The sequence below is a fragment of the Eubalaena glacialis genome, chromosome 4 (genome assembly GCF_028564815.1).
Source record: "Eubalaena glacialis isolate mEubGla1 chromosome 4, mEubGla1.1.hap2.+ XY, whole genome shotgun sequence".
In the NCBI taxonomy this organism is placed as follows: Eukaryota; Metazoa; Chordata; class Mammalia; order Artiodactyla; family Balaenidae; genus Eubalaena; species Eubalaena glacialis.
In genome coordinates this window covers 97442211-97586389 of record NC_083719.1, presented here as the reverse complement: position 1 = coordinate 97586389, position 144179 = coordinate 97442211, and positions in this window count along the sequence as shown.

Sequence of the window (144179 nt, the reverse complement as noted above, 5' to 3'; positions counted from 1 at the left end):
TGAGGGCACCCCTCCGCCACCACCACCCCCACCCCCCGAGGCCGAATAAATCACCAACGGCCAATGATTTAATCAATCGCATCTTCGTAATGAAGCCTTCATAAAACCCCAAAAGGACGGTTTGGAGAGCTTCTGGGTTGGTGAACACTTGGCCACCGGGGAGAGTGAGGAGCCTAGAGAGGGCATCAGAAGCTCTGAGCCCTTTCCCTATACCTTACCCTGTGCGTCGCTTCCACCTGCCTGTTTCTGAGTTTTTGGTAATCTAGTGAGTAAAATGTTTCTCTGAGTTCTGTGAGCCACTCTAATAATTAAGCAAACTCGAGGAGAAGATCTTGAGAACCTCTGATCTATAGCCAGTTGCTCAGAAGTACAGGTAACAACCTAGACTTGGAATTGGCATCCTGAGTAGGAGGGGGTCATTGGAACCTCCATTCTATGGCTGGTAGGTTAGAAGCACGGGTTAACAGCTTTCTGGGCTCTCAGCTTGTGTCTGAAGTGGTGGTGGGGGTCAGGGGAGTCTTGTAGGACTGAGCCCTTAACCTATGAAATCTGATGCTGTCTTTAGGTAGGTAGTATTAGAATGAACACTCTGCCGGTGTCTGAGAATCAATTGTTGGTGTCGGGGGGACCATCCCCCCCCCCCAAGCCCCACATGGGAAATTGACTCTCAGAACACCCAAAATAGACGCTGAAGTTGGTTTCCGTGGTTTAGCATTTATTCTGGAAGAAATTTTATACCAGGTGAGGTGATTTGCTGAAATTTCAGATGCTGTTTATTCTGGTTATTCCATGAAACCAGGACTATACTTCTGGTTCCATGTAGGCACCAATTTACTGGACATCATTTTGTGCCCATGTTGTCTTTGGACTAATTCTCTATAGGCACTGCTGGTCGGGAACTCACAGAGTGCTAGCACATGGAAGTGGATCACTGCACGTTCATAGTGGCTGGATTAATACCGTTAGTGAATATCATCAGTGCACTTAGGGAGCAATAGTACTTACTGCTATGAGTCTCCAGTGTTATGAAACTGTTTTTATGATTGGAACCATTGAAGATAACCCAAACTCCAGGTGTTAGATCCCTGACTTAAAAGTAGGTACCATTTATTGAGCTCCTCTTGTCTTAAGTTCTTTAGAGACACTGAGGCTGTAGCAGTATAACTGTAGGTTTATATGAATTTGAGAATTTATGATATTTTTGATTTCTTTAAATAATTTTGCTGAAAAACCTTTTCAGCAAACTGTATGTATTCTATGAAAGTCTTGAAATCTTCTCAAGCAATATTTTTGCTGACCCACCTCAGGGAAAAAAACCTTATGCTCCGTGCACTCTGATCTCCGAAAAAAAATTAGAGAAATTATTTTTTTAAAAAGCTATAAAAATCCATCTGTAAAGGTTTAAAACTAAACAAACAGAAAACTACAAATCTAAAAAGAAAAATCAGACCACACAAGTCATCCAGAACCAACCCTAGGGCTTTGAGCAGGGCTAAAGCAACCCATGGAACCAATAAATTATATATGCATCTGAAAATCTGGGTCAAGAGCTAACAAAATTTACTCTATTCTAAGACTGGTTAATAAGCGTGCCTTACTTGTCTTCCATAAGCATGTGTGTGTTATTCAGAGCTTCATTAGGAGCTCCTCAGTGTTGCCCAGACAACTTTTGCCATGCACTTTGACCCCATAGGAAGTCATGTTGTCGAAGTGATGGTTCCGGATCCTGGGCTATCATATCTTACAATGAATTCCAAGGTATCCACATTCAGGTACAATAACTAGCATGGTGATGGCTGTAAGAAATGCTGGAACATCTGATGTAGGGCTAGTGGGGTGGGAGGGAGAGTAGGGACCATCTATTGAGATGTTTTCAAGCGAGGATTGTGCAAGTTCTAAATTAAGGCTTGGTTTAAGCAGGTATTGCTGACTCAGGCTCTGCTTACTTGGTGGTCTTGTCATTCAAATACAAGAGGTAACACAGGCTCCACTGCTGTGGATCTAGGCAAATGGTCTTTTGGAGGAAGGGCCAACGTGATTTGCTTTGTACAAGAGGAACAATGCACAAATGACAGAGGAATTGGTGAGGTTAAACTTGGGGTTTATAGGGGGGCTCTATATAAAGTGTTGATAGGACCTGAATGGCTAAGCAGGAGTCTTTTCCAGCAGTTCAGTCATTACTGTTGGCAACACATGGATGCCAGGAGTCCAGGAGGCAAGCTTGTGTGTTGGATAAGATTGTGGATTCTGGGGTTAAGTCACTAGAGTTCAAGTGCAAGTTCTCAACTCATGGTACAACTTTAGGCAAGTTATGTGACTCTGTGAGCTGCAGTTCCTTATCTTTAAAATATGAATTATTAAAGTATGTGAATAAGTGAAAGTGCTTATAGCAGCAAATAAACAATCAAATAATATTATTTAAATACTGCTTTGGTAAAATTGTTTTTGCATGTGGTTTAGGCTGGAGGTATAGGGCTTCAGTGATTATAGTTGAAGAGGTCATGAGAAATCTAGTGATCTTGGAGATCTAACACCACTTTGGAGTTTCCCACTTACAAATGAGCAGACAATCAACAGCTAGGATGAGATGACAGCCATGAACATCTCGCTCTAAATCTTCTTCTCCACCTAAGCATAAATGTGTTCTGTGCTCTCACTGTCCTCTCACGGACACTTCAACTCCTCTCTTTTCATGTTTTCCTTGTTCCAGTTTCATCACTTTTATTTCTGTCAATTTAAGTTCCTTTCATTATGCTTCTCCTCATTTCCTCAGCAAGTCCTGTTGTGTATAAATGTGTATGAGTGTGGATGTGTTAGTAATGAAAAGAAAGAACAGATTTTTTTTATTAATAAGATTTTTTTAGAGCAGTTGTAGGTTTATGGAAAAATCCGAAAAGTACAGAGAATCCCCTATATTCTTTTTTTTTTCTTTTGGCCACACCATGCGGCTTGCGGGATCTTAGTTCCCCGACCAGGGATTGAACCTGGGCCCACAGCAGTGAAAGCGCCTAGTCCTAACCACTGGACCACCAGGGAATTCCCCCATATATTCTTTAATCCTTCCCCTCACCCACCATTTTTCCTATTATTTACATCTTGTATTAATAAGGTACATTGGTTAAAACTAAGGAGTCAATACTGTTACGTTATTATTAACTAAAGTCCATAGTTTGTCAGTCAAACTACATTGTATTGTATATTTTATGGCTTTTGACAATGTATAATGACATGTATCTAAATACCATTAGAGTATCATATGGAACTCTAGGTTCACTGGCCTAAACTTCTCCTGTCGTCCACCTGTTCATCCTTTCCTCCCTTATAACTCCTGTCAACCACTGATCTTTTTACTGTCTCCATGGTTTTACTTTTTCCAAAATGTCATGTAGCTGGAATCATACAGTATGTAGCCTTTTCATAGTGGTTTCCTTCACTTACCAACATGCATTTAAAGTTCTTCTGTGTCTTTTTTGTGGTATGATAGCTCACTTTTTATCACTGGATAATATAGCATTGTACAGATATACCACAGTTTATTTGTTCACCTATTGAAGGATATCTTAATTGCTTCCAAGTTTTGACATTTATGAATAAGGCTGCTATAAACATTCACATGCAGGTTTTTGTGTGGACCTAAGTTTCACTCATTTGGGTAAATGGAAAAAAGAGCTATTGCTGCATCATAGGATAAGAATATGTTTAGTTTTGTAAGAAACTACCAAATTGTCTTCCAAAGTGGTTGCATTCCCACCAGCAGTGAATGAGAGTCTCTGTTACTCCACATCCTCACCAGCATTTGGTATTGTCACTGTTGGTGGATTCTTTTAAAGGATCTACTTTCTTGAAGTTTTCGTGGGTGCAGTGCTAGTTGCTATAACAAAAAGACCTGAAACATTCAGTGACTTAATTTTTATTTCTCTCTCATGTGATCAGCTATTGAAATATGACAGGTGACACTGCTGTCCTCAGTCATTCAGGGACCCAGACTGAGAGTGGCTCTGCTATCTTCAGTGGCTCTTCTTCCAAGGTCACTCTTCTCATGAACAATTCCAGGCAGCAGAAGGGGGAAAAGTATGCTAAGGAGGCACAACCACTTTTTAAATGTTTCAGCCTAGAAGTGGTATGAACCGATTCTGCACCATTCCCATGATGAAAACTAGTCATGTGACTATTCCTAGCTGCAAGGTCAGCTGGATAACATAGTCGCTGTCTGGCCAGTGGCTCCCAGGCAACAACCTGATTAGTGTGGAAGGTCAGAGCAGATTTTGGAGGATATCTAGTGATCCTCCACACATTTGCTGGAACAGTTCATTGTATCAGTTGTGATCAAATGAATTTTATAATTCCCTCATTTCAGGCACTAATGGCAGTTCAGTTAAGAAAGAAAAACGGCAAGGATTTCCTGGAGTCAGTGATAATTAGGCATAACTCTGTCCAAGACATACTGTGATCATTGGCTTTTAACATTAGAGTTTATCAGGAATACTTTTCCCAGTGCTTGAATAAGATGATTGGGTATCCCATTTTCATATCTTCCAGAAAGCAGTGGTTCTGAGGAGCAGAAAGCTCTTCTAACTTAATTGGAAAATTGAAAAAACAAACAATATATTTTCAGCATATTGGTTCTGGTTGGGGAAGAGGGGGGCATCAAGAAAATAATTACAGATTTCTAAATCCAATCATCTCTGTGTACTCCTGTTGCTATTCCCCTCCTTATGCACACAGTAATTTAGGTTTTGTTTTGACAAGAACATAGAGATATTCATAAACTGAGAGGCAATATTTAGAGATTTAGTGAGTATCTTGTCAGAAATAAATAATAAGTGCCCTAAAGTTTTGAAAGCATGGTTTAGACATTAGTTGACTGGAACCATGGAGACTATTTATACAAATAAAGTTTAAATCAATTCAAGCCTTTAAAAGGTAATCCAAATATGTATTTGACAGGCCCTCCAAATCTGTTTGGCTTAAGATTAAATAAAAAAACCAATAGTTATTTAACCACACCAGTAAATTAGCAGGTTTCAATTAGCAATTTTATTGTCAATCTACCCTTTCTTTCTCACATAAAATGTTCTCCGTTGATATATTTCCATATTCCTATTTGGAAACAAAGAAGCAAGGAAGGAAGGAAGGCGGGAAGGAAGGGTCAGGTCAGAGGGAGGGAGGGAGGGAGGGAGGAAGGAAGAGATAGCTTTAAACTAGATGCATGAGTTTTAAAATGGCAAGAAAACACTTGTTACTTGTCACCAATGTAATAATTGTTCATCAACATGCTAGCAGTTCTCCAGAAGTAGAAAACTATAGGCAGATGCCGTGTGTTCAATTTACAGTTTGCAGTTGGTTTATGCCAATACTCCAAAAAAATTTAAAAGTCTAGTTTTTTGAGACCCCTCTCTCCTTTAGGATCATTGGGCTGAAATTCAGTCAGTTTGAATTGAGTGATTCTGCCTCTCACTGGGAAGATACCATGAATACACACTTGAAAATTTTTTTAAAATCACAATTATTTCTGGCTGCCAGACTATCTTTTATCTTTTTCTCATGAATAAAAACAATTTCTGAAATGAACCACTGTACGATTCTGAAGACCAAATCTATGAACCAAGACACTCGCAAAATTTAATCTGTACACCAGTTTTTGAGCAGTCAGTCATTAATGTTAAATAAGCAAATGTCCATATATTTTAAAAAGACAGGTGTCCTATTCAGATGTTTTACACTACACTTCTTTTAGGATCTAAGAGATTTTAAAACACTCTCAGTAATTATTTTCTCAGAGAGAAACCATTTGTTGCAACCTGTGAGAGACAATCAAAATAAATATGTTTTGAGCATGCATTTATTCTAGAGCTATATCTGGTTCTTGAAAGCAGAGATGTTGGCAGCACTGCTTTCTGTTATTATGGCTATGTCTCTATTACTGGTCCCTTTGAGGGGTTACTCAACTTTTTTTTTTTAATTGAAGTATAGTTACAATATTATGTTAATTTCAAGTGTATAACATAGTGATTCAATATTTTTATAGATTATACTCTTTTTAAAGTTATTGTCAAATATTGGCTATATTCCCTGTGCTGTATAATATATCCTTGTAGCTTATTCGTTTTATATATAGTAGTTTGTACCTTTTAATCCCCTAACCATGTCTTGTCCCTTCCCTCTTCCTTCTCTTCACTGGTAACCACTAGTTTGTTCTCTATATCTGTGAGTCTGTTTCTGTTTTGTTATATTCATTTTTTGGTTTTATTTTTTAGATTCTGCATGTAAGCAATGACATACGGTATTTGTCTTTTCTCTGTCTGACTTATTTCACTAAGCATAGTATCCTCCAGTTCCATACATGTTGTTGCAAATGGCAATATTTCATTCTTTTTTATGGCTGAGTAATATTCCACTGTATGTATATATATCACATCTTCTTTATTCATTTATCTGTTGATGGACACTTAGGTTGCTTGGCTATAGTAATTAACACAGCTATGAAAAGTGAGGTGCATGAATCTTTTCAAATTAGTGTTTTCCTTTTATTCCAATATATGCCTAAGAGTGGAACTGTTATTTCAAATGGTAGGTGTTTTTTGAGCATGTTCCATACTGTTTTTGACAGTTGCTGCACCAATTTACATTCCAACCAGCAGTGTACAAGAATTCTCTTTTTTCCACATCCTTGCCATCATTTGTTATTTGTGGTCTTTTTGATGATAGCCGTTCTGACAGATGTGTACTGATATCTCATTGTGGTTTTGATTTACGTTACCCTGATGATTAACGATGGTAAGCATCTTTTCATGTGCCTTTTGGCCATCCGTTATGTCTTCTTTGCAAAAATCTCTATTCTTGTCTTCTGGAGGTCTACTCAACTTTAAGACTATATCAAAATGTGTGGAGAAGGAAGCACAGCAGCATGATTTACAACATAGTGCTTCACTGTGTGTTTCTGTGCATCATCTTGTTTTCTAATTTTTCCTCCGTGTACCTCTTGGCAGGTTCATTCTCACTGTCTTTCCTATTAGAAACAACATGGCAGATCTGCGATATTTCAAGAGCATGGCATTTTTATTTTTACAGTGCAAACTAAAGAGGAGCTCTCCTTAAATGAGGCCAGTTTGAAATTGGCCAACTTGTTTTATGAAGCCGCTTCTGAGTAACCAACTTTTAAGTGTTAAGACTGTTTTTTCTCCTTTAGTTCACATAGTGGATCCATGTGAACTAAAGTTTATTCCAGTAATCTTTGTTCTGTTGACTCCAATATTCTCCTCTGTAGTTCAAGAGGTAATAAAGTTCATGTTTATGGGATCACAGCATCTCAGAGATGGCATCTATCATAAGAGCTATGAGAAGAGTCCTCGTCTTTTTTAAAAATAACAACTCAGCTATAAGCTAATTTAACTGCTTTCTTTTCAGAGAAAATGGTGTTTAAACTTATTGGTATGTGTTTGAAAATTTCACAAGACAATTATTTTTAGTGTTGTGGTTCAAATTTTGTGAAAAATACATTGATCAAGAAGGCAAATCAAAGTACAGTCTTTCCAGTTACTTACAAAATAATGATCTAGAATTAATCTTCCTACATGGTATATAATATCCTTATTAGAAGGTTAATTAGTAGCTCCCCACACACAGGAGGGTGATACTTGAGGATCATTTCCAGCCTAAATTGTAATCATTCTCTGTTTATCAATATAATAATGGGAGATGGAAAACTTCAGCAACTTGATGTTTCTTCAGTAACTCTAGTAATTTACAAGCAAGAGTAAGGAGTTGTACCTTACACTGATACCTCTTTTGTACATTACCACACGCACTCATTAAATACCCGTTAACTAAACCAGAGGGAATAAGGTATTTTAGGTTCTTTTTTCATTTTGCCTAATTATATTTCATGTTTACACATAAAATGGAGGTAAAAATAATGCATTAAAAGTGTTTAGCCTTTTAGACGTCTCCAAAACATTTTCACAAAAAACTTATAATTTGATCTTCACAATAACCCTATGGGGAAGCACATATTAATAGGCCTAGCCCCTTTGATTAGAAATGAGACAACTGGGGCCCACAGGAATTGTGTGACAAGTGTTAGTTACAAAGACAATAAGTGGCAGAGCAGAAATTGAATCTAGGTCTTGTGATTCAACTTACATGTCTTATTAACATCCTATTAAAAACAAATAAAACGTATCTCTGACTGAGTCAAACTCTGGCCTTTTTCCTTTATCCCCCTAAGTTGTCTGAGTAGTCTATATGTAAGGCCTGTTTCCTCATATCCTGCTGACTCTTGAACCTTTTTACAATTTGTTTTCCTCATTGTACTATTTTCTTCATGGTTATCACTGATTTTCCTATTTCATTCTTCATCCATTTTGCACATCTTCCTTCCTTCCTTCCTTCCTTCCTTCCTTCCTTCCTTCCTCTCTCCCTCCCTCCCTCCCTCCCTTCCTTCCTTCCTCCCTCCCTCCTTCCCTCCCTCCCTCCCTCTCTCCCTCTCTTCCTCTCTTCCTTCCTTCCTTTCTTCCTTCCATCCTCCCTTGTTTTCCAGAACAATGTACTCTTCTGTTTTTTGTCTCTCTCAGATTCCTTCTCAGATTCCGTCTCAGATTCCTTCACTAGCCATCCTAGAAGAAAAATAATTAATATCTACCAGAGAGTAGTCTTTCGTAGGGCAACTGCCATGTGCCTGGTGTCCCCAAGAGTACCCTTAGTCTACAAAATTTGCTGAAAAGACTCACAGGAATCAGCAAAGATGTTATACTCATGGTTATAGTGTATTACACAGAAAGATTACAGTGTAAAATCAGCAAAGGGAAAAGGCACAAGGAGAAACAAGGCACACTCTTCCAGATGTTCCCTCCCAATGGAGTTGTATGGGATGGGGACTGGCTTCATTCTCCCAACAGTAATATGTGATAACACATGCAAATTGTTACCAGTTAGGACGTTCACTCAAGTCTTGATGGCCTGGGTTTTAATTGAGGGTCATTCACATAGGCATACAGCAACATCCATGTTTTTAACCTCAGCTACTCAGACTCCAGCCCCTCAGAGTAAAAGTAGGTGCTCGTCATACATCACATGGTTAGCATAAGCTATATGATTAAGCTGGTACTTCATGGCCCAAGGTCTCAGATATACAAAAACACTTACATCAGGCAGAATATTCAAAGGTCATTTCCCAGGAGCTGGTAAAGGGCCAGTCATGAATACAATCCCTTTTTTGGAAGGTGTTGAGTTTGAAGAACTCAGCCTGCTGAATTAACCCCTTCCTGCACATACCCCACTCACAGGCACTTCTGTCTTATGCTTCAGCCCTGATAATTTCTGATGGGACCGAGGATGACCACACCTATCCTAAGGGTAGGTTACTTATGAGGTAATTTGGAATATATAGAGAGATAAAAAACATAGGATTGTCATCAGAGAGATCAGACTTAGCAACATATTTTTTGTGTCCCCTTGGGCAAATCAGAATCCTTATAAAACACACATACTCAATAAATGTTAGTTCTTGGGCCTCTCTTAAAATTCTCACATTCTCAGATATGAGTTTCACCTTTCTGTAGTCAACACGGTGGCCCTTGCTGTGTCTTGCCTTGTAACTGCTTCATGATTGATCTTTTTGACTCCAAACTGAACAGCTGTGTGCACAGCACTTTCCTCCCACCTGGCCTGGTGCTGTAGCTCTAAATCATCCTTTATATAGCTGAACAAATTCCTTTGTTAAAAAACATCTTTGATCATTCTACTCTTCTTGTCAAAACGCTTTTATGGTTCCCAGTTGCTCACAGATGAAAATTCACTCTACTTAACCTGGCAGTCAATCTCCTCCTCAATTAGTTTCTAACCTACATTTCAAGATTTGTCTTTCTTTACTTTGCTTATGATGCATATTTTATTTGAAATTATTTTAAAGTTTGTACGTAGAAAAAATATTATGGTTTCTGGGTTTTGGAGTTTTGTTTTTATTGTTTACTCGTTTGCTTTTTTGGTCTTGCATACAAAGGTGCTTTCCAATCAAGATCATAAAAATGCTCTCCGTTTTAAAAAAATTGTATTATGGTTTTAAATTTATATTATGATTCTGCTACTATACTATACCTGGAATTTATTTTGGTTTTTGTTTTTTTATATTTTAACATCTTTATTGGAGTGTAACTGTTTTACAATGGTGTGTTAGTTTCTGCTTTATAACAAAGTGAATCAGCTATACATATACATATATCCCCATATCTCTTCCCTCTTGCATCTCCCTACCTCCCACCCTCCCTATCCCACACATCTAGGTGGTTACAAAGCACCGAGCTGATCTCCCTGTGCTATGGAATTTGTTTTGGGTCATGGTTTATGAAAGGCATGTGATTTTGTTTTCTCCAAATTTTCCCAAAAGTCTTTATTGAAACTCTACTTCACTAAGTTGCAATGCTATAGGTGTCATAAAATTAGTTTTCATGAATATACGAGTTTGCTTCTTGACCTTTCATTGTTTTCCATCAATATATTTACACATTTTTTAACAACAAAATCATACTTAAAATTTCACAAATTTTACATTTATTGATATCTTTCATTTCATGTACCCTGTAATTGTCCTTTTAAAAAGATTTTTAGCTCTTCTGTCACACATTTTCCCCTATATATGTTTAAAATAAACTTAACCTAGTAAATTAAACTTTATTGAAATTTTAATAGGGATTACCTTAGTATCATAGATTATTTTATAAAGAACGGGCATTTTAACATATTTTGTCTTTCCATAAAGAAAAACACTGTGCCTCCCCACCACTTTTTTTTTTTCTTTTTTCTGTTGTGGTTTTAGTTTACCTTGTTGCAGTTGTTTCAATTATAGCTTTATTTTTCCTAATATATTTTTTATCTTTCTACTTTTATATTGTTTTTTATTCTTTGATATTGCACTGCTCCATTTTTTCTTTCTTTTTTTTTTACCACTCCATAAAGCTTGTGGGATGTTGGTTCCCAGGCTGGAGATGGGGCCTGAGCTCCTGTGGTGGGAGCTCTGAGTCCAAACAGCTGGACTAACAGAGAACCTTAGACCCCAGGGAATATTAATTGGAGTGAGGCCTACCGGAGGTCCTCATCTCAGCACCAAGACCCAGCTCTATCCAACTGACTGCAAACTCCAGTGCTGGACGTCTCAGGCCAAACAACCAGTAAGACAGGAATACAGCACCACACATCAAAAAAAGAAAAAAAAAAAAAAATGAAACGACAAAAAATATGTTACAGACAAAGGAGCAAGATTAAAAACCTACAAGACCAAATAAATGAAGATGAAATAGGCAACCTACCTGAAAAAGAATCAGAGTAATGATAATAAAGATGATACAAAATCTCAGAAACAGAATGGAGAAAATAAAAGAAACATTTAACAAGGATCTAGAAGAACTAAAGAGCAAACAAACAGTGATGAACAACACAATTACAGAAATTAAAAATACTCTAGAAGGAATCAATAGCAGAATAACTGAGGCAGAAGAATGGATAAGTGAACTGGAAGATAAAATGGTGCAAACACCTGCCAAGGAGCAGAATAAAGAAAAAAAAAAAGAAAAGAATTGAGGACAGTCTCAGAGACCTCTGAAACAATATTAAACACAACATTTGAATTATAGGGGTCCCAGAAGAAGAAGAGAAAAAGAAAGGGCCTGAGAAAATATTCAAAGAGATTATAGTCAAACACTTCCCTAACATGGGAAAAGAAACAGTCAATCAAGTCCAGGAAGTGCAGAGAGTCCCATACAGGACAAACCCAAAGAGAAACACGCCAAGACATATATTAATCAAACTATCAAAAATTAAATACAAAGAAAAAATATTAAAAGCAGCAAGGGAAAAGCAAAAAATAACATACAAGGGAATCACCATAAGGTTAACAGCTGATCTTTCAGCAGAAAATCTGCAAGCCAGAAGGGAGAGGCAGGACATATTTAAAGTGATGAAAGGGAAAATCCTACAACCAAGGTTACTCTACCCAGAGGGATCTCATTCAGATTTAATGGAGAAATTAAAACCTTTACAGATAAGCAAAAGTTAAGTGAATTCAGCACCACCAAACCACCATTAGAACACATGCCAAAGGAACTTCTCTAAGCAGGAAACACAAGAGAAGGAAAAGACCTAAAAAAACAAACCCAAAACAATTCAGAAAATGGTAATAGGAACATATGTATCGATAATTACCTTAAATGTAAATGGATTAAGTGCTTCAACCAAAAGACATAGACTGGGTGAATGGATACAAAAATAAGACCCATATATATGCTGTATACAACAGACCCACTTCAGACCTAGGGACACATACAGACTGAAAGTGAGGGTATGGAAAAAGATATTCCATGCAAATGGAAATCAAAAGAAAGCTGGAGTAGCAATTCTAATATCAGAGAAAATAGACTTAAAAATAAAGACTATTACAAGAGACAGAGAAGGACACTACGTAATGACCAGGGATCAATCCAAGAAGAAGATAAAACAATTGTAAATATTTATGCACCCAACATAGGAGCACCTCAATACATAAGGCAAATGCTAACAGCCATAAAAGGAGAAATTGACAGTAACACAATGATAGTAGAAGACTTTAACACCCCACTTTCACCAATGGACAGATCATCCAAAATGAAAACAAATAAGGAAACAAGCTTTAAATGACACATTAAACAAGATGGAGTTAATTGATATCTATAGGACATTCCATCCAAAAAGAACAGAATACACTTTCTTCTCAAGTGCTCATAGAACATTCTCCAGGATACATCATATCTTGGGTCACAAATCAAGCCTTGGTAAATTCAAGAAAATTGAAATTGTATCAAGTATCTTTTCTGACCACAACGCTATGAGACCAGATATCAATTACAGGAAAAAATCTGTAAAAAATACAAATACATGGAGGCTAGACAATACACTACTAAATAAGCAAGAGATCACTGAAGAAATCAAAGAGGAAATCAAAAATTACCTAGAAACAAATGACAATGAAAACACAGCTACCCAATACCTATGGGATGCAGCAAAAGCAGTTCTAAGAGGGAAGTTGATAGCAATACAATCCTACCTCAAGACACAAGAAACATCTCAAATAAACAACCTAACCTTACACCCAAAGCAATTAGAGAAAGAAGAACAAGAAAACCGAAAGTTAGCAGAAGGAAAGAAATCATAAAGATCAGATCAGAAATAAATGAAAAAGAAATGAAGGAAATGATAGCAAAGGTCAATAAAACTAAAAGCTGGTTCTTTGAGAAGATAAACAAAATTGATAAACCATTAGCCAGAGCCATCAAGCAAAAAAGGGAGAAGACTCAAATCAACAGAATTAGAAATGGAAAAGGAGAAGTAACAACTGACACTGCCAGAATACAAAGGATCATGAGAGAATACTACAAGCCAATAAATTACTATATGCCAATAAAATGGACAACCTGGAAGAAATGGACAAATTCTTAGAAAAGCACAACCTTGCCAGACTGAACCAGGAAGAAATAGAAAATATAAGCAAACCAATCACAAGCACTGAAATTGAAACTGATTAAAAATCTTACAACAAACAGAGTGCAGGACCAGGTGGCTTCACAGGCAAATTCTATCAAACATTTAGAGAAGAGCTAACACCTATCCTTCTCAAACTCTTCCAAAATATAGCAGAGGGAGGAACACTCCCAAACTCATTCAACGAGGCCACCATCACCCTGATACCAAAACCAGACAAAGATGTTACAAAAAAAAGAAAACTACAGGCCAATATCTCTGATGCACATAGATGCAAAAATCCTCAACAAAATGCTAGCAAACAGAATCCAACAGCACATTAAAAGGATCGTACACCATGATCAAGTGGGGTTTATCCTAGGAATGCAAGGATTCTTCAGTATATGCAATTTAATCAATGTGATAGACTGTATTGAAAATTGAAGGATAAAAACCATATGATCATCTCAATAGATGCTGAAAAAGCTTTTGACAAAATTCAACACCCGTTTATAATAAAAATCCTCCAGAAGGTAGGCATAGAGGGAACCTACCTCAACATAATAAAGGCCATATATGACAAACCCACAGCCAACATCGTTCTCAATGGTAAAAAACTGAAACCATTTCCTTTAATATCAGGAACAAGACAAGGTTGCCTATTCTCACCACTGTTATTCAACATAGTTTTGGAAGTTTTAGCCACAGCAATCAGTGACGAAAAAGAAATAAAAGGAATCCAAATTGGAAGAGAAGAAGTAAAAGTGTCACTGTATGCAGATGACATGATACTATACACAGAGAATCCTAAAGATGCCACCAGAAAACTACTAGAGTTACTCGGTGAATTTGGTAAAGTAGCAGGATTCAAAATTAATGCACAGAAATCTCTTGTGTTCCAGTACACTAATGATGAAAAATCCAAAAGAGAAATTAAGGAAATACTCCCATTTACCATTGCAACAAAAAGAATAAGCTACCTAGGAATAATCCTACTTAAGAAGACAAAAGACCTGTATGCAGAAAACTATAAGACACTGATGAAAGAAATTAAGGATGATACAAACAGATGGAGAGATATATCATGTTCTTAGATTGGAAGAATCAACATTGTGAAAATGACTGTACTACCCAAAGCAATCTACAGCGTCAGTGCAATCCCTATCAAACTACCAATGCCATTTTTCACAGAACTAGAACAAAAAATTTCCTAATTTGTATGGAAACACAAAAGACTCCAAATAGCCAAAGCAATCTTGAGAAAGAAAAATGGAGCTGGAGCAATCAGGCTCCTGGACTTCAGACTATACTACAAAGCTACAGTAATCAAGACAGTATGGTACTGGCACAGAAACAGAAATATAGATCAATGGAACAGGATAGAAAGCCCAGAGATAAACCCACACACATATGGTCACCTTATTTTTGATAAAGGAGGCAAGAATATACAATGGAGGAAAGACAGCCTCTTCAATAAGTCGTGCTGGGAAAACTGGACAGCTACATGTAAAAGAATGAAATTTGAACACTCCCTAACAGCATACACAAAAGTAAATTCAAAATGGATTAAAGATCTAAATGTAAGACTGGACGCTATAAAACTCTTAGAGGAAAGCGTAGACACAACACTCTATGACATAAATCACAGCAAGATCCTTTTTGACCCACCTCCTAGAGAAATGGATATAAAAACAAAAAATAAACAAATGGGACCAGTGAAAAGTAAAAGCTTTTGCACAGCAAAGGAAACTATAAACAAGACGAAAAGACAACACTCAGAATGGGAGAAAATATTTGCAAATGAAGCCAAGCAACTGACAAAGGATTAATCTCCAAAATATACAAGCAGCTCATGCAGCTCAATATCATAAAAACAAACAACCCCATCCAAAAATGGGCAGAAGACCTAATAGACATTTCTCCAAAGAAGATATATAGATTGCCAACAAACACGTGAAAGGATGGTCAACAAAACTAATCATTAGAGGAATGCAAATCAAAAGTACAATGAGGTATCACCTCACACAGGTCAGAATGGCCATCATCAAAATATCTACAAACAATAAATGCTTGAGAGGGTGTGGAGAAAAGGGAACCCTCTTGCCCTGTTGGTGGGAATGTAAATTGATACAGCCACTATGGAGAACAGTATGGAGGTTCCTTAGAAAACTAAAAGTAGGACTATCATATGACCCAGCAATCCCACTACTGGACATATACCCTGAGAAAACCATAACTTAAAAAGAGTCATGTACCACAGTGTTCATTGCAGCTGTATTTACAATAGCCAGGACATGGAAGCAACCTACGTGTCCATCGACAGATGAATGGATAAAGAAGATGTGGCACATATATACAATGGAATATTACTCATCCGTAAAAAGAAACGAAATTGAGTTATTTTTAGTGAGGTTGATGGACCTAGAGTCTGTCATACAGAGTGAAGTAAGTCAGAAAGAGAAAAACAAATACCGTGTGCTAACACATATACATGGAAACTCGAAAAAAAAAAAAGTTTCTGATGAACCTAGGGCCAGGACAGGAATAAAGACGCAGACGTAGAGAACAGACTTGAGGACATGGGGAGGGGGAAGGGTAAGCCTGGACGAAGTGAGAGAGTAACACTCATATATATACACTAGCAAACGTAAAATAGATAGCAAGTGGGAAGCAGCTGCATAGCACAGGGAAATAAGCTCGGTGCTTTGCGACCACCTAGAGGGGTGGGGTAAAGAGTGTGGGAGGGAGACACAAGAGGGAGGGGATATGGGGATATACGTATGCATTTTGCTGATTCACTTTGTTATACAGCAGAAACTAACAACATTGTAAAGCAACTATACTCCGATAAAGATGTTAAAAAAAAAAAAATACAGAGGTACTGCTTGGTAATACCTAATGCTAGTGTTCACATATAGGTACCTAAAAACACTTCTTTAATTTTCTTAATTGTCTTCTACCTCCTAATTTGGTGCTTTATTGACTGTAGTGTCCAGTGGTCATGTGAATTTCTAAGATCACATGACAAATTACTAAGGCTAACTCCATCTAGATTTTCCAAAGCATTTTGGTTTTCTAGTAATACTTCATATTGTAGAAGAACGTTGCCTTACATAGAATCTAGAACAAGTCATAATCCCTGGCCAGTTGTTCTGTACCCTCTGCCATATCACCACTCTATGTGATCATAGTTTACTATTCCTCAGTCTGTAACCTATACTTTTGTTGGTAGATGTGTGTATAGATGTATAGATATCCTTTTGGGTTAAAAAAAAAAAAAAAAGAACAGAAGAGAATAAAATCAGCTTTTCTGTTTGTTTGGGAAATTGTTTCACCATTACCTTTTTCAAATAAAAGATTAAATTTTTCACAGAAATATTTTTAAACTTTTATCATTGAAAATTTAACCTTGAACCCATTATATGAAACAAACTGCTTTTATTGAAGTCAGAGAAGTGTTTCTGATATGAAAGAGAAACTGGATTTCAGACTGTAGATCTATTTTGGTTCTGGATGGTCACACTCTGAAAACTTTTTCAGTTACATAAATTATCCCAATGATACATTCACCTTTGTACTCCTGTACTATGAACTACACAGTGTTTGGAGATTGTTCACCAGGAAGTTTACCTGTAATACTTTAAATGATGCAAATTTAGCATTTTTAAATGATAAAATATGCTTCCTAATTTCTCCAGTGTGTCACACAAATGGTACTAAAAAAATCTTTCTCCAAATGGATATGTGATATTTTCATTTAAACTGTATTCTTTGGTACATTAGGTTGCCACTAAGCTTTTGTGTGTAACATTCATTTTCAACAATGATTCAGCATGTTACTGCTATGTGACAGCCCTGGGGTTGATACTTTGGACATCTAGAAGCAGTAGATAAAATAAAGGATGAAAAGTGCCAGGGCTAGGCAAATCCTAAGCTCTTGGTCAATTATACTTGGTAAGTTTGACTAAGGAGGCTTGTGATTTAAAAGATAGAAATAATTTTCACCTACAGAAATATGAAAAAAAAAAGTCTATGGAAGAGATGACACCTAATTTGAGAAGTCTGTAAAATATGAGCAGAACTCAGATAGGCAGAGGGAGATTAAAAGAACCTTTCATGCTGAGGGAATTATAGAGCAAACCAGGCAGGCTGGGAACACAGGGTGTGTGCAGGTCTCAACAGGCGTCCCAGCCCATTTATAGCACGGAGGAGAAGGAGGAGACATGGAGGCACGGCTGACTGAGACCAGTTCAGTGAGGACTTCTCGGCACTAAGCTACATTTTCATAACTTACTTGGTGGGAGCAAGAGAAACATGAAAGTGTTTTATAAAAGGGAAGATGCATTATGTAAAGGGTTTACTCTGGAAGCGGTAGGTAGAAAGAGGTAGATGGAGAAAAAATTAAAAGTAGGTCAGTTAAGAGGCCACATTCAGAATTCAGGTATGAGGTGACAGTGTGTTTGCGTTAGGATGGTACCTGTGGAATTAAAAGGAAAGGACATATACTAAAGGTATTAAGAAAGACTAACTGGGCTTGATGTCTGGGGAGAATGTAGTGGGTAAAAAAGAAGAAATCACATCTTTACAAATGTAAGATCTACAAACAAAAAGCCTATTATCCTAATAGAAATCATCCTACAAAGTGTATTTGTTATCTTGTATCTCAGTGCCCAATGTATCTTTTATAAGGCATTTATTGCATATTTTTTCCCTTTCAGAGTATATTTTTCTATTTCCATTTGTTAAAGAATTAAATGAACTCCTTTGCTCTATCTCATAAGTAGTCTAATAGTTTAATATTCTGCATTCAACTTTCATTGAGATGGTTTAGTGAACAAATATTAGCTTTCTGTATTTTAGTGCTTGCACAGGATCTCATGAATTTTTATTTTTAATAAAAAAACTGACTCACTGATTGCTAGATCCTTTATTCTTTAGCTTATTTGCACCATCTAAGCATCTTTGCTTCTTCCAGTTTCATTATTTTCTGTCAGTCTAAACCCTCAATGAAGTCCTATGGTTGAATCTATCATTAAATACGTTTTTCAAAAACCAAAAAATATTTCTTTGCCTCAAACATTTATCTTGGAAGTTAAAAAAACAAAAGGCTTTTCTGTTCAAAACATATGGTTAACCTACAAAGCAACAAATGCTTTCTTTAGAAAATTTTTATGCTTCATTGAGAAACAAAGATGCAATTAATTATCTGTTATTTAAGAGGTCTTGCAGTGGAGAGATAACATTATCCCTGCCTAGAAAAAAAATTTTTTTTGGTTAGAAACCTGGCGAAAATATGAAAATTAGGAATGCAACTAGGTTCTTCCCATGAGATGTTGCAAATCAGAGAGAACCAGCCTGACTAAGTAAACTGAAGGGACATTTATACATGGGAGCTGCTTTTAGTGGCTTCTGATAGGAAGTTGTCCTGAATCCTTGAAGAGTTGTGTGAGACACCTGCTATACCTTGAAAACATTGATCAATCACAGGAGGGTTATGTCTAATTAATGAAGTCAATAGGAGAAAGATTAGACAATATAATTATTCAAGAAAGAAAATATTCTTGGATACAGGAAAATGTTGACGTGCAGAGATACAGTGAGTATGTTATAAAGCATAGGAATTAAAAATTATTGAAGAGGTGGTCATTTTTATTATTTAATTAAATGTCTTCAAACTAGGTATAAATTGTGTATATTTATAAATATAGTGTTCTATACTGTTTATGCACAGTTTCTTTTAAAATCATCTCCCGTTCTGATGAAAAGTACATAAACGATGGTATTTAACAATCTCCTTCTAATTTATTTTGGAGATTCTGGCCATTTAGGCCACAAAGAATACTAGATTTACAATTGCCAACTGAAAACAAAAATTATGGTGGACAGTTTGGAACATATTTTTATGCTTCACTGAGATAAAAATTTATTGGAAAACATTCTTTCCTACCAAAAAGAGTTGATGTGAGCAAAGTCTGGTTGATCTGTCCCGAGTGATCATTGGTGAGCAAGTTAGGCTCTGATTGCTTGTACAGCAGGATGGAAGTTCTTGTCCTCTGAATAACTTTTACTTCCTTTGTTCCTCCCCATCTTCACCCATTTGGCAAAAGGGGGTTTGATTCCATTCACCCTTCCTTGCCAATCACTAGACCTGTCAGGGAGGGAGACATTTCAGATAACACTGCGAATATTCTGTGAGAGAGAGTATTGCTTGCTTTTAGGTGCTCCATTCTGAAGAGTTGAGGATCCAGGAAAACAGTGACTTGATGGTTTACCTCCCTGGGTCAGCAGCATTAGCAGGACATATTGACTTGATTGTGTGGGGCTGTGTAACAATAAAGCAAGACCCCTTCGGGTAGGGAGGCTGGGCCGAATAGAGGGCAGAGAAGAGAAATAAGTGAGGTTGCCAGGCATTCAAGTGATATAGGCCATACATAAACCAAAATATTTCCACTGCCCAAGGACTGCGAGAGCATTCGTGATTGACACAAGCTTGTGTAACACACGTATACACAGATATATCACATACACACATATTCTTTATTTTTAATGAAACCACCCTTATTAAATGTGTTTCCTAGAATGTGGCTGTTTTCTAAAGGCAGAGTCTGTAGGAGGCTTAGAGATTATGCTTTAGTTTATCAGTATTATCAGTTACCATAGTAAGAGCAGGCAAAAGGAAAAATATGGCTTCAAGATTTTCTTAATAAGGTAGAGATGAGGTGGGGAGAAGCCTAGGGTATTTTACCCAGCAGTGTGATCCTTGTGCTAGCAAGAAATAATTGCGCTGGTTACATTGAACCATGATCCATTCCAAAGGGACTGAAGCTCTTTCATGAATGACAACTTATTCTTAAATATTTTTCCCCTTGAATTTTTATAATCATGGTACCAAGAGAGTAGATATAATTAAGGTTGAAATGAGGTTTCTCTTAGGAAACTGATGGCTGAGATTTAATATTTATCCCAGCTATAGTGTGTGAGACTCAATCGGATCCCCAGTCCATTAGGGTTGCTTAAATTTTTCCTTTATAAAAATTTTACTCTAGTACTCATGACATTTTTATGGAAAAAATTTATTATTTTGGCAGTAGTGACATTTGTTAGCACATGATTTGGGGTTTATTTGGAAAAGTATAGCTGGACTAATGTACAAAGTTATTGACATTCTTAGTTTGTCCATCACCCTTATTAGAGAAAAAAATAGCATCTGGAAGCATTTTAGATTTGTATATTGCAGTATTTTGAACTATTTAGCAGTTTTCTTACAATAGAAACTAATCCTTTCACCTTCATACGTACTCATTCGACCTCCTCTACCCTCTTTTATTTTTCTTCTTTTTTCCTCTGCTACCCTCCAATCCAGAAAGCTTAATTTAAAAAAATCGCAGTTGGGCGGACAGCTGGTCTTTGTAGACGATTTAACACTTTGCGTATTTTGAATACAGTTTTGTAGCTGCTGGAAACTGAAATATAAATAAAACAAAAAAATGTGAGTGAGAAAAACATCCCACAATGAAGCCAGATCTTTAAGGATTCTTTTTCAAGCGAAGACATTATTTTCTTCTTGGTTTTATGGTACAAACGGAATACATTCATGGATCACATCAAATTGATAGAGCTCAATTTCAAGAATATATAGATGATAGGATATGATCAGTAGAGAATCCACTGTATATTATAACTCAATGAGAACCTCTTGTGAATTTTTTTTTAACGTTCCCATTGCAGGAATTTCAATAGTAAATGATTTACAAGCAGTCAATTTAAGATGTACTCACACAAAAAGATGGCGCACTGGAAACAAGCAAATGCCTGAAGAAGTATTATCTCAAGAATATATTGAGTGATAAAATCAACAGTAATGCCAAGCTTCTACCTTGGCCCCAAACATCTGCCAGTGAAGTTTCCACTGCTTAAGTTACATGTGGTCCTGGTGTCCCAGTTTGGAATTCAGAATTGATTTTCCCATAGAAACAATGTAAAAACATTGTGGGTGGGTTTCACTGAATTAGCACAATTATTATGCTGTTTTCGGGGTACATGAGTGAAAGTATCATTATAACTGACCTTAATTGAATATACTAGGCAATGTGTTAAATACTTTATACGCACTTTACCATTAAACATTCACAGTAAAGCTCTTAAGATAGATAATGCCATTAGCCGAACTGTATAGATGAGGAAACTGATAGAACAAGAAATTAAGTAATTTGTCCAAGATTATTCAGTTTGCAAGAGGAGGAGATGGACTTTCCTGTCAAGCAGGTTAATCCCAAAGGCCAGTCTGGTGGTAGCACTATATCATCACAATGAGATACGAGGCTTTTTTGTGTGTGTGTTTTTCTGGGAACATAATCATTTATTCATGTAACTGTTCCTCTGAGAAACTATTTTCGGAAATTTTGGAATATAGCCACTATGTTTCACCCGTAAGGGAAAAGTATATTAAAAGACTTATTGAGTGGCACACACCGGCACCGGCTTAGCACAGTAGAACAAGCTCCTAAATAATTCTGCCCCAGCATGAGCCGCAGCCACCCTCCGCCTCTTTAGGAGACTCTCCAAGACCAGCAGGCAGCTTCACACTGTAATTGGCACATCTTTGACCCTTCTAGGCAATCAGTTATTTGCAAGATATGGGGACAGGCAATATGCATTAAAATTAGCCCTATCAGGAGGACCTTCAAGATGGTGGAGGACTAAGACGTGGAGATCACCTTCCTCCCCACAAATACATCAAAAATACATCTACATGTGGAACACTCGTACAGAACACCTACTGAACGCTGGCAGAAGACCTCAGACCTCCCAAAAGACAAGAAACTCCCCACATCCCTGGGTAGGGCAAAAGAAAAAAGAAGAAACAGAGACAAAAGAATAGGGACAGGACCTGCACCTCTGGGAGGGAGCTATGAAGGAGGAAAAGTTTCCACACACGAGGAAGCCCCTTCACTTGTGGAAACGGGGGGTGGTGGAGGGGGGAAGCTTCAGAGCCACGGAGGAGAGCGCAGCCACAGGGGTGCAGAGGGCAAAGCGGAGAGATTCCCGCACAGAGGATCGGCGCCGAGCAGCACTCACCAGCCCGAGAGGCTTGTCTGCCCACCCGCCGGGGCGGGCGGGGGCTGGGAGCTGAGGCTCAGGCTTCGGAGGTCAGATCCCAGGGAGAGGACTGGGGTTGGCTGTGTGAACACAGACTGAAGGGGGCTAGTGTGCCACAGCTAACTGAGAGGGAGTCCGGGAAAAAGTCTGGAACTGCCTAAGAGTCAAGACACAATTGTTTCGGGGTGCGCGAGGAGAGGAGATTCAGAGCACTGCCTAAACTAGCTTCAGAGACAGGCATGAGCCACGGCTATCAGTGCAGACACCAGAGACGGGCATGAAATGCTAAGGCTGCTGCTGCAGCCACCAAGAAGCCAGTGTGCAACCACAGGTCACTATCCACACCCCTCCCAGGAGCCTGTGCAGCCCGCCACTGCCAGGGTCCCGTGATCCAGGGACAACTTCCCCAAGAGAACACACAACACGCCTCAGGCTGTTGCAACGTCACACTGGGCTCTGCCGCCTCAGGCTCACCCTGCATTCTGTACCCCTCCCTCCCCCCCCCCCATCTCAGTGAGCCAGAGCCCACTAATCAGCTGCTCCATTAACCCCCTCCTGTCAGGGCAAAGAACAGACGCCAGAGGGCGACCTACACACAGAGGCAGGGCCAAATCCAAAGCTGAATCCCAGGAACTGTGTGAACAAAGAAGAGAAAGGGAAATCTCTCCCAGCAGCCTCAGGAGCAGTGGATTAAATCTCGACAATCAACTTGAAGTACCCTGCATCTGTGCAATACATGAATAGACAATGAATGATCCCACAATTGAGGCGGTAGACCTTGGGAGCAACTGTAGACTTGGGGTTTGCTGTATGACACTGACTAGTTTCTGATTTTTATGTTTATCTTAGTATAGTTTATAGCACTTGTTATCACTGATTAATTCGTTTATTGATTTGGTAGCTCTCTTGTTTTTTTTTTAATTTTAATATATATTTTTACTTTTTCTTTTAATAACCTTATTTTATTTTATTTGTTTCTCTTTTTTCTAACTTTTCTTCTGAGCCATGTGGCTGACAGTGTCTTGGTGCTCTGGCCAGTGTCAGGCCTGAGCCTCTGAGGTGGGAGAGCCGAGTTCAGGACATTAGACCACCAGAGAAATCCTGGCCCCACATAATATCAATCAGCAAGAGCTCTCCCACATATCTCCATCTCAACACTAAGACACAGCTCCACTCAACAACCAGCAAGCTCCACTGCTTGACACCCCATGCCAAACAACTAGAAAGACAGGAACACAACCCCACACATTAGCAGAGAGGCTGCCTAAAATCATAATAAGTTCACAGACACACCACAACACACCACCAGACATGGTCCTGCCCACCAGAAAGACAGGATCCAGCCTCATCCACCAGAACACAGGCATCAGTCCCCTCCACCAGGAAGCCTACACAACCCACTGAACCAGCCTAACCCACTGAACCAGCCTAACCCACTGGGGGCAGACACCAAAAACAACAGGAACTATGAACCTGCAGCCTGTGAAAAGTAGACCGCAAACACAGTAAGTTAAGAAAAATGAGAAGACAGAGAAATACGAAGCAGATGAAGGAGCAAAGTGAAAATGCACCAGACCAAAAAAATGAAGAGGAAATAGGCAGTATACCAAAAAACAATTCAGAGTAATGGTAGTAAATATGATCCAAAATCTTGGAAATAGAATGGAGAAAATACAAGAAACGTTTAACAAGGACCTAGAAGAACTAAAGAGCAAACAATTATGGACAACACAATAAGTGAAATTAAAAATTCTCTGGGGCTTCCCTGATGGCGCAGTGGTTGAGAATCTGCCTGCCAATGCAGGGGACATGGGTTCAAGCCCTGGTCTGGGAAGATCCCAAATGCCGCGGAGCAACTAGGCCCGTGCGCCACAACTACTGAGCCTGCACGTCTGGAGCTTGTGCTCCACAAAAAGAGAGGCCCACGCACCACGATGAAGAGTGGCCCCTGCTTGCCACGACTAGAGAAAGCCCTTGCACAGAAACAAAGACCCAGTACAGCCAAAAATAAATAAATAAATTAAAAAAAAATTCTCTCGAAGGAATCAATAGCAGAATAACTGAGGCAGAAGAATGGATAAGTGACCTGGAAGATAAAATAGTGGAAATAACTACCACAGTGTAGAATAAAGAAAAAAGAATGAAAAGAATTGAGGACAGTCTCAGAGACCTCTGGGACAATATTAAACACACCAACATTCGAATTATAGGGGTCGCAGAAGAAGAAGAGAAGAAGAAAGGGACTGAGAAAATATTTGAAGAGATTATAGTTGAAAACTTCCCTAATATGGGAAAGGAAACAGTCAATCAAGTCCAGGAAGTGCAGAGAGTCCCATACAGGATAAATCCAAGGAGAAACACGCCAAGACACATATTAATCAAACTATCAAAAATTAAATACAAAGAAAAACTATTAAAAGCAGCAAGGGAAAAGCAACAAATAACATACAAGGGAACCCCCATAAGCTTAACAGTTGACCTTTCAGCAGAAACTCTGCAAGCCAGAAGGGAGAGGCAGGACATATTTAAAGTGATGAAAGGGAAAAACCTACAACCAAGATTACTCTACCCAGCTAGGATCTCATTCAGATTCAACAGAGAAATTAAAACCTTTAGAGATAAGCAGAAGCTAAGAGAATTCAGCACCACCAAACCAGCTTTACAGCAAATGTGAAAGGAACTTCTCTAGGCAGGAAACACAAGAGAAGGAAAAGACCTAAAAAAAACAAACCCCCCAAAATTAAGAAAATGGTAATAGGAACATGCATATCGATAATTACCTTAAATGTAAATGGATTAAGTGCTCCAACCAAAAGACATAGACGGGGTGAATGGATACAAAAACAAGACCAATATATATGCTGTCTACAACAGACCCACTTCAGACCTAGGGACACATACAGACTGAAAGTGAGGGGATGGAAAAAGATATTCCATGCAAATGGAAATCAAAAGAAAGCTGGAGTAGCAATTCTCATATCAGACAAAATAGACTTTAAAGACTATTACAAGAGAGAAAGAAGGACACTACATAATGATCAAGAGATCAATCCCAGAAGAAGATATAACAATTGTAAATATTTATGCACCCCACAGAGGAGCACCTCAATACATAAGGCAAATGCTAACAGCCATAAAAGGAGAAATCGACAGTAACACAATGATAGTAGAGGACTTTAACACCCCACTTTCACCAATGGACAGATCATCCAAAATGAAAACAAATAAGGAAACAAGCTTTAAATGACACATTAAACAAGATGGAGTTAATTGATATCTATAGGGCATTCCATCCAAAAAGAACAGAATACATTTTATTCTCAAGTGCTCATGGAACATTCTCCAGGATACATCATATCTTGGGTCACAAATCAAGCCTTGGTAAATTTAAGAAAATTGAAATTGTATCAAGTATCTTTTCCAACCACAACGCTATGGGACTAGATATCAGTTACAGGAAAAAATCTGTAAAAAATATAAACACATGGAGGCTAGACAATACAATACTAAATAACCAAGAGATCACTGAAGAAATCAAAGAGGAAATCAAAAATTACCTAGAAACAAATGACAATGAAAACACAATGACCCAAAACCTATGGGATGCAGCAAAAGCAGTTCTAAGAGGGAAGTTGATAGCAATACGATCCTACCTCAAGACACAAGAAACATCTCAAATAAACAACCTAACCTTACACCTAAAGCAATTAGAGAAAGAACAAGAAAACCCAAAGTTAGCAGAAGGAAAGAAATCATAAAGATCAGATCAGAAATAAATGAAAAAGAAATGAAGGAAATGATAGCAAAGATCAATAAAACTAAAAGCTGGTTCTTTGAGAAGATAAACAAAATTGATAAACCATTAGCCAGAGTCATCAAGAAAAAAAGAGAGAAGACTCAAATCAACAGAATTAGAAATGGAAAAGGAGAAGTAACAACTGACACTGCCAAAATACAAAGGATCATGAGAGAATACTACAAGCCAATAAATTACTATATGCCAATAAAATGGACAACCTGGAAGAAATGGACAAATTCTTAGAAAAGCACAACCTTGCCAGACTGAACCAAGAAGAAATAGAAAATATAAACGAACCAATCACAAGCACTGAAATTGAAACTGATTAAAAATCTTCCAAGAAACAGAAGTGCAGGACCAGGTGGCTTCACAGGCAAATTCTATCAAACGTTTAGAGAAGAGCTAACACCTATCCTTCTCAAACTCTTCCAAAATATAGCAGAGGCAGGAACACTCCCACACTCATTCAACGAGGCCACCATCACCTGGATACCAAAACCAAACAAAGATGTTACAAAAAAAGAAAACTACAGGCCAATATCTCTGATGCACATAGATGCAAAAATCCTCAACAAAATACTAGCAAACAGAATCCAACAGCACATTAAAAGGATCGTACACCATGATCAAGTGGGATTTATCCCAGGAATGCAAGGATTCTTCAATATATGCAAATCAATCAATGTGATAGACTGTATTGACAAATTGAAGGATAAAAACCATATGATCATTGCAATAGATGCAGAAAAAGCTTTTGACAAAATTCAACACCGGTTTATAATAAAAATCCTCCAGAAGGTAGGCATAGAGGGAACCTACCTCAACATAATAAAGGCCATATATGACAAACCCACAGCCAACATCGTTCTCAATGGTAAAAAACTGAAACCATTTCCTTTAATATCAGGAACAAGACAAGGTTGTCCACTGTGAAGACTATTATTCAACATAGTTTTGGAAGTTTTAGCCACAGCAATCAGAGATGAAAAAGAAAGAAAAGGAATCCAAATCGGAAAAGAAGAAGTAAAAGTGTCACTGTGTGCAGATGACATGATACTATACAGAGAATCCTAAAGATGCCACCAGAAAACTACTAGAGCTACTTGGTGAATTTGGTAAAGTAGCAGGATACAAAATTAATGCACAGAAATCTCTTGTGTTCCAGTACACTAATGATGGAAAATCCGAAAGAGAAATTAAGGAAATACTCCCATTTACCACTGCAACAAAAAGAATAAGATACCTAGGAATAAGCCTACTTAAGGAGACAGAAGACCTGTATGCAGAAAACTATAAGACACTGATGAAAGAAATTAAAGATGATACAAACAGATGGAGAGATATATCATAGATGGAGAGATATATCATGTTCTTGGATTGGAAGAATCAACATTGTGAAAATGACTGTACTACCCAAAGCAATCTACAGAGTCAGTGCAATCCCTATCAAACTACCAATGCCATTTTTCACAGAACTAGAACAAAAAATTTCCCAATTTGTATGGAAACACAAAAGACCCCGAATAGCCAAAGCAATCTTGAGAAAGATAAACGGAGCTGGAGCAATCAGGCTCCCTGACTTCAGACTATTACTACAAAGCTACAGTAATCAAGACAGTATGGTACTGGCACAGAAACAGAAATATAGATCAATGGAACAGGATAGAAAACCCAGAGATAAACCCACACACATATGGTCACCTTATTTTTGATAAAGGAGGCAAGAATATACAATGGAGGAAAGACAGCCTCTTCAATAAGTCGTGCTGGGAAAACTGGACAGCTACATGTAAAAGAATGAAATTTGAACACTCCCTAACAGCATACACAAAAGTAAATTCAAAATGGATTAAAGATCTAAGTGTAAGACTGGACGCTGTAAATCTCTTAGAGGAAAGCATAGGCACAACACTCTATGACATAAATCACAGCAAGATCCTTTTTGACCCACCTCCTAGAGAAATGGATATAAAAACAAAAATAAACAAATGGGACCAGTGAAAAGTAAAAGCTTTTGCACAGCAAAGGAAACTATAAACAAGACGAAAAGACAACACTCAGAATTGGAGAAAATATTTGCAAATAAAGCCAAGCAACTGACAAGGATTAATCTCCAAAATATACAAGCAGCACATGTAGCTCAATATCAAAAAAACAAACAACCCAATCCAAAAATGGGCAGAAGACCTAAGTAGACATTTCTCCAAAGAAGATATACAGATTGCCAACAAACACGTGAAAGGATGGTCAACAAAACTAATCATTAGAGAAATGCAAATCAGAAGTACAATGAGGTATCACCTCACACAGGTCAGAATGGCCATCATCAAAAAATCTACAAACAATAAATGCTTGAGAGGGTGTGGAGAAAAGGGAACCCTCTTGCCCTGTTGGTGGGAATGTAAATTGATACAGCCACTATGGAGAACAGTATGGAGTTTCCTTAAAAAACTAAAAATCGAACTACCATATGACCCAGCAATCCCACTATTGGGCATATACCCTGAGAAAACCATAATTCTAAAAGAGTCATGTACCACAATGTTCTCTGCAACACTATTTACAATAGCCAGGATATGGAAGCAACCAAAGTGTCCATCGACAGATGAATGGATAAAGAAGATGTGGCACATATATACAATGGAATATTACTCAGCCATAAAAAGAAATGAAATTGAGTTATTTGTAGTGAGGTGGATGGATCTTGTGTTTGTTGTACAGAGTGAAGGAATCAGAAAGAGAAAAAGAAATACCATATGCTAACACATATATATGGAATCTAAAAAAAAAAAAATGTTTCTGAAGAACCTAGGGGCAGGAAAGGAATAAAGACACAGACGTAGAGAATGGACTTGAGGACACAGAGATGGGGAACGTTAAGCTGGGATGAAGTGAGAGAGTGGTATTGACGTATATACACTACCAAATGTAAAATAGATAGTTACTGGGTAGCAGCTGCATAGCACAGGGAAATCAGCGCAGTGCTTTGTGACCATCTAGAGGGGTGGGTTAGGGAGGGTGGGAGGCAGATAAAAGAGGGAGGGGATATGGGGATATATGTATATGTATAGCTGATTCACTTTGTTATATAGCAGAAACTAACACAACATTGTAAAGCAATTATACTCCAACAAAGATGTTTAAAAAAATAAGTAAATAAATTAAAAATAAATACTTATTACTTTGAATTATGCTGAGTATGCATGTCGAAAGCAGCGTGTCAACTCACTTCATTTAAATCTATCAGTATCCTTATCAGTTGTTTCTTTTCTCTCTATCCAGGTACTATCTTGTTTAATATATTGAGTAGTTGGTAATCCACCTGGGGTTTACACAATTGCTTACTCTCATTGCCAGAGAAAACTATTCTTGTCTGTGTTTATTTAGGCTGCACCGTTTGCACGGAACACTTAGAAAATCAGCAGTGTGGCATAGTAGTTATCACTACAGGTTTTGGAGACAGAATGTCTTAGTTCAAATCCCACCTTGCTACTTACTAACCATGTCATTTTGGGCAAGTTACTTACCCTCTCTATGCCTATTTCTCTATCTGAATGGGGACAATAATAATTCACTATTAGTTCAAAACTAATTCATGTTACTAGGATTGTTAGAGGATTAAATAAGATACTATTTGTAAAGCATTTTAGAACAGTGCCTGTTTCATAGGAAGCAAAATAAAGTGTTTAAAACAAATAGACTTATTTTGATAACATGTAACATCAGCTTATGATAAAAGCTCTCAGCAAATAAAGAAGCCAATATCCACAAAATATAAAAGGACATTTACAGACTCTTACAGTTAACATCATACTTTATGGTAAAAGAATGAATGTTTCTCCCTGTAAGTTTGAGAACAAGACAAGGATATTTACTCTCATTACTTCTAATTAAAACTGTACTGGAGATCCCAGGCAGGCAATAAAAATAAATAAAATATCTCCAGTTTGGAAAGGAGGAAGTAAAACTGTTTATTTGCTGATGACATTATCATACATATAGAAAATCCAGAAAAGCCTACCAAAATCACTAGAACTATTAAGCAAATTTAGCAAATTCATAAGATATAAGGTTAATAACTTTTACAAAACTTATTACAAAATTTATTACAGCAATCAAGATAGTATGGTTGTAGCACAAGGCTAGCCATATAGATCAATGGAATCGAATTGAGAGTCCAAATATAAACCCTCATATTTACAATCAGTGATTTTTAACAAGGATACCAAGGCAATTCAATAGAGAAAGAATGATGTTTTCGACAAAGCGTGCTGGGACAATTGCATATCCACATGCAAAAGAACAAAGTGGGCTCCCACCTCACACCATATACCAAAGTGAGTTCAAAATGGATCAAAGACCTAAATATGAGTTAAAAATCTCTAAGAGTCTTAGAAGAAAATATATGCATAAATATTCATGACCTTGTATGATGTAATGGTTTCTTAGATATGACAACAAAAGCCCATGCTTCCAAAGAAAAAATAAATTGGAAGTCATCAAAATAAAAAATTCTGGTAACTCAAAGGACACCATCAAGAAAGTGAAATTACAACTCACTGAATGGGAGAAAAGTTTTGCAAATAACATCTGATAAGGGTGTAGTATCCAGAAGATGTAGAACATTCATATAGCTCAAAAATAAAAAGAAATAATGGAATTAAAAATGGACAAATAATCTGAATAGATGTTTTTCTTTTTTTTTAATTTATTTTTTGTTGGGTAATAGTTGTTTTACAATGTTGTGTTAATTTCTACTGTACAGCGAAATGAAGTAGAGTTCCCTGTGCTATACAGCAGGTTCTTATTAGTTATCGGTTTTATACATATTAGTGTATATATGACAATCCCAATCTCCCAATTCATCCCCACCCTCTGCTTTCCTCCCTTGGTGTCCATACGTTTGTTCTCTACATCTGTGTCTCTATTTCTGCCTTGCAAACCAGTTCATTTGTACCATTTTTTTACATTCCACATATATGCGTTGATATATGATATTTGTTTTTCTTTTTCTGACTTACTTCACTCTGTATGACAGTCTCTAGGTCCATCCATGTCTGTACAAATGACCCAATTTCGTTCCTTTTTATGGCTGGGTAATATTCCATTGTATATATGTACCACAGCTTTATCTGTTTGTCTGTCGATGGACATTTATGTTGCTTCCATGGCCTAGCTATTGTAAATAAAAAATGGACAAATAATCTGAATAGATGTTTTTCAAAAGAATATATAAAAATGGCAGTAAGTACATGAATATATCCTCAACATAATTAGCCACGAGGGAATTGCAAATCAAAACCACAATGAGATACCACTTCCCACTAGAATGTGTGATACCACACCCACTAGAATGATGATAATAAAAAAGACAGATAATAACATATTTTGACAAGGGTATAGAGAAATTGAAACCCTCATAAACTCTGGTGGGAAATGTCACATGGTACAGCCACTTTGAAAAGCAGTCTGGCAGTTCATCCAAAGATTAAACATAGAGTTATAATGTGACCCAGCAATTCTGCCCCTAGACATATGACCAAGAGAAATGAAAACATTTGTCCACACAAAACTTGTATACAGCTATTCAGAGTAGCATTATTCATATCCAAAAGTGGAAACTAACCAAATATACAACAGTTGGTGAATGTAAAAAATAACTGTGGTACATTCATACAAGGAAATATTATTCAGCAATAAAAAGCAATGAAGTACTGACATGTTACAATATGGATGAACCTTGGAAGCACTATGCTAAGTAAAAGAAGTTTGTCACAAAAGACCACTTATTGAGTTATTCCATATATATTAAAAGTCCAGAATATGTGAATTTATAGAAGTAGATATTTCTACTATCACCAGGTAAATGAGAAAAAATATTACTTACAATAATACCAAAAACATCATATACTTAGGGATAGACCTAACAAAATATATGCAAAACATATACTCAGGAAACTACAAAATATTGCTGAAAGAAATTTAAGAAGATCTAAAAAAGGGAAGAACATGCCATGTTTACCAATTGGATGACTCAAGCTTTTTGAGATGTCAGTTCTCCCCAAATTAATTGATAGATTTGACTCAATCTCAAACGTAATGACACTGCCCCTTTCTTTAAAAATAGAAATTGAAAACCTATTCTAAAATTTATATGGAGTCAAAAAATGTATATTTAGTGGCCAAAGCAGTTTAGAAGAAAAACTAAGGCTGAGAACTTACGCTACCAATTAAAGGAATTACTATAAAGCTATGGTAATAAAGACAGTGTGACACTGGTATAAGGATTGACATATAGATCAATAGAATGGAATATACAGTCCAGAAATAGACCTATACATACATGGTCAATCGATTTTCAAAAACAGGCTGAGATAATTCAATGGGGAAGGAATATTGTTTTCAGTGAGTGGTCCTGGAACAGATGGATGAATGGATGGTAAATGGTGACCCTTGAACTTTGCCTCAGAGTTTATCAACAACAAACACAAAATGGATAGTACACCTAAACACAAAATCCGAAACTATAAAACTCCTACAAGAAAACAGAAGAAAATCATCACAGCATTGAGGAGGGCAAAAAATGGTTTAGGACACAAAAGGCACTAAATATAAAGGGAAAAAAATAATAAACTTAAAACTTCTTGAAAACCCATGTAAGAAAAGAAAAAGGTAAAGCACAAACTGGGAGGCAATATCCATAATACCTAATACATATATGGCAAGAGAAGTATCTAAAATATGTACAAAAACTCATAATTCAATAGAAATCAAATTTTTAAAAGTGAGCAACAGATTTGAGCACACTCTTCACAAAATATATGAGTATGTTGACTAATGGTCGATAAGCACAGGAAAAGATGTTCAGGGTCAGTGGTAATCAGGGAAATGCAAATTAAAACCACAGCTAGGTACTAGGCATCCCCTAGAATGGCTAAAATTAAAAAGATCATCAATACCAAGTGTCAGTAGGGATATGGAGCAACTGGAGCTCTTATACATTGCAGTTAGGAGTTAAAATAGGACATTCCTTTTGGAACGCTGGCAGTTTATTTCAATGCTAAACTTAACGCCTATGACTCAAATTCTACTTCTAGTTTTTCATTCAAGAGAAATGAAAATGTTCACTATAGGATAGTACATATGTACACAAATGTTCATAGCAGCTTTATTCAAATGGCTAAAAAATTCACATAACTCAAATGTCCATCAGCAGGCAATTGGATAAACAAAATATGGTAAATACATAAAAAAGAATGTAATTCATCATTAAAAGAAACTGCTGAGACATGTAAGAATATGTACGTATTTCAAATACATCATGCAGTATAAGTCAGACAAAAGGAGGCATCCTGAATGACTACATATACATGCTCTTCTAGAATAGTCAGAGAGCAGATCAGTGAGTGATTCCCTGCAGCCAGGTGGAAGGGTGAGGAGTCACCGAAAAAGACCCAGAGGGCACTTTCTGAGAAGCTGGAAATATCTATTCTTTTGTTTGAAATGTTAGTTGTTAGACATATATATATCTATAGATATATGTAGAGGTATATATAGATATATATAGGTATATATATATGTGTATAGATGTACATAGATATATAGAGATATATGTATAGGTATATACGTATATATCAGTCAAAATTCATGAAAGGTACACTTTAAAATTGGTACTTTTTATCTATAAAGTATACTTTAATAAAGTTGATTTAAAAAGTAAACCAAAGCACACAGTGAAACAAAGAAAAGGCTTATAATCTGTGAGAGTTGGAAGTGGATTTAGAAACTAGCTTTTGAAATCCTCTTATTTAATATTTTAGGAGACTCAGGCCCTGGGATGGAAAGGGACTTCCTTAATGCTCACCTAGCAGGCCAACAGACCCGGCACTAGAACTGAATTCTGACATTTTTCATTGCTTCGTACAAAATATGGGTGAGGTTGCTAGGTTGTAACTCAGTCCATGCTTTTTAAGATGAAAGTATTATATCCATTAATCAAGATTTAGGGGAAAATTAAGGCAGAATTAGAAACTTTATCCAGTTTTATTGTAAATATGCAATAAGGTATGTATAGTGCATGTGAATATGAATATTTGGAAAGAAGCTCTCACATTGCTATCCAGAGTGGGCTGAGAAAATGTTTAGGGCTTGCTGCCACAGGTACCATGCAATTTATGACACAGAGTAGGAGAATATGAAGGGAGGATATATTTCTCCAAGAACATAGTTTTATAATAAATATAGTTGAGATAAAATTTGCCTATAGATTAGAATGTCATAAACACTAAAATTTCAAAAACAGTGATATAACATTAGGAAAAATAATTGCTTTAAGCCTTTTAAAAATATTAAGTGGGTTTCAGTTCTGTTCTATGAGTAGCTTACTTTCAGTAAGAATTTGTCAGCCTTTGTCTTGGTACTATGATACAGTTTATGAACTGAAAGTATCAGACAGATGTCTAAAACAATTTTGTAGCTAAACTCCTTAAAAGATACGGTGCTTTCCTTTTTTACAAGATTATTTTCTCTGACATATATTTAATTAGCCCTTCAATTCTCAAAATATTTATATGCTACTTCTAATTTGACCTACTGCAAAAATATAAGAATTTAAATGTTAGAAGTAGGAAGTAAGAGTAAAAATAACTTGATGGTATGTTTGTGAAAAGAAGGGAAGAAGGAAGGTGAATGGAAAAAAAGGAAAAGATTAAGTCTAAGTGGAGACAGAGATTCCTTCCAAAGAAAGGTGACAAATCAGTTTTTCTTAGTTCTTTGCCTTGTCTAAAACACACCAAAATAAGCATGTGTTATTTATAATTTAAGGAGATGAATTAATATACTGAGAGGAGATGAGATAGTACAACTAATGAAGATGAAAATGAAAACAGTTGAATTGCCTTTTTGCCCTGAATGACTATATGGCTTTAGGATATTGGGTAGGATTAATTATGTTACTACCACTAACCCCAATCTTGTCAGAGAACATTTTCGGTGGAATCCTACCCACTCTCTGTTATGTACTGAAGTGAAGGAGGGAAAAGAAGAAGCAGACAAAGCCTCATTAAGGGAGATGATTTCTTTGCAACTCTGCTTTCTGCTATACCCTGTACAAAGCACTCTGTTCTCCATGGCCTGAGAAAAGGCCCTGGACAGGCTATCAAGAGCAATATAGTATTCTATATGGGGTAGTATCCTTGGTGAAGAAAAGGGGGTTTTGTCCTGCCAAAGTTGTTTCTATACTAAAATGTTTGGAAATTATTGATTTAATATATGATCAGTGACTAAAAATCTGTTCATATAAACAGTGTAGTGACTTCTCTATGAGCATAAAAACCTAGAACACTTTACCACAAGTCCCATGTAGAAGTCAGGCTGAATGATATTTTTTTTTTTTTTTTTTTAAACATCTTTATTGAAGTATAATTGCTTTACAATGGTGTGTTAGCTTCTGCTTTGTAACAAAGTGAATCAGTTATACATATACATACGTTCCCATATCTCTTCCCTCTTGCATCTCCCTCCCTCCCACCCTCCCTATCCCACCCCTCTAGGTGGTCACAAAGCACCCAGCTGATCTCCCTGTGCTATGCGGCTGCTTCCCACTAGCTATTTATTTTACATTTGGTAGTGTGTATATGTCCATGACACTCTCTCACCCTGTCACATCTCACCCCTCCCCCTCCCCATATCCTCAAGTCCATTCTCTAGTAGGTCTGTGTCTTTATTCCCGTCTTGCCACTAGGTTCTTCATGACCTTTTTTTTTTTTTTTCCTTAGATTCCATATATATGTGTTAGCATACTGTATTTGTTTTTCTCTTTCTGACTTACTTCACTCTGTATGACAGACTCTAACTCCATCCACCTCATTACAAATACCTCCATTTCATTTCTTTTTATGGCTGAGTAATATTCCATTGTATATATGTGCCACATCTTCTTTATCCATTCATCCGATGATGGACACCTAGGTTGCTTCCATGTCCTGGCTATTGTAAACAGAGCTGCAATGAATATTTTGGTACATGACTCTTTCTGAATTATGGTTTTCTCAGGGTATATGCCCAGTAGTGGGATTGCTGGGTCGTATGGTAGTTCTATTTGTAGTTTTTTAAGGAACCTCCATACAGTTCTCCATAGTGGCTGTATCAATTTACATTCCCACCAACAGTGCAAGAGTGTTCCCTTTTCTCCACACCCTCTCCAGCATTTATTGTTTCTAGATTTTTTGATGATGGCCATTCTGACCGGTGTGAGATGATACCTCATTGTAGTTTTGATTTGCATTTCTCTAATGATTAATGATGTTGAGCATTCTTTCATGTGTCTGTTGGCAATCTGTATATCTTCTTTGGAGAAATGTCTATTTAGGTCTTCTGCCCATTTTTGGATTGGGTTGTTCGTTTTTTTGTTATTGAGCTGCATGAGCTGCTTGTAAATCTTGGAGATTAATCCTTTGTCAGTTGCTTCATCTGCAAATATTTTCTCCCATTCTGAGGGTTGTCTTTTGGTCTTGTTTGTGGTTTCCTTTGCTGTGCAAAAGCTTTTAAGTTTCATTAGGTCCCATTTGTTTATTTGTGTTTTTATTTCCATTTCTCTAGGACCTGGGTCAAAAAGGATCTTGCTGTGATTTATGTCATAGAGTGTTCTGCCTATGTTTTCCTCTAAGAGTTTGATAGTGTCTGGCCTTACACTTAGGTCTTTAATCCATTTTGAGTTTATTTTTGTGTATGGTGTCAGGGAGTGTTCTAATTTCATACTTTTACATGTACCTGTCCAATTTTCGCAGCACCACTTATTGAAGAGGCTGTCTTTTCTCCACTGTATATGCTTGCCTCCTTTATCAAAGATAAGGTGACCATATGTGCGTGGGCTTATCTCTGGGCTTTCTATCCTGTTCCATTGATCTATATTTCTGTTTTTATGCCAGTACCAAACTGTCTTGATTACTGTAGCTTTGTAATATAGTCTGAAGTCAGGGAGCCTGATTCCTTCAGCTCCATTTTTCGTTCTCAAGATTGCTTTGGCTATTCGGGGTCTTTTGTGTTTCCATACAAATTGTGAAATTTTTTGTTCTAGTTCTGTGAAAAATGCCAGTGGTAGTTTGATAGGGATTGCATTGAATCTGTAGATTGCTTTGGGTAGCAGAGTCATTTTCACAATGTTGATTCTTCCAATCCAAGAACATGGTATATCTCTCCATCTATTTGTATCATCTTTAATTTCTTTCATCAGTGTCCTATAATTTTCTGCATACAGGTCTTTTGTCTCCTTAGGTAGGTTTATTCCTAGATATTTTATTCTTTTTGTTGCAATGGTAAACGGGAGTGTTTTCTTAATTTCACTTTCAGATTTTTCATCATTAGTATACAGGAATGCAAGAGATTTCTGTGCATTAATTTTGTATCCTGCTACTTTACCAAATTCATTGATTAGCTCTAGTAGTTTTCTGGTAGCATCTTTTGGATTCTCTATGTATAGTATCATGTCATCTGCAAACAGTGACAGCTTTACTTCTTCTTTTCCGATTTGGATTCCTTTTATTTCTTTTTCTTCTCTGATTGCTGTGGCTAACACTTCCAAAACTATGTTGAATAATAGTGGTGAGAGTGGGCAACCTTGTCTTGTTCCTGATCTTAGAGGAAATGCTTTCAATTTTTCACCATTGAGAATGATGTTGGCTGTGGGTTTGTCATATACGGCCTTTATTATGTTGAGGAAAGTTCACTCTATGCCTACTTTCTGCAGGACTTTTATCATAAATGGGTGTTGAATTTTGTCGAAAGCTTTCTCTGCATCTATTGAGATGATCATATGGTTTTTCTCCTTCAATTTGTTAATATGATGTATCACGTTGATTGATTTGCGTATATTGAAGAATCCTTGCATTCCTGGAATAAACCCCACTTGATCATGGTGTATAATCCTTTTAATGTGCTGTTGGATTCTGTTTGCTAGTATTTTGTTGAGGATTTTTGCATCTATGTTCATCAGTGATATTGGCCTGTAGTTTTCTTTCTTTGTGACATCTTTGTCTGGTTTTGGTATCAGGGTGATGGTGGCCTCGTAGAATGAGTTGGGGAGTGTTCCTCCCTCTGCAATATTTTGGAAGAGTTTGAGAAGGATAGGTGTTAGCTCTTCTCTAAATGTTTGATAGAATTCGCCTGTGAAGCCATCTGGTCCTGGGCTTTTGTGTGTTGGAACATTTTTAATCACAGTTTCAATTTCAGTGCTTGTGATTGGTCTGTTCATATTTTCTATTTCTTCCTGGTTCAGTCTTGGCACGTTGTGCATTTCTAAGAATCTGTCCATTTCTTCCAGGTTGTCCATTTTATTGGCATAGAGTTGCTTGTAGTAATCTCTCATGATCGTTTGTATTTCTGCAGTGTCAGTGGTTACTTCTCCTTTTTCATTTCTAATTCTATTAATTTGAGTCTTCTCCCTTTTTCTTCTGATGAGTCTGGCTAATGGTTTATCAATTTTGTTTATCTTCTCAAAGAACCAGCTTTTAGTTTCATTGATTTTTGCTATTGTTTCCTTCATTTCTTTTTCATTTATTTCTGATCTGATCTTTATGATTTCTTTCCTTCTGCTAGCTTTGGGGTTTTTTTGTTCTTCTTTCTCTAATTGCTTTAGGTGCAAGGTTAGGTTGTTTATTCGAGATGTTTCCTGTTTCTTGATGTAGGCTTGTATTGCTATAAACTTCCCTCTTAGAACTGCTTTTGCTGCATCCCATAGGTTTTGGGTCGTCGTGTCTCCATTGTCATTTGTTTCTAGGTATTTTTTGATTTCCCCTTTGATTTCTTCAGTGATCACTTCGTAATTAAGTAGTGTATTGTGTAGCCTCCATGTGTTTGTATTTTTTACAGATCTTTTCCTGTAATTGATATCTAGTCTCATAGCGTTGTGGTCGGAAAAGATACTTGATACGATTTCAATTTTTTTAAATTTACCAAGGCTTGATTTGTGACCCAAGATATGATCTATCCTGGAGAATGTTCCATGAGCACTTGAGAAAAATGTGTATTCTGTTGTTTTTGGGTGGAATGTCCTATAAATATCAATTAAGTCCATCTTGTTTAATGTATCATTTAAAGCTTGTGTTTCCTTATTTATTTTCATTTTGGATGATCTGTCCATTGGTGAAAGTGGGGTGTTAAAGTCCCCTACTATGATTGTGTTACTGTCGATTTCCCCTTTTATGGCTGTTAGTATTTGCCTTATGTATTGAGGTGCTCCTCTGTGGGGTGCATAAATATTTACAATTGTTATATCTTCTTCTTGGATCGATCCCTTGATCATTATATAGTGTCCTTCTTTGTCTCTTGTAATAGTCTTTATTTTAAAGTCTATTTTGTCTGATATGAGAATTGCTACTCCAGCTTTCTTTTGATTTCCATTTGCATGGAATATCTTTTTCCATCCCCTCACTTTCAGTCTGTATGTGTCTCTAGGTCTGAAGTGGGTCTCTTGTAGACAGCATATATATGGGTCTTGTTTTTGTATCCATTCAGCCAGTCTGTGTCTTTTGGTGGGAGCATTTAATCCATTTACATTTAAGGTAATTATCGATATGTATGTTCCTATTCCCATTTTCTTAAATGTTTTGGGTTTGTTATTGTAGGTGTTTTCCTTCTCTTGTGTTTCTTGCCTAGAGAAGTTCCTTTAGCATTTGTTGTAAAGCTGGTTTGGTGGTGCTGAACTCTCTCAGCTTTTGCTTGTCTGTAAAGGTTTTAATTTCTCCATCAAATCTGAATGAGATCCTTGCTGGGTAGAGTAATCTTGGTTGTAGGTTTTTCTCCTTCATCACTTTAAGTATATCCTGCCACTCCCTTCTGGCTTGCAGAGTTTCTGCTGAAAGATCAGCTGTTAACCTTATGGGGATGCCCTTGTGTGTTATTTGTTGTTTTTCCCTTGCTGCTTTTAATATGTTTTCTTTATATTTAATTTTTGATAGTTTGATTAATATGTGTCTTGGTGTGTTTCTCCTTGGATTTATCCTGTATGGGACTCTCTGTGCTTCCAGGACTTGATTAACTATTTCCTTTCCCATATTAGGGAAGTTTTCAACTATAATCTCTTCAAATATTTTCTCAGTCCCTTTCTTTTTCTCTTCTTCTTCTGGGACCCCTATAATTCGAATGTTGGTGCGTTTAATGTTGTCCCAGAGGTCTCTGAGACTGTCCTCAGTTCTTTTCATTCTTTTTTCTTTATTCTGCTCTGCAGTAGTTATTTCCACCATTTTATCTTCCAGGTCACTTATCCGTTCTTCTGCCTCAGTTATTCTGCTATTGATCCCATCTAGAGTATTTTTAATTTCATTTATTGTGCTTTTCATCATTGCTTGGTTCCTCTTTAGTTCTTCTACGTCCTTGTTAAATGTTTCTTGCATTTTGTCTATTCTATTTCCGAGATTTTGGATCATCCTTACTATCATTATTCTGAATTCTTTTTCAGGTAGACTACCTATTTCCTCTTCATTTGTTAGGTCTGGTGTGTTTTGACCCTGCTCCTTCATCTGCTGTGTGTTTTTCTGTCTTCTCATTTTGCTTATCTTACTGTGTTTGGGGTCTCCTTTTCACAGGCTGCAGGTTTGTAGTTCCCGTTGTTTTTGGTATCTGTCCCCAGTGGCTAAGTTTGGTTCAGTGGGTTGTGTAGGTTTCCTGGTGGAGGGAACTAGTGCCTGTGTTCTGGTGGATGAGGCTGGATGTTGTCTTTCTGGTGGGCTCGTCCACGTCTGGTGGTGTGTTTTGGGGTGTCTGTGGCCTTATTATGATTTTAGGCAGCCTCTCTGTTAATGGATGGGACTGTGTTCCTGTCTTGCTAGTTGTTTGGCATAGGGTGTCCAGCACTGTAGCTTGCTGGTCGTTGAGTGAAGCTGGGTCTTGATGTTGAGATGGAGATCTCTGAGAGATTTTCGCCGTTTGGTATTACGTGGAGCTGGGAGGTCTCTTGTGGACCAGTGTCCTGAGGTTGGCTCTCCCACCTCAGAGGCACAGCCCTGATGCCTGGCTGGAGCACCAAGAGCCTTTCATCCACACGGCTCAGAATAAAAGGGAGAAAAAATGGAAAGAAAGAAAGATAAAGGATAAAATAAAATAAAATAAAGCAATTATAATAAAAAATAAGAAAAAAAATTATTAAGAATAAATTTATTAAGAAAAAATTTTTTTTAATTTTTAAAAATAGATTTATTAATTTTTTATACTAAAAATAAGAAAAAATTTATTAAGAAAAAATTAAGAAAAAATTTTAATTTTTTAAAATAAAAAATATGAAAAAACGTATTAAAAAATTTTTTTTAATATTTTAAAAATAGAAAATAAGGAAAAAATTATTAAGAAGACATTTATTAGGGAAAAAAATTTTTTTTAAGAAAAAAAAAAAAAACAAAAACGGACGGACCTAACCCTAGGACTAACGGTGAGAGCAAAGCTATACAGACAAAATCTCACCCAGAAGCATACACATATACACTCACAAAAAAAGGAAAAGGGGAAAAGTTAATATATCCGCTCCCAAAGTCCACCTCCTAAATTTGGGATAATTCGTTGTCTATTCAGGTATTCAGCAGATGCAGGCACATCAAGTTGTTTGTGGAGCTTTAATCCGCTGCTTCTGAGGCTGCTGGGAGAGATTTCCCTTTCTCTTCTTTGTTCGTACAGCTCCCGGGGTTCAGCTTTGGATTTGGACCCGCCTCTGCATGTATGTCGCCTGAGGGCGTCTGTTCCCCGCCCAGACAGAACGGGGTTAAAGGAGCAGCTGATTCGGGGGCTCTGGCTCAGTCAGGCCGGGGGGAGGGAGCGGTACGGAGGAGGCGGGGCGAGCCTGCGGCGGCAGAAGCCGGCGTGAGGTTGCAGCAGCCTGAGGCGCGCCGTGCGCTCTCCCGGGGAAGTTGTCCCCGGATTACGGGAGCCTGGCCGTGGCGGGCTGCACAGGCTCCCGGGAGGGGCGGTGTGGAGAATGACCTGTGCTCGCCCACAGGCTTTTTGGTGGCGGCAGCAGCAGCCTCAGCGTCTCATGCCCGTCTCTGGGATCCGCGCTGATAGCCGCGGCTCGCACCCGTCTCTGGAGTTCGTTTAAGCGGCGCTCTGAATCCCCTCTCCTTGCACGCCGCGAAACAAAGAGGCAAGAAAAAGTCTCTTGCCTCTTCAGCAGCTGCAGACTTTTTCTCGGGCTCCCTCACCGGCTAGCTGTGGTGCGCTAGCCCCTTCAGGCTGTGTTCACGCAGCCAACCCCAGTCCTCTCCCCGCGATCCGACCGAAGCCCGCGCCTCAGCTCCCAGCCCCCGCCCGCCCCGGCGGGTGAGCAGACAAGCCTCTCGGGCCGGTGAGTGCTGCTCGGCGCCGAGCCTCTGTGCGGGAATCTCTCCGTTTTGCCCTCTGCGTCCCTGTTGCTGTGGGATCCGCGCTGATAGCCCCGGCTCGCGCCCGTCTCTGGAGCTCGTTTAGGCAGCGCTCTGAATCCCCTCTCCTTGCGCGCCGCGAAACAAAGAGGCAAGAAAAAGTCTCTTGCCTCTTCGGCAGCTGCAGTCTTTTTCCCGGACTCCCTCCCGGCTAGCACCGAAGCCCGAGCCCCAGCTCCCAGGCCCCGCCCGCCCCGGCGGCTGAGCAGACAAGCCTCTCGGGCTGGTGAGTGCTGGTCGGCACCGCTCCTCTGCGCGGGAATCTCTCCGCTTTGCCCTCCGCACCACTGTGGCTGCGCTCTCCTCCGTGGCTCTGAAGCTTCCCCCCTCTGCTACTCGCAGTCTCTGCCCACGAAGGGGCTTCCTAGTGTGTGGAAACATTTCCTCCTTCACAGCTCCCTCCCACTGGTGCAGGTCTCGTCCCTATTCTTTTGTCTCTGTTATTTCTTTTTTCTTTTGCCCTACCCAAGTACGTGGGGATTTTCTTGCCTTTTGGGAGGTCTGACGTCTTCTGCCAGCGTTCAGTGGGTGTTCTGTAGGAGCAGTTCCACGTGTAGATGTATTTCTCATGTATCTGTGGGAAGGAAGGTGATCTCCGCGTCTTACTCTTCCGCCATCTTGCCCCTCCTCCTGAATGATATTTTTGTTTGCTTTAATCACCGCAGAATATATTTATAACTAGGACAAATCTATTATCTGTAGTATAAGTGGGTTAAATTAAAGAAAAAAAAAAAAAGACCCCAGAACATAAGTTTTGCTTTTCACGGTGAATATTTCTCAGAGTTAGGAAAATTTTTTCAATTGTAGGATAGAGAGAACAAAACTAGTTTCTGAAACTACAAGTGAAAAGGTAATTGTTGTGGTAAAGTACTCAAAATTGTACCATCTCTCTTTCTTTTTGATGATTAACAGCTTCTTAAAGAAAGGAATGACTTGACTCATGCCAGCTACCTGTATATAATCTGATGAGAGACAGAGACTGCTGGCTCCGTCTGTTTTCTTTTCCCCATTGAATTAGAACTACTGGGCGTCTTGAAATATCAGACTGATTTATTTTGCCTAAGTAAATCTATAATGTTTGCTCCAAATGTTGTGTAATTTCATTTGGGGTTTTCTGGAGCCAAGAGCTGCTGAATGAGTCTACTTCTAAGCTGGGTCACCTTGCTGTGAGTTTGCTAGCTAGGTCACAATGTGAGAGAAACACAAATAGTGACAAAATCCTGAGAGGGTTGGGGGCACTGCAGCTGCAAGAACCCAGTTTTGGCGTTCTTGTTAAAATGCCTGAGCCAAGTGCTTATGCTGCCTGGAGCCTGCTTGTTTTGCAAACTGTCGCATACTCTTTTAGATGACGTTACATATGGAGCCATAAACTCAACCTAGAAGTTTATTGGCTTCCAGTTTTTCTTCCAGCAATATTAATCTATTGCTGAATATTTAAAATTTAATCCCTTTGGATGTTCAATAACAAGCAGTAGCCCTGATCGTTTAACTTGTCTGGCATCAGAGAGGAGAAAAAAGGCTGATGCTAAACAGGAGTTGCTAGGAGAGAGAAATCAGTGAATTTGTTTGCCTATTACCATCATCACATGAGACTTTGCTCCCCTTTCAGGGTCTACTGTGGAATATGGTGGCTCTTTGGTGTCACTGCCAAGCGAAGAGGGCATGAGACACCTATATTTTTCTACCTTCAAAATCACTAGGGAAATTGAAGTTGTGAATAAAAATCAGATTTAAATTTTATTCTCAAATTTTGAGTCTCTGATGAATTAAAAACATATGCTTTTTCCAAAGTTGTTTATTTTGCATGATGTGTGTTTAGTTACTTAGAAATTAAGACTCTATTTGAGCTGTATGCAGTATGATATTTAAGTAGTCTGTTTGGAACGCAAAGTCATGTACCATCAAAATGTTTTAAATGATGGTGAAATTCATAGATCAACCTATAAAAATATATTCAACCCATAACAGACATTGTAGATAGAATCTTTTTATCACATCTTAAACCTAACTGTAAAAATTATAATATTTTCATAGAAAAATGCACTTACAGATCCAAATTGGGTTGACCAGAAAGTATAATTCCTGCTAAGGCCCTGGATATGGGGTTAATGACTAACAAGTCACTGATGGTATCTCCCACAATTGGGGCAGGGTCTATGGCTCGCAGACAGGCAGTGACGGCTAGAATTTGGTAGTAAGGATGTGTGGGAGAAGTATCCATCTAAAGATAGACAGCAGTCGGAGGCTGCCCAGTCCAGATCACAACCCAACCCTCAGATTTCTTTTCTCAGGCATGGGCTATTGCTCAGGCTGGGATCAGCATGGATTTACAGTCTCTCCTCTGGTTTCTGTAGATTAAAAAATTCTTCAAAACACTACTTTCTATGATTCTTTCTATGACATTTCTTCATTTAGGGCTGTTCTGGAATGATAGTCCAAAAACTCATTTTACATTTTACAACGAGGAAAAGACAGTCTCTTCAGCAAGTGGTGTTGGGAAAGCTGGGCAGCCGCATGTAAATCAATGAAGTTGGAACACAACCTCACATCATACACAAAAATAAACTCAAAACGGCTTAAAGACTTAAATATAAGACGTGACACCATAAAACTCCTAGAAGAGAACATAGGCAAAACATTCTCTGACATAAATCATACCAATGTGTTCTTAGGTCAGTCTCCCAAGGCAATAGAAATAAAAGCAAAAATAAACAAATGGGACCTAATCAAACTTATAAGCTTTTGCACAACAAAGGAAACCATAAACAAAATGAAAAGACCACCTATGGACTGGGAGAAAATATTTGCAAATGATGTGACTGACGAGGGCTTAATTTCCAAAATATACAAACAGCTCGTACAATTCAATAACAAAAAACCCAAACAACCCAATCAAAAAATGGGCAGAAGACCTAAATAGACGTTTCTCCAAAGAAGATATACAGATGGCCAACAGGCACATGAAAAGATGCTCAACATCACTAATCATTAGAGAAATGCAAATCAAAACTACAATGATGTACCATCTCACAAAAGTCAGAATGGCCATCATTAAAAAGGCTACAGATAATAAATGCTGGAGAGGATGCAGAGAAAAGGGAACCCTCTTACACTGTTGGTGAGAATGTAAATTGGTGCAGCCACTATGGAAAATGGTATGGAGGGTCCTCAAAAAACTGAGAGTTGCCATATGATCCAGCAGTCCCACTCCTGGGCATATACCCAGACAAAACTATAATTCGAAAAGATATATGGACCCTTATGTTCATAGCAGCACTATACATGCACCCTTATGTTCATAGCAGCACTATATATATGTATACATACACATACATATACATACAATGGAATATTACTTAGCCATTAAAAAAGAATAAAATAATGCCATTTGCAGCAACATGGATGGACCTAGAGATTATCATACTAAGTGAAGTAAGTCAGAAGGAGAAAGACAAATACCATATGATATCACTTATATGTGGAATCTAAAATACGACACAAATGAACATATCTACAAAACAGAAACAGACTCACAGACATAGAGAACAGACTTGTAGTTGCCAAGGTGGGGAGGAGTGAAGGATTGGAAGTTTGGGATTAGCAGATGCAAACCGTTATATATAGGATGGTTAAACAACAAGGTCCTACTGTATAGCACAGGGAACTATATTCAATATCCTGTGATAAACCCTAATGGAAAAGAATATGAAAAAGAATATATGTATGTATAACTGAATCGCTTTGCTGTACAGCAGAAATTAACATTGTAAATCAACTATACTTCAATAAAAATTTTTAGAAAGTTTACATTTTATTAACAAAGACATACATATAAACAAAGATATGCATTAATGTATTAATATATTCTAGACATTGTGAGAGAAATGACCATAGGCTATTTTATCTGTTTCCTATTGCTGCTCTAACAAACACACAAACTTAGTGACCTAACACAACACACATCTGTTCTCTTACAGTTCTGGAGATCAGAAGTCCTAAAATGAAAGCATTGACAGGCTGCGTTCTTTCTGGAGATCTATGGGAGAATCCATTTCCCTGACTTTTCTAGCTTCTAGAAGTTGCCTGCATTCCTTCACTTGTGGTCCTACTCTCCATCTTTAACACCAGCAGCATAGCGTCTTCCAGTTTCCCTCTCTCTTTCTCTTCCTGCTTTCATCATTGCATTGTCTTTTCTGACTCTGACCCTCCTGCCTACTTCTTATAAGGACTCTTGTGGTTATATTGGAATCAGCTGGATAATCAAGGATAATCTCCCCTTTTTAAGATCTTTAATCAGATCTCCCCTTTTACCATGTAAGGTAACATATTCACGGGTTCTGGGGATTTGGATGTGGATGTTTTGGGGGATACAATATTTAATCTACCATAGCTCTGGTGGAGTCCAGTGGAAGGAAATTTTGGATTTTAAGAGTGGGTGGATGTAGGATATCAGAAGAGACTTCTTTGAAGTATTAGTGCTTGAGTCAAAATTTGGTCATTGAGTAAGTATTCATTAGGGGAGCACCAAGGTATCCAGCAGTGGGCAGTGTGAAAAATTCTCACAGGGGAAGACAAAGACAAAGATATGCTCAGAGAACTGCAGGTAGTTTGACTTGCCTAAAAGATAATTTTATAGGGGAGATATCCAAAGGGGTTAAACTGGAGGTAGATGCTTGGATGAAAACATACAGAACCTTAGTGTCAAACTAAGGGGTCTAGGTTAGGATTGGTGCTCTGACTTGTGAACTCTAGCCACCTTGGATCCCCAAGCTCTCAGTTATCTTTTCTTTTCTTTTCTTTTTAAATTTTTATTGGAGTATAGTTGATTTACAATGTTGTGTTAGTTTCTGATGTACAGCAAAGTGAGTCAGTTATACATATACATATATCCACTCTTTTTTAGACTCTTTTCCCATATAGGTCATTACAGAGTACTGAGTAGAGTTCCCTGTGCTATACAGTGGGTCCTTATTAGTTGTCTATTTTATATACGGTAGTGTGTATATGTCAATCCCAATCTCCCAGTTTATCTCTCCCCCCCTTAGCCACTGGTAATCATAAGTTTGTTTTCTACATCCGTAACTCTATTTCTGTTTTGTAGGTAAGTGCATTTGTAGCCTTTTTTTAGATTCCACATATAAGTGATATCATATGATATTTGTCTTTCTGTCTGACTTCCTTCACTCAGTATGACAATCTCTAAGTCCATCCATGTTGCTGCAAATGGCATTCTTTCTTTTTTTTCTAATTCAGGGAAACCAGTGGACTCTAGTCATGTTCCCTCTGCATGTGTTGCAACTCAGAAACTTTTTCCAGGTAGTAAGCTGCTGCCATTGTTTTGTTTCCTATATCTCATTTGTTTCCCAGCTCTCAGGGGTCCTTCATTGCCAGATGTCTGATACATTGAGTTCTCTTGTTTGATAAAATTAAAAAATAAATTTCATATGTGCCATAATGTCTGTTCTAGTTGAGACTGAACTTCCTTGCCCCCATTTAAAAAAATAATAATGAGGCTAGAGATGTAGTTGAGTTCACCTTTGAGGGCAGACTTCCTTTATTTTAGGAAAAACAGCTTAATGGGCTTTTTCATTATGCTAATTAAAGCAGAGACATTGGCAAGTTCAAGAAAATGAAGATGTAAAAAGATGTTTGTTTTGCATCTATAAACAATCTAATTTTAGAAAACAAATTACTTTCTTTTGTGAGGTCCTCAGGGTGGTTGAAGGTCTGGACACCAGCGTGAGGAGGCATGTTGAGTCATAGCCACAGGTTTGGCTGTTAGTGACCCCTATAAAACTTCATAAACTAGGGGTTCAGAAGTAAGATATTAAGGAAGTGTCTTGGCTTGTGAATTCTGGTCATAACTTAATTCCAATTATATATATATATATATATATATATTTATTTATTTATATATATATATATATATATATATATATATATATATAATTTTTTTTTTCCCCCGAGGTTCAATTTCCTCCTTTTATCTTGAAGTTTCAGGAAAGTTCAGTTAAACTTCTCAATCAAGTCTTACTTGAAATCTAGACTGATTGAAATTTAGGAAGAGACCTGTTTCTAAATTTGGATAAGTGATACAGAAGGAGTGATGGCAGTCTGGGATGACTGGTGTGTGATGTCAAGATGTGTCTGACAGAGAAATTCTGAATAGATGTCTTCAGTGAGACCAGTGGTGGAGCAGACAAGGGACAGCCTTCTTGTGTTTATGGAATGTTGAGTAAATTCCATGAGGATTCCCAGAAATATGTGGAGAGGGAAATCCAATAAAGTTGGATTTCTTGTGAAGTCTAATGGGAGCTTGCACTATTTTTATTAAGATATTAAAGGGAAATGCCTGGAGACCTAGAGGCCATATATCTCTATTAACATAGCCACCAAATTATAAGTAATGTGGCTTAGATATGAATTCCAATCTTTCTTCCTATTGGTGAAAGCATATCCATGTATGGCTAAAGAAAAGGTCTTCGTCCTCAATATATCCACATCCTGATTTTTGCTCATCATTTTTCAGGTCATCAGTTAATATTCTTGATCCTATATGACTGTGCTTCTTTTACTAGTCAGCCCCAGAATCATCACCTTCTTGATTTAGAATGTTTTTAGTAACAGCATAAAATTCTTAATCTCCCTAAATAAATTATTCACATATCAGACTTTAATTACGGAGTCTTTATAAACTGTATATTTATGGTTATGGCTACTGCTGGTTATGGTTATGTCATTCAGAAAGGCATGCTGGCAGTGAAATTTCTCTCTAGGGTGAAATTGCCGGTGACCTCATTCCCTTCCAAGTAATGTCTCTTATAAGAAGAATGTATAATCTTTTCTACTTTGCAACCTCCCTGACACTGCTTAACCTACTGCAGTTTGCTTTCTGACACTTCCATTCCACAGAAAGAGCATCCAACAATATCAGCCATAACAGACTAACTGCAAAATCTGTCACTGTATAGTCCTTTTCGTATTTGTCATCTCAAACACATCTGACATTGTTGTACACTTTGTCCCTCTTGCGACTCTCTCTCCTCTTAACTTCTGTTGAAACATTCTTTTATTTTTCTTCTACATTTTGGGTAATTCCTCCCCAATTTCTACCCAGCTCTTACAGATTCATATGCCATAGACTTTTTCTCTTTTATCCTGTCTTAATCTGTTTGGTTTGCTCTAACAGAATTCCATAGTTTATGAACAACAGAAATTTATTTCTCACAGTTCTGGAGGCTGGAAGCCTGAGTTCAGGGTGTCAGCAGGCCAGCTCTTTTCTTCTGGGCTGCAGACTTCTCATAGTATCCTCACATGGTGGAGGGGGCTAGGGAGCTCTCTAGGGTTTCTTTTATAGAGGTACTAATCCCATTCATGAGGGCAGAGCCTCATGACCTACCCACCTCCCAATACCATCACATTGGGCATTAGAATTTTAACATTTTGTGGGGACACAAACATTCAGACCATAGCATACCCTACGCTCAAGGGTCTACCAAAATTTTTATGCCCATGATTTCTAGTACCTCTCGTTCAGACATTTTCTTTGAATTCCAGAGCAGACTACACAATGTTTACTTGTACGTTTTTCTAACTCTTCATGCTGAACATTAACAGTATGGAATTTATTGACCTACTCCCTAAGCCCAAATGAAACCACTATTCACCCAATCTCCAACTTAAAACATTAGAATTTATGTGCTGTAGCGAGCAGATCCTGACATAAGGACTGAAGTGTTAACACTTTATTTGAGAAATGCAAGCCCAGGATGGTGAGGATGAGGGAAAAAGGAACACAAGGCAAGGAAAGATGTAAGCCACGTGATGTGACACATTGTTATGTTGATACCATCTTTACAACAAACTATAAAGGAGAATAGCAAGTCCTTCATAAAGTGTGTTTTCTGGGCATGCAGAACTTTTCTGATCGTATTGAGAGTTGAAACCATGCCTTGAAGTGCTCTACAGAAGAGAGAATAGAGGAGGAATTTATCTGCCTGATTCTCTCCATAGTCTCACATTTTCTACTGTTCAGTATTCACACTCTGAGGAACTAATTTTCAGATTGCATCATCCAGGCTCTTGGTGGTCAGTCAAGAAGTCAGGTTGCCTCCTCAGATGGAACACTAACCCAGGGAGAAAGAGTAGTAGGTGATTAAGGAAATCTGAGAAAGTTCACAAGGTCAGCATCATCCCAATCCATTCTCTTGAATTTATTTCTATATCTCAATCTCTACATCAGATTATTTACCAAGTACCATTATTTCTACCTCATAAGTATATCTCAAATATGTCCCCTTCTCTTATTTTATGCTCTTAATTTTTATTGAGAACCATTTTAACAATTTCTCAATTATTCACCCAAACCTGACCTTGCTTCCCTCCACTGCATTCTTTTTCATGATGTCAGAGTGATTTGTTTTTAAAGTATAAATCTTGCTATTTTACTCCACTACCTAAAAATCCTTCAGTGGCTCCCCACTGACTCTAGAGTAAAATCATTGTCCTTACCATGAACAGAGGCAAAAGTTCTCATAATCTAGGTCTTTCTTAAATCTTTAGCCTCTTCCCTCATCACGCTTCGTATAGTACCTTATGATCAGACTATGATCATCTATTGCCAGGTTACCCAAATATGCCATGCTACCTTTTTCATTTGTATATTTATATCATGTTGCTATCCATCTTCTGTTCTTTACCTGGCTAAGTTCTATTCAACCTTCTAGATCAGTTCAAGATGAAAAACCAATGAAAATATTTAGTTATTTATTCACAGCAAATATTCGCTAAGCTATTCTTATGTATCAGACATTACACTATGTTCTGACTACGCAGAAGTTAACAGAGCAAGCAAAAATCCCCCTCCTAGAACTCATATTCCAGTGAAAGGAGTAGGCAATATAGTAATAAGTAAAATACATAAAATGTTGGCTAGTGAGAAGTGACAAAAAAAATTAGAGAACAGCAATAAGAACTTTTTGGATAATTTTAGATAGGATGGCCTGGGAAGATCTCACTACAGAGGTGACTTTTGAGTAAAGACCTAAAGAAGGTAAGGGAGTGTGCCATCTTGGGGAAAAGCAGATCAGGCACAAAGAAAAATAATTGCAGTGACCTTGAGGAGTAAGTATACCTGGAGTGATTGAGGAATTACAAGAAAACAAGGAAAGCTGGAATAGTTAATAAAGGGAGAATAGTAGGAAATGAGGTTAAAAATGTAGTAAGAGACCCCATTATAGGGATATGGAGACCATTGTATGACTTTGGCTTTTTCTTTGAGTGAACAGGAAGCCATTGAAGGATTTTAAATGGAAGGCAAAGAATGACCTGGACTATTACATTGAGATTAGATACTAAGAAGGCAAAGACTGAAGTTAGGAGACTACTTAGTAGGCTACTGTAATAATCCAATGTGAGATGATAGTGGTTTGTCTAGGATGGTGGTGATGGAGGTGATGAGTTGTAGTTAAATTCTGCACATGCTTAAAGAATATAGCTGAGAGTTGAGATGTAGAGTATGAGAATTTGGCATAAACAACTGAGATGGAAAGACAGAGGGGGAGGTTTGGGAAGGAGTATAAGGAGGTCAGTTCTGGGTATGTTAAGTTTGAGATGACCATGAGTTACCCAAGTAAGAATGTCAAGTACACAGTTGGATAATTTAGTCTGGACTTCAGGGGAAGGTACTTGCTAGAGAGACACATTTAAGAATGATCATCATGGAGAAGCCAGTTAAATCCATAAGGTTGGATGGCTTTCTTTCTCACTCAGAGTAAAAGCCAAAATCCTATAATCACTGAGGAAGGAGTTATAAATCGAAAATAGAAAATGTTCACAGACAAGGGACATTCTGAAATTTAAGGATTAAAGATTTGAAGGAACCAGTAAAACGACTGAGAAGGAACTGCCAGTCAAGTAGAAAGAAAACCAAAAATCACTGTGTCTTGGGATAGTGATTAAGGCAAGTTAGTCTTAATAAATAAATGGTTTAAACACAGCAGACATTTGTTTCTCCCTCACCTAACAATTCAAACCAGATGTCCTGGGATAGGGGGTTGCCTGTCTTTCACACAGTGAGTCAGATATTCATGTTCTCTCTAACTTATGGCTGGTTCCTCCATCCCCTATGGATTCACTATTATTTGCATTTAGCAACTCAAAGGAGGGATAACATTAGAGGATGTATATCCACTTCTTAATTTACTGGACCTGGAAATGGTACATAACCTCTTCCACTTATACTTCCATATCTTATTACTCAGTCATATGGTCATACCTATCTGCAAGTGAGACTTGGAAATGTGGTAATGCTATGTGTACCATGAGAAGAAATAGATTTTTTTTTAATATGTGAATAGCTAGCAGTGTGTGTCATCCCCAGTGAAGAAATTTTCCAAGCTGAAATTTTCCAATCCTCTGAATTTTAATTTTCCTTTAATTGCTATTTTTCCCATAATGGATTCATTGACAGCATTTATTTTATATCCCTGATGGGTTTCATATTGACTGGGCACTTAGATGTTCAACAAATATTGTTACATATAAAGGTGAAAGCATTCAATTTGGAAGATGTTTATAGTTTACAAAATAAATGAGTAGTTCAGGTATAATCCCCACTTCTTTGATGGGTAATATGAGGCTCAGAGAAGTTAAGTGTCTTGCTAAAAATCACATAGCTAGTAAGTAATGGATTTGGCCCTTGAACCCATGTTCTCTGATTTCAGGAATATGAATAGCCTTGATCATTCTTCTCCATTTTGATTCACTTGCAGGAAACCTAGAGTGAAAATGAAATATTTAAATAGCTAACTATGAAGTGTAATTTACTGACAGTTTTACTCTATCCTCTATTTAAGTATTGATCTTGGATTATGACACAGACCATGAGCTATTCTGGTTCTCTAATGACATTATGTTGGCCAGGGAGTCTGGTGGCACAGACGTTGGCATTAAAATTTAAAATTACTGAGACAAACTGGAAAAGAAAACAAATGAAATTCAGCAGGGACAATTCAATTAAAGGACTACAGTATAGAAGGAGGAAGAATATAAAAACAGAAATAATCTTAAAACAGATAGAATGCAATGCCTAATAAGAGAGGTTCATGTGAAGTGTCAGGAAAGTTCGGTAGAGAAAACCTAATCTCACCTTGATTCGGGTCAAGGCTACAGCAAATTTTGTGCTATTGGAGGACCCCACATTCCAATTTTAGTTTGTGGAGCCACGAGTGCCTTTCACAGGGAATGTGCAGTGTACTGTTACAGGGATCAGGAAAACTTTTAAGATGGCCCTTGAGGTATCAGTATTATTTTACAGGGCAATGAGAATTTTTCCGTTGCGATGTTTTTATTTGTAAGTAACAGAAAACCTATCTCAAAGTGGTTTAAACAATAAAGCAAGATTATTTGCTCATGTCATTAAAAAGTCTTAAAGCAAATGCTTGATCAAAGTCTCAAACTAGCCTATTCATTTTAGTTTTGTTGTTTGTGATTCGACATTGGCTGCAGGTAAGCAGCTGCTTTAGTGGTTATAGGGTCAGTTTCTGTCTTTCCTCAGAGTGCGGAGCGGAGTGGAACACATGTCCTGGGATTCCTTGAGAAAGTCCTGGGATTCACTCTGGTTGGCCTGGCCTAGACCAAATGCTTGAGTCATAGACCTCAGGGAGGAGCCACGTCTCTGGAACCGCATGATACCCAAATGGAAATGAGTGGTGTTTAAAAGCGAGAGAGATGCCCCAGGGTCCAGAGCAGAAAGGGAGGGAATTTCAGGTATAAGGAATTATTTTAGAAAAGAAATGTATCAGGGCAAGATTAAGGTGTGTTTTATTATTCTATGTTTTGTGCCTAGAATAATAATTGACAGATAGTGCTCAATATATTTTTATAAATCAATGAATGAATAAATCCATGAATAAATAAAAGCATACTCCAGTTTGGCTGGAGCATATGATATGTAAATAGAAAGATGTAAAGTAGGCAGTGTATCAATGGCAGATAAGCAAAAACAAAATTTTGTAAACTACATAAAGCGACTCTCATTTTTAACTATTCTTGGGGCAGTTTTGCTACTGACCAGTTATTACCCACTGAGCCAGCTGTGCCTCACTGCCCTCCTTGCTCTTGGATGACTTCCTGCAGCTCAGGAGTGCCTGTAAGAACACACACACATTTTGACCATAGCCTAAGCCAGCTATAAGTATGAAGGTACATTCTCTGCAAAGTTATTCACGTACTGCGTTCCAAAACAAACAAAAAAAAATGAAATGTGTTATCATCAGCTGCTATTTGAGATGATCTGTGCCACTGTTCTCCTCCGTTAGTTTGGGTAATTGGGCCGAGCCTGTATACAAATGCAAAGTGGGGCATCACTGGCAATGGACAAGTGCAGTATAAGGGTTCTAGGAGTTAAGGCTGATCACTAGCTGAATTAGTCAGAAGTGGTTTCTGTTGTTACCAGCAAAGCTAACAAAATCCTCCTCCAAACTCTTTACCAGTAATTGTAATGGATGAAGTTTAGATATACAGTAATGAGAATGGCACAACGTGTACATCCAAATAGAAGCTGACTTTCACAATAGTCCTCTTGGTACATTATATACATGTTCAACTAAGCTGTCCTTGTTCGTATTTGGGAAACTCTCCTGTAGTGTAAGTTTCAATTCATAACTAAGTAAAAAGACCTGTCTTGTTATTTCATTTTGTTTGACTTTATTTTGTTTTGTTGTGTTTGATTTTGAATTTGCTTACTGTTGTTTTGTTTAGCAGTGGAATAGATAATGCACTCATTATTCACCAAGTTGTTAATTTCAAATGACTGGATTGTGTTTAAAAATTAAATCCCTTTTCAACATCAGTGATGAGTCCATACCATGACTTTTCAAAAGAATGTGCTGTGGGATCAGAAGAAAATTTTTAAAAAATTCTAAGTCTATCTTGACCAACAGAAAATCACCTGAGAAAGAAGACATTTTCTCAGAGTAGGCTTATTTATCAGTAAAGACCTTAGCTGTATGTACCCATTCTGAAATTTCTGTTAAAGCATCAGACTTCATACTAGTCCCCTTCATACTAGACCTTATACTAGACAAGTACGTCAAGATGTGCAGCTGTATGTGTGTGTAATATTTATACATCAATATTATGTTGCTACATGCTATTCTATAAAATCTCAATACAATATAAAAAGTGCTAAACTTTTTTCATAATGCTTAATATTGGTCATGTTCTTGTTGATCATTCCCTTGTTAGATAACTTTCCTCTGAGTTTCTGATTAATAAAGATGAGGAACTATGGAGAAAATCCGAAAGAGCACACTGTAGATGTTTAGTAGAAGGAAAATATAATCAATTCCAGCAATAGCTTAGATTTAATCTGGACAAAATAAACCAAGGAGTAGTTTACCAGTAAGTTTCATGTGTATGAAAGATACACTTAAGAATTAGTAATCATATTTTCTCTATTTCTGTTTGGGTAAATACAATGGATAGAGGATGTCTGTCAGACCTAAGAAAAGAGTTTATTAATTAATATTCATAGTGAAAGAGTAGAACAGGTTTTTAAAAGAGCTACAAGATATTATATAGCACTGAGAAAAAGAAAATCTGACTTTCATTTCAACATAATTACGTACCAGGAGCCATCTGGATTAGTCACCTGCACCTTGTAATGCCCCCCAATGTTCAGTCTTTCTCAGTGGATTCATTGTTGAGGTCTCCACAACCCCTGGCTGGGACTGACCCATTCATGCATCGCCTCCAAGACAGCTCATGCTTCACCCAGAGCTCTTCCGCATTTTGCCTTGCACCTTCTACATAGCTGGTTCCTGAAATCCTGCTCCCATTCCTATGCTTTGCTGTCTGCTTTTGGACACCTCAGACAAGCCACATTCTACCCTCTGAAATCTTAATTTCAGACTTCCCCGAGCACCCTCCAGATTGCTTGCAAAATTATTGCTCCTATAGCTGTTCTTCATTTTCGTTGGGATTTTCTTTCTACTTCTGTTTTACGTTTCTGTACCTCATTCTACATGTCTTCCTTCTCCACTGAAGCTAATTTGATAGTCTATCACTACACTTATGTTCTAGGAATAACCTAAACTATCTTGATTGCTTGTCCTGGAGAAATCCCCAACCTTTATGGGTCTAACCATTTGCCTTCTCTGAGCCTACATTCAGAATGCAGACCTGTTAAAAGATAATGCTGTAATAGAGTAGACTAGAACTACTACACATTCATAGACACAGCTTCATGGGAAACATCAACGTTTCCCTGCTCATAGTTTTACTTTCCGCAGTTTGTATAGTTCTATGAGTTTCTGACAAATACATACAATTGTAAAATCATTACTACACCCAGTGTATGGAACAGTTTCATCACGTGACAAATCCCCTTGTGCCCCTTTGTAGACAACCCCTCCCTCCATCCCCAGTCCTTGGCAACTGCTTATCTTTTTTCAGTCCTTTTAGTTTTGATTTTTCCAAAATATCATATTAATAGAATTGTACAATAGGTAGACTTTGAGTCTAGCTTTTTTCACTTAGCATAGTGCATTTGAGATTCATCCACACTGTCGTTAAGTATCAAAAATTAATTCCTTTTAATTGTTGAGTTGATTCATTGTGTGTGTAGACCATAGTTTGTTTATAAATTCACCAGTTGAGGGACATGTCGTGTTTTTTCAGGTTTTGGTAATTATGAATAAAACTACTATACCATTCATCTCCAGGTTAAGAATATGTTTTAATTTTATCTGGGTAAGTACCTAGGGCCTGATTGCTGAATCACATGGTAGACCTATGTTTAACTTTACAAGAAACTGGTGAACTATTTTCCAAAGTAACTAATATTTTCAGTCTCACTAACAGTATAATTGCTTCCATTGCTGCCCATGCCCCAAGCACATAGTATTATCAGTTCTTGATTTTAGCTAATGTAATAGATATAAAAGGGGCATCTTTTTGTGATTTCAATTTGCATTTGCCTAGTGACTAATTTTGTTGAACATACTTTTCATATGCATATTTGCTAACCAAATAGCTTCTTTAGTGATATATCTGTTCAAATCTTTTTAGTACTGGGTTATTTTCTTATTATTGAATTTTGAGTGTTGTAAACATAGTCTGGATAAAAGTCCTTTATCATATATGAGTAACATGTATATAAAAATTTTCTCTCAATATGTGGTTTATTTTTTATTTTCTCAGTAGTAATAGAAGTTTTCAGCTTTTATGAAATCCAATTAACCTGCTTTTTCTTATGTAATTCATGTTTTTAGTGTCCTAAAAAGTTGTTGCCTAGGCAAAGGTCACAATGATTTCTGCTATGTTTTCTTCTTAAGACTGTCGCTTCTGTTCAATTGGACCTATGTGTCTGTGCTTTCACCGGTACTACAATTTCTTAATTCCTGCAGCTTCATAATTAGTAAGTCTGGAAATGATGTAGTGAAGCTTCTCCAATATTACTCTTCTCTTTCAAACTTGTTTTGGCTATTTTAAGTTATTTGCCCTTCCCAATAAATTTTTAAATCAGTTTTTCAGTCTCTTCAGAAAAAAATACCACTTAGATTTTGATTGATTTTGCATTGAACTTATAGGTAAGTTTGGAGAGAATTGACGTTTTAACAATATTGTGTCTTCCAAACCATAAACACAGTGTAGCTCTTCACTTATTTAGGTCTTTGCTAATTTTTTCTCATCAGTGTTTTATAGGTTGCAGTATATAGCTCTTGCACATATTTTAGTTTATATCTGAGTGTTTTTTGATGCTATTGAAAATTATACTTTTTAAAATTTCAATTTCCAATTGTCTGTTGCTATAGCAATAGAAGTGATTTTTGTATATTAAGTGTGTATCTTGCAACCTTGCTAACTAGTAGCTCCCTTGGGATTTTGTTGTTGCTATGGTTACCCATAGTACTCTCTTAGTTTCACCTCAGAGTTTTTGCCCCTGTCCCAGTGGCAGACATCTGATATTGTTACTCTATGCTTCTGTTGAGGAAGGAAAAAATTCCCTCTACTCTTCCTAGGTTCTTCTGGCTGGTCTAAGAATTAAATTGGCTTGAGACAGATTAACAGGAGAAGATCAAATTTAATTACATACATACGGGTCCCATAAGAAAAACGAGACCTCTCGACATTCAAACCATTGAGGCTTACATGCAGTCCTGAACTAGGGAGAAGGGAGTAGGGAGGGGCCTGGGACTTCAATGGGAAGGAAGGCACTTCACAGGAGGATGTAAAAGAGCAAATATTGGTTAACGGATGGTTGCTGGGCCATGCAGAAACAGTGGGACAGAGAGAGGAGTTTTTACCAACAGACTTTGCCAAGTTTCCCCAGTCTACCGCACCTAGCTCGAAGCCTTTGTAGTTAGATCTGTGGTCGCCTTCTTCCTAGGATAAGCCCCTCATTTAAATTCTTTTAGACCGTTAATGGGGAGGAGATAAAAGTTCTTCCTGAGCCTTTTGTTTCTTAAAAATAACCAGCCTAAAATAATCCTCATGCCAAGAAACATGTTTTGGGGTGGCAGTTTTTGCTCCCCTACCTTTGTGAGCCTGTTGCGCAGATGGAGTGGTCTTCTCTGTTGCCCTTTTCATCCTCAGTCTTAGGCAGTCTCTGTGTGCCCTGGCCTTGGGAGTGGAACATGCTCAGTGACCCTGCCCCTCCCAAGCAAGTGTGGGTCCTGGGTAGTCATCTGCCTCTCACCAGAGACAGAGCGTTCTTTGTTGTGTTACTAACCTGTGCCCTAGCCCCAGCCCCAGTGAGTCTTCACAGGTATCTTATGGATGACAGTTTTTGCCGCCCTTCCCCCAGTTGCTCAAGGTTTTTGCTCCTAAAGGAAGAAAGTTCCAGGCCAGGCTCTACAGCTTCTCCACAGCAGTATTTTTGCTTTTCTACCTCAGGCAGCACCATCAGGAGGCTTCTTTTCTGTCCCCAGTCTTTTTTGCAGCCATGTGTGAGGTCTAAGGAGAAGAGCTTGCACGTGGTTGTGAAATTCCCTTGTGTCTATGGTCACCAGGTCTCCCGTTTGCTCACACTTGGTCTTTAGATATTCACAAACATTTTAGCTGAAAGCTTCCTACTCTTTGAACGGCAACCCTGTCTTTCTCCCAGATCTCTCTACCATATAGGCCAGCACTGAGCCCTCCTCTCTTGAAGGTGCCTGTCTTTCCTTAGATTTCAGGCTACTTGGTTGCTTTGTGACTTTAGGTCTCTGAGGGGGTTCAAGAGAAGTTGATTTGTAGATTTTCCTCCTTCTTGGTAGAATGGGAGCAGTACTTTTCTACTTTACTACCTACTAAATGGAAGCTGGAAGTCTGCTTTAGTCTTATCCATAATTTTTTTTGTCAGTCAGTAATAAAGCTGGTTAACTTGAGTTTCAATTTTTAGTGACTGGCACGAAATAATGGAGAGATGATTATTTTGCATGGACAATCAATATTTTTTATCTTATATCGTGCTATGTAAAGCATATTCATACCTACCACATCCCCACTCCAACAAGATTGTCAATCCTGAGACCCTTCTATGTAGGCATTCTCTGGAGCTACACTTTTCATCTGACTCAACTAGAGTTATGTGATATTACATCCTTTATGTAATAAAATGATGGAAAATGATCCTATTCTTTTTTCTCTCTCTAAATATTATTTCTCCCATCTTTTGGCTAAGGAAGTCCCTTTTATGTTCTGTTACAAAAGATTTTTCTTAATATGTCTTTTGAGTACTTCTCATAGCCTACAAGTTATTACTTCTCTTGACTCAACTTCATTTTGAAAGGCACTTCTTGCATAAGCTCTACAGTACTTTTTTTCAAGTTTCAGACAAATTGTAATTCCTGTCTTTCGTGAGCTCCTGGATCTTTTCATGGGTGAAAAATACTGGTATAGAATAAAGACGCAGACGTAGAGAATGGACTTGAGGACATGGGGAGGGGGAAGGGTAAGCGGGGACGAAGTGAGAGAGTGGCATGGACATATATACACAAGCAAATGTAAAATAGTTATCTACTGGGAAGCAGCCACATAGCACAGGGAGATCAGCTCGGTGCTTTGTGACCACCTAGAGGGTTGGGATAAGGAGGGTGGGAGGGAGACGCAAGAGGGAGGAGATATGGGGATATATGTGTATGTATAGCTGATTCACTTTGCTATACAGCAGAAACTAACACACCATTGTAAAGCAATTATACTCCAATAAAGATGTTAAAAAAAATACTGGTATATATTTCAAGATCTTTTTTATGTGGCTGCCTTTTATTTCAAGTTCCAATTTTTTAATGAAAGTATCAAGTAGGTACTTGTCAAGATTTGACTTTTGTTCTCCACTCAAATCTACCTCTCCTGCTTTATAAAAACCTTGTTCAAAATGCTATTTTCTTTGTCATTAAGACTCTCCTACTCTTATTTACTTTTCATAGGTTTGAACCATCTTTCCAGCCTTATTTTCCACTAATAATGTGGTAAAGAGAACTCTGAACTATGAGATAGGAGACTGCATTTTAGTCTGAGTGTGGATACTTTCTGGTGGTGGCTTTTTTTTCCTTTTAATTAAAGATTTACTTTTTTATTCCTCTTTTCCTAAGCAGTGCCTTATTCAATCCTAACCAGTGAAAGATATTTTATATCTTCTCCTGGATTAATATATGCTGTTTCATTATTTTCCTTTTAGAAAATTATGCTTGATTCCTAATTCCATTATATTTTCAGACAAGAGAAAAAGCAATTTGTTTATTTTTAGCTGAAAATAAACAAATCTATATATTTTAATGTTTCAGCAATCCTGCTTATTGCTAGAATTCTTGGTCCAAAGTTGCCAGTATCCTTAGATATTATTTCAGATTTTTATCTGCTGGCAGGTGAATGACGAAATGTGATTAGCTCTACCAGTATTGTTTTAAAAAGCTCACATTGATTGCATAACTCAGTACTTTTTACCAAGAAACTTGGACCTGTGGAAAAAGAAGTGTTTTTTTAAAGGCATTGTTTACAGGCTTTATTGGCTTTTATAGTTCCCTCCTGGTCACTGTATGTTTGTCTCTGTCTCCCTCCTCCATTTTTGAAAAATTAATAGACTTTATTTTTTAGAGCAGTTAGAAAATTGATCAGAAAGTAAGGAGAGTTTTCATATACCCCCTTTCTCTCCCCCTCCCAGAATTTCTCTTAATATTAACATCTTGCACTTGTGTGGTACATTTATTACAATTGATGAGCCAATATTGATTCATTATTTTAACAAAAGTCCATAGTTTACATTAGGGTTCACTCTTGGTGTTGTACATTCTATGGGTTTGGACAAATGTATTAATACAATGACATGTAATCCACCATTACAGAATCAAACAGAGTAATTGTTTTACTGCCCTAAAAATCCACTGTGTGCTACTTATTCATCCTTCCCTCTATCTTTCTGAGCCTCTGGCAAGCACTGATCTTTTGACTGTTTTCATTGTTTTACTTTTTCAGAATGTCATATATAGTTAGAATTATACAGTATGTAGCCTTTTAAAATAGGCTTTGTTCACTTAGCAATATTCATTTACGTTTCCTCCATGACTTTTTATGGTTTAGAGGCTCACTTTTTATCCCTGAGTATCCCTTTTTATTCCATTATGTGGAGGTATCACAGTTTTTTGTTTGTTTGTTTTTATCCATTCATCTATCAAAGGACACCTTGATTGCCTCTAAGTCTTGACAATCATGAATGAAACTGCTACAAAGATACCTTCCTTCATCTTTGTAAGTGAAATATAATCCCTAGCCTTCTTCAGAGTGTGTTTTACCCACAGTCGCTAAGATCTTCACTCTACTGAGTCACAGCTTATTGGGTCAAAGAGAGCATACGACCCAAGGTGGACATCTATTTCATTGTCCACTGAGTTGACAAGCGACTCTTACAGGGCCTGATGTTAGAAGTCTGTACAATAGCCACAGCCTGTAATAGGCATTGTCAAAAACCAATCAAAACCTCTATTTTGGAGATTTTGAATTTGAAATATTCAGAAACATCTTTCATTGGTTTAAAATTCTACTGTAAAGAGAGATGGGTATATGCTGCCAAAGATGACTATTTAACTGAGTTGCTAGACTTAGGAGCAAGAAGGGACCACAGAGAGAGGAGGCAATTAAATGGGAAGATGCCTGTGCCAAAGATAAACCTCAGCAGATTTACACACTTGTCTGGAGTTGCCCAGGACTAAGTGGCAATAGCCTCACGAAAAACAAACTTGAAGAATAGTGAATAAAATGGACCACACTTAAAATCTCAAGTCTCAAATCTGCTTGGTAACACTCTAGGAAATTTCTCCTTTAATTCCGTTGTACATGTGTCTGGAATTCCATTCTTTTCTCTTGCTTTATTAAAAATTAGCCTGTTAGCTCTTACTGAAGGCTGTGTAAACAAGAGTTGCTGATGCGAATGATTGGTTAAGACTATTAAGAGAATATGAGAAATAGATCAAAAAGAAAAAGATTTTTAGAAAGCAGTAGAATTGAGGCTATTTCTGCAAAGGAGATGCTTTACTATCATATTATGACACTGCTTTCTGTAAAATGTTTCTCAATTTTATTTTCCAGTTAATTCTGTGGAAAATATCTTGACATTTTTTCTCCAAGGTATGCTGTTTGCTATTTTTACTTCCCCTTACTTCCCCCACGAGGCTCAGCTGTCCCAAATAATTTATTAGGAGATAAATCTAATTGGACATTCGTATTTGTGTATCTTAATGAACGGAACTGACATTCATTTTTCAATAATAGAATATAAGGAATATTTTCAAGGGAGAAGGAATAAGAAGGGTGCTGGTGCTGCTGAAGAAAGCTAGCATTTTCTAATCCCTTACTCTTGGTGCTGGAACCAGTGGTTTACATTCATTTTTTCATTTAATCTTCTGACAAATGTATGTAGACTTGAGGCGAAGAAGAATTAGGAGGTACTGATTAGGCAGTGATTTGAAGTTGGAACAAAAATAGAAGTTGACTGTGATGCCGTAGAGAAATGGCAGCCAATGAGAAGGTCCGTGCATGATTGACAGAGGAGCATGTACAGGAGAAAAGGGTGGATAATGAGTGCACATTCTACAGATGGCTCTTTGTGGGTCCCTCAAAGAAGGTGCAAAGTGACGCCCCAGTTAAACAGAGCTTACTCTCTAAGAGAGCCCAGAGAGCTGCTTCCTATCGGCCTTTATGACTACAAAGAAAGCGCATCTTCTCCACCCCACTCTCCCCCAGTTATCTATTTCTCTTCCAATTTTCACAGATGCCAAAATCTCAGGCTAAAAGATTTGTGTCTAAGTCCTTCTGTCTTCCTTGTTCCAAATTTCTGAATTATTTCCAATTATAAGTTTCCCTGGATCCTAGGACCAATGCCTAACTTCCAATTACGTTAAATTAACTTGGCATGACTTAGGCTACCTTAATTCTCCTAGAGTCCTTCCTTAACCCCTGGTGAAGCAGTTTTAACTTCAAACACAGAATTGAAGCAGGTGTACATGGCAAAGGATTAGGCAATTGCAGGTGCTTTATATGAATATCCTACAATGTGTTCATGGGGTTTCTAATATCTAAATGCAACTGAAGTAGTCTTGCAGAGAAGAAGGTAGAGGGAATCATTTATCTTTTGTAATCTGCTTATGAGAATAATATTTGCTCAAGTTTTATTTCTGTCAACAGCAGACAGTCTGATATTAGAATTTTTACACATTATGAATATGTTTATTTTCACATATGCATGATTTCATACTTCACGTTGCTTATAATTTGCATTCCCTTTGTTAAGATCACTTGTGTCCTTTAACTGAGCAGGCCAATGAAACATGATTTTGTGGGAAATTTTTGCAACTAACCACATCCCAGAGTAATTTCAAGTAATAACGTTAAATGAGGTACAAATTACAGGGAAATGCAGTTTGAATATGTTGCCTAATGAATGAAAAAAATATTTGAAGCATTAACAATAGATTAAACATTCAGACTCAAAGATGGAATTTGGAATGATTTTGCATGTTGCATCAAAGCAAGCAAAAAGCAACTCCTACTCCCAGGAAGCCCATGGTTTTGGAGGAGCAATCAAAGCTATTCTGGAAGAGTTTGAGGGCAAAATGGATGGCCTCCCTTTAGTTGTGTCTCATTTTTGACTATTACGTGGGAAAGAAATGGCTGCTAGGAAAAAAATGTTTTAATACTGGCTGCCTGGTGTGATAAAATTCACTCTGAGCCCATAATACCCATTAGTCCTTCTTTTCTACTAAACCCAATGTTGAAAAAAAAAAAAAAAAGGTAACACATACACACACACATAAAAACCAAAACCAGTACAAAGAAGTGAACTAACAGGAATTTTACATTTGTACCTAAAAAGATGATCCTCACATATTTCAGTAAACTGTTTGTGAGGGCTTAGATGGTGAAATAAATCCTATTTTCTAACATTTCCCCTCTCAAGCCATCCCTAAAAACTTGCAGTGTTGCATTGGGGTCATTAAATGGTACTGATATTTATAAGGATAATTAAGAATATAGTGCTCCTTTGTAAAATTTCTTTAGCAAAAGAGCTAAATTTATACAGATATGATGTATTTTCTTTCTTTTTTTTTTTTTTGTTCAAGCTAAATGGAAGCGTTACAAAGGAAGTACAGCAATAGTTATATTAGGACAGCTGCCAAATAGACACACATAAAAGTCAGAGAGGTTGACCTGTCTGGGAGAGGTCAAAAACTCCCTGGCAAATATCTTGGCCACCCGTCAGTCAGTCACTGAGGTATTGATTCTGAGAGTTAGTTCTTCAGGCTCCACCCTATCATAGATGTTTGTCTTCATTATCTTTTTTCATCTGGCAGCTCTTTGGTATGACTGCTGTTCTAATAGCTGGCTTTTAAAATTGCAGGGCCTTAAGGTTAGAAGGCATTTTGCAGACCACTGACTACTATCCATCATTAATTCATTAACTGAGTGCCTTGTGTAGGATGTGGAACCTACTACCATCCTTTCTCTGCTAGAATGCCTCTGGGGTCAGGGGCTCACAACTGGTCTGGCTAGGTCTGGCTGCTTATTGAGTATCTTGTTACATTTTCAGTTGATCAACATTAAATGAAAAGTCAGGGTAGAGAGTAGCCTTCCTTGTCTCCTGAACCATTGTCATAGTTTCTGTGGCACAGGAAACTGGATTTAGAGGACAGCTGGATTCAGAACCTGGATTTCCTTAATTCCATGCTGTCTTATCACTACTTCTTTCTCATAGATGCACACCTTAGGTTCACAAAGGAGATACACACACACACACACACACACACACACACACACACACACACATAAAATGGCACTCATTAGTCTTAGGGGTCTTTGTTTTTTTTTTTTTTTCCCCAAGAATTTGAAGGAGGGAGTGCTTTCTTTTTATTTATTTATTTATTTATTTATTTTTGGCTGTGTTGGGTCTTCGTTTCTGTGTGAGGGCTTTCTCTAGTTGTGGCAAGTGGGGGTCACTTTTCATCGCGGTGCGCGGGCCTCTCACTATCGCGGCCTCTCTTGTTGCGGAGCACAGGCTCCAGATGCGCAGGCTCAGTAGTTGTGGCTTATGGGCCCAGCCGCTCCGCGGCATGTGGGATCTTCCCAGACCAGGGCTCGAACCCGTGTCCCCTGCATTGGCAGGCGGATTCTCAACCACTGCGCCACCAGGGAAGCCCGGGGTCTTTGTTTTAACTCCAATGCCATCTCCTGGTGAGCTGGTTGAACCCTGTGAAGGACTCTTTTGCCTACAGAAGGCAGCCAACCTTCCACATATACACACACATATATATATATATATTTTGTATGAAGGGTAAATAAAAGCTACTCTTGAAAATTTAGAAGAAACAATTTTTTTTTCTAAAATTTAAGAATTAGTCTGCCCACACCAGCAAAACATCCTCTAAGACAAGGGTAAACAACTGTGAGAAAATTCCAAAACAGACCACAGCCTGAAAAAGCAAGAGACCATTTCTTTGGCCTGGTTGCCTTTGACCCCTCTGCCTCTTGTGGACACGATTCTACATATTTACCAGGTGTTAGTTCCTCATCTACTCTTTGGGGCTTTCACATCAGATAGCATATATATCATAGTGATAGGCAAAGAAAATTACTTAGAGAGGCACTAAAAAGTAATGAATCAGTTTTTGGCACAAGTCTTTTTGGTCATGCTCGAGCAATTCATTTGAATGCCTTGCCTCACAGCTGAACTTTGTTAGGTAATTTTTGAATTGAGTTACTAGTGAACATTATCAAGTGATGAGGGCTTTATTGGAACTTGTCCCATTTGGCTTTTCAGTTAGCTGTGTGTAGCTAAAGTAAGATAATTTTCATGTTGTTCACTAGAACAATCCAATTTGAATGAATAATGAATTGTTATCTTTAGAAAACACAAAGAGGATTCAGGGAACCCAGTATCAGGGAACCCAGTATCTGTGCTTTAAATCTGGTTCTTTAGCATTTTGGTGTGTGACCTTCAACAAGCATTTTAAATTTAAAGAAACTAAAACTATCTAAAACCTGTAGATAATTTCATAAACATACTACTTACCAAAATGATCTACATAAGACTTAGGAATATAACAGCCAAAGAGATAGAAGAAATTAACTTCTAAGTCATGGGAGGGAGGGAGGGTTTTTGGAAAGTGGTACTTTTCCTTGGGCCTTAGAGTGGAAATCTGTCATTTTCTTTAGCTTTTCAGTCTTTCAGTTACTTCCTTCGTTTGATAAACTCTCTGCCATATAAGTCATGTTAGGAAGCAGAGCCCACCTCCAGCCTATATGCTGGGAAACACACATCTTCATTTTACACACATTTTAGGCAGAGAAGGTAGGTCCCACCAATTGGAAGGTGAATCTGGAGCTAATTATACAAAAAGGCAAAGGCAGGAGATAATTTGTTCTGGGCATTGAGATGTCGAAACCACCTCCAGCTTCCAAGGGTGGTCATGTGGAAGCAGCAGCAGCAACAGTGTCCTGTTCGAGGGATGGTGCTGTACCAGGTCTGTGTCTCGTGTCCAGAGGTAGCTGCCGTGATGCTCTCACCACACTGATCCTATGGTGTGATTTTGGATGTGGTTCTCTAGCTGCATATATGCATGTTTCCTTAGCCATTCTATGAGTCTGTGATTTACCCCCCAAATAGACGTATATTTTAAATATAAAATATTTATATTGCATATAATTTAATTTTTTATTCTGTTTAAATCAGTCAGATTTAGTTGCTGTTGCTTGCAATCAAGAATCCTAATGGATTCAGTACTGGACAAACTACTAGGCATGATTGAAATCAGCCCCTCCAAGGACATAAAACATTAAGAATTTTATTCATCTTGCTTTCCTTGTCCTCACCATACACAGTCATTCTCCCACACCAATCCCTCTGAGCAGGAAAGGGACATGGAATAATTTAAGATTCTGAAAAATTGAATTAAACTATTCCAAATGGGCTATGGTATGCTCTTAGAATTCAAAATAAACTTTGTTGAATTGTAAGTGATTTAATATTTAGAAGTAATAGGTTTCACACAGTGGAAGAATCCATTTAGTATATCTTTGTACCCATATTATAAGAGGGTGAGAAGACTTCAGAACTTTTCCTATTTAAAGGGATAATGCCGCCGTTTTAAGGGCTTTTATCAAAGAAGAGACCACTGTTATGATCAATTCATTATATTTTCAATTTTGTTCACTATCTGACTTACGGTTGATTTTAGTATTGGTCTGGTACTAAGATATTCTTTTCCTCTTAGCTTTCACCCAGAAGCTTTTTTTTTTTTTTATTCTTACCACCAATTGATATCCCTTGACAGCCGGTGGGCTCTCATTGTAACATGTATTGCATTTTTTTTTTTTTGTATTGCATTTTATATCAGTACACTACCCTGATTTTAGTCCATGTTAGGCTTTGCATCACTAAGAAGGTATTATGACGTTATATTCTGGATGAGAAATAATATTAGCATGGGTGCAAATGTATGTCTTGTGCTCTTTCCCTCTGAGACTTGGATGGTGTTCTTTTGCCCTTATCCACCCTGCTTTTATTCCTGAGAACTCATTGCCCATTAAAGTGAGTGTTGATAGAGGCAAGGAGGAGATCATAGAACAGCAATAATTACTAATACTAGCTAGTATCCAGTGTGTTGTACTCTATGCCAGGCACTGTACAAGGTGGGGCACATACTGAAGTCTGTCCCGTGAGGTAGACACTTGTATTCCTATTTCTCACGAATAGTTTGAAACTTAGTAAGATTAAGAGTTGTCCATGTTCACACAGTGAGTGAGAAACCTAGGATTTGTATCTTTAAATTCCAGATGAAAATTCCTGAGCCTTTTGCCTCTTTTTATGTAATTATGTTCCATTCTCAGAGTGTGTGTCCACCAAGGAAACCTCAGTAGCAATATCTTCACTGAGATAAAGGGCCCATAGGCAGGGACCATGATATTTATCTCTGTAACTCTTGATCTTAAACTTTTTTGCATCACAGATGATTAGAATCTAATAAAAATTGTGTGCGTCTGTATACACACACAATATCTATGTATAATACATATACACATACACAGTTTGGGGCTCACTCCTTAACTCTAGTATAAGATCCTGCTTTAGATGCCTGTATATTGCCTGATACACTTCAGGAGCTCGGTCAATGAATGACTACATACTGTTGCCTATGATGTATGGGTAATGTCCCAGATGTCATCATTTCATATATTTATATTGCCTGTGGACATAGAGGCTTTGAGAGTTGTCCTCAGGATTCTGATACCCACTGCTAACCATTAATGTTGAGAACAGATGACTTCCCAAGAGAGCAGGGTTTTGTGATTGACAAAAGAGCTTATCCATGTCCCCTGAGCTATATAACACAGCTCCTTGTAATGCTTATTACTGTTAAATAATAATGTTATTGCTGTCAACCTTATTCAGTTAATTTGAAAATTTTAATACCAGTTAATTCACTGAGAACAGTGTAGGAAATGTTGTATCCTTCCTCATTAATACGTTGTTTCCTCTCAATATTTTGGGGGGATCCAGCTTGTCTATCATTCAGAAACATGGGCCAAGTATTCCCAAAAGACACAATTCATGGGCTTTTTAACTATTATTTAAAATATACATTCAACACAGTCCAATCTGAGAGATGAAAGCATCCAAGAGACAGAGATATTTATCACATGGGGTACGTTTCCCGGTAGTTAAGACATCCTGTCTAGCGGATGCTGTGAAGCGCTACCTAATCCATTTTTCGGGACCAAGGCACTTATTTCCTCAGCTGTGAGGGAGGCAGGTTTACTGTCTGTCGATGACTCACAGCTGAGTTCTCCTCAATGCTTGCCCTCAGCCAGAGAGTTACACCCTCTTCTTATGTCTGGTTGATGGAGAGGTACTAAATGCTGACTTCTTGTCTCAGTTTGGGACAGCTCTGAAAGGCCACACCAGTTCCATAGCCTGGAGAATTGACTGAGGCCTCTGTTGGAAATCCAATCACATTTCAGCTTCTCCCTCTGTTCAGTCCTGTTTTGCTCACTGTCTTAAAGTGATGCCCTGCACTGCCTCCCAGCAAACCTCCTGCATACAAATACCCATATCAGAGTCTATTTTTCAGGAAACCAACCCAAGACACATTAAGAAAGGTCTTGAGACTGTGAAGTCCTAGGGCAATATTCTCCTAGGCTGCAAGGCTATCTAAGCAATTGCCACCTGGTAATGGAACTTTCTTTCTTTGGTGGCCAGATACCAAGCTTCTATGCCTTAGGAATATAGTTGCCTGGTATAACCTGTTTTTATACTCCAATTGTAAGTCATGAGATGTTTGAATGTTATTTTTGAAATGTAAGAGTGTTACTGGCTTATCTGAACATTTTAAAAGGATGGATGAGTTACTTGTCCCTGGGGAGCCCAAACTTAAGTGGCTCAATGCTTTCTTGTTCCGTCTTACTGGTAGGGTGACAATCGAATGGTCCTTTCAGTGTTCAGGGGCTGTTTCTTTGGACAGGCTATGGCAACAAGGCAGACACTCAGTTAATGCTGTTGAATTGTGTTCTCCGTAGCCAGCTAAAGAAGGAGAATTTCTCTATTGGCTGGACAAGGGCAAAGACACGGATAAGGACCCATAATGGTCCTCATTCTTTCTCACCAAAACTCTGACTGAGGTGGTGAAAACATAACTTTTTGTTTTAATTGACAATCGTCCCTCTCTCCCACACTGGATGACAGAACGCAGTTACAAATAATGCTTGTGTTTTTTCCATACATTTGAATCTCTATCTCCATATAAAGACCCTACTCATATAGGAAAATCTAGTTGCAAATCTAGAAGTAGAAATTATCATCAGACTAAACCAAGGCACCTTGGTATATTGATTACATTTTAATGTTAATCTTAAAATAATCATCGACCTGAAAGGAAAATAATATACTATCAATATGGATAGTTATAAAGCAGAGAATAAAATCTCAATCTCCATCTCACCAGTCCCTCTCACTGAAGGTAACTACTACTGATATTTTTTTTTAGGGGGGGGGTTCTTTCTGAGGAACAAAATCATATTCATATGTGGCATGTACTCTCATGTATACCGAATCCAGAAGCTTTCCCCAGTCAACTGCCACTCGAGTTTGGATACCACCCTCTGTTAAGAATTCAGGAAAAGAAACTTTGAAGAACCCTGTGCTGAATGTGTTTCTTTGTATTGTGAGTTTTCCTAGAATTATCTCACCAGAGTCTCAATATGAGATACTGCCTTATGCACAGGTGAATGCAGTGAGCAGTTTCCTTCTACCTTTTATTCTGTTTTCACAGTATGTGACTCCAGCCATGAGGAACAAAGCTGTTGCCTGCAGATAAAATGCCACATAAACAAGTTGACAAGGGTAGAAAACATATGGTGAAGTTGGTACATGTTGTTAAATGTAAATACCATTTGAAATCATCTTTTTAATTACTGCACACTTGGCTACGATGATCTGAAACCAAAATATCTAGTTATTCCATTAAACAGTTATTCAAAAAAGGAAAATGAAAGAAAAAAGGCAGCTGATTGAGTATATCTGTAGAGATGTGAGGGACGGGGAATAAAACTTCTGTGATGATTTAGATAAAACTCATGATTAACTGAAACTTCTACCTTTCAATCAATTATTTATTATAAAAATAATCATTAGATAGGAATTGGAATTAAAAAAAAACATGAGCTCAAAGTGTAATTTGCTTTCTTATTGGTATGAAATTTTATTTAGATCCTTCTTTAATGCTCATTTAATCCTTTATTTATTTATTTACTGAGATTTGACCTTGTACAAAGCTGGGTTTTAGTCACTGAAGATACATGGCAAAGAAGCCAAACAAGGTTCTTGACCTCTATTGCTAACATTTAGTATGGATACAGACTCATTAACTTAAAAATATTTCTCTAACTCGTTCATTGGATGGTCTAAATATGGTGGGCTTCACTTTTCTGAAACCACTGACATTTAAGATGCATGTAGTCTAGTAAGAGAAGGCCACTACTATTGTCCTACTTCACAAACTTGGTTCTCAGTTAATTAGTTAATAGATGCCTTACCAAAGGAAAGGGCTTTAAGCAGTCTTGGCATATATTAATTATACTGTGAGTTTTTAAAAAGTAATTACTCTTAGCTGGTTAAAACACATTTGAGTACTATGTCTGAAACTGACATGCCTCCTTTTCTACACTGTTGGCAATTAACTGAAAAAGTTCCAAATATAATGTAATTATCAGTTAGCTACTGTTAACCCAGGCAAACAAAAGTTAATTTCAAATAAAATGTGAAATCAGCCGCTCAAAAAAGAGATGCTTGATCAGGGGCATGTTTTGTTCTTTCACTCTTTCTTTACCCCCTCCTTACTCCTGCTGGGTTACTTCCAAGACTAGATCAGCCGAAAGAGGTTCAGAAGAAAATAGGCAAATGTGATGCTCTAGTCAGCACTGTGCCTTCTCCAGGTGAGAAGCAGGCATTCGTCTTTGGGTTCACACCTCGCTCTAGAATCTTGGTGATACAAGTCATGTTCTTCTAAGAACTCTCATCCTTCACCATGTGGTCGGTCCCCTGGGGATGAGCCTTTGCGTGCTGTAGCTCCCTGAGCTTCCAGCCTGGGAGGAAAATGCAAATCTCTCTTTTTGCAACTTCCTTCCATGAGTGCTTCTCTACGGGTGGAAATACTACTCCTGTGTTTTATTTGAAGGGATAGGGAGGATAAAAGCATAATTACTCCTTACCTTTATTACTTCCCTTCAAAGAATTCTGTCTCAAATTTCTAGTCTTTTCTTAAGTAGCTTGGATGGGGTGGTGGTGACTGGACTGGTCCTGCTGTTGTTTAGTAAGTCCTTCAAGGATGTTTCTCGTACTTCTCTTTAGGATGTCTGGTTGCTCATCAAGGTTTGTTCTCATCCTTTTGGCTTTAGTGAAAATTTGCAGGCCACAAAAAAGTCTCATTTAATATCTTATTACCTATAATAAAATTACAGGTAATCATAAGCGCTATATGAAAAAGAAAAAAAAAAAAAAAAAGAAGCCAGGTAAGGGAAAAAAGAGTAACAAAGTAACTTTCCCAAGGCAGAGAGGGAGGGGGCAAATTCCCTTCTCCCTTCCTCCTGCTCCTAGTTCCCTGCCAGGACCTGCCATAGGCCAAAGCCAGTCAGTCGCCCCCTGATGGGGGAGCCTGAGAATGCAGGCTGGAGGGGTCAGTGTCCCAAGGTACAGAGCAGAGCCAGAGGGAGAGCACGCACCCGAGGGGCATGTGCGCAGGCCGGCTCCTCTGGCTTCCCTGCTGTCTGACTGTAACTTGGCGACTCAGAAAAGGATTAGGTTTTAATTGTTTAATTGCTTTGGGTTCCGATAAATTTCCCTTTTTGAGTCAGAAGAAAAAGTGATGGAATTTCAGCTCAGAGCTTCACCAAGCTTTAGGAGGATTGTTTCTCCAATGAGCTTTGTATGAGGGTCCTTCAGACAGAAGACAGCATGCTTTGGGGAACAGAAAGAGAACATACAGCAACCTCTCTAATCCCTGTGTGTTTGTACAACCCTGTGCGTTTCAAGTTTTTCATGGCCTTTATTTAATTCATGAAAAGCTGTTTTTAAAGTATAAAGCAAGTTTTTTTTCCCACTCTGATAACATTTATAAATAAGATATGTATACTTAAATATGTGTTTCTATACACTAAAGAGAAGTGTCCAATAACATTATAAAGTAGAAAAATAAAACAAATTCTATGTTTTTGGAACTTTATTTTAATTTAATTCTTTTGTAATAAAATATAGATTTAATTGTTTATATATAACTCAAATTAGAAGTGTAATTTTAGAATTTCACATTCATTAAGCAGGTACCATTTTGTATTGTAGTTTTTTACCATACCACAAAACATTGTTAACATCAAATAATATTTTTTTATGACTTAGGTTAGATTGAGCTCCTGTATGGTAAAACTATTTTGTAAAACTTTATAATCTTCAGAAAAGCCAGTGTTTGTGATTTCTTCACTGTGAGTTTTATGCACAATCATTTCTAAGTCCTTCTAATCAGATTACGATTGACCTCCATATTATTACTAAAATCATCAGAGGAATAGATGTCAAACTTGTCGTCAGTTTTCCCTTCCAATTGAAAAATCCTCATTGGGTATGTGTCTAACCATTCTATCTTACATTTCTAGACTTCTTTTATTTGTTCTTCAGTCTGGGAAGCAGAAATTTTTCCTGAGTGTTGGTTCCTTTCTCTGTATATACATATACTTGTTTTCTCTGCATTTGGCCCATAAAATCCAATTTCTTTAGTATTTTATTAAAATTGTATGTTAAGGTTTAACTCATAGAGCTTGTGTAACACAAATCCCACTTCTCTCCCTACCTAAAAGAAAAGAAAAAAATAACTTTGATTAAAGTTGCTTATTTTGTAGGTCAGTTAAATTGCCATCAGTTAAGAAACTACATTTTGGGTCTTGTTTTAGCTGCTGGGGATACAAAATAGTAACACACAGTTCCTATGCTCAAGGAGTTTACAACAATTAAAAAGGAAAAGGAGGGCATCTTGTTTGTTTGAAATGTGAACTTCGGGGTCCAGAATTTTTACGTGTACAGTTAAGTGTCATTAAGCACATTCACCCTGTTGTCCTACCATCACCACCATGCATCTACAGAACTCTTTTTATTTTAAAAAACTGAAACTCTGTACCTATTAAGCAATAACTCCTCATTGCCACCCTCCTGCAACCCCAGCACCAAAGAACCACCGTTCTGTTTTCTGTCTGTATGAATTTGACTACTCTAGGTACTTCATATAAGTGAAATTTTACAATATTTGTCCTTTTATGACTGATTTATTTCACTTGGCGTAATGTCCTCAAACTTCATGGAACTTGTAGCATGTGATAGAATTACCTTCTTTTTTAAAGTTAAATAATATTCCATTATATGTATACACTGCATTTTGTTTATCCATTCATCTGTTGATGGGCACTTGGGTTGCTTCTACATTGGCTATTGCAAATAATGCTGCTAGGAATATGGGAATACAAGTATCTTTTTGAGACCTTGATTTCAATTATTTTGAGTATATGCCCAGAAGTGGAATTGCTAGATCATATTGTAATTCTATTTTTAAGTTTTGAGGAACCCTCTTACTGCTTTCCTTCACAGCTGCACCATTTCACATTCCCACCAGCAATATACAAGGATTCCTATTTTGTTATTTTCCGTTTTTTGTTTTTCTGATAGTAGCCATTCTATTGGATGTGAGATGGTATTTCATTGTGGTTTTGATTTACATCAGCCCAGTGATTTGTGATGTTGCACATCTTTTCACATGCTTATTGACCATTTGTATATCTTCTTTGAAGAAGTATCTGTTTAACACATTTGCTCATTTTAAAAATTGGATTATTGGGGTTTTTTGGTTACTGTTATTTCAGGCCTATTTAAACATTATAAACTGGTTAACTAATGCATTATTTCAGTAAATATTTATTGAGCACTATTTATCTATTTAGTGTTAATTATATTAAGACTTTTTATGAGGAAATGTATTTTGGCATGATATACGGAAATTCACTTCATTCTGATTTCCAAATAATGTAACTTCTCCTGTATGGTTAGAGTTAAAAATAGTGAAGGAATTACTTTTATGAGGCAAGAGAGAATCTTAGAATTTTATCCTTGTAATTGATGAAGGCACTACCTGGACACCTTATGGTGCTCTAGTGTTTTAAGTTCACTGTCTAACTGTGGTGGATGAATTATAGGTAAGTATAAATTAGTTTTTTACGTAGAGTAATTTTCAAGCAATATTCCCTCAAGCTAGTAATGGCAGAAATTGGTGTTTTTTATGGGATTGTAACTATCTGGGCATCTGCTGCTGCTGAGTTTTGGAATCTATTGCATTTTTGGATAAATATAGTGATGGAAAGAAAGTGTCTTCCAAAAGTGGTATGTCAATCCTGATGAAACTAGTCTTAATTAAAGGTAAAATATCAAATAGCTTTGCAAAGTCTTTTCTTGCTTTATGATTTTGCAATAATAAAGAGAATCTTTATTAATCATTGTCAATCATATTTTTTATATAATTAAATTATTAACTCTTTGATCTTTCCTTTCTTTAAAATTGGGGGAACAAGAAACTGTAATTTATCTTGGACACAATTTCCCAATTGTGTCTTAGAAATTTTTAAGTCATCAAGTCCAGTAATTGCTTGTTCTCACAGGTTCACCTGGAGGGCTTATTTAAAATGATGAGCCCCACCGTCTGAGACTTTGATTTAGCATATGTTGGGTTAAATCTTAAAAATCTGTAATTTTAGCCAGTACCCCAAAGGATTCTGATATAGCCTAGTCATTATTATTATGGGTAATAATTAGTCCAACTCCATAATTTATAGGATTAGAAGAGTGAGGTTTAGCCTAGTAAAGTTACTTGGCCAAGTTACTTGGCCACATCAATAGTAAGTGACTAAGCTTGGATTTGACCCCGATATATCTTATTCCATAACCATATGTGAATGGTCAGTGTTTAAAGAAATAAATAAAATAGCTAACAATTAGTTACATGTTATTTATACTGAAACCATTCCTATTCTTTTTCATTTTTGAAAATAAACTTTAGAATCTGTCAGAGATTCAGCTTTGTCGGTATAAACCTTGATCCTCATTGTATATATAGATGCTAGAAGATGAGCTAGGTAGAATCAAGATGGAATCTATGCTTTACTTTGAAAGTTACTTACTGAAATCATCTACTATATACATTTTTGTAAAACTTGGCATTAATTTTTTTTTTTTTTAAATAATGAAGTGCACCCTGTAGGAGACATTTGTGCTGATTTGGATACCAGATATTTGTGTATGTCATTATTGTTACTGTTAGTGTACATAATGGTTAAGATTTGGGTATTAAACCAGACTACCTGGGATCAAATCTTGAACCTACTACTTAATATCTCCATAGCTTGGGCAACTTTCCTATCCTTTCTGGACCTTGATTCTCTTATTTGGAAAATGAGGATATCATAATCATTATATCTCACAGAATTGTTACGAGAGTTAAATTAGATGAATCATATAAATAATTTGAACAGTACTGGGAACACAGATAAAACATAGCAAATTTAACCCTATTTACCTGGATGACTGTATAACTTCTCCATGTACTCATGGGTTAAAAATCTTTTTATACTTGAATATTTTACCTGAATGATATGCGTAATTATTCTAGGTGAGTGAGTCAGGAAATTATCGTGGGCATAGCTGGTATTTGAAATGCAAAAAACACACAAACAAGAAATAAACCAGCATTTCTGAAAGGCACGTGGAATGAAAGAAAATGAAGTTTCTTTTCTAATAACATTTCTTTTCTGTTTGATCTTAATAGAGTCCATCCAAGGTGCTAAAAGTGGTCGAGGAAGAATCCCGCTTTCCCCATTAGAAAATTTTTATGGAAAATTCCCAACTGAATCTTATGTATTTTTGATCCTTGGCCTCCTTGGCCTTCACATGTAGTGTCTACCAAGTTCAAGCAGAGAGATTAATTGATAATTAAATTGAAGTTAGAACTTGAATTATCTGAGCCCTTATTCTAATGTGTCTGAAACTCTAGGTGAAGAGCTGCTTTAGAAAATACTCTTCCAACTATTGCTAGCTGTCACATCTCGCCTTAAAGGTCTGAAAACTTACCAATGATATCAAGATTGGGTAGTTTGTCATTTTGATACCTTAATTTGCTTTAATTCAACTGATATTTCTGTTATTAGCGTTTAGTAATTTTGTTAGTTGACGATTGTTGAAATTGACTTGCAACATGTATCTCTTTTTCTTCTGCTGTTACCTAACTCGTCAGTTAAAGATGGAAACCATTTTGTTTTCTTCATTACATTATCATTTTCAGTCATCCTCAGAAACTGGAAAATCGGATGGCTTTCCTCTGAATTTTAAATACCAGGTTTGTCTGAATATGCTAGGTGTCAAGCATCCCCTACTTGTGAGCCTTTAAATCAGTGTTTCTAAAGCAACACTGTGTTTAAAAGCCACATAGGATGTTTGTTAAAGCTCTGTTTCCTAGCCTCCCAACTCGAAAGACTCTGACTTTATAGATATGGATTGGGCCTAGAAACCCATGTTTTTAATAGAAACCAGACAATATTTAAGGATGTAAGCCAGGAACGATACTTACAGAAACTGCTAGACTAAGCTTAATCTCATATTGGAAAATCAGTTATTACTTCCTACTCCCATAGGGAGAAGTTCAGAAACTTACTTTGGAGACAGGCTCTCTCTCTGTTATAAAATAGATTGTTCTGACTTGGGGCTTCACACTGGGCTGTAGCATGGAGTAGTTCAAAGAACACCCTCTTTGTTGCTATAACCTTGACTTTTATCAGCTGAGTAACCCTTGCAAAGCCACTTAAGTTCTCTCCTTTTCTATAAATAACAGTATAAATGACTGTCAGGCAGTTGGGAGGATTAAGAGAAATAAGAGCTGTGTGGAAAGATGTTGCCATTGTGCCTGGTATATCATGAGAAATCAATACATGTTAGTTCTTTTCCCATCTATCTGCCTCATTTCTGCCACTTATCTTTCTTGACTCTCTGAGTCTTCATGAACTCTGCCTCTGGAATATTTACTAGCATTTAAGCCACTTCTTTGCCTTGATCTCTTGCTTCAGTGTGACTTTGGCTGTTGGGTTCTGAATCTTTGCTCTTCTTGCCCCATTAGTCCAAATGAACTCACTGCTTTGACACCACAATGCTGCTTTCATTGAGTACTGAACTTAAGTTCTGAATTTAATTATTTGACACTATTCATACATGCCAATTATGAATTCTTAAAGTAGAATTATAGATCCAAAAAACTGAAGTAATAAAAATGTCATTTACTTAAAATATCTCTATTATTCTGTAAACTCTATTCTATATTGTCTTAAATAGGTTTCCTGTCTAGTGGTCTATCTCTTCTGGGGAATTAAAATATAATTTGACACCTTTTTTTTTCTTAGTGACTGCTTAGCAAAAGCATCTCTTACATAAAGTGAAGGGCCCCTAGTATTGGTCACAATATGAAGTCGGTCCAGTTCTCTCAAAGCCCAAGTTACTGCTACCCCGGAATAATAATTTAAACATTTATAACGTCTTGCGTCCTGAGAGTTAAGCAGCTTCTAAACAGAACTTGCTTTCAGGGAATACTTTGTGTTCAGAGAAACTAGTTCATTAGTTTGAAGAGAAAGCTTACATTTCAAAGTATTGAGACATAATAAGTCTATTTTTGGTGTAGTTGAGTGCTCCTAAAGAAAGTTATTATGGAGATGGTACATTGATTTCAAGACTTTAAAATGCAAGTGTATATCATGGAAAATGCCAGAAAGCACTGCATGACTAAGTCCCCTCTGCTCAGAACCCACAAATTATATTTAACTAAACAATCACAATGTACTGATGCATGGGGAATTTCATATCTCAAATCTTCTGAATAGATCTATTTAGGATGCTTGTTGAATGTGAGGTATATAATATGACATTTATAAAGATACATGCACATATCCATGCACCTATATATGTTTATAACTGTGTAAATAAATGATTTGATTATTTAACATCAATGCTTTTATTCACCCTTTCAAGCAAGTATCACATGCTGATTATGTGCCAAGAGCTCTAACAGGTTCTGCACGAAATACAAGGAGAAAGTAAAGAGTTTCAAGAAATGAGTACTCTCAAACTCTGTTGGTGAGGCTGTAAATTGATACATTTTTGCAGGACAATTGGACAGGACTATTTGAAATGTATATATCTTTGATCCTACATTGCCACTGCCACTTCTGGAAGTTTCTTTAAAAGGGAAATGTGTGTGTGTGTGTGTGTGTGTGTACATGTGTAAAGAAATACATAAGTGATTTTAATTGCATTATGTTTTATAATAATAAATGAGAATCAACTCAAATACCCCTCAGCTGAGCAGTTGTTAAGTACACGGGAAACAAGAACCTTGCAGTATATTATTCATAATGAAGTAATTCCATACTATGAAGGTAGCCTTACAAAGTAAAACAAGAGTTGCTGATCAGTATGTATATCATGATTACATTTTTTTTTTTAATTTTATTTATTTTATTTATTTTTGGCTGCGTTCAGTCTTCATTGCTGCACGTGGTGGGCTTTCTCTAGTTGCGGAGACCTGGGGCTACTCTTCGTTGCTGTGCGTGGGCTTCTCATTGCGGTGGCTTCTCTTGTTGTGGAGCACGGGCTGTAGAGCACAGGCTCAGTAGTTGTGGCACACAGGTTTAATTGCTCTGTGGCATGTGGGATCTTCCCAGACCAGGGCTCGAACCCGTGTCCCCTGCATTGGCAAGCAGATTCTTAACCACTGCGCCACCAGGGAAGTCCCTCATGATTACATTTTTGTTTAAAAAGTCAAACTACCACAATAAAAATAATACATACACACTAAGATAGGTAGAGAAATATTAAAAATATTGAAGGCAGTTATCTCTAGAGGATGGGGTAATGGGAATTTCATTCTCTATAATATATATTTCTATAATATTTAATATTGTGAAACCTGTAATTTTTTTATCCAGAAAAATAACAAAGTTTTTTCTTTTTCCCTTTTTAAAAAAAAATTTATTGGAGTATAGTTGATTTACAATGTTGTGTTAGTTTCAGGTGTACAAAAAAGTGAATCAGTTATACATATACATATATCCACTCTTTTTTAGATTCTTTTCCCATATAGGCCATTACAGAGTATTGAGTAGAGTTCCCTGTGCTACACAGTAGGTCCTTATTAGTTATCTGTTTTATATATAGTAGTGTGTATATGTCAATCCCAATCTCCCAATTTATCCCTTCCAATTTATCCCTCCCCCTTTACCCTGTGGTAACCATAAGTTTGTTTTCTACCTCTGTAACTCTATTTCTGTTTTGTAGATAAGTGCATTTGTACCCTTTTTTAGATTCCACATATACGTGATATATGATATTTGTCTTTCTCTGTCTGACTTACTTCACTCAGTATGACAATCTTTAGGTCCATCCATGTGGCTGCAAATGCCATTATTTCATTCTTTTTTATGGCTGAGTACTATTCCTTTGTATATATATGCCAGATTTTCTTTATCCATTCTTCTGTTGATGGACATTTAGGTTGCTTCCACGTCCTGGCTCTTGTAAACAGTGCTGCAGTGAACATTGGGGTGCATGTATCTTTTCAAATTATGGTTTTCTCTGGATATGTGCCCCAGAGTGGGATTGCTGGATCATACAGAAGCTCTGTTTTTAGTTTTTAAGGAACCCCCATACTGTTCTCCACAGTGGCTGTACCAATGTACATTCAACAGTTGCTTTATGTGTAAGGTTACGTTGTTTATTTGAGATTTTTTTCTTGCTTCTTGAGGTAAGATTGTATTGCTGTGAACTTCCCTCTTAGAACTGCTTTTGCTGCGTCCCATAGGTTTTGGATCATCATATTTTCGTTGTCATTTCATTGTCTCTAGGTATTTTTTGATTTCCTCTTTGATTTCTTCAGTGATCCATTGGTTATTTAGTAACATATTGTTTAGCCTCTATGTATTGTGTTTTTTTACAGTTTGTTTCTGTAATTGATTTCTAGTCTCATTGCATTGTGGTCGGAAAAGATGCTTGATATGACATCAGTTTTCTTAAATTTACCGAGGCTCGATTTGTGACCCAAGATGTGATCTATCCTGGAGGATATTCCTTGTGCACTTGAGAAGAAAGTGTATTTTGCTGCTTTTGGATGGAATGTCCTATAAATATCAGTTAAGTCAATCTGTTCTAATGTGTCATTTAAGTTTTGTGTTTTCTTATTAATTTTCTGTCTGGATGATCTATCCATTGGTGTAAGTGGGGTGTTAAAGTCCCCCACAATTATTGTGTTAACTGTTGATTTCCCCTTTTATGGCTGTTAGCATTTGGCTTATATATTGAGGTGCTCCTATGTTGGGTGCATATATATTGACTGTTGTTATATCTTCTTTTGGATTGATCCCTTGATCATTATGTAGTGTCCTTCCTTATCTCTTATAATAGTCTTTATTTTAAAGTCTATTTTGTCTGATATGAGAATTGCTACTCCAGCTTTTTTTTGATTTCCATTTGCATGGAATATCTTTTTCCATCCCTTTACTTTCAGTCTGTATGTGTCCCTAGGTCTGAAGTAGGTCTCTTGTAGACAGCATATATATAGGTCTTATTTTTGTATCCATTCAGCCAGTCTATGTCTTCTGGTTGGAGAATTTAATCCATTTACATTTAAGGTGATTATTGATATGTATGTTCCTACTGCCATTTTCTTAATTGTTTTGGGTTTGTTTTTGTAGGTCTTTTTTCTTCCCTTCCTCTTTTGTTCTCTTCTCTTGTGGTTTGATGATCATCTTTAGTGTTGTGTTTGTGTTGCTTTTCCTTTTGTGTGTGTGTATCTACTGTAGTTTTTTTGGTTTGCATTTCCCATGTAGTTTTGATAAAGCAGACTATATATATACAAGGTTGTTTTAAGTTCCTGGTCTTTCAATTTCAAATGCAATTCCCACTTCCTGCACTTGTACTCTCCTCTTCTTGTGGTTGCTGGTTTTGATATCATATTTGTGTATGGATGATTTCCTGCTTCTGCTGTATGTTTGCCTTTACCAGTGAGCTTTCCCATTTGTGATTTTCTTGTTTCTAATTGTGGCCTCTTTTGTTTTGTTTTTTTCCCCTGTCTAGAGAAGTTCTTTTAGCATTTGTTGTAAAGATGGTTTGGTGGTGCTGAATTCTCTTAGCTTTTGCTTCTCTGTAAAGCTTTTAATTTCTCCCTCAAATCTGAATGAGAGCCTTGCTGGGTAGAGTATTCTTGGTTGTAGGTTTTTCCCTTTCATCACTTTAAATATGTCATGCCACTCCCTTCTGGCCTGCAGAGTTTCTGCTAAAAAATCAGCTGATAACCTTATGGGCATTCCCTTGATTGTTATTTGTTGCTTTTCTCTTGTTGCTTTAATATTTTTTCTTTGTATTTAATTTTTGTTAGTTTGAGTAATATGAATCTGGGCATGTTCCTCCTTGGGTTTATCCTGTATGGGATGCTCTGTGCTTCCTGGAGTTGGGTGACTATTTCCTTTCCCATGTTAGGGAAGTTTTGGACTATAATCTCTTCAAATATTTTCTCAGGCCCTTTCTCTTTTTCTTCTTCTTCTGGAACCCCTATAATTCAAATGTTGGTGCATTTAATGTTGTCCCCGATGTCTCTGAGACTGTCCTCATTTCTTTTCATTCTTTTTTCTTTATTCTGTTCTGTGGCAGTGATTTCCACCATTCTGTCTTCCACCTCACTTATCTGTTCTTCTGCCTCAGTTATTCTGCTCCTGATTCCTCTTAATATATTTTTCATTTCAGTTATTGTATTGTTCATCTCTGTTTGTTTCTTCTTTATTTCTTCTAGGTCTTTGTTAAACATTTCTTGTATCTTCTTGATCCATGCCTCTATTCTTTTTCCAAGATCTTGGATCATCTTTACTATCATTATTCTGAATTATTTTTCAGGTAGATTGCTGTTCTCCTCTTCATTTAGTTGTTCTTATAGATTTTTATCTTGCTCCTTTGTCTGCAACATATTTCTCTGTCATCTCATTTTGTCTAAATTACTGTGGTTGTGGTCTCCTTTCCACAGGCTGCAGGATTGTAGCTCCTCTTGCTTCTGGTGTCTACCCCCTGGTGGGTGAGGTTGGTACAAATGCGTGTGCCATTATTCCCTTGATAGGGGGTTTGACTGGTGTTGTGGTGACCAAAGATTGCCCTGGATATTGAGCACGGGCTCCCCTTTGCTCTGTAGTTGTCATTGCCCTGTCAGGGGCAGGGTCTGCTCACTAGTTGTTGGAGTAGAGGTCCTCAGATCTGTTTCTTGGCTGTGTTTCTGATCTGTGATGCGAGGTAGGTGGGATGGGAGCACTCCCACTGGGAGAGAAGCCACTGAGTATTCCTCCTCTGGAGCTGTTCACCCGTGAATGTGCTCTGTTGTGTCCCTCTTCGCCCATTGTGCAGGCTCACAAAGTACATTTTGTTGGCACTGCTCTTGGTCCCACCTTAACTGTGGATATGCTGGCAATTGGCCCTGATGACTCTCAGGTATTGTTTTCACCAGGCCACCGGCACAGATCCACTGAGGTCAGGTCCCAGGACTGCAGCAGTCATGTGCCTGGACTGGCTGTGGGAGCCATGGAGGCCGCTTGGACTCTGGCCTGGCCCAGCCCTGTGTGTACGTGCCCACAAAGCCCACAGCTGCTAAAGCCAGACCCGTCCCAGTTGCAGGAGCACTTGTTGTCCTTTTGGATGTTTCACAGGCACTGAATTTAGGAAGCCATCAGCGGAGGTGTAAGTCTGCAGTTCACGCAGCCGCAAGGGGAGATTTCAGCTCTTCTTCCTTAGTCACACGGCCTCTGGGGCTCAGCTGTGGTTTCAGCCCCACCTCTGCATGCGTTCCTCCCACTGGAATCTGCTATAGAGGTTGACGGAACACATGAGCCTGTCAGGCAGGAAGGAGCTGAGGTGGTGAGTGGGGTGAGCAGGCCACCCAGGTGGGAGGGTGCTGGGGTAGCAGTTGGAACATGTGAGCCCATCAGGCAGTGATCGGGGCAAGCAGGTTGCCCAGGCGGGGAGAGGGGATAGAGGAGGTGATGGCAAGAGCCCACTCCCCCAGGAGTCCTCCATAGTGCCCATGGAGGCAGGGGCCGGTGCATGAGGAGAGAGGCTACAGTGTTGACCACGTCCTTTGTGCATCGCTCAACAACGGTGCTTTGCTTCTGTGGTGGTCTGGGCTTCCTCCACGAGCATTTCTGGTTGCAGAGCTCCTCACTCCTGTCCCCTCAGGCTGTTTCCTCACAGCCAACAGCAGTCCCCTCCCCCGGTCTGCTCTCCAAACCGCATGTTCCATCACCCAACCCCCAGCCTCCATGTGCACCAACAGACACCTGTCTCAGGCTGGGACATGCAGGGCTGTGGCACAGACCACCTGAATAGGTCACTCTGTCCTGCCTGCCACAGACCAGTTGCTGGGCTCTCCTCCGAGCCCCCAAGGCTACCCTTCTGTCCCAGCTAATCTCCCTACTGGTGAGAGGGCTTCCCCAGATGTGGGAACCTCTCCTCACCTTCAGCTCCCCAACAGGGGTGCAGGTCCTGTCCTGTTTCCTCTCCTCTTCTTTTTCCCTTCTTCTTGCTTTCATCCTACCTGGTTACATAGGGATCTTTCTTGTTCTTTTAGGTGTCCTCTGCTAGTGTTCAGCAGGTGCTCTGTGAGAATTGTTCCATCTGTAGATGTATTCTTGATGTGTTTGTGGGGAGAGATGAATTCCACATCCTCCTACTCCTCTGCCATCTTGGAAAGTCTCCTCTTTTTCCTTTTTTAAAAAACATCCCCTTAATGGCCTACAATCTAGTATGGGAAGCAGATGTGTGTACCAGGCTTTATGGAGTTAAGTCACTTGTTTGAAGTCAAATGCTCATCAGAGATGGTGGAACCAGAAGCTAGATTCCAACTCCTTAGGCAACAGCCTAGTATCTTGTCAAAGTGTGTGTCCTTCCTGGCTCCCCAGGTGACTAGGAATGCTTGACTGTATGATCGACATCCTAGAAGTAACAGCCATTTAAAAATACCTTTAAACTTTTACAGCTTTTTATTAAAGAGAAGCTATACTAGAAGACAGAATTGGCAGCAGAATTATCAAATTAGGAACCAACTAAAGGCCATTATTCTTAAAAAAAATGCTCAAAATGATTGTGTGATTTTAAAAAAAGTAATTATTTTATTTTTAACTTAACATGATAGGTTGGAACAATCACAGCTTCAGGAAGGGGAAATTATAGATATAAACGTTCAAAGATGGCAGGAGATAGAGATCTCTCTTGCTTTAATGCATTACAATATGTAATTTTTCCTTTACCAACGTTACAAATGCATTTAACTGTCAAGGAACTTAAATGTATCCAAGCATTGTGTTTCATTTGGAGATTGATTGGATAAGAATGAAAGATAGAATGTGTTTATTTGAAAGGACTGTATTTACTCTTATTTTCAACAACTTTATGTGAAAGCAGGAAATTTAACCTGTCAATGGATTGTGGTCAAATCTTTGCCTCCCTTCAGGGTTAAATTTCTGTGTTGATATAAGTGGGAGCCTGCACTTCCATGTTTACAGCTCTTATTGCCGGCTCTAAAAGTTTGCCATATTCCTGTGACTTTCAGAGTAAATGCTAGAAAGTCAGAAGTTGCTGTTCCTTGCTCTATCATCTTCTAAGTCTCCATCATCTTGAATCTTTTTATCTGCGGCTTGAAGTTCACTGCCAGCTGGGAGACTTATGTTTCTGTGACCATAAGTGATGATCTAGTAATTTTCCTATTTTCCTAAGCAGGCGGGTAGAAACTATTTCTGTTGTAAATGGCGGCTGTAATAAATAATAGGATTTATTCAGTTAAATCCTCTTTATATCCTGCAGAGTAAAGCAGAACTATCTTAATGGCAGGGGATAAGGGTGTAATGTTGTTGGCAGAGTCTTGATTTTATTACCTTGCACTCTCCTTAGATTCTCTGAGCCACATCCAGCTGAAAAATAACCTTTTTGTTTCAGAGCTTGCAAAATCTCAGCATGCCATCTTGGCACAGAAGCTCTTAGGTGAGAGATGGAGAGGACTGATGTTTGGAGACTGTACAGGGGTGAAAGGCCAGCAGATTCTAACATGAGTGGTGACCCCTTTTCAGTTGGTGACAGAGATACTGAGTAGGACTGCAGAGCAATCAGCAGCCTGCCTCAGCTTTCTTCTGGAGTCCTTCAGAAGCCATCCATCTCCCAGGACATTTTCTTTGTCCCTGCCCCTGAAGAGGCTTCCACCTGCAGGGTCTTAAGGAAATGCACATGAAGGCACACATGTGTGTGTACAGAAACACACACATGCTGACACACACGCATGCATGCACACACACACACACACACACCTTCGTGGCACCTTTCAAAGCACTGAAGTCCTGAGTGTGGTTCCTAGTTGATTGATGGATGGGTTTGCTTGACAGACGCCTTGTCTCGACTTCAATAGGTTTTGGTGTAGAATGGGAATAAGCTAATATTTATTGATGAATTATATATTAAACTCTGTGTTAGGCTTTTTACAATCCTTATCTCATTAAAGGAGCCTATGAAGTGGATGAGGTAGCTAATATTATCCCCATTATCAAAGTAAAGAAATTGAGACTCATAGAATTTAAGCAAACTTTTCAATTCCATGGAAGAGCTGGGATTCAGATTTCTGGGGTTTCTAGTTCCAAAATTCATGTGCCTCTCATGATATAATGCTTAGTAAATAAAGCAGGATTTAGGATTATGATGTGGTGATACAAATATTAGGGAAAAATGCCAAAGTGTTTTCAAGGAGTGGTAGAATTTCCTTTGTTACACTTTATTATATTTTCTGAAATGAGCCTATATATTTTACCTTCAGAAAAGGCACATAATGCACTCGATTATGTTTACATTGAATGAGCAAATAATTTACCTGGTAAATTTACCAGGTAGGTTTTGCCATCTCCTTTTTACCAAGGAGGCTGAGGATAGGAAGGGTGTTTGGTTTACCCAGTATCATAGAACTTACACATAACAGCTCTAGGAAAATCTATGGGAAAAGAGTCCTTATCTTGCTACATTAAGCTCCTGAGAGCATGCCTTAAAGGCCTCACTTTGTTTTAGAGATCTGATGTTTAGGACAATAAACTCTGACCTACCCATTGTTTGAATATTCACCTTAATTTATGTTCTAGTTCTATTTGGAGTTGTAAGGTTACCTGTTTATATTTTTATCATTTTTCAGTTTTCACAAACATTGGGTCTCCTGGACCTTGAGGTAGTTATTTCTGATCCCAAAAATCCCATTGGAGAATTTTTGTTGTTGTCGTTGTTGTTGTTTAACTATTTTGTTGTAGTTGTTAAGTTGCGATGCGATGTTGAGGTACATTTTAAAAATACTAATTAAAATATTTAATTATATTCATTATCACTAGGATAATGACATTCCCTACATGATGATAAATAAAAGGAGATGTATCTGACTACATGATACAGAAAATTATGCAGATCCCTACTCGAATCCTAGACTTTTGTATAAGCTGATGCTGAATATCTGGAATAATACAGAGCACTGCTCTGGTAAAGGGAGTCTTGTTATTTTCTTCTAGCTCCCCTGTAGCATTGCTTGGTCATGTGTTTGGATCAACTGCCCTGTGTATCAGGCGTCTATAGACAGCTGTTTTCCTAGCACAGAAGGATATTCTAGTTTGTGTTTTTACTTTCTATTACTTGGTAAGAGCAACTGGCATTGGAATTCACATATGAGGAGCCATGGAGGAGAGAAAGACATGACTTTTCCAAAATGTCCACCTTATACCTTAATCCTTTTAGACTGTCAGCGCTATTTCTCCCCTTTTGATATATGTATAAGTGCAGGAGGGTTAAGTAAAAGCAATTGTTGGCTAACATCTTGGTTTTTAGGGATTCATTGACATCCAGCTGATTGCCCAGATAGATCAGGGGCTCAAAATCTAGAAAGAAATAAATAAGGGGAATTGGGACTAGAGAAGTGGGACCAAGTGAAGGAAAAGAGATGGTTAGGCAGGAGGTCGGAGATTCATTGTCACCCTATTAGGGCTATTTTCAAAGCACTGTGTCTGGATCTCCCAGGTGAGCCTGGGTTTGTTTTGTTGCTGCTGCCACCATATGAAGACAACAACATGAACCTCTTTCTGTTACCTCTTTCTGCATGAACAAGTACTTAGGTAATTAAAATGCCAGAATGACTCATCGGGTGGAACATGAACAGTGATGCCTGTCTCTGTTGTTTTCAGTTTTTGAAGAGCATCTAGGTAAATAATGTCCCTGAATTTAACTGTTGTGTGACTTTACTTTAGAAATACTTCACAGTTGTTCACAATCGTAAGCTGGAGTGCAACGTGGTACAGTGCTGAGCAACAATTCTTGGTCCCACATGTACAACATAAATTTTATCTTTATTGCCCTATATTATCTATAACTTATTCAGGGGGAAATGGAGGAGGTTGTCTGGGCAGAAACATAGAGGCAGCTAAAATATTGTTAAGGTGAGCATGAAGGATTCCATTTTACCTACACTTACATTTTTGTAATATATCAAATAATATAAGTTTAGTGTACTTTGACACTGGCTCTCGTTTTTTAGGTAAAGGTCAGATATTGAGGGAAGTGTACATATTAGAGGTGTTATTTGTATAGAGGTAGAAGAGGGAGTGAGGAGAGTTATAAAGGGGGGGTGAACCAAACTTAAATGATTTAATAAAACAATGGCTCATGACAGATGATATACAGAAAGGAAGCAATTAACAAAGCTATAGTTGGAAGAGAGCAGAGATAAATATGATGTAGTACAATGCATTTTAGTGGATGCAACTTTTAAACTAAAGATTTTGATAACTCTACATTTTTAATTATTCTGCCTTCTTGTAAAACATCTATTCATTCCACAGCGAATCATGACTTCTTAGCTACAGGGAAGACCTGGGGAGAGAGGGGTGACTGGTGAAACTGTATATCCTCTGATAAACATGGAGAGACCATCTCTAATCATTTAAGATGATTTTTGTTTGTTTTTGCTGTTAAATCCAGGTGACATAATTGCTAGTCCTATGATGTAAGCTTACTAAGCATTTTTAAAGACATTAGTGAATAAATCAGTAGATGGCATTGGCCACACACAAGAAGAAACCACTGTCTGTTCATTGAACTAAACACAGTAAATTGCTTTATGGAGAATCCATTTTGTGATTATAGTCAACCTTTGCTCATTACTGTATTTGTATACACCTCACCTTTAGTGCTTTACTATTTCAAGGTAGCAAAGACGTGCTAGGATCAATAATGTAAATGGAATTTTGAATTATTGTGGTTTTGGTTAATTAAGCACTGTTTTTCTCTAGGGAGCACTCTAGACTATGATTTAGTAGTATTAAAGAGTTATTGTGGGGCTTCCCTGGTGGCACAGTGGTTAAGAATCCGCCTGCTAATGCAGGGGACAAGGGTTCAAGCCCTGGTCCGGGAAGATCCCACATGCTGAGGAGCAACTAAGCCTGTGCACCACAACTACTGAGCCTGTGCTCTAGAGCCCGCAAGCCACAACTACTGAGCCCGCACGCCACAACTACTGAAGCCTGTGAACCTAGAGCCTGTGCTCCGCAACAAGAGAAGCTACCACAGTGAGAAACCCGCGCACCACAACCAAGAGTAGCCCCCACTCGCCGCAACTAGAGAAAGCCTGCGCGCAGCAACAAAGACCCAACGCAGCCAAAAATAAAAATAAAATTAAAAAAAAAAAAGTTATTGTGTAGCTCCGCCTGTGTGTGTGTGTGTGTGTATATATATATTCATTGTCTTCAGATGACAAATTTTTCCAAGTTTGTGCCTTTTTGTGTTCCTTTTCTTTCCTTTTAGATGAATCATAGCACTTAAGCAGAAGTTAAACTCGGGGAAGAAAAAGAATGCCATGTTAAGCTGTCAACTTGGCTTCCTTAGTGATAGTTTAAATTTTAAAATAAACAACTAAAACAATTCACTAAATAAAGGTCATGAGATTTCTTTGGGTATCAGCCCATATCTTATTTATTTTCCATGACCAAATATTTGGATATCCAATTAGATAGAAGTAGTATGCTAAACTTGTGAAATTAACAGAAAGTTATTTTTACTTAATGTGCCATTTTGTGGGAGATATTATGCAGAAGACTATTTTCTAGACAGAAAGAGTTTTTACGAAGTTTTTGTCTATGACCTTCCACATTGCACACTGCTTAAAATCCCACTGAGATCTCCCATTAGATGAGACTTTTAAATGTTCTTCCTCAGCTCTGAGGCCTTCTGTTTCATTCCCCCCTTTGGACCTAGTGTCATTAACCACACAGAGGCAACAGGCTTATAGTTCTTGAATAGTTCCAGTTTCTTGACAGTTTGAAAAGCTACAGAGGCTTTCCATATATACCAAAAATAAATTGTCCATCCCAGCTAAAATATATCTAATGGTTTATATTCTTTACAAGTAACTTATCTGATTTGTGAAATGCATGACAAGGCCATTATACTTACAGTGATGATATTTATAACAAGTAGTTTGTAAGAACATGACATATGACCACAACCACATGAGGATCCGGAAATAGATATATCAGTTAGTTATGCATGAGATATGGATCTTATTTATTATCATTAATCTATTCAGTGAATTGACTAAACCAAGCAGTGATATTTACATATGAGGATAATGAAGATTTATTGCAAAGTAGTCTTCATCAATACCTCTTTTCTGAAGCTTACCAATGACGTTACTCAAGGATAAATTAAATTTTGGAAAGGTTCTCATTTAATTTTCTGCATAACTTTAAAGTTAAATTATGGGAATTCCCTGGTGGTCCAGTGATTAGGACTGCACACTTCCACTGCAGGGGGCCTGGGTTTGATCCCTGGTCAGGGAACTAAGATCTCACAAGCCACATGGTACAGCCAAAAATAAATAAATAAATTTAAAAAAATAAAGTTAAATTATAATAATGAATATGCTGGTAAAGACTATGCCCCAACTTCGAACATTGTATTGGAAAGTTGTTAAAAATATCTAATTTGTGCTTGGTCCTTTTATAAGTATCAATCAATGTTTTCTTATTCTGAGAATATTGAAATTAATATGAATTTCAATTGAATCTTATACAGCATATTATATACTTTGCAAAATATTTTTGTAATATATCAAATAATATAAGCTTAGTATATCATGAAACTGAAATGAGCAAAAGTGAATATTTGTTGAATAAACTATAATTTGTCAATTCAGAAAATCTTGTAAATAAATGTAACATAATAGATCATTTTTAGTACCTTGTTTTGTATCTTTAGGTAATGGATGATATGAAGGAAGTTAGACTTCAAACATTTCAGAAAATATGAAGATATTTCTCCACACCATGAGATTCTGGAAAAAAATTTAATCTTAGAAGGCTTTCAGGACTTTCATATTGATTATGAAAACTATTTCAGTGAAGAAGAAAATATGAATGTAGTAAAAGAATCCAGTATGGATCCATGAACATTTGAATTTGGGCTTTAGGTAGTCAGATAAAAACGTTGGGAAAAAAAGATAAACATATGAGACTAGGAGAATGATTCAAAACTTGGTAGGAAACTAAAAGCCAAAGTGTAAAGTGAAACAAATTTTACTAAGAACTAAGGGCAATGAGAAAGGAATTTTAATGTTTGATTTGATATGGATATGTAACTTATGACCAACTATGCAATATTAATGATAACTCCATGGAAAGAGAATTCCTCACTTTGACTTTTGCTTTTGAATCTGATAAAAAGAAGAGAGATATTAAGGGGAAAATACATGCTGCTTTAGATTTTAAGACAGAGAGATATTCATTACCTTTCTGAATACTATGAAATCAAACGTTTGATGGATATTTTTTCAAGTTTTATTGAGGTACAATAGCAAAATCATAGGATATTTAATGTGTACATTGTGATGATTTGATATACATATACTTTGTGAAAGGATTCCTCCCGAGTTAATTAATGGATCCTTAATATGTATTTTAAATGAATGTGATATTTTCAGGGACCAATTTGTCTTGGTTTTCGTTGGAGAGGAAGAAAATATGCTACATTCCATGTTAATTGGATGCTACTCCGGCTAATTGGACGTTAGATCACCTTGGCTGAGAGTAAATAGACTCTAAGACCAATAAAGGATTTAAAAGTCTTACGAGCCAGAAGAGGTGGAGAATTCTGTGAGGAAGACGTGTGGACAGAGCTGGTGGGAGTGTAGGGAGGGCACTTTGATGGAGGGGGGGATCTGGCCCTCTCCTCCAGGATAATAGAAGGGACCACTGCAAAGAGACCGAAGAGCTGTCTGCAGTGAGCAGTCACATTGTACTGGCATCAAACATGTACTTAAGAAATTAAGACAGTAAAGTGTCTATAACAGTTCTTCATCTTCCAACTATGATGTAGTAGCTAACACTTCACCAAAAATAATTGAGTAAAATACAACAGAATTTGAGTATATCAGAAAGGCCAAGATTCTGGAGAGAGAGAAAATGCACTAAGGTGTACCCTCCCTCAGTTTTTCAGCTTAGGGCATTTGCCAGTTACTAGTGTTAGGAAGAGAGCTGAAGAAAAAGCAGTAGCCCAGAGCATATCAAATTTCACTGGGCTAGAGAGAAAAGAAAACAATAACTAAACAAAATGGTTTTCAAGCTACCAATGAAGACAACAGTTAATGGGACAAGATCCTGGAGAAAAGAATTGTGTATGTATGGGATGAGACACAAAGAACTAAAAGAAAATCAGCTATTAAAAAAACTAAAATGATAACCAGAGATTTATGAAGTCTCACAGTGCTATAGAAACAAAAAATTGTAACTTTAGGCTTCGTTAAGTAAGAAGGGTCATGGTAAACACCTAAGGCTTTCAGTTGAAATCCCTGATGGTTTATTACAACTGATGTAAGAGCAATTCATAAATAGATCAGCCCTCATAATGTCTGAACACGCCCTCGAATAGATCTGCCTATATTCTCTCTGTCAGCTAGAAGCAGCATAATTTCTCTCTAGAGATCTATAGTAACATAACACCTAGACCTTCAATACTTTTTCACAATAAACAGCCAATATTCAGTAAACTACCAGGGATTTCAAGACTGAGGATCAATAACCAAAAGCCAAGAAACAACACAATAGAAATAGACCAACAGCTAAGCCAGGTATTGAAATTATGAGATACGGGCTTCAAAATAACTGTAATTAACATGTTAACCATAGATAAAAATATGGAAAAACTGAGCTAGAGTCTGTAAAAAAAAATATTAAAGCTGAAGAGAAGACTAAAAGCATGGGAGTCTAGGTCTACAGAAAATAAATTGGAGCATGAGAGAAAAAAATGATTGAAAATGCAGAAAAGAGCACAAGAGACATGAGGAATATTGTGCAAAAGTCTGATGTATGTATAAATGGATTTATAGAGAGAGAACGAAGGGCAGAAGCAGCATTTGAAAGGGAAAGTATGACAGGAATTCTCCCAAATTGATGAAATAGATCAAGCCATAGATAAAACTGGAAATGACATCACAATAGTTCATACGATTAAAGATGAATCTTTGTTTTCATAACTTCATTCTAATAATGAGAAAATATCAAAGAAATTGAGGAACAGTCTACAGAATAATTTGTAGCACTTTTAAAAAGTGTTGAGATTATAAAAGACGAGAAAAAACAGGAAGTGACACTACTGGATGACTAACAATTGAATGCAATTTGGAATCCTAGATTGGTTCTGGGAATGGGAAAAAGAGATTAATGAAAACTGTTGAAATTTTAATAAGACTTATAGTTTAGTTAATAGTATTGTAATACTATGTTAATAGTATTATAATGCTATGTTAATTTCCTGTTTTTAATAACTGCTCTGTAGTTATAAATATGTTAACTTTAGGGTGAGCTGCATGAAAGATATACAGGAACTTTCTGTACTATTTTTGAGACTTTTCTATAAGTCTAAAATTATTTCAAAATAAATAGTTTAAAGATTATAATAAACATATAATCAAATATTACATCATATTTTTTTAAATTTATTTATTTTTATTTATTTATTTTTGGCTGTGTTGGGTCTTCGTTTCTGTGCGAGGGCTTTCTCTAGTTGCGGCAAGCGGGGACCACTCACTATCGCGGCCTCTCTTGTTGCGGAGCACAGGCTCCAGACGCGCAGGCTCAGTAGTTGTGGCTCACGGGCCTAGCCGCTCCGCGTCATGTGGGATCTTCCCAGACCAGGGCTCGAACCCGTGTCCCCTGCATTGGCAGGCAGATTCTTAACCATTGCGCCACCAGGGAAGCCCCTACATCATATTTTTAAAATGTTGAATGCCACAAAATCTTTAGCGCAGTCTACCTGATTAATTCATTCTGTGAGTTTTCTTTCTATCTGTATTTACATGAAGAGTATCCTGAATTGTCATGATGAGTAGTTCAATAACAGCTAATCTTTGCAAATAATTAGTGAGTAAATAGGGTTTTTAATATTGTGTAGCTAAAATACATGATAGAAATAAATACTATAGAGGCTAAGTTGGACTTGTAACCATAATGCAAAATTTTTAAAAATAAAAGCATCATTATTCTTATTTTACAAATAAAGCTTTACAAGCTTATATTTATAAAATAATTTTATCCTAATAATGTGGCAATTAAATTAATTTTAAATGTACAAAGATTTTATGTATGATTTCATTAGCAAAAAGCAAGTTGCTTCTAAAAAAGTTGCTAAACTACTTCACAGAACTATGAACACATTTATGACAGGGATTATATTTACAATGCCTAAAAGAGTGCTTAATCATGCACATTTGATAATTAAGTTGATAGACTAATCTATGTGTTTAACAGGCATAGATAAGCCTAGATTTTTTTTAAGTTTTTTTTTTTTTCTGATGTGGACCATTTTTAAAGTCTTTATTGAATTTGTTACAATATTGCTTCTGTTTTATGTTTTGGTTTTTTGGCCGCGAGGCATGTGGGACCCTAGCTCCCCGACCAGGGATCGAACCTGCACCCTCTGCATTGGAAGGTGAAGTCTTAACCACTGGACTGCCAGGGAAGTCCCCAAGCCTATATCTGATTGTCTTAAATTTCTTGAACAATAACACTCTTCCACATGTATTAAAATAATAAACTTTTCAAAATGCTACATAACTTCTTAGTTATTAAACCAAATGATGAAATGTCTTCCATAAATAGCTATAAAATGATCTCCATTTCAACTACCATTTTGGCACAGATGTGAGCCTAATATCTCCTTCAAATTGGTATGATCTTATTAAGAGCTGAATTTGAATGTTACTGACCTCCATTACAGACCACTTAGAACTATGAAGAATAACCAAAACTAACACAACTACTGAATCAACCTAATCCTCACAAGTTGATGGTACTACATCCTGGAATGTAAAAAATACAGACTTTGGGATGTTATTGGAAGGAGATACTTGAATATTTGAAGGTACAAAACATGCACTTGGCTGAACACATATACCAAGGATGGGGGAAGTGAAGCGCAACTACATAGAACTGAATTTTTTTTCTGGAAACTGAGTCTGACATGTGATATGCTTGCCTGATATATGCCTCAGTTATGCAAAAATACATAAATGTCATTTTCCCAGCTTGCCCATGGTCTATAAAACATTCCACAAATGCACTGAGGTCTGCTGGAAAAAGGAAGGAAGGAAGAAAAAGAAGCTTTCAATGTGTATTTCAGTCTCTAGGAAAACCCTGAAATAATGTGAAGTCTGTGTCCTGTGATAAACAGGGTTGTGATTATGATGAAAATGAACTTGAGCCAACCCAGAGTTTCGATGTGGATTTTTCCAATTGATCAGGACTTTTTTGTCCCTGGTAGAGGAATGATGCATAGTTTAATACCTACCCAATTATTTCAGTACTGATTTTTAGATAATCTTAGGTAAAACCACAGTCACTTTTTAGGACTTAAAAGGAAATAGACCATATTAGCCATATTTTCGTTATACATATGAGGAATGCAATTTTGCTTTGATAAAAAGCTTTACAAAAAAATTCTTTTTTAAGATCTTCCCACTTAACTTGTAACCATAGGTATTTTTGTTCTTCTTAAAGAAACTCACTGATGGACAAGGAAGATGAATAGTTTGCCCAGGAATCACAATGTTGGTGTTTCTTTCTTATAATTCATTCACAAAGATGATTTATTGGTGGTAACCAAAAGTACTCTGTGGAAAATGGAAAATTCTTCACTTTTTTGTCCTTTAAATAAACAGAGATTATTTCCTATTTTATTCAGATTACATCCAAATTGGTGAAGTCAGTATGAGCCAAAGTATTTTCTAAGACATAGATATTTTTAGATATTTTTGTTATTAAACTTTCACCATAACAAATCTTAAAGGAAATAACAATATACTGAATGGCTCTTCTATTGCCCCAACCTGGAGACTACTTGCTTACTTATACAGTCATATCCTGAGGTCAACTGCTTCAATCTTTTGCAGTTTCTGATCAACCATGGGGGGAAGAAAATGAGTCTACCCTAGATTCTGTGTTGGAAAAAGATGAAATCTGGCAAGGTCAATTGGGCACAAAGCTGGGTAATTTCCAAATAGGATTGAGTAAAGCAGCAAGCTGAATCTTTTCCTCACCACCCTCTGTGCCTTCCTGCTAAGAATGGAATTGACTAGCAGGTGGGAGTTTGGGATCTAGAAGCAACTCTAATGTTTAAGAGATGAGTTTGATAATTTATTCTTTTTTAAGGTAATTTTTAGATTTTGAAGTTTGTAATTTGTCATTTCTCAGCACTCTCATAAGAATTGGGTTCAAAAATTATTATCAGGAGCATTAACTAAAGAAACACTGTTGATAATGGCATTGAGAATTGTCACACACCTACTTGCCCAATGCCTTTTTGTGGAAGAAATAGCAGACAGCAAGACAGGTTTTATTCGTTTTACTCTCTGCAGTGCCCATCAGGAGGGAAGCATTTGCTGATCTAAATTAGAGCAGGTTGGTAAATTATGTACATCTTTACACACTTATTTAGTAATTTTCATAACCTTCAGGTTCAATTTTACTCTAGATTCATGGTCTAGAGAGATGGATTTCACAATAATTAGGTGGATTTATGGTTTCAGGATTTGCAACATACACATATATTCATAGGTCTATAAAATTTTATAGTGTTTAATTGACAACTGCCATCACCCCACAAACCTGACCCCACTCACCCTCTCCCTTCAACAGAAACCCAATGAAAAAGCAGGAAGTGAAGTGTCCGTTTAGTGTTCCACTTTGTCACCAATGTATCTGTAAAAGAGATTCATGGACTTAAGAGAGAAACACTATATGCCCTTGAAGACATTGTTTATACATAATCTGCTAAGTGTGTGCACTTATTATTTTGCTTTTCTCCCACCAGAAAAACAAAAGATTTTCATTATTTCAAAGAAATTCATAAATGACACTCCCTCAAATCCTTCAACAAAGATTTTATGGTATAATTTTGTAAAAGTTTATTAAATAATGATGAGTTACTATGATAGGTTATTGTACAGAAACCTTAATTACTTGAAGGGAGGCAGGCAAGCCAAAGAGTAGAAAGAATAAAGGGCATGTCCATCTTTTGATTCACCTTGGTGAACATGTTTTGCCTCACACAATTTGGTACTTGATTATAAAGTACCTTAGATATAATCTAATTGTTGCGTGTATATTTGTTCTATCTCAAAAGAACCTGCTTTCTAAACAGTCTCTGTCTTTAATATGGTGTTAACCAGTTGAGCTCTTGCTTGCTGCAAAAGAAAAAAAAATTGACCTAGAATTAGCTATATATCTAATTATCTATATGTATGTATACATCTACCTTTCTTTATCTATCACCTCACTATCCATCCCTACATTTATATATAAACCATAGTATTTGAAAATAAAACAAAAAGCAATAAAACAACCAAAAATAGTTTTCATACCTTAGAAGGCATAATCATTGGTAAGTTTGATAAATCATTTAATTCCCAGGCTTCTCCCTTAGAAATTCTGATTTGGTATGTTGGAAGTGATGTCCAGGACTCTGCATTTAATAAGCTTACCTGTGATTCTATTGCAAGTGTTTCTGCTAACCATGTTGGAAAAAACATAGACACAGAGAATCTGTGTTCAGGATGATTCTGGTTTGCAGAATTTATCAATTTTCTAGCTATTCAACTTATACTTCCAGAACTGGTAGTTGGTTCTGGCTATTTGAAACCCAAGTTTATCTCAGAAGGGCATTATTAGCCTACGCTGAACCCAACATTCAATCCTGCTTTCTTTTTTATTGACTCTTGATTGACCTACTCGAAAATAACTATTATTTGGTCCAGCGAGACCCCAGGCTATTACATATTTAGCACTTCCTTCTCCAACTCCAAAGCCACCCAGCTTGGTTTAGCTATGTAAAAAGCACTTGCATAGCAGTGTTTCTTGCTGGTTGTTTATTTAGCTGCATATCAGTTCACGGTTACTTGCTGAATTGTTTCTTTTTGCCTGGCAGAAATGTTAAGGTACCTGCTTTTATTGCTATGTATTGTCTACAACCTTCAGCCAAAATTATTAAGCAGATTTTCTTCAGTAAACCTTCATTTATTTTAAACAGTTTTCTTTACCTGCAATCATTTGTATTTTTCAGGAATATTTTTCTGATTTGACTGAGATTTTTCTTTTTTTTTTTTTTTTTTAATGGTAATTCAACAAATAGTATGTGGGAAAATGGCTTCTAAAATCCTTTAGGTATTTGAACAGTTTAAAAGATTTAATTTTCCTCCCACCCTGACACATACCTCTTTTTCTGTAATTTGTGTGTGTCTGTATATACAATTTTATAGCCTTTCACTTCCTGAGAAAGAAGAAATGCCACATAATTAGTGGCCATTTAAGTTAATGGTAATTTTTGGTTTACAGTATCTGTATAAACTGACAGCACAGTTATTATTTCCAATACATTATTCCATTTTCCTCATGAATATATTTATACTTGTCAGCGTGAGTGCGTTCTGAGTTTGGGGTGAGAATTTCTGCTAACCATTGCCCATTTGCAACAATTGGCGTGAATTTTATCTTCTGAGTATCTCTCAACTTCCTGGTATCCATTCCATCGCAACTGCAGTCAGCACAGAAAGCTATTAAAATCATCTAACTTATATGAAATTGGAAACCTGAACCCCTACTCCTGTGTGCCCTCTGGATGATCCAGCTGAAATTCTTCTATTACAATTGAGTGATCCTCAAAAATGTAATCCTGGCCATGCTGCTTCATGTCTTTGAAAATCCCTTAATGACCCCACATCGACTGTAAGGTAAAGCCAAACTCCAAAAATGACACATAAGCCTTTCCCTTTCTTCCTGATCTTCCTGCCCCTTACCCAGCCTCACATCCTGCCATTCCCTCAGAGTAAACTAGCCCAACCAGTGTAAACTAGTCCGGCCATAGCAAACTATCCTTAGTTCCCGTGAATCTCTTTTCACCCCTCTCACGTGTTTGCTCCTGATCTTCCCTGGGCCACAAATGCACCCCATCCACCCCCAGCTTGCCCACCGGGCAACTCCCAAGAGTTATGTAAGAAAGTCAAAGTGTGAGCTCATCTGAGAAGCTTTGGAATTCCTCTCTCTTTCAAGTGGACCAGTTTATTCCTCACTCTCATTTGCTCCGTGTGTCTTCCTTTTCCTAAAAGTTGTCACCCGGTGTTAAAATCACTGTTTTTATCATCTGATCTTTCTTTTGGGAAAATAACTTCATTTTGCTCATTTAAAAATCTTTGTGCTTAGCCAAGTATCTTGTAGGCAATAAATGTTGGTTTAAGAAGTAAGTATTTACATGTGGTAAGGAGAAAGAATATAGCACATTGGCATATTTATCTTCATTGTCTTCAGTTATCTTTGACGTAGACCGTATTTCACTTGCCAGATTATTTGAGTCTGGAGGAAAATTATTTCCCCGCCTATGATAAAGATTTTGTGTTTTTACGGCCTTGTTGAAGAGTTGAGTTCCAATTTCTCTCTATTAAATATGATTTATATTAATATCCCCCTATCTATCCCTGTTGTCATTACCTCAGGAGGCAATTTAAATACACTCTAGTAAGTCAATCTTGACCTCAACTTACCACAAACCTCACCTATGCGAGAGTTACATCAATGGAAGGACGTCGTGTATGTTTTTTCTCTTTCCCCATGTGGAAATGACAATTTTGAGTTTCTTTAATTGATTTTTTTAATCCTAGTCATTCCCAGGATTTCAGAATGTGGTTAAACTTTGATGCTTCTGATGCAAGGTAACATAGTATTCTCTCTGTCGAGACTTTTTTTTCCTGCCTACTCCCCCTATAGCCACCCTCCCTGGGGCCTAAACAACTCAAACGCTTAGTTCACGTCTCAGCTGAAATATCACTTCTTCAAGGAAGCTTTTCATGATTGTCCAAGGCAGAGCCCAGTCACTTTAACTTACTTCCCCAAACCCTACATTTGTCTTTAAGAGCACTTATTACTTTGCAACCTGATGGTGTATTCACATCTCTGTACTGATCACTGAAGTAGAAAACTGTGGAGAATAGAGACCACCTCCTGCACTGTTAAACCCATGTTCTGGAATTGTTCCTGAATAATAAATACTTATTAAGTAAATTTAAACTTTTTCTTTGTTAGCACTGAAATTAATTCTTTTGAAAATTAAGCTTATGTTTCCCGAAATATCCATATAGAAATATAAAACCTAGAACCTGCAAAACTAAGCTTGCGAGTTACTGTTTTATAATTCAATATAGGCTTTCTGATGGTTAAAACACATCTAATCTTTGTTACCCTCTTACATTTCACAGAACATGGTTATGTTGCTTTTTCACGTCAGGAAGCTTCAGTAGTGTTGTTGTTTGGTGCTGCTTGATGAGAGCTCCTGAGCTGTTCAAAAAATAGCTGATTCAGAAGATGATCAGGGAATGTCAGTGTCAATTTCCTGATGAGCCACGATTACTTGTGAGCGAGGACACAACCATGTTTGAGAGGCATGGCTGAGTGGACAGGTGCCGTGTGGCTGGAGAATAGACAGGAGAACTGTCATTATAGGAAAATCCACAAGTAAAGCTGTTGACAGGAGTAAAAATGAATCTTTTATGGATGTGAGATGGATTATAATTATATATAATTATATATAATTATAATTAATTATAATAATATAATTAAGGATATCAGGAGAGGCACAAACTGAGTCAGTATCTAATGTAGCCCTTGGCTTTACTGTGCTGCGTGACAGACACTCTGGCTATGGGCTCCCTTTTACTTGAGGACACTCAAATTTTCACTTTAAATATTCAGGGTCCTATATAATCAGTGAACAGCTGAGTCTTAGTGCAGACTCATCGCGTGGATATTGTGTGTTTTATTCCGTATCCCCAAATTTCTCCAAGACTGCTGAATCCCACTCAGACGTGGAACCAGTGTAGGTAGCTGGGGGATTTTGTTCAGTGACCTGCCAGTTAGTTGCTCAGTGCTCTGGCAGATTCTTAGGTTATAGAGACATGCTTCTCTCCTTTTTGAATGAGTGAATAAACACCTACTTAACTAATTGATACTTGAGTAAATCTCCCCAATTCTCACATTTCAGTACATGCCTTTAAAAATGTTTTTCCTGGTAAACTTCTCCCTTGTAGTCTTTTTGTAAATGATATTTAGAAAATACACTCATGAAAATGACATAGTGCACACCGTACCAATCTTTGTTGTAATCACTGTCTCCTGATGTTTATAAATGAACTCACATTTATACGTAGCCCATCCATCTCTTCCCCTCACCAGGACACAGTGTTGTTTTCATTTTATCTAGGCTCTTTTCCTTTTAACATTCAGTGCATTGTCAGACCTACCTTATCTGAAGTAAATGATGTTACTTGTTCTCCTGTGAGAACACAGTAAATATCAGTAGGTAAATAGACGCTCTGGTAACTTCTGCAGTGTCAACGTTATCTTTGTCACCATTATGGTGATGGAAAGCATGCAGAGCCTGCTGGTCCATTCCATCTCCCTTCCGACACCCCTTGCAGTTGGGGGAATGTGACTAATGTGTAACTACACATGAGTTTTAATTACTCGGAATACCATAAGCAGCAGGTAAAGTCTCAATATTCAGACATCCTCAGAGGCCCAAGAATCATAAGCCACATTATTGACATTCATTTCTCCATTTATTCATGGGAGTCTCAAGCTTAAGTAGGAAGATTTGACCTATTTAGGGAGTTAGGGGAATGTTTCTATGTGGAAAGGACTCTTGTTCTAGTACATAAGTGATCGACAGGAATTAACTTGAACAGGAGGGAAAGAGAGAAGCCTTCCAAGCAGTGGATATATCAGAAGTCTTTTTAGTGAAGGGACATGCTGAGTACAAGAGACAAAAAGAAGGTTGGTGTGGCTAAAATGAAGAGGCTGAGGTATCAGCGTGGTTTGAGAGAATGTTGGAGAGATAGGTGGAAGCCATACTGTACAAAACTTTGTTACCCAAGTTAAAGATCTTCCCCCCCCCCCACAAAACCAAGGAGAAGGCTCTGAAATTTTTACAGAGTATGAGTGTGTGGCATGTGTGTCTGTGCACATATCTGTGTTTCACTGTGTCTGGGTGTTTGGGTGAGTGATAGAATCAAATTCAGTTAATCTAGTCCACAAATTTTGGGACACTGCTCTATGTGCTGAGATAAGTTCTGTATATAAGACATGAAATCTTTGATTTCATGGGAGCATACATTCTCATAGGAAAAGCCAGAAGAAACCGCAGAAAAAAACAGAAAGACAAATAATGAAATGATATAATTTCACATAATAACATGCACTTTGAGGAAGATTAAGAGTAAGAGGATACAAAATGACAGGTTATGGTGATCAAGATAACAACTGTTAGGAAGTAAGCTGTGGGAAGATGTGGGGAAGAGCAGTCTACTCTGTGAAGAGTAAGTGAAAGGCTTTAAGGAAGGTATGAGCTTATTGTGTTTGAGGAATGGCAGGAAGTCTATGGAAGAGGCACTATGGTCGGATAAGAGTTGAGATAAATTAAGATAGTCGGGACTTAGATATCAAGGTCTTACCAGGTGTATTAGTGTCTTCCCACCACAAGGTATGGTCAATGGATTATGAAGAACACAGGAGGATGTAAGGATAGATGCAAAGAGTAGGAAGGCTATTGCTATAGATCGGGCGAGAGAAGATGGTGGTTTGTGGAGAAGGATCAGAGTCTAGACAGGTGTTCAAGGTACAACCAACAATACTCGCTGATGGATTAGATAGAGACTGTAAGTTGGAGAGAAGATGGAGAGAAAATTTAACCTTGTTTTGGGCCTGTGAAGCTGGGTGAATGGTGATGGCATACGCTGAAATGGAGAAGATTGGGAGAAGAAAGGATTTGAGGAGAAATTAAGTATCCTATCATATTGTATTTTGGGCATTTTATCATGTCAGAGTAGGCATTCTGACATGCCTACTAGGCATCTAAGTAGAGATTTGATTATGAAGTTGGATATGAGTATGGTTTGCATTTTAAAAATGTCTCTGCCTTTGACTTGGAACAGATGGTTGGGGAAACACTCTTATCTCACACCCTACTCTTAGTAACCAAACTGTAGTCAAAGTGTGGTTTAAATACACATACTGAAAGGAGGAGGTGGTTTAAGAAGGTGATGTAGTCATAGTGAAGAGTTCCAAACATAACTTGGGTTTCATAGTCGAGTGGGGTACGAGGTTTAAATGTTTCTCTAGGTGTTAGCTGTCTGCCAAATTAACTTGGTTCTCATTTCCTGATGGAGGAGAAATATGAGACATCCTCCCCTTTCCATTTAATTATATAACTCCTCCACAGAGCAGCACATAAGGCTGCAGACTGTGCATGTACAACTTCAGGAGCCATGCCCCAAGGATGCATGCTAACCCTAACCCTAACCCTAACCCTAACTCGAACCAACCCTAACCCTAACCCTTGGAGTTGAGCAAACTGGTAGACTTTCTCCTACTCTACTGATGAGTATAAAGTTATGCTGTATAATACAGTAGTCACTGGCAACATACTGCTGTTTAAATTTAAGTTAATTTAAATCAAAACAATGATATTGGAAATTCAGTTGTTTGGTAACACTCACTTTATTTTGTGTACTCAATAGCCAGGTGAGGCTGGTGGCTACCGTACTGAACAGGGCAACACACAATATTTCTACCACAGGAAGTTCTTTCGAACAGCACTGTTATAGAGAGAAATGGATTGGAGTTTAGAATTATTTTTGTCTTTTAGTTCAATATCTAGTGAGACTAAATGCAAATGTTTCTTTAGTCTGGAGAATCTAGTCTAGATTCAGATTTAATTGGGAGTTTATGATAGGGACTATCAAATAAGTTGGAGCCATATATTCCTGAATTTTTCCCATATGGGCTTTACCTTAAAAATATTAAACACACACACACACACACACACACACACACACACACACACACACCCCATCTCATATAATAAAACAACAAATCATTGCTTTTCCAAATTGAGGCCTGGGAACATGTCTTCTGCATTAATGCAACGAAATATAATGAAAACTAGAGCCAGTCAAAGCTTGTTCATTCTATTTAGATTCCTAGAAAGGTACTTTCTTTTCCTTTTGTCCCAATTTGATGAAGCTTTGCCCCTATCGTGAATTATGCAAGTTGTAAACAAAGAGCTACATCATTACAAGCAAAACCTAATGTAATATCAGCTTTTAATGGTCTTTTATAAACCTGGTGTGAACAGCAGTGCCTCACAGAAAAAGCAGCACAATTGATTTAAAGAAAACTCATTTTGCACACTAACTAGTACAAGAATAAAGACATCCCACCAAACAATGAATTGTATTGAAGTAGAAAAATATATGAGGCAAGACTGCCAAATTATTTATCTTTCATTAAAGGAGAAAATCACACATAATTATCTCTGGTAAATGAGCATGTTTGTGAAAGTTGGCAATGAGCTCAAAATAATAGCCATAAAAATATTCTACCCTTAATCAATTTAAGTAACTGTCTGTTTTTATATAAGTTGTAGAAAAGGGACTTCTGAACAAGGAATGCTTTCAAAAGGGAGTGGAGATAGCCCTTTGAGCCCTGCTTGATCCTCACTACAGATGGCACACCGTGGATCTCTGCAACCAAGTGGAGTAGCTAATCCAGGCTGAAAGTATTTTTTCCTATCCTTGTAACTAAATTACTGAGCAATTACAATGTGTAGCTTTATAATTCATGCATAAGCAAGTAACAATTGAATGCTTTTTAGCCAGAGACACTTAGACTTTCATGCCTGGAAAGGAAGCAGATATGCAACACTCTGTGGTTTTATTCGTGTGTGTGTGTGTGTGTGTGTGTGTGCGTGTGTTGCAAAATTAAATAGCATGGGCCAGAGGTAGATACCAAACAAGAATTTGCATTTCAGCATGGACATAATGTGCAGGCGTCATCTCTTAGCTCTCAGCGTCGGGAGCAAAAAGTCTCAGCCTACTAAAGCTGAGAGCTTTCAAATTTTAGAATAGCATCGCTTTTGGTTCTAAAGATAAACCTATCGGTATGTAGGAAGCAAGGATCTGCCAAATCAAAAGTTTCTTTTGCTGTTCAGAGAAACTCTCTCTCTCTGTCTCTCTCTTTTTTTAAGGGGCAAACTGCTCGGTCTGTAAATATTCCTGGCAGAACTTCTGAATAGGCATCTCTTGATATTCGCTGAAGAATCTTGTCACCTTAGAAAAAGTGAATATATGCTCCCGCTCTTAACTATTCTAGGAGAAACTGGAGTTAGAGTGGAAGATTTTTGTTTTGCTAGTATGATCTGGTGAATGTTTTTGTAAACTCTGAGACTTCTGAGAGAGTTAAAAATTTACCTCAGAAACAACCTGGCTGTCTCTGACCACTGACCACTTTTCCATGATTTATAGTTGCTTCAGGAGCTCATACAAACGTTCACTGATACTGTTGTGTTAATTAACGATTATGGCACCTCCACCCTCCAACTCCCCCCCCTCTTTTTCTTGCTGTCCTTTAAATAGAAGTCTAGATTCCCTTTTTATGGACAATATTTTCCTTTAAAGAAAAGTGTACCTTATTTTCTAAAACCATATCTTGGAGTTCTTTTTTTTTTTTTTTTTTTGGCTTGGAGGAGCTCTTGGACCTTTCTCCTTTTTTGACCATTTCTCAACTCACATAGATGACCTGAGTTCACAACAGCCATTGCTTGTCACAAGGAAAGAGAATTTTAGAAGACACAGTGGTACACTGTTTGCTCTCACTTTATTTTACCTCGACAGATTATTTAGATTTAAAGGCTCTCTTTCACTCTATTGTCAAAGGTAGCAACTTAGATTTTATAGTACCAACTTCTTCATAAAATTGTTGAATGTCAGAGCTGGAAAAAACCTGAAAAATAATCGTGTCTATCTCCTTATGTTTAAGGATTTAAAAATGATGATTTAGACACAGATGGAACTCATGAAGATCAAAGATGAGTCTAAGGTTTAGGTCTCTGGATACCCATCTTTTCCCATACCTTGCATTCTGATACGGTTTCCCCACAGAGCTAAGTCTCTAACTTATTGCCTCTCCTTCCAAGTGGAGTTGCCAACATTACCCCTTTCCTGGTCTCTGGAGGGTATGATTCTTTCCTTGTGTGCCCCACACTCATCCTCAATTCTTACTGACCCTTTGTGGCTACCACCCACTATCTGTGTGACAGCTTCATTCCTCTCTGTGATCCTCTGACATCTATTTTCCCAGCCATCATTTTCTTTCTCCTCTTTTGTCTCTGTGCCTGGGAGTTTATCTGAAATCTGTTCTCAGGATAAACTACTCGGGCTATAAATTTCCCTTATAGGAATTTTGGACAGGAACAGCCTGACTTATCTTAGAACTTTGTCACATTGAAGAATTAGAAAATATGCTTCATCTTCTCACAGGAGACATCCCTCAGCAAAGCAGGAAAAAAAAATAAGTTTTAGTGTTTCTTAGATGTACTCTATTCTCTTCATGCTTTCCCTTCTAATTTTTTAGTAAGTAATTCACTTCCTGAATTATCATGAGGGTACAGTATTGGTAATAACAACAATAATAAGAAACGCATAATGAGATAGAGAATTTGGGGTGATAAATCATATTGAACAGAACAAAGAGCTCAATTCGAATCTAGGATCTAAATATATCATAATTATTACCGGTAAAGATGAATTGAGTACTGCTGTTGGAACCATCTTCCATGTTGAATTGACTGTACCTTTTCAGAAAGGTGTCATTCCCTCCAAAGGAGGGAAAACCTGCCTGGTTACAAGCAGGGGTTGGGAAGCAGAGAAGTGACCTGACTGCGACCCATGACATAGGGAGGAGGAGAGGGGACAGAAACCCAAGGGAAGAGCCTCCTCCAAGAAGTGACCTCTAACTCAGTCACTGCCTGACCCACAATCGTGAACTAATGGAAGTGAGGTTCTTTCCAGACATCCTCATTAGGGATGTCCTTCCTTTCAGGAGGATTGAGTAAGGGTCAGGAAGGATTGTCAAAAGATTAATTTTCGGTACTTCTCGAGAAGTTAAAAGTAATGATGCAGCTACCCATTTACATGTGGAATCAGGAATATAGAAATGGAATTTTTTTTTTAAACTTCTTTAGATACTAATGAATGACAACTGAAGTTAAGAAAAAGATAAGTTTCTCTTTCAGTAGCATCTCTCATGCATCAGACTAGCAATGCTAGTGGTTCACATACTTCATCTCATGTAACCCTATCAAGAACTCTTTAAAACAGCATAACAGAAGAATTCATCCCCCCTCCCAAATACTCCCTACAATTCATACTGACAATTCATGTCAGTGCAGAAGGCCCTGGAATTTAAATATCACCTTAGGGAGAAAGGAGAGAGGGAAAAACCTTGACCGTTGAAGTTTAAATAGTTAATAACTGAATTTACCAAAAAGTTACTTACTATTTTCTGGTGCAACAGAATGGGAAAAGGAGAATAAAGGAAGATACAATTTTCCTTGATCTAAATACTTTTCTTGAAAATTCATAAATTTGCGCATAATATATTTGAAAACTTTACGAGGTAAACTTGGCAAGCAGGTCAGTCACGGTGACTGAGCTTGGGGAGGGGTCTCCAGTACAGAGAGGATTCTGGGCATGGGAGGATTTGCAGCAACATGACAAAAGTAACAAAATGCAAATCCCCTGTCAAGAGGAGATGTGGAGAGAAAATTTAAGCCAAAGGCATAGAGCCAAAAAAGAGTTACTTAGCCTAGACCTTAGGCTCAAAAGTAGCGTGGGGTTGTGGCAGCACTATTGTTATAGAGTGTCCTGGGATCCTCTCCTTGCTTGGAAGAGAATCCACCTTGAAGTCTGAGTCTGAGCTGAGTCGATGCGTGGGGATTATTTGGCCCAGCTAAGGGAAGTGGAGAGAATAGGGGCAGGTTGTCTCACTGGTTATAATTGGAATCCTCCTGGTTTGTTCTTCTAAAACAACTCTCACCAATTTGAACATTAAAATATAATTTAAAATTTGTAATACAATATATATAATAAAATATATATGTGATATAATAAAATATAATATTAAAATATAATACTTCAGACTGTACATTTGAATTTTAGTTGCATTAAATTTCAGCTTCTTTTCTTGGGCAAGCATCTTTTACTCTCACTTTTTAAGGTAGATGAAGGATTCATCTACAAAGTATTAGACTTGTCAGGTTGACTTCATTCAGTTGATACACAGACCTTCAGACAATTGTTTCTTTTTCTTTCTTCTACTAAGAATCAAATTCAGATGAAGTTAGGGAAAGAAAAAGGCCTCAGGAGAAACACAACATCTTTGACTTGAAAGAGACGTCAGAAGCAAATACTCCAGCATCCCAGCCATGTAGACGTACCTTCTGGAGCAGCCGTGAGGGAAGGTCTGTCTTCCAGTCTCCCTTCCATTGGTCCATCTCTCTAAGGTCCATAGGCTATGTCCTAGGAATCTAAGGGGACACACTCTGCAAAGGGATACAAGGAGGAAAAATCTATTAGTTTGAAATGAGGGTAAAGGAAGAAATTTGGAAAATCCGTCATTCTTAGTAACATTAAAGAGTACCCTAAATGTAATACAGGCCTTGGGTCAATAATGTCTTTCTTAAACCTTTTCTTCAAATTTAAATAATTTTCCATATTATCAGTTTTCAGTTCTCTTCATTAATTCATAGCTTACCTTATTCCAAAATAAATTTAAAATACCATAGAAGCACAAAAAATTATAGCACACCAACAGAAGTGTGAAGAAAATTAAAATAATGACTGACAAAAAAATAAAGAGACAAGAAAAGTGGGTAATACAAAAATATATAGGGTTGTTCTGTCTACTTACAGTGGGTGGTTATTATGGACTGAATGTTTGTGTCTGTCCAAAGTCCATATGTTGAAATCCTAACCTTCAGTATGATGGTGTTAGGAGGTGTGGCCTTTGGGGGTGATTAAGTCATGAGGGTGGAGCCCTCATCAGTGGGATTAGTGTCCTTACAAGAAGAGACACTAGAAAGCTTGCTTCCTCTGTATCTTCTGACCTGTGAAGACACAGCAAAAACATGACCATCTGTAAACCAGGCAGAGGATTCTCAGCAGAACCCAACAATGCTGGTACCCTAATTTCAGACTTACAGCCTCCAGAACTGTGAGAAATCAATATGTGTTGTTTAAGCCTCCTAGTTCACGTTTTTGTGTTGCAGCAGCCTGAGTAGACTAACAACTAAGACACTAGTCATCTGATGCTATTCACATAGTTACGTAGGGAAAATTTATTTTCTTTGAAGGCATTGAATTGATTTAAATAAAGGTTTATCCTTTAGTTTTCTACCTTAACTTTGCATCAGACTTTTATTTACAAATGGACATATACTTTGACCAAGTTCAGAACTTCATAAAATCCTTTTGTTTGTACAATACTAGTAAATAGGTCCTGGGTATTTTCTATTTATATGTGTTCATTTTTCTCAAAATAGGACTTCACGGTGTTGAGGTTAAATGACTTCAGAAGATTCTAAAGGAATAAATCTATCTTTAAATTTAAAAAAATCCTTGCCCTCCTGAAGCTCATATATCCTATTTCTGTAGTTTTTAATGAGTTGTACATTGGAATCACTGAGGGAACCTAAAAAAGTACTGATGTTTGGGTCCCATTCCAAAATATTCTGAGGTAATTGGTCTGGAGTGTGACCTGGGTGTCCTCAGACTTTTAAAAATCTCCACAGGTGTTTTTAAAATGCAGCCAAAATTGAGAACCACTGTACTAGTATAAAATAGGCCATATATGCAATTTAAGGCAAAATATTTTTTTTTATTAAACACTTTGTTAAAATAAATCTCATATTTATTTATGGCATTTAAACTCTAGAAAAGTGAAACAAATCAAGAAACATATTTTATGAGAGTTGTTGAATTCAGAGGCCTAGACGTAAAACACAAGTGGGCCTGTGATTATAAAGCTAAAAGATGGTGGTGGAGGAAGAGCCTGAGGCTTGTATAAATATCTTCATCAAATGGTTGTTCTTTGGCCAAATCATCATATTGCGTTTTGACACCTGATGCTTCTTTCAGACAACTCACATACATGACAGTATAGTGTTTTGCTACAAGATTAAATAGCTGGGCCTGAAAGAAAAAAGTTTTTTCTTTTGCATGTTTCTTTCAAAGTAAAGTATTTCTTAGCTGGGAGGCTGTAAACAAGTGTCCAGGGCTATTGTCGTTTATTCTTGTGGATGGGGGGTGGATGCTGTGCATGTATGAAATCTCTTAATACACAATTCCAACCTCAGATCACATGCCAAGTACCCAATTCCAGGAAATTATGGGTCATCTATTTTTTAAATTGTGAATGTATGCTTGTGCTGGCAAGGTTGAATTAAGAGCTTTTTCTCCACCCTCCCCACCTCCAACAAAAAAAATGACGTGTTTTTTTTTGTTCCTGGAAAAACTGTCTTGGAGGAGCTGAGCTATCCAACTATGTCACCAGCCACCTCAGTCTTGTTTCAGCACTCCAAAACACGTGGAACCCTTCTTTTAAATGATGCCTGTATAGGTTTGCATTTAAGTGTTTCTCTCCCATGCTTATTTAGCTGCTGATTTGAAATGAAGTAGCAGAGTGCTTGTCAAACTTTTATGTACAAACACCTGGCTGTCAACAACTGTAGAGAGTCTGAGACTTTACCTTACCTTCAAGCAAATAAGTTAGGCTCCCACAGTTTCATTTGTACTGGCAGAAGACATGAGGCTCATGGTCCAGAGACAAAATAATTTATTATTCATGGCACAGCAGGCAGCATGAGGTTTATGTTTACATTGGTTTCTCTTGCTCGTCAAGACCCATGGGGCAACGCAGAGTAGCCCATGGGGAGGCCACGCATACTGTGGGTTTGCATAGCAGCTGAGGAACCTCCAGTGTAGGAAGTCTTAATCTTTGGGAGAGTTGCAAACAAACCTGCTCTACCTTTGCCCCAGAGAGAGACATTATCTTTATTAACCTCAAAAGCAAACATATTTACCCCCTATGCTATGGTGGGAGATACCATCTTTGTCTTCCGAGACTGCTGTACAAATATCCTTGAAAACAAAAGTTGTCATTGCCTCTGCTCAGAGGACATGATTCCCATTGAGAAAGGTCTCCCAACACTGGGATCTTGTTTGAATTAAAATTCTGGTTTAGTTAGTTTGGAGTGGTGCCTAAGATTCTACATTGCTAACAAGCTCCCAGGTGATGCCCATTACCAAAGAGCAAGGAAGTAGTGAGCACATTTATTGCCATCTGTAACTTCACATACTATCTTGATATTAATATGTAGCAAAAAAAAGTTGTATGTGGGTGTCTGTGATGATGATGTGCTGGAATAAAGCTAACTACTACCTCTCCTAAAGCACAACAGCATACTACAATTTAGCTCCCTTCTTCCCCTCTCTCTCACACATACATGTACATACACACATATACACACTCGGTGTGTGTGTATGTGTGTGTGTGTATAGTGAAATCCTAACCCCTAATGTACATACACGCACACGTGTGCACACACGCTCGCACACACACACATATGTATGAAATGACACACCTAATGTAGTAAACTTCAAACGTTATATAATGCCTGCACATTCCTGTCATCATAAGACCTCTTTGCTATTTAGGTTTTTAAGGAGAAAATCTTATGCTGCGGTGGAGAGTATGGTATACAGAGTCAAATGGGCTGGATTCAAATTTGGATTCTGCCACTAGATCTGTGAACTTTGGCTAATTACTAAACCTATTTGTGACTCATTTTCCATAATTGTAAAACAGAGATGATATAATCAGTAGGTGTCAAGTGTGTAGAGGAAAATCTGGTCCTTAATAATAGCAGTATAAATATTTGTTATTATTTCTGGATCCGCTAACACTTTCTTTTTGGTTTGATATATCCCTTGAAACCAAATTGTGAAATTAACTGGTAAAAGAACACGCTCTGCTACAGAGAAATGCCAAAATTGAAGTTTATGGTATTAAGAAGTTTTCATCAAATAAATTATCGTTCTCATCAATATCATGTTATTTTATTAAAGACCCAGTAGCTATAAACTTCTAGTCATTATAAAAGTAGAATTATGCTCTGCTTTATGAAATGTGGATATATATATTTATTGTTTGAAATTTCACAGGTTAAATATATAATTAATATTCTTTCGGTACCATACCTTAAAATACCGTAAATACACATAATACATATGACAGTTCTATATGATAACATTGATCAAAAGTTAATATATTGGGTTGGCCCCAAAGTTCATTTGGTTTGAAGTAAAAAGAAAGACACATTTTTCATCTTCATGAAGACCTTTATTGAACAACGTATTCACTAACCGAATGAACTTTGGAGCCAACCCAGTACTATTGACCCATCGAGTTAAATAAACACTTAATCAATAGTTTATCATATATCATTACATGTAGATTTATCTCATTTATGCCAGTTTTTTGATATTACTTACAAGCATAAATGATTTGTACGTGTAACAAACATGTTCAATGTTATTTGTATTTATAGAATGGATTTTTAGAGTGACAGTGCTGGCTCAAAAAATATGTACACCTAAAATTTTCTTAGACACCACTAAAGTATCTTCCACAAAAGACAGTACAAATTTATACTCCCAACAAAAATGTATGAAGTTTCTCCTTTCCACCCATGCTTACACTCTCTATGATAAACTTTCTGACTTTTTCTAAACTAAGAGAGAAAAATTGATATCACAAAATTTTGATGTGCTTTTCTTTAAATAATTGTGTTGGTTATTTTAAGATTTGTGTAAGGGTGTGTGTGTGTGTAAATAGCCTGTTCATCCTTAACCCACTTTTAAAGTTGGGTTGTTACCCTTTTTAAATTTTAAACTTATTTATCTATATTAATGATCATCCATATCGACAGCTGGGGTCCTTCAAAAATCCATAGATGCTTTAGGGGATGGCATTAAGTTTTGTCAGTATTGTCTTTCAGATAAGGAGAGTTAGAAATAAAGAACTTTGGTAAGCAATAGGGGAAGGTCACATAAATTGATGGCTAAAGGTAATGAGGACATTTTTTTCATTTTCACCAGGTAATTAAATGCCCCATTCATTCAGTGGAGAATATCTGTGAAAAAAATGCTCATTGTTTTCCTTTTAAAGCTCAATAGGATGCTCTTTTTTACCTTTTGAGTACTTTATAGTTAGGCATTTAAACTTTATTCTTTCCATCCATTTGTGCGGCTTCCATGCTGAAATACACAAGGTCAGCAAAGTACATCAAAGATATTTAAAGATATTGCTTAGGCTTGTGACCTCTGGACATTTGAATAGATCATTTTTATGTGCCCTGGTCTTAGATAAATGTCTCTTCCAAAGTAAAGTTATGTATCTTTCAGATTTGTTAAAGCAGTTAATTCAAGGCTATTAGCAACATTCAGAAAAAAAATATTATGCCTGTTTGATTTGTTCATTAGATATATTTCCTCTGGAAAATATTGAACAGTATAAACTACTTTTGAGATAATGAAATATTCTGTAGCTATAAATATAATGCACAGTGATAATCGTATAAAGGCAGATATAAATAGATGTATTAAAGTTATGAATAATTTTATTCTAGAGTATTTGGCAGAGATTAATTTAAACATAGAATTTCAGTACAAGTTACCTAATCAGAAAATAACCTTTACAGAAATATATTTAGAAATTGAAATGTTGTCTTGTGAGAGAATTAGCTTGACTAATGCTTTGTGGAGTAGCTATTTTAGACTGTTGATTGATATGATCCTCTTTTTAATGATATCAAATAAAACATTGATTTTAAGTTCTCAGAAGAAATTTAATAAAATCTAGTATATGAATCTCCTTATATATGGAGATATTTCTGGTCTGCTCTTGGAAAGTTTATCTCAACCTGCCCCTCAAGAAATGATGATAGGTTTGAAGAAATACATTCACATGATCAAAATATGATTCCCTTAAAGAAATAAGCCGTCATATTTTTGAAAGGGTACCAGTATTTTTGAGGAAGTGAGATGATATAATAAAAATAGCTTTTAGTAGTTTAATAGCAGTAGATTGAGTGTGCATTTTATTTTCAATATTTCTTTAAAAATATAAATAATGTTTTAATGCAAATGTAGAAAAGTGGAGAAAAACCTAACAAGCTTCTAGGAGATGTGATGCTGCTGGGTTGTGGACCACACTTTGATTGGCAAAGCTTTGGAGCACTTTTTACTTTGGAGCCAAACTATGCATTCTAACACTTATGGGAACCTGGATGAATTACACTATGCTTCAGTTTCCTAATCTGTGATATGGGATCTTGATGAATTTACCTTATACATTTATTGTGAAGATTACATGAGTGAATACACAGAAAGCCCTTTTAATAGTCCCTGACAGGTGGTAGGAATTTTTGACACTATCATTTTAATTTTTAATTTTTTCTAACTGAGCAATAGTATGTTGTGATAGGGATACAGAAATCATCACCAGAGACTTTAGAAATCATCTAAGCAAAGTACCTTGTTTTACAGTTTAAGGGTTCAGATTGGTGAAATGACAGAGGAAACAGCATATATTAGTCTCCTGGTATACATACTGGAGCTTGTTGCCACCATGTTCTTGCCCCCTATAATTGATATTTTAATTATAAGTGTCTCAAATGTTTTTTGAGAAATTCATCAAGTTGAGCTACAATATAGATGTATAAAAACAAACAAAAATTACCAAAAGGCAAATCATATTCTTTGTCGGCTAGAAACCCCAGCTTTTCTGCAAAGTGACCTAAGAGCTATTTGCTATTATTCTTGTCTTTGCTACAATAGTGATGTGTTGCTACCCTCAAAAGTGTAAGCAACATCTCTGCTACTGAATTTTCTTTGAATGAGATAGAGAACTGAAAAAAAATATAGGATGGATGGGATTCATTTCAACCTCCTGCAGCCCATGCATTGATGGTCTTTGCTTACAAGAATGTGGTTGAATATGAATGAAGCATGCGTGGCGTGATGTGAAAGGTGGGTTAGGGAAAACGTAACTCCTTTGCAGCCAGAGAATGCTCCTCTGGTTCTGGGATATATTACGTCACTGTTGGAAAAAGCATTTGTATTCAAGTGCCTGACTAAATGTAAAGATCGTAAAGAACAAAAGCTGCTTCTTGTTTTTTCTTGCTTTATAATATCAACTGGTGTTTGCTCTCCAGAAAAGGTAATTGTAGCTATCTTCCTATCCTAGGGATTTTTCTTTTTTATAGCCTGGATAACTGGATAATGATTTAAGAGTTACTAAATAATTACTATGGGTCAGGTACCATATTTGCTATTGAGGAAGGTACAGATACAGGTAAAGCAAAGTTCAGCTTCTGAGGAATTCGTAATCTAGAAGAGTGTACAAGGCTACTCACCTATAGTTACAATTCAAGGAACAATGAGATAACTATTAAAAATATTGCTAGTATTCTGAGAAGGGAGTCATTTTTTCAGTGGACTCTTCCAGAAGGAAGGGATACTTAAGCTTGCCTGGAACATTGGAAAGAATTTTAATACACAGGCAGAGAGGTGCTTATCAGATAGGAGTGCAGATAACAAAGAGCAAATCCTGGGCAAGGTCTGGCCACACAGATATTCACATTTGGCTCCAGCATAAGTTGTATAGCTAACGGTGGGAGAAGAGGGTGTTTTAGGACCAGGTCATAAGGAACTTTGTTTGTTGTGCTAAAGAATTTGGACTGTTTTTCTTCTAATAGAAATGGGGAAACCCTAACAGTTTTTACACAACAAAGCTGACATAGCAGAATTGTGCTCCCTGGGCATGCCATGATGAAATGGTGGATCTGGGACAAAGATTAGTGAAAATTCAAGAGGGAAAGTCAGGATAATCTGTGGCTGTAGGCTTCTTCCTGCTTGATGATGTGTCAGAAGGCTGAGACTAAATAACCCATAGTTACTATATAAATCTACTTGCCATGTAACCTCGATGTCATATCTATTAGACTCTATGATTAAAATCTATTTTCCACTCTGTCAGCACAATAGAGTAAATAAGTAGCCATTGAAGCTGTGGTGTGAGCAGCATCTGAAAAATGATTTTGCTATATTCTGAATCCAGACAGAAGCTTGACTCTTAGTCAAATCTAAGGAATCAAGAACATTGGCTTTGACAGAAGAGATTGTGTTTCTAATGGTAACAACTAGTAAGGAAGTTTCAATTAGCCAAAATTGATGGAAGCCTGAGGGGAGATTGAAAACAAATAAAATAGCAAAAAGTTTATAAGATTTAAGGAAGAATTAGTATATTAAAAGGCTAATTTTTTTTTATATCTTGTACCTAATATTAGCCTAAATTATAGAAATTTTTGTTTAACTTCTATAAAACAAAAAAGATTTGTTTTAAATTTGGATCAGAGAAACTATCAATGAAATCTTGGTGGTTTGTCAAAAACCATTTGGGGGTATCTTGCAATTAGTTCTTAAAACAGTTCTATTTCAGAGTTGTTATTAACTTCCACTTCACAGATGAGGAAACAGTCCTGGATAGATAAGATGATTTTCCTACATTCATACAGTTAGCATACAGCAGAGCCAAAGCTGGAACCAAGATCTTTTGACCCTAAATCCCATACTTAAAATGTTCGCTCTTGTTGCCTCAAGCCCCATTAATCTATTTTACGAAAGAATTACAAGGCAGGGTTATTTCAGTCGTTGAATTTGAAGTCAGAGTACCCAAGTTTATGTTTGGGCTCTGCTCCTGAACTAACTGGTGTGATCATATATGAATTGCTAATTATTTTTGGACTTCATTGTAAGATCGTGGTATTTGTTACCTGCCTTGTGGTTATTGCTAGACTAATGGAAAAACTCGATGTGAACTCACCTAGCAGTCCTGAAGAAATGAGTAAGTTAAGCTCAATATTATATAAATAATATCAATGTTTAATATTTAATTAAGCATTAATGATGATGGTGAGAACATTGGTTGTGCTTTGTGAAGTTCATATCTTGCTTTTAGTATGTTCCTGTTGGTTCTTGTGTTTAAATGGACAGAGTTATTTCCATCTGTCCAAAATACATACAGTGTCAATTTAGAGGCAGAAAACCAAGCGTAAATGGTAGATAAGAAGCAGTTTGGGATAACGGTAGACATTTGGTTTTTAAGTCCCTCAGACCTGGTTTGATTTTCAGCCCAGACACCCCTGGCTGTATGTATATAGGTAAATTACTTAACTTGAAATATTTCCATATTTACAAAATAAGGATATTAAAACATGTAGTTAAAGTTGTTATGATGATCTGAGGTTCTATACCTAAAAACCTGGCAAACAGTAAAAGGCAGATACTACCATAGTTATTAAACTAATTTTCCATTTAATTCTCTTGTGTAGATGAAAACTGGACAATGACATGACAAAGAAGCTAGCCTTGGCAAAAATATTTTATTTTCCTTCTGAAAATTTAGTAACAACAAAGAAGTTGATTACCAGGGCCAAAAACCACAAAGTCCACATTCTTAGGTCATTTCTTGACCTTTACTGTTCTGTCAGTGCTGAGAAACATAGAACTATATACTGACAAAAAAAGTGGGTAATGTGCTCATGTGATTGAAGTCCCTTTACTACAAAACAATCTTATATTTAGGTACACAGATGATAAGAGTTTTTTGAGAGCATATGTACATAGGAAGTTTGTATATTAGTTAATTTATAATCTGTAACAGGATTTATACTCTCTCAGAAATAATGTGAAAGGAAATAATTAAAAATAAAACTATACCAAAGGATAACTTCCTTTGATGATTGCTCATATAGGGTCTCAAGATTGTAAAATGAGTAATCTGAGGTCAGACTATTCAGTTTTATTCTGACTTTTTCTGTACTACCTATGTGAGGTTAGAAAATTTGACTTTAAGTTTCAGCGTCTTCATTTGGTTAAAACTAATAAAAATAAAAAAGGACTTCAGCTGCCTCTTAAGGTTGCAGAGATTAATAAGAATATTTATGTAAAGTATATAATACATTGCCCACCCCAAATGCCATTATTTCTACCATAGTCAGGGACATCAGCCATCAGTGTGGAGCCTGTCGTCCTATAGAGGATGCTGGGCATAGGGCTGACTCTGCCCTGAGTGGAATGTTCCTTTGTGTTCAATACATAGTCATGACTTATTTGCTTGCCATTTTTTAAATCTTTCTTTCCAAAATAGGTTAGAATGCATTATGATTATTTGAAATTTCTGGTTCTTTGATTACAAACTGATGACAGTTTTCTATTTCTGTCTATAAATGCCTTAACCTGTCTGCAGTACCAAATTTGGAATATTTAACTAATTGAAACCAATTTACAAAAATAAACTCAACTCTTAGCTTTTGAGATAGACCCATAATTTTTCACCTCTGGTTTCTCTGCATGCCAGAGTGCACGCTTCCATGGGCAAATCTCATTTTCCCTTGAAAATCTGTAGGCATAAATTTGCAAGTCACTTTCAAAATTTTGCTTCATTATGCCTGATCCTTTTTGGAATCACACTAAACTATTTGCTTCAATAATTTCCTCTGGGAACTAGTTCCATGGGTTAACCCAGCTGTATGCAGAGAAGTATTTCTTTTTGTCTATTCTTAATTTCTTGCTTTTTAATGTTATTGTATCTTATTAAAATGGAGCATCTAATTTATATTCTCTGTACCACTTATTCAAACTTATTAAAAAAAACCTCTGTGTGATTGATGGGATATATGCATATGTTGATATCTGCATTACTTTTTAATATTGATGTTCTGTTAAAATATTAAGAAAACGTGTAAAAATAACACAAGTAGTCTACAACTTACTCATAATTTGGGCACCAAACTCTTGTTTGTAGGTTTGTTTTTTTGAGTATAGAATGGACTCTCCATAATAATGATTTAAGAAATAGTGATTAGAATATAGTTCAGTTAAATATATATTTATGGAGCACACACTCTGTATCAGGCTCTGTGTCCTGTTCACTATTGGGGACATGATCTCTGACCTCATGGGGACTCTACAACAGCAGTCCCCAACCTTTTTGGCACCAGGGACTGGTTTTGTGGAAGACAATTTTTCCATGGAATGTGGTGGGGTGGGGGGATGGTTCAGGCCATAATGGGAGCAATGGGGAACGGCAGATGAAGCTTCAGCTTCGCTCGCTCGCCCGCAGCTCACCTCCTGCTGTGTGGCCTGGTTCCTAACAGGCTGCAGACCGGTGCTGCATCCGTGGCCTGGGGGGTAGGGACCCCTGCTCTACAACATACCTGTTAGTAGTAGTAGTAGTAGTAGCAGTAGTAGTAGTAGTAGTAGTAGTAGTAGCAGCAGCAGCAACAATAACAGCTACCATTTACTGAGAACTTATGCTAAATACTACCCTAAATTTTATATGTACATGATCTCATTTATCCTTCCCAAGTGCCCAATGAAGTAGATACATTTGTAGGGACTCCTTCCAACCTCGGGTCTGAAAACAAGCCCTGCTGGCCTCTGTCTCAGCAGTGATGGCAAGAGCAGGCATGCCAGTGGAAGGGAGTAGAAAGGTCCCACATGAGGTGCCCTGAAGAGAGGTCTGCCTTTTATATATAAATGGATGAAAAGAGTCTGAAGCCCCAGACATGGACTGGCTCATCCACTTACGCCATGTTTACCTTCTTAAGTTGATATTTTAAAAAGCAAATTGTAAATGGGAAGGACTTTCAAGGAAGAATCGGCCAACTGATGAAAGAATAAAATGGACAGAGATTAGGAGAATAGAGTAGGAGAATCTCTTAAAAGAACATCAAATTTTAAAACAAAGCAAAGCAAAATACTTTCCGAAAAATATTCCCCAAAGTTAGATGGATTTGTGTTTTTTTATTGAGAAGACATTTCCACTACAAGTGAAAACCTCATGGCTTTCTAGTATTGACTCAGATTCAAGGTATTTAAAGAGGAAAAGCCAGATATCATGGGGTAGAGTCCAAGAGATTACCTTGTTATTCACATGCAGATGACTGCATGGTGAATGGACTATTATGGCTAAAGAGTGCTGTAAACCTCTGTTCTGGAAGCTTCATGGGTTGAATTGGATGGAAGAGTTTATGAAGCAAACCTTGATGCCTGCATACATTTTAAATTGGCAGAACAAATTTGAATATTTTCCTGTTGGGGGGTGAGTAAGCTAATCTGTAGAACCTTTTATTTATCTGTAGATTATGCAAGCCTATGATTCTGTCATTAGAAATTGTCTGAATAATTACTAAAACATAAAAGCTGCATCATGATTAAAACATGAAATATAGAGGCTGTTTATCAGAAAATTAACCAAATGTCTTTGAACTTAAAATTCCACAAGAGTAGATTCTTTTGAGATTACCTCCTGGGGAAAGCATGACTATCTAATCATAATAAAAGTTTTCCTTTCTCTGTTTACAAAATTGACTGATGTGGTTTTCAGAAAATTAGACAATTCAGAAGTTGAGAAAAAGACAAAAAATGAATGGTAAGTTTGTAAAATGTCCTAAACTTTTTAAATTTATTTTTTCTTAATCTCAGTGTCTGAATTTGAAGAAGTTGTAGACATTCTTTTGTTGTTGTTGTTATAATGCTTTGTGTTAGTCTAACATGAATAAATTATCTAAAAGAAAAAACAAAATAATAAAAATAGTTTAAAAGCAATTAGACCATTTGGTGAAAGTATCTAAATATTGGAAACTCAGAGTTCACACCAGTTAGTTACATTTGTCTCTGCTAAATTGTTTCAGATAGTTTAAAGCTCATGGTATTATGAAGCTGGAACATCTTGGAGATTATTCTAAGCAGCTTATTTTTACAAATGAGAAAATTGAAACGAGACATGACTTACTCAGGTGACATAAATTGGCAAAAGTGTTACTGGAAGCCAGTTGTTAGAAATCTCAGTTTATCTTTTTTTCTATGATCTTTTTTCTGTTTATTCCATTAAATTGCCCTTAAAATGAAAACAAACAAACAAACACTTCTCCCTCTACTCTTCATTTACAAGAGATGCTAAGTAGTGAACATACAGAGTAAATGCTTTTCAAAAAAAATAGTAATAAAGTGGTGATATACAGATGCTAATTTTTTACTGCTGTATTTAAGGACACAGTTTTACTAAATGAGAAAAATGACTGGCTTTGTGTGGATAAGTCTACCCGTATTTTCTATTCTCTGTGCTGCAGTGATGAAAAAGATCAGGTCTAATTTCATGTTTCTAGAGACTCGGATGGCTACTGGTTGTTGGAGGTATCTTCTGAAAACTAGCAAGTTTAAAATATGAACTAATAATAAAAAAGAACCTTCATAATAATGCTAGCTGTATAGGAAAATAAAAAGAGGGACTAAAAGATCTAAATGCAGATGAAGGAAATTGGCCCTTGTGTCTGTGGTCTCTCTGTGGAGAGGCAGGGCGAACGTACCTCAAGTGTGGGTGTTTCAGAGCCAGCTGGTCTGATGACTTATCCTGCTGACCAGTTCTCAGCTGACTTGGGATAGGACCTCTGTAGATCCCCAGAGCTCTTTGTCTGTGTAACCCTCTCTTTTCTGCGCTCTGCCCTGCTATTTCTAGCTGACTTGGCCTCTCTGCACTTCTAACCCAGGCCACTCAATGAAAGGAGACAATTGGGTTCTTCTTGGGTTTCCACTTCTGGTGTTGTAGGCTAAGAATCACTCCAGGCATTACACCGGGGCTAGTGTGAGGCTTATCTTGTTTGTTTTCTGTGCTTTCCCATGTCTGAAAACCATTGTTTCATATTTTTGTCTGTTTTTTCAGTTGTGTCAGGTGAGAGGGTCAATCTACTCTCAGTAATGCCATTTTGGCTGACAGAAAGTCTTTTTTATGTTTTCATGCAAATGTTGTGACATAATCTGGGTTTACCCATCTCTGACCATGTCTCTAAGCCTAGATGAGAATCAGATATGGGAAGATGATTTAAGACTGAGGAGAGTTCAGGTACTGGGGAAAAGAAGTCCAAGGATGGGGTATGGTCAGGGATATATTTGCAGTATCTTACATAATGTTGACACATGCGTTTATATTTTATTACAAAATAAATGAATCAAACTGTCCAACTCTCTACCTTTCTCCTATAAATTATTAGAACTACTAGCTTGAGAGAATAATGCAGAGATTGAGTTTCACATCATTTTGTCTCCCATAACCATCCTCCCTTAAGCAATTTTGTTTTTATGCTTTACACACACAATGTCTTGCTACCTTTCACACTGAGTATTGCACAGAATACTAGAATTGAGCATTCTAGTGAAAACTGTGAGCTCTCTCTCTCCTTGGATTTATATAAACAAATACAAACAAAAAAAGAAGTTTGACAGAGCTTTTGCTTCTCCCCTGAAGTTCCTTTGTGTGTTTTCATGCCAAGCTCAGCATCCATTTTTCTTATCTCAAGGCTTTTCCTCTCCTTAACTCAGATGATTTACAGAAATTTGCCCAATAAATAACCTAGTTAACCTCAACTTCTGTTTTGGCATACTTCCATATTTATTGGCTAGAAAATCCCCTCTTGGCAATTTTAGCTGTAAATCACATGCCTTGTATTTAGAAAAATGCATTCAGATATATTTTTTGTTTTGAAATTAACCAGGTGAAAAAGGCACAGGTAGGCAATAATGATTTAAATGGTTTTGATTTACATCTTTGCTTTTTATTCAAAAAGTAGCTAGGATCTTCAGAGGTAGGAGGGGGATATGATGCATCAGAACACTCTCTCTGTCCCTCAAAACCTACAAAATAAACCCAAATAAATAAAAATCAGAAAAAAATAATAAAACAAAAGAGAATGCATTGCTATATATTTTGAAAAGACATAGTCAAAGGATAAAAGAGAAGGTTTCAAATAACTTCGTTGCTTAATCAGCTCCAATTCCCTTCCTATGCAGAATATATCCTGTCCTATGCACATGTGGGGGAAAAAAAGGTTAAGGGACATATCATGAAAAATCTCCTCAATATCTGGCCCCTGCACTCAATGTGGTGAAAACTAGAATGAGCCAGAGGAAAAGTTCCCCTTAAAATGAAGCTCAGAGAAAAAAAATTTGTAGTTAGAATATATTCCAAAATCTTTGCTTGGCCTATAAAGTGCTCTATGGCCTGATGCCTGCCTACCTGTCTCTACTATTTCAAATCATTCACCTCTCAATTCAGCCAAACCAGTTCAGGAGCTTGGTCTTTGCCAGAAATGCTCTTATGCAAGATCTCCCTATAATTAGCTTCTTTTATTTTTGTTTAGATCTTTATGCCAGAAGTAGTTGCTTTAGCAAATATTCATGATGAAATGAGCAGAATTCGTTTCAGTTACTAAGTCTGAATAGGGCTTGCACTTGTAGGCTTAGTGATGGAAGAGGGCAATGAAAAGGAGTACTTCTGGGTAGAGGGGGGAGTACAAATGGTTCAGTTTCTTCATCTGGAGTGTGTGTAAAGTTTGTGTCTAGGCTTGGACATTGATTCTTGAATGTGTTTAGTTTGTAAAAATCCATTGAGCTGTAAAATTATTTGTTCTAGTTCTATGGAAAATGTCATGGGCATTTTGATAGGGATTGCATTAAATCTGTAGATTGCTTTGGGTATTATGACCATTTTAACAACATTAATTCTTCCAATCCAAGAGCATGGGATATCTTTCCATTTCTTTGTATCATCTTCAGTTTCCTTCATTACTGTTTTATAATTTTCAGAGTGTACTTCTTTCACCTCCCTGGTTAAGTTTATTTTTAGATATTTATTCTTTTTGATGTGATTTTAAATGGGATTTTTTTTTTTTTTTTTGCTTTTCTTTCAGATAGTTCATTATTAGTGTATAGAAAAGCAACAGATTTTTGTATATTAGTCTTATATCCTACAACTTTACTGAATTTATTTATTAGTTCTTATAATTTTTTGGTGGGGATTTTAGAGTTTTTTATATAAAGTATCATGTCATCTGCAAATAGTGACAGTTTTACTTTTCCCTTCCAAGTTGGATGACTTTTATTTCTTTTTCTTGTCTGATTGCTGTGGCTGGAATTCCCAATAGTACCTTAAATAGAAGTGGAGAAAGTGAACATCCTTGTCTTTGTCCTCATTTTAGAGGAAAGACTTTCTGTTACTCATCATTCATGATAATGGTAGCTGTGGGTTTGTTATAAATGGCCTTTACTATGTTGAGATATGTTCCCTCTGTACCCACTCTGATGAGAGATTTTATCATGAATGGATGTTGAATTTTGTCAAATGCTTTTTCTGCATTTTTTTGAGTAGATCATGTGATTTTTACCCTTGCTTTTGTTAATGTGGTGTATCACATTGATTGATATGCAAATATTGAACTATTCAAGGGTCCTTAGAATAAATCCCACTTGATCATTGTGTATGGTCCTTTTTTATATATTGTTGAATTCAGTTTGCTAATATTTTGCTAAGAATTTTTCTCTCTATATTCATGAAAGATATTAGCTTTTAATGTGGACAATTTTTAAAGTCTTTATTGAATTTGTTACAATATTGCTTCTGTTTTATGTTTTTTTTGGTTTTTTGGCCATGAGGCATGTGGGATCTTAACTCCCTGACCAGGAATTGAACCCACACCCCCTGCATTGGAAGGCAAAGTCTAACCACTGGACCGCCAGGGAAGTCCCTGTAATTTTCTTTTTTTCTAGTGTCTTTGTCTGGTTTTGTTATCAGGGTGTTGGTGGCCTCATAGAATGAATTTGGGAGTGTTGCATCCTCTTCAATTTTTTCAAATAGTTTGAGAAGAATAGGTATTAGCTCTTCTTTATATATTTGGTAAAATTCCCCTTGAAGCCATCTGGTCCTGGACTTTTGTTTGCTGGGAGTTTTTTTTATTACAAATTCAAATTCATGAGTGGTGACTGGTTAGTTTAAATTGCCTGTTTCTTCATGATTCAGTCTTAGCAGGTTGTACGTACCTTGAAATTTGTCCATTTCTTCTAGGTTGTCTAATTTGTTGGCATATACCTCATTGTAGTAGTCTCTTATGATTTTTTTTTTTTTTTTGGTATGTTTGTGATATCAGTTATTTCTCTTTTTTCATTTCTTATTTGGTTTATTTGGGTCTTCTCTTTTTCCTTCTTGGTGAACCTGGCTAAAAGTTTATCAGTTTTGTTTATCTTTTCAAAAAAACCAACTCTAGGTTTCATTGATCTTTTCTGGTTTTTGTTTTGTTCTCTATTTCATTCATTCTGTGATCTTTATTGCTTCCTTCCTCCTGCTGAGTTTGGGCTTTGTCTCTTCTTATTTTTCTGATTCCTTTAGGTGGTAGGTTAGGTTGTTTATTTGAGATTTTTCTTATTTCTTGAGGAAGGCCTTTACCACTATAAACTTTCCTCTTAGAACTGCTTTTGCTGAATTCTGTAGATTTTGGAGTGATGTGTTTCCATTTTCATTTTTATCAAGGTATTTCTGATTTCCTTTTGATTTCTTCATTGACCCACTGGGTTTTTTTTTTTTTTTTAATTAATTAATTAATTAATTTATGGCTGCGTTGTGTCTTCGTTTCTGTGCGAGGGCTTTCTCTAGTTGCGGCGAGCGGGGGCCACTCTTCATCGCGGTGCGCGGGCCTCTCACTGTCGTGGCCTCTCCCGTTGCGGAGCACAGGCTCCAGACACACAGGCTCAGTAGCTGTGGCTCACGGGCTTAGTTGCTCCGCGGCATGTGGGATCCTCCCAGACCAGGGCTCGAACCCGTGTCCCCTGCACTGGCAGGCAGACTCTCAACCACTGTGCCACCAGGGAAGCTCCCCCCACTGGGTTTTTAGTAGCATGTTGTTTACTCTTCATGTGTTTGTTCTTTTCCCATTTTTCTTTCTATAGTTGATTTCTAGTTGCATACCTTTGTGGTCAGAAAAAAATTATTGACATAATTTCCATCCTCTTAAATTTAGTGAGACTTGTACTATGGCCTAGCATGTGATCTGTCCAGGAGACCATTCCATGTATACTTGAAAAGATTGTGTATTCTGCTGAGATCCCTTAAGCTGTTTTCATTTTTTATATTTGTTTTATTTTTGCTGTTCTCATTAGGTGATTTCCATTATTCTATCTTCCAGATCACTTGTGTGTTCTTCTGTATCACTTAGTCTGCTATTCATTTGTTCTAATGTGTTTTTAATTCCATCTATTGAAATCTTCATTTCTGATTGGGTCTTTTTTATATATTCTAATTCCTTGTTAAATGTGCACTGGGTACCTGGATTCTTTTCCCTAATTCAGTTAACATTTTTATTACTAATGCTTTGAATTCTTTATCTAGTAAATTGTTTATTTCTGTTTTGTTATTTATTGAGATTTTCCTATTGCTCTTTCAGTTGAGACCAATTCCTCTGCCTTTTTATTTTGCTTAATTTTCCTTTCCTCTATGAATTTAGATGAAACAGTTACCTATTGCTGTATTGAAGAGGTGTTCTTATGTGCAAGCATTCCTATAGAGACTGCGTGTGCCCAATGCCTTTGGTGGGAGATCTGAAGTTTTTTTTTTTTTTTTTTTTTTAATTGAGGTATAGTTGATTTACAATGTTGAGCTCTTTTTCATATTTTTTTCCAGTATGGTTTATTACAGGATATCGAATATAGGTCCCTGTGCTATGCAATAGGACCTTGTTGTTTATCCATTTGATATATAATAACTTGCATCTGCTAGTCCCAAACTCACAATCCAACCCTCCCCCACACCCCTTCCCCGTTGGCAACCACAAGTCTGTTCTCTATGTTTGTGAGTCTGCTTCTGTTTCTTAGATAAGTTCATTTGTGTCATATTTTAGATTCCACATATAGGTGATACCATATGGTATTTGTCTTTCTCTTTCTGACTTCATTTAGTATGATAATCTCTAGGTTCTTCCATGTAGCTGCAAATGGCATTATTTAATTTTTTTAATGGCTGAGTAATATTCCATTGAATATATATACAAATATTCTTTATCCATTCACCTGCTGATCGACATTTAGGTTGTTTCCATGTCTTGGCTATTGTAAATAGTGCTGCTAGAACATAGGGGTGCATGTATCTTTTTGAATAATAGTTTTGTCCAGATATATGCTCAGGAGTGGGATTGCTGGATCATATGGCAACTCTGTTTTTAGTTTTTTGAGGAACCTCCATACTGTGGAGATCTGGATTTCATGTTGACCCAAGTCATATTTCCTCAGGAAATATGCTAGCACCTATCACATCAGCAGGAGGTGAGACTGGGTGAGATAGGGCTTCCACTCTGCTCAGTGGCTGTCTCTTCCCTATTAGTGTTGGGATCTGATCTCAAGTTGCTGGAGCAGAAGCCCTGAGGGTTGGACCCTAGCTGGGACTGTCCCCTTTGAGTGTTTGCTTTCCACTTTCTCAGCACTGGGATCTTTGCCCCAGAGTTGGAGGCATTCTGAAACAAGATGTGCCCATGCGAACTCTAGACTTGTGGTGGCCACAGACAGAGGTCCAAGTTGTCTCTAATGAGCTGCCTGTGCAGGCACCAGTAATTGTTTCCCTTACTCCATGCAGATGCAGCCTCAGGTTCAAGTCCCTTTTTTTCCTCACAGCAGATCGCTCCCCTCAGCCTCCACAGCCCCCACCCTGTTGTGAAACCGCACCTTAGGACAGGCGGGGCCTGCATGGATGCTTGGCATGTATTTGTAGGGGTGAGCTATGGTAGACTGGATGTCTGTTGTCAGAGTTCTGGGCCGCTTGAGTAAGAGTCAGCGATAGCCACTGCTGCCCCACTCAGATGCTGTTCAGGGACCAAGTCACCTCTGTTTTTCACAGCTGAGCTTTCTCCCTATTTGTGGTAGCCCTAAATCCAGAGCTGCACTGTGATGTGGAGTAAATGGGGCTGGAGCATTTGCTTGGCTCGGGCTGGGACACACAGTGAAGCTGTTATAGGAGCCCCTGGAGCTGTCCTCAGACCTCCCTCTCTGCCTTTTTTAGGAGCAAGCCAGCATGGACGTGCTCCTCAGGAGCAGAGCCCAGGCTTCTCACAGCTTTCCTGTTGGTCCCAGGAGTCTGCCAAGCAGTCAAGGGGGCTCATCTCCCCAGTGTAGACCCCTAGTACTGGGCGCCCAGCCTGTGGCTCTAACCCCTCACTCCCCAGGGCAGGTCTCTGCCAGTGTCCCTTCTCCTCTGGGTTCCCTCCCAGGAGCACAGGTTCTGACCTGACTGCTACCGAATTATGTGTGGATCTTTATTACAGTCTTGGTTTTACAGGAGTCTTTCTGCCAGTTTCCATTAGTTTTCAGTGAGAGGAGTTCCACATGTAGACATATTTTTGATCTGTTCATGAGGAAGGTGAGTTTCAAGTCTTCTTACTCTGCCATCTTGCTCAATCTCTCTCTACAAATTTGATAAGTAATCCCATCAGAACTATTGCATGGTTGGCTGCTAGATCACATTTGTCCTCTGAAATATTCCCACCTATGGCCTCCTGCTCCAAAAGCTCAAGGAGGCTCTTGCTTTAAGACAACATCATAGGCACACGTCATAGCAACAATGATGGGGAGACTCCCCTTTGTTACAATCACCCTTGCCCGTTTTACTTGGCTGAGCTTTAAAAATCAGGAGTTATCGTTTTAAATGTACACATAAGATAAGCAAAAGATGGGAGGAAAATCAAAGAGGGGAGGAGTGGGGAAAAAAGAAGCCCCCAGGACCCCAGAACCTATGCCATATCCAATTGAATTCAACCTACAATGCATTAGGTATTCTTATAATATTTTAGCTTTCACTTACAATACGGAATGTATTATAGGATAAAAGGTGAGAAAGTCTGAAATGACAACTGTACAGAAGCCTAGCCTGGAGGTATGAGGTATTGCAGCATAGAAAGCAATAAGCAATCAGAAATAAGAAATAGAAGTGCTCTTCTTAGTAAACTGGTCAAAAAGCAGAGAAGCAGCCTAGGTGTGAAATTGTGACTGTTTGCAGTGCATGACTGAAGTGGACCATTTGGATTCAACCAGTCATACAGCTTAACTCATATTCCAGGCCTAACATGATTTAAGGTTATTTAGGATGTATCCCTTTAAAAAAAAATCTTGTACCAGTTTCTTTCCCTGAAACCTTCATCCCACAGGGCCTAACCCCTCTGTGTTGTATTGAAGTTTTCCTGCCTTTCCTAGCAATAAATTCAGGTGAACATTCACTAGGTCTCAAAGTCTTTATTGCTCCCTTATCAACTCAAAACATGATTTGTATCTAAAGTTTTATCATTGCATTCTAAACAGATTTTTTATTTATCTCCCACATATATACCCCTTCATGTGCTTAATTATTGAATAATTGGGTAATTAGTGTCTTGAATGTATTATACAGTGAAGGAATTCTCAGTAAGTTATTATGGAAGTGCTTGGGGTGTTTAAGTGGAATTTGGGTAAAATTGGTTAAGATTTTGAAATAGACCGGGAACAAAATATTCTTCACATTTTACAATAGTAGAACAAAGGCTCTTGTTATTCAAAAATTTGATATTCAATGCCTTTTCAGAATTGGGTTAATTCAGATAAAGGAATGCCTGTATTAGCAAATTGAATTAAATGATACAGAAATATAATATGTCAGTATACCATGGCCAGTTAAGGTTCATGCCATGAATTAAAAAAAAAAAAAAGCCTCACTCAATGGTAACAAATATAATACTTTCGAGAATGAGGCAACTGAAAAAATACTAATGTTATTACCATGCCAGTTACTAAATTCTTATATTTTGAATAGTTTTTCAGTTGATTTTATGAGGGAAGTTTCTAGTATTATAGTCAAATTATCTGAGAGAAAGTGAACATTTTTTCTACTCCTTCATAATTTTTGTATTTCTTATTTCTGCATCATGTCAAGTTACATCAGCGATTTCTTCTAGAAAAGGGCCAAATAACAGTGGCAGAGTAGGGCTAAACAACAGTGATGACATTGGGGATTGATGCCATGTTCCTGACTTAATAAATATGGATATGCTATATATGATTAAGTTGCATGTCATGCAAGTGGGAAAATACTAGGATTATTCTATATATAGGATTGAGAAATGACCAGCCACTTCATTGTATATATGTCTTTGTCAATACACCAAAATATTTTTCAGATAAAGTAAAGCTTTAATTGTAAAGATTTAATTTATAAACTTGTTAGAAGAAAGTAAGAATAAATTTATTTATTGGAGTAAGGTATGCTATTCTGAACAATACAGGAAACTAAGAATCTATAAAGAAAAATATTAGGTAATTTGACTGCTTTTATATGATAAACATAACCAACAAAACATTAAATGATACATCATACATTGTGAAAAATTACTATATTGCAAATTTCAGGCAAAAAGCAAATTTACTTGCTACAGTGATTCCATGCAAGTTAATGAGAAAAATATTAAAAATTTTATAGAAAAAATAGATAGGACTTCCCTGGTGGCGCAGTGGCTAAGCATCTGCCTGCCAGTGCAGGGGACATGGGTTCAATCCCTGGCCCGGGAAGATCCCACGTGCCGTGGAGCAACAAATCCTGTGCACCACAACTACTGAGCCTGAGCTCTAGAGCCCGCAAGCCACAACTACTGAGCCCGCGAGCCACAACTACTGAAGCCTGCGTGCCTGGAGCCCGTGCCCCTCAACAAGAGAAGCCACCGCAAGAGAAGCCCACGCACCCCAATGAAGAGTAGCCCCCACTCGCCACAACCAGAGAAAGCCTGTGCACAGAAACAAAGACCCAAAGCAGCCAAAAATAAATAAATAAAATAAATAAATTTTAAAAAAAAGAAAAAATAGATAAGTTACATGCATGATTATTTCACAGAGTAAAAAATAAAAATGTTAATAAATATATTATAAACTTATTCTCACTTATAATTAAGTAAATGTAATGTAAGGCAAAATAACAAATAGATAATATTTTAACCCATCATATTGGCAACTATTTAAAAATCTTAATGATATTCAGTGTTGACACATAAATTGGGAAACAGGAACTCTTCTATATTTCATGAAAGAAGCCAAGATATACAAACAGGGTATGCTTTGCAGCATTATCCATAATAGTAAAAAGCTAGAGTATACTAAATCTCCATTAGTTAGAAAGTGATTAAAAAAATTATAACTGTACATGTCAGCTGTTAAACAGAATGAATAAAGTAAAATCTATGTTTTGATATGGTATCATGGGATTCTTTTGATCAAAAATAAACAAGTAAATACTATATATGCCAGTGTATACACTTTATCAGAAGGATACGTTTGTAAAAATGTGGTTACCTTTGAGAAAATGTACAGAGGAGACTGGATGTGGGAATGGATAAAAGGATATTTGCATTTCATATCAAAGCCTTTTGTATGTATTTTCTAACCATTTACATGCAATATACATTTTAATGTCAGCCGGCGTTTTGTGAGTGATAGGATTAAGAATCTTTTTTGTTTATCTCTGCATAATATTCTTTAACAGCAGAATAAAAATATAAAGATTAAAGTAAAAATTAGCTACCTCAAATATTTTTTCATGAATAGATATTCTTACAGGCATTTTCCCCCAACTGTACTCTAGGGTGATTTTTCTAGATATTTTAAATATCAGAATTGTAAATTAAGTCATCTATTAAACAATCTGAGCTTGAAGTGATATTAAACTTGAAATAGAATTATTTTTCTCCCATCTCTCTTTCAAATAATATGTATTTATGCATATCAAGTCATCCTTTATCATCACTAAACCATTACACAGTTTTCCTGTCAGTTTCATTTCATTAAAAGCACAAGTAGGTCCACTTTAAACCTCTGATCTCATCTTCCCCACTCCACCTTGACCTTGGCTAGAGGGACCTGGGGATGGACAGTTCTTTACATCCTCTCCCTCCTTCTTCTGGTATTGGAGTAGGAAGGATGCATCAGAGACAAGAAACAAAATCTTTTCCTCCTGAAACCAAACATGAAATTGCACCATTTCTTTTGGGCGGCTGAATCTAAATACTCCTTGGATCACATGTGTAAATTTTTTGGAATGTCCTTCAAAAGCCTCTCCATTACCCAGTTTCCTAGTATATAAGATCTAACTCCAACGTCCTCGTCCTTTTCCAATCCAACCCCCTTTCTTGGTGGGGTGGGAAGTGGTAAGCATCTAAACTCCAGCTAAGGGAAACCACAGTTGATTCTGCTGATTAGCTTTCACTCTCACTCTAATTTCCTCCTTACTTCTTATAGTGATGAGGGCAAGGAGTACAGGTTGTACAAACAGATGCCCTTAACCAGCTAGTTTGCCTTTGATAAGATGTAGGAAGGAGAGAGTGTTGACTCCTATTGGGCCCAGTTCCAGGACAGCAAGAAGATTACCATCCAATCTCATCTTCCACTAAATTCTTTCATAATATCCTAATACACCCCAAAAGCTAGTTATCTTTTTAAACTTGAGTAAGTCTTTGATGCTAGGGATCAGTAAGTTTGTCCTAAATCTCTTGTTAGATTTAAGATTTCTTGAGGATATTACTAAGTTGATAGTACTAATATTTATTCCATGCCTATAAGAGGAGAAATGGTAAGGCATAAGAGGCTGAAAAGATAAACTAGAATAAGATCCTTGAAAGTATTTTATTCTACAAAAAATGAGAATTTTGCCCTGTCGGTAATGAGAAGCCTCTGAAAAGTCAAAGTTTACATGGAGTTTCAGGGAAAGAAAAGTAATGGGATTTGTGAAATGATAGAATTTAAAGGAGACACAAATGATACCCCAAATACCATTTTGGGAAACTGGCAAAATGATGTTGCTATTTATTTTAATAGTGAAAACTTTAGCAAATTCAGAGAGGAGATTATTATTTCAATTCTAGGTGTAGAGCAGTTGGCTGTATATATTTGTTTAAAGCTCTGGGTAAAGATCTAAGTTAAAACGGGAATTTGGCAGTCATTAGTCATAATCAGTGGGTATAGATTAGAGTTTCTCAGCCTTGGCACTGCTGACATTCTGTACAGAATGATTCGTTGTTGTGGGGAGCTGTCCTGTGCATTGTAGGTGCTTAGCAGCATCCCTGGCCTTTTCTCTCTAGGTGTCACAAACGCTCAAGCTGTGACAACTAAAAATGTCTCCAGACATTATCAACTGTCTCCTGGAGGTCAAAATTGCCCCTGATTGAGAAGCACTGACATAGAGGATACAATCAAGGAAAAGAGTTAGGTGGAAAATTTACTAGGATAGAGAAAAATTACGAGAGTTGCACCAACATTAATTGGATAGGCAAAAGAAGAACCATTTTCAAAGTGCAGTGAAGAAAGTCTACCCTAACGAGGGAAGGAACCAGAGGAATGTGAAATCATAAAATTATGAGGAGAGAGGATTTCACAGAAGATGTGATAAATTATATCAAAGCTGTAAAAATAAGATAAACATATTCATTTTCTATTGATGATGTAAAAAACCACTGCAAACCTGGTGACTTAAAACTGTAGAATTTTGTTTTCTTATGGCTCTGAAGATCAGAAGTTTGATGAGTGTCTTGCTGAGCAAACATCAAGGAGTCATAAGAGTTGTGTTTCTTTCAGGAGGCTCTAGGGGAAAATCTGTCTCTTTGCCCTTTGTAGTTTCTGGAGGCTGCCCACTTTCCTTGACTTGTGTTCCCTTTTCTGCATCTCCAAAGACAGCAGCATTGCATCTCTTTGACCTTTCCTCCTTTGTCACATATCACATCTCTGTTTCTGACCACAGCTTGGAAATGTTCTCTGTTTTAAGGGTTCGTGTGATTCGATTGGCTGCTCTAATCACAGGATTGCTATGGATAATCCAGGCTACTCTCTCTATCTCACTGTCTTTAATTTAATGGCATTTACAGAGTATCTTTTGCCATGTGCTGTAGTATAGTCTCAAATTCTGGGATTAGGACATGGACATCTTGGGAGGGGGATTATTTTGCCTTCCACAATGAATCAATGAAGGACATTCAGATTTAGGGAACTCACACTAGTCATTTTCCTTTAAGTTGAAATATTTTCTCATTAATGGTCCATGCCTACAATTCTTTTTTGCTTCTTCAATGCAAATGCCTTTAAAATAAGTGTCTGTATAAATATGAACAATTTAGATATGTTTTTGATGTCTGTTAAGTTGGAAATCAATAACAAAAACAGAAAAGGAAACATTCATTTGAATATTTAGAAGCATACTTCTAAATAGCCATGGTCACACACATTAAAAGAGAAATCTTAATGAAAATTAGAAAAATATTTTAATTAAGAAATATTACATGTAAAATTTTGTGAGATGAAGATAAAGCTTCACTGTGAAGAATATAATCTGATAGGTTTGTATTAGAATAAAATAGATTTATATTAGACTAGTGAGCAAAGGGTACATTTCAAGTAATTAAAAAAGAAACAGAAAATAAAAGAGGGTACAATAGCAAAATTGTTGGCAAGAAAATAAAAAAGAAAGGAGGTACAATGAAATGAAGGTAAACTTCTAATGGGAGGAGGCAGTAGGGCGTGAGAGGGAAAATGAGTAGCGTGAGTTCCCTGGGGCTTGGGTGGTGATGAATCCCCCAGGTTTTGTTGAGCAGTCTGTCTCAGAAAGGAGTAAACTTCACTGTAAGAAGAGAGAATGAGGAAGGATAGGTGTGAATGCAGGAAACTTTGTTAATTAGGTGGCTGAGAATTTACAGAATGCATCAGCTGTTTCTGGGAAAAATAAAGCAAAATTTATTTTGTAAGGTGGATGTCAGGGATCTGCAGGAAGTTTGAGAAAACTTTAAAATATATGAAATGTTCACTTAGACATAGTCAGGAGATCAAACTAGGGAAACAGAAGTGTGTATGGACATTGTTGAGTAGTTAGAGCAGGTCTCTGTTAATTGATATCTGTGTGAGCTCAGAGTAAACCATGAGAATTTGCCATAGACATTCACCCAAAATTATGTTACTGAACTGAACTTTGACAACAGGTTGTGGGTGAAGGAAAGCACTGTGTTTATTTGCAGGGCACTGAGCAGGGAAGAAAGGGCAGCTCTTGCTCAGAAGACTGGAGCTCCCTGATGGCATTTAGGAAAGGGTTTTTAAAGGCAACATTTGGGGCAAAGGTTGCAGTCATGGACTTCATTCTGATTGTTTGGCAGTGAGGTAATAGGGTGATGTTTCAGGAATCTCAGTCATCATCCTTCTGGTTTCAACCAGTCTGGGGTCTATGTGCTTGTGGTCAGCATGTAGTCATTATCCTTCACCTGAGTGGAGTTGTTATTTTCTGCAGAACAACTAAACATATGCATCAGATATCCCTTGAGGAGTAACTAGGACTTTGTTTTATTACTGAACTATAGTTTCTTTTTTTTTTTTTTTCCTAAATTTTTATTGGAGTCTAGTTGATTTACAATGTTGTGTTAGTTTCAGGTGTACAACAAACTGAATCAGTTATACACATACATATATCCACTTTTTTTTTAGATTCTTTTCCCATATAGGCCATTACAGAGTATTGAGTAGAGTTCCCCATGCTATACAGCAGTTTCTTATTAGTTACCTATTTACAAACCAGAAGTAGAGTCACGGATGTAGAAAACAAACTTATGGTTACCAGGGGATAAGGGGTTGGAGAGGGATAAATTGGGAGATTGGGATTGACATGAAATATAGTTCTTTGATTGTTTTTCCTTTGTTTCGGCCTTCCCTCACTTCCCTAATTAGTAATCGCTTGAGTCTGCTCTTTTGGAACGCAGAGAAGGCCTAGGAAACAAAAGCCTTTTCTACAAACAAGAAATGGGAGTCCTGAGGGGCTTTTGTACCCAGGAAGGCCCCACAGGATCCCACTCAGTTTCAGTTCCCCCTTTTCTTTGATAGTCATTAATACTGAGGGGAACAGGGGCAGGAAAAGAAAGGGAATAAAGTTTTAGATAGAGAGGTTAATCGTAAACTCGGCAGGGGAACTCGTTTTTCGCGGGGACTCGGTTTCAGCTGTTATTGAAAACTGGGCCAAATCTTCCTTCAAACCCTATCAAAAGTATATTCCATTGCTTCTAGATGTAGATCTTTGGGATGCATCCTTAATGCCCCACTCTATGCCTGTGTGGGGGAAGAAAAATAATTTTCCCTCTACCCTTTTAGGTTCTTGACTGAGACCACCCCCCCTCCAATCCCCTGTAACAAAAGGAGGAAAACAAATAGAAGTTTAATAACATGTAAAGTTCCTGTAGACATGGGAGATACCCAGGAAAACTGAGCAACTCCCTGAAATGGTCCAAGATACCACCTTAAATACCATCTTAAGCTAAAGACAAAAGAAGTTGCTGGCATTGGGGATTCGGTCATGGGAGGTTACCAGGTAAAGCAAAGTGAACAGGGGTAAGGTTGTTATGTAGATTTAAGTCATTACCTTCTGCATTGATAAGAGTTTCTAAAGATTTATAGTCAACCTTCTCTTCCTAGTACCAAGAGGAAGACACCCTTACAAATGGAGATTTCCCTTATAAATGTAAATGTCTCCTGAAAGGGTAACTTCTACTTCGTTTTCAGAGCTTCACCTGTATCTATTGTTTCTTAAAAATAACCAGCTCAAAATAATCAATATGCCAAAAAGGCATATTTTGGGTTGGTAGATTTTGCTGCCTTTCACTTGGAACTGTAAACATTTTACATTCTTTTTTCAAAGAGAATTTCATTCTGGAAATGCTGGCAGATCTTAGCTAGTAGGCCATAGTTATATTACATTCAGAAATGTTTAAGACCTTCCATTTCTAAGATTTAATTTAAGATTAAAATTGTTCATTTAGCTTGCATATTACACAGGTCTCATTTTTTAAACTAAATGGCTATTTCTATTTTTAAATCATTGTTGGTCTCATTGCTGCCCCAAATATCATATTCATTTTGTGTTTGTGCAACTGTTTAGAACCATAGCTGCTTAAATTTGTGAATTTTTTTATTCTTTCTTCTTGCCTTTTTCTTGACTATACATACACATGCTGCTGATTGAAACAGTATCCACTTATAAACACATATTACACAATCAGTGATTTCCAACTTGAAACCTGAGATCCTTGGACACTATAAACATTTCTGAATAATCAAACTCTACAACATATTTTACTACTGTAGGCCTTAAATGATTTGTCTGCTTATCCATATTGGTGTTTTTCTTTTGTTGCTCTCAAGGTAGATGATTAAGAACCTCTGCTGTAAATTGTTTTTGCTGTTTTGTGAGCTCTTCTGGAAATCAGGTGAGCAATGGTCCAGAACTGAGGTTTTCCCCAGAACTGAGGGGTTCCCAGAATGTGAAATCAGAAAACAAGGACAATCCTGGGCAAACTGATAAAATCAGTCATCATATCTGAAAGCCAAACTAGATCCAAAGTTTGTATTATCTCTGTTTCTGGTCAGAATTCAATGTCACCAGTTTGTCATTATTTAATTTTTTCTTACACTAATAAACGTGATAGTTACCTTCATGTGTTCTGTCTTACAAGTTTGACTTCAAAAGTCCTACAAAATGTGCATTTTAAATGAGGTACACACAGAAAAATTTAAGAATCCAGTTTGGAGAAGTAATATTTGCTCTGAAAAACGCTATTTGCACTTATATGTATGAACATTTACAGAGAACAGCATCTCAAAAAGTCTGGAAATAATTTGAGGTTGCACACCATGAAACGTTTTGCCTTGGGTCTGAAATCAAATGTCAAGATATTTTACCAGGTTTGTCTGACACAATAAAAGTGAATAAATATATGAGCTGGGGGAGCAGAGTATTGTTGACTTACAGGAAGACACACAGCATAAGAGTTGTGAGTTTAAATTTTATTCAGGGTCTTACTGAGGACTATAGCCCAGAAGACAGCTCTGAGGAACTGCTATGAAAAGGTGGGGGAAGAACCGGTATATATATATATATATATATATTCATCTTTTGGCTAGGAAATATGGTAGTCAAACACATATCTTGGTAAAAGATTACTGCTAATCTCAAAGAATAGATATCTCAAGTTAATGATTTTAGTGCTTTCCTATGAATGGGAAGATGCAAGAATCTGCAGTCATTGAAATTCTTCCTGAGATATGCATCTATCTAAAGGTGCGTTTAAACAAAGCACAGAGTAGCTCACCCTGTTTTTCATTCTGAATTCCTCTCAGGGTGCATTCTTGGTGGGTTGCAACATTACCCTTGTGTAACTGGATGATGGGTGAGTCTCTTTGTCCTTTTCTGTTGTTATTGTTCACAGTATTATCTAAGTCATGAAAGTAGAGATTGTAGGGGTGGAAACATTTTCCCTTCTTTCTTTCTAGTTTCTTTGTCTAGTCTAATAATTAAATTGACATAGAGAGATAAACAGGAGAAAATAACAAAATTACGTACATGCAGGAGCCTATAAAGATATGAAGACTAAAAAGGCAGCCAGGTAATTGAGGCTTATATAACATCATGAGCTAAGAAAAGGGTAGGGGTCTGGGGATACAGAGGCGAGAAAGGCCATTCACGGGAGGGCAGAGGTGATGTTAAGAAAACAAAGGTTACCCTGTTATGTAGATAAGTTGCTTAGGTCAAAGGGTGTCTCTGGTAATAGTTCTCTTCCTGGTATAGGCCCCTGGTATAGGCTGTTGAGGGGAAGGTAAAGAGCTTTTCCTGAATTTGCTGGGTTTTGATTGCCTTTAGCTCAAAGTAATCCTCATGCCAAAGTGGCATATTTTGGGGTGACAAGTTCTGCTCCCCTTTAAGATCAAAAGTGAGACTTTTTTCCTTAAAGTTTTTTTCATACAATTATGTTAATTTCCTTGGTTTGGACTTTAATAATACACTAAATTAGAGTATAGCACAGGTGGTTGTGGACATAAATATTTTAGTGTAAGGTTTCAAGGACATAGCTCTAATGCATTAAAATTATCTCAGCTTCTTTGTCTCACATCCCACATTTGATGTCACAAGAATAGTGAGGGTGCAAGTTTAACAGAATAAAATGGAACAAGTGAGAAGGTAGGCCTTTCTCACAAAGTAAATCTTGGCCAAATTCCTTAACCTCGGAAGTAAATTTTTAAAAACCTAAAGTATTGAAAAGGGGCATATTTACAGGCAAAGAGTCAAATCCACTTGGTGATTTTGGTCCTGGGAGAATGGAAAAAACCAATTGTACAGAGTACAGCACCTATATTTTACAACATGTGTATTTCTGGACACTATGGTCTAGAGAGGAAAAACTGTGCAAATGTGGATAAATGTTTACATCACTGAGAGATAGGATGATCTGTTAGAAGTAAGCCAGAGGTGATATTTTTAAACATGTTTCTTTTCCCCCAGGGTAATTAAAGCCAAGGATAACTACTATTCTTGGGAAGAATGTGAGGATGGTAATGCCATGTTTTTGTGTGAATCACATCTGTGTGGATGAGGTCTAAAGATTTCCCAGGAAGGATTTGTGACTTTTGAGGAGAGTGTCTCAAATAAAATTACTCTGTCTTGATATAGGAGAATGAAGGAAGGGGAGAAGATCAGTGACTTAGCATGTGAACAAAGAGGGTTAAGATCAGAGGAGAAGGATCTTGATAATGACAGGTTATTCTAAGACCCTCTGAACCCATCAAGGGGTTGATTGAGTTCCAAGAGCAGGCCAGGCATGCAGAGTGGTTGTAATTGTAGAGCACACAATTGAAACTAGTTTCACCAGGTGACTTGTCTAACTTTCACCTATTTTCCTAGAAGGGGGTGAATGAATGAGAAGGGAGACTCAGCAGCACCAGCCACTGCTGTCCTCTCCCCACCCTGTCTCCTACGTTTTCATTTGGCAGAAGTGTGAGCAAGGCGACTGAAGTAGCTAGAGGGACTCATATTTTATAATACACCTTCCCTGACTTGAGAATTTGTCCAGAGAGTAAGTTGGATGTATGTTGGCTGGTAAGGCTAGTTCATTCTTCTAATTATAAACCAAGGACCTAGGAGATTCCTTCCCTTAATCAACATTTATGTAAAAGTTTGAATTTTTATGTGTATTTCCTCCTTTCACCTGCTAATTTCTAATCAGCAGTCGAATTCACAATGATAAGTCCAGGGCAATGCTGTGGGGAGAAGGCCCTGCATTATTTAACCCTGGCCTATTTCTATCCCTAAATGTGGGGGGCCTCACAATACCAAGGCTGTTTTATCTAAATCCAAAGAGTGCATCTGAGACTTTCTTGAAAGCCCAATTTTTCTTCCTTTTTTATATTGATTTGTTTATAGCACTGCCACATGCATTGATTTATCCTCTTACCTATTGTCAAAGCAGCCCTGTTCTGATGTTGAACATGGGCCATTTCAGGTAATCTATCACAAAGTGGCTCAACAGTGCCAAGTTTCTCTAAACCCCTTTCTGAATGTGTTTTCTTACTGAAAAGCAACCACTTTGTGGAGTGACCCCTGCACCTGGTGTGTCAAGATTCAATAACTAATTGAATGCACAGTGATTTCAGTTTTCCACCTGAGACAGTCTTGATAATCAAACTGAGGCTTAGCTCTCACAGCGAGACCTATAAATCAGTTCAGTTAGTCCATCAATCCAGGCTCTGTCAAGAAAAAAAAAAGAAAAAAGAAAGAAGGAAGGAGAGAAAGAATTGTTAGCAAAATTGTACTCTTCCACATTTGTACTCAACAAGCAAATAATCATCAGCACACTGAATCTGTGTTACGAAGTGGAATAAATATAGCCTTCTATTGAAATCCTTGGCACGTAGAAGGAAAACAAAGCACTCATTTGTGTTGAACACATTTTACTTAACAATGAAGGTCTAAATCCCAATTTCATCTTTACTGTCATGAGCATTACCTATTTTTATATTTAATAGGTATTATTGTTGTACAAAATATATGCTCCTTACAGTATAAGAACAAGGTGATCTAACACTTCTGAGGCTGCGGGTCAGTTCCCTGAGATTCTGAAATGTGCATTAATATACAGAAAGTTTACTAGGGAATGTCCCAGGAAGGGAAGGAAGCTGGATTATGCAGAGGAAGAAGTTGGGCTCCTACGCAGTAATACCAAAGCCACATCCTACCCCATGAGGAGCCTGACGCTTGGGTTGCCCACACATAATGTCCAGATTTGGGGTTAGGTCCTTGTACTCTTGATCATTCACTGTATGCAGGATGCTCAGGAGAGGGGGCATGACCTTGGCCAAGGTGACGATCCTCAAGTTCAGGACAGAACTTAGATGAGAGCACTCCCAGCAGTTGAGGGAACAAACCTGTGAATACTAAAGGGGAATCTGGGCTGCACAGCACAGTGTTCACTATATCAGGTAAATGACAGCTATAACAAACCATTTTAGGCATCCAGACAGATGCAGGAAGAAAAAAAAAGGTCAGGAGAAATACGAGTAAATTAACTGTTGTATTTCTTCCCAGAATAAACACTGGTGAAGCTCCTTGAACACGAATGTCCCATTGTTAGATTCCTGATTATTTCAATTCTTTAAGCATAGTTTGGTTGAGATGAGCATGGTTTAACTCCACAAAGGTATATCACTAATTTTGTCTGATGGTTTAGCTAACATGCCAAGAGATTTTTAATAGCATCCTCAGGAACAAAGGGCATACCTAGGCTCAAAGAGTGGGTAGCCACAGGTGTTATCACTTTCCCAGGGATTTTGATGTTGTTGTTCAAGGAATATTCAAGAAATAGGTGAGTATCCACAGACCACAAATTCTGGTTATATGGTTAGAAGGTAGAGAGGCCACCAGTGCCTTGCACTATATTAAACTGGAGATAATAGGTAAGGAAATACAGTTTGTGAATTTAAGAACAAGTCATAGGAGTTAGAAGAGTTGATTTAAGTTAGTTGACTCATAGGCAACTGGTGCTTTAAAAGCAAAGTTCTAATACAGGAAGCAAAAAATCTGCTCAAAGAAAAGACATGGAGAAAGACGTTGGGAGTGATGTGGGGTGAAGTGTTTTTTCTAGGGCAGGTCTTCTCCACCTCAGCATTATTGACATGTGGGGTTGGATAATTCTTCGTTGTTGGTGCTGTCCTGTGCATTGCGGATGTTAAGCATCATTCCCGGGCTTTACCCCTGTAAAACAAAGAGTGTTGCCTACGCTCCACTTCTGCAAGGTTTAAGTCATTAGCCACTGTACTCGCTGACCAGCAATGCACCGTGGAAGGAATTCAGGACAAAAAAAAAACAGGATGAGGCACTCTGTGCTTTGGAAGAACAGTCCCCGCAGATGGTTAGATGTATATCTCAGGAAGAATTTTAATGAACCCAAATTCTCGCAGCTTCCTATATGTAGGAAAGCACTAAAATCATTAGCTTGAGATATGGGTTCTTTTAGACTAGCAGTAATCTTTTACCAAGGTATAAGCTTTACTGCCCTTATTCCCTAGCCAAAAATCCTACATTTACTGGCTTCTCCCCCTACCTCTTCAGAACAGTTCTTTCAGGGGTTCTGAGAGGCTGTTTCCCAAGCTATAGTCCTCAGTAAAGTCCCTGAATAAAACTGAAATTCACAGCACGTATACTCTGCCTTTTTCTTTCGGTCAGCACCCACCAAGTGGCAGTAGTAACCCCACCTAACATCATGATGATCAAAAATGTTTCCAGATATTACCAGTTGTGCCTGGGGGTAAGACTGCCTCCCACTCTCATCCTCCACCAAGAACAACTGATCTGTAAGTGATGTACTCTCAGGGATATTAGTGCATGTGCTGTGAAGCGCTGCTAAGTAAGCCTGGAGAGAAACTGTATTTTAATTACAAAAAAAATTTTGTTTTAATCCTATTTTGTGTTGTTGTTGGATAATA